Genomic DNA, 141,032 nt, shown 5'->3' with positions numbered 1-141,032 from the left:
TGCCTCCAACCCATCCTCTACAGGGCTCCTAGTCTGTGACAGATCCAGATAGGAACCAAATTGGACCCTGCCATGACTCTGCTTGAAAATTTCCACCTATAAGATAGAAAACCCCCCTTGACATCCAGACCCTTCACTTCTCATCCTCACTGACTCTTCCTGTTCGGTCTTTGCCACCCAAGACCAAAGTTCCTCTTTCCCTTCTTCTTCTTCTTTTTTTTTTTTTACTGGGGATTTATTTTTGAGTGAAAGAGAGTGCGAGCAGGGTAGGAGCAGAGAGAGGGAAACACAGAATCCGAAGCAGCCTCCAGGCTCCAGGCTCCGAGCCATCAGCACAGAGCCTGACGCGAGACTCGAACTTACAAACTGTGAGATCATGACCTGAGCCGAAGTCAGACGCTTAACCGACTGAGCCACCCAGGCGCCCTTCTCTTACCATTTCTTAAGCATCCCTGTTCATTGTATGTGTTGGCCCCTCTGCCTGGGGGTCCTGTGCATCCCTTCTCTCTCTTTCACTCATTCTAGGAGGAGCATCATCTTTTGATTCCCCACCCCCCCCCCCCAGGCTCCTGAGCAGGGTCCCCTTGGTGTGGGTGTGTGTCCGTGTGTCCATCCTCCCCTAGACTGTAAGCTCCTGGCAGCAGGCCCTCTGCTGACTCATTTTCATCTGCTCCTAGTAAAGGAAAGGCACGCACCACACTACATCGTTGGAGTTGACTGTATGGGGCACTGTGTGAGGGTATGGTAGGTGTGGTCACGCAGCGACTCCAATGCCATCATTTTCACGGGGAATTACAGTCCACCAGCAGTGAAACCGCTGAGGAAGAACACAGAGGTCATTAAATGGAGTCCCCGTTTTAAAGGCATGCCAGCACAGTGTGATTCCCCACCGTGCCCCGTCCCCGTCCCCAGCCCGTTCCTGCTCCATCCCTGTCTCCTCTCCCTGAGGACACTGGGTTCCTCATGATGAGTGGACATTCCCCAGGGACTAAGATGTAGGACGTGCAGTGACTTCGTGGCGGATCCAAGAGGCTTGTGGTTTTGTGGAAACCAAGTGGATGCCAAGCCTGGCCCCAGAAAGCCTAGGTTCTAGAAGCAAAGAAGAGATGCTTCCGGAGCAAGGGCTCCCAGCCTGTGTCCATCCTGTCAGCTATATTTGTGAAGCCAAACCTCTTCGCAGAAAGAGGGGAGCCTAAGTCCCCGTTTAAGTACATTGGAAATAGACCAGTAAGTGCCTCAGACTCCAGGGAGGGAGCTGGGCACCTGGGGGAGGAGGAGAGGGACACTTCTGTGCCTCTATGGCCATTTTGAGTTTTGTACTGTAGTCACATCTGATCTATTTAAAAAAAAAAAAAAATGAAAGGGGCGCCTGGGTGGCTCAGTCGGTTAGGCGGCCGACCTCGGCTCAGGTCATGATCTCGCCGTCCGTGAGTTCGAGCCCCGCGTCGGGCTCTGTGCTGACAGCTCAGAGCCTGGAGCCTGCTTCATATTCTGTGTCTCCCTCTCTCTGACCCTCTCCCGTTCATGCTCTGTCTCTCCATGTCTCAAAAATAAATAAACGTTAAAAAAAAAATTAAAAAAAAATAAAAAAAAATTAAAAAAATAAATGAAATCATATGTTGGCTGGTAATCCGAAGAGTCAGGTTCTAGTACTGCAAATACCAATTACTGGTCTGCTCACCTTGGTCTCTCTGAGCCTCACTTTAATAACCACCCAGTTCTCAGCTCAAAGAGTAGGCACAAGGAAGACCTTTGTAAACTCAGTGGGGCTGGGCGCACTTAATTATTATTTACTCTTCATACGGCTCGTCCCAGCTGACAATAACCGAGCCCTTCTCCTCTATGGCCACAGTGTATGGGTCTCTCCACACAAGTGTGGGTGTGTATGTCTGGGCCTGAGCGGGTAGGTCTGGGTGTGTGCACTTCCGGACATGTCAGGGTAGTGTGGGGGATGACTGTGACGTTGGCCATTAGGGGTCCCTGCCCCAAGGATGGCTCCTGATGCAGCAGGACAGGTGACCAAATGAACCACGTCCTCTAACGCTTTTCACCTCTGTGAAAATAGAGGGATGCAAAATGTGGGTGCACAGAGGAGGGGACATAAATTCCCCTCTGTGTGGGTGCACAGAGGAGGGGACATAAAGGGGGCTTTGCACTGGCTGTTCCTCCTGCTTGGAATGCTCTTCCCCCAGGACCCTCTAGGCCCACCCCCTTGCCTCCTTCAACTCTTTGAGGAGATGTAACCTTCTCAAGGAGGCCCACTTGACCACCCCATTTAAGTAGCAACTCCACCCAGCCCTCCCCGATCTCATCTCTGCTTTACGTTTAGCCAAAGCCCTTACTTCCAATAGCAAAGTTACTTACAATTAAACTAACTTAAAACACTGTATATTTCACTCGTTTTACTGGTCTATTTCCCTCCTTAGAATGAAAGCTCCATGACGGAAGGGACAATATCTGTTTTGCTCACTGCTGTGTACCACCCTCCCCCCCGCCCGGGCCTAGAATAGTACCTGGCATAGAGTAAGACAGTCTGTACATATTTGGGAATATGGTGGTGACAGGGTGGTGCTCAGGGGCGGATGGCAGAGAGGCCAGGGCCAAGCCTGGGGAGGTAGCACGAGGTCTGAGACTGCAGCAGGGGAATAAAGGAGCACCTGTGATGTGGGGATCTGATGGGGAGGTGGATGGTGGAGATGGGAACATTCCAGCGGACGCGGGGAGGAACACACGGCCTGGAGCGGGGTGCCTGGGTGGTTCAGTCGGTTAAGCATCTGACTCTTGATTTCGGCTCAGGATATGATCTCGCAGTTTGTGGAATCAAGCCCCGTGTTGGGCTCTGAGCTGGTGGCTCAGAACCTGCTTGGAATTCTCTTCCTTTCTCTCTGCCCCTCCCCCAGCTCATGCTCTCTCTCGCACTCTCTCTCTGTCTTTCAATAAAATAAACATAAACAAACAAAAAAGACATGGGCTGGAGAAAACCTGAGACATTTGGGGAGCTGTTCTCCAAATTCTAGCTCAGTGCCCATCCATTCCCTTTGGTACTATGAGAATCTAAAACTGTTAATTTGGGGGAGGAGAGATTCAGGGGCCCTTCTGGTTTGGGGAAGGTGATGGTGGACACATTTGCGAAGACCAAAGGCCACCAGCAGGTTCCTTGCCTATGAGAGAATACCTGGGGTGGGGGGGGGGGTTGGGGGTGGGAGTTGAGACATGTTTACAGGGGAGGAGGCACCAGGAGTCCCTGTGACGTTGGTGGCTGGATTATAGACTCGGGTGAGAGCAGAGATGTTTCTATGAACATGAAGAACAGAGCGCAAAGCCCAGGTAGAGGGCGCTCTTGGGACCAGAGGCCAGAGAAGAAATGGACCAGACACTGAAGCCAGGATGGGAAGGGCCTCACAGGGCAGGTCAAGGAGTCAGGAGAGAATCCTGGGGGTCCGGAGAACACAGGAGTACCTGGAACTGAGAGTAGGAGGTGGCAAACAAAGGAAGGAAGCTATATTTGGGAAGAATCGCTTCTCAGGGGTCTTTACCAGTCTTTACTGAAGGGGGGTGGGGTGGGGGGAAGCATGCTCTCTAAGGCTTATAGACAGAGGGGGGCAGAGTAGCCATTTCACTTTCGTGGCCCGTTCATTTACTTTATCACACACTTAATGTTTCTGGACTCTAGGCTGGGGTCTGGGGGATGCCATGAGGAATCAGTACTGAACTTTGACCCTATGCAAGAGAGCGGGTACCCTGGGAGAGATGTGACGGCTCCAGAGAGGCTGTGGTTACGCCCAGCTGGGCAACCAGGGAGGACTGCCTGGATAGGAGGCATCTGAGCTGGGCGCCGAATAATGGTCAGGGGTTTGAAAGTCGGCTGATCCGTAAGAGAGGCCATTTGACTCAGGCACTCCAAAGCCGGGGATTTTGATGTGCGGTATTTCATGTGATTCACCTAGCAACTCTCAGAAGAGGTTGATCTTGGGACCAAATCCAGAGAGGGTAAGTGCCCGGCCCTAGGTCACCAGCCTGAAAATAGCAGTTGATTGGAACCCAGGGCTGTTGGACTCCCGGCCAAGTGCTCACCCTGCGAGTCCACAGCCGCCCCTGGTTATTTGGAGTTCTTTTCACTGCTGCTTTCCAAGCTGCTACGGAGGAGTTGCCGGCTAATCTCCAACCCCCAGGATCTTGATCTGCCTCTGCCTGACCCCGGAGAGGATCCAGGACACAGGCCGATGACCCGATCTCGGCTCCTCAGTGGTTGGCCAAGGGCAGGTAGTGGCCAGGACGGAAAAAGTTTGTCAGACTTTGAGTCCGAGGGCTTGTGGCCGGTTCCGGCTGTGCCATTAATGTCCTGGCTGTACAGCCTTCAAAGCACTTGACCTATCTGGGCCCTTCAAGTCTCCTTCACTGTCAAATGGGGGCGCGGTTCACCCCAGTATCCCCCGCCTTCAGGGAGTCAAGAAACTGAGGACAGAGGGGGCACGGCCGTCCCAGAGAAGAGTTCACTGTTATTATTTGGAGGGACTGGGGGTTGCCTGCACCGCTAGAGTGATTAAGGGAATGTTACCAGACTGCCTCCTGCAAAGCCGACCTTCTCGGAGCCCTTACCAGGCTCGGAGCTAAGTGCTTTCCGCACCGTAATTCACTGAGTGGCGCATGGATTGGAAAACACTGGAAGGCGCGCTATCATCAATATGTATGGTCTGTGAAGATGATGATGATAAAGCCGTCTCGCAAAGCATTGTAATTAATGGACTCAGAAGTCTTTGAGAGCAACTGAGAGCTTTGCAGACTGTGTGTCCTAGCCCGTTGGCACAGCCCTGGTCCTTCCCTTCCTTCATCTGAGCGACCGACGTTCTCAGTGTAAAGGCAGCCAGCTCCCCACCCTCGGCCCCCCACCCCTGGATGAGGTATTTCGGCCCCAAGCCAGGCCAGCTCTGAGATTCCTATTCCCGGGCAGTGCGGCTACGGCCCCAGGAGGACAGCCAACAAGGGGCCCGGCAGCTTATCGCTCTGCGGAGACTCTCCAGCGGGCAGACTGTCTCCACTGCTGCTGAGCCAAGCTGATAATGAGGACAGACCCTTGTGTTTACTGTGGCTGGGAGAGTGGGGCCTCCTGGGGGCGGTCCCGGCTCCTCTGGGAACAGACTGTCTGTTTGCTGAGATACCATCGCATTCCTGCAGCCTTGGCCACCCCAGGATGGATGGGGCGGGGGTGGAGGGTGGGGGGGGGGGGTTGGGGTGGGGTGTGGAGATGGGAGAGGAGGAGGAAATATGACAGCTGCCGGCCCTCTGTCCCCCTGGGGCCCATGCTAGGGAGGCTGCCTTTGCACTGGATCCTCCAGGGGTCTATGGTTTTCTGGCCTGATCGTTAAGCCCTTCATACAGGTCATTAATAGCCAACACAGGCCCACTTCACTCTATAGTTTACAAAGTATTTTCTCAACAATGATCTATTTTGTTCTTCCAGGGAAACTTCCATGCAGGTAGTCTGGGGTGATGAAATGTCACGGAAGAGAGATGCCCAGCAAGGCCGGAGCAGAGGCCCACGGCACGGCCAGACACCGGGGTAGGCGTTGAATGAGCCCCAGCTGACCAGGCAAACCCACGAAAACACTAACACGGAGAGTGCTTTCTGTAGTAGTGACTGTCAAGAGATTTTAGTCCACTTAATCCTCATGACAGATCGTATGAGGTCGGTGCTGTCACTGTATCCATCTTACAGCTCAGGAAACTGAGGCAGACGCAGGCAGAAACCAGGAGGGCTGAGACTGGAACCCTGGCAGTATTTCTCCAGAATCTCCCATTTACCCACTGAGCTACCCACCCAGCCAGCGTAAAGCCAGCTAATGATAGACAGGGTCCTACCTGGCTTACGAAGGCAGCTGGCATTTACAAGTGCACGGGTGGCCTAGCGGAGGCAAGAACGGGCTTTGGAATTAGGCCTGGATTCCACTCCCCGCACTGACACCAATGAACCCTGAGGCTGACCCTCCCCGGAGTCTGCATTTCCTTCACTGGGAAGTGGAAGGAACACCTGCCTTAGCAGTGGGTGTGAGAAATGTTGGGTGAGAAGGTTCTGGCATATGGCAGATTTTCATTAAACGATTACTTTTATTACTTTGACAGATGAGCTGGGGAGGTGGCCTGCTCCAAACTGAGACTTGAGAAGGATCTCTCTTAAAAGAGAGGCCCAATCTTCCTCGGCTATGGGGGCGCAGAGGAGGGGTGACAGCTAGCTGAGGGGATCTGGTGGCTTCAGAGGACACAGCACGAGCAAGGGGTTGGGACTCTGGCTTCAGAGCTCAGCAGACTCGAGTTCAAGTTCCGGTATCCAGCACGTGCTCACTGGGTCTCCTTGGGGAGTCGCTTAACTTCTTGGAGTCTGTGAAATGAGGACGCTGAGAGTACCTTCCTCGTAGGGGTGAGAAGAATGGGTGGAATCATTCAGGGAAAGGAGTGCTGGGCACACCGGCTGGCACATAGTAAGTACTCAACAAAATGCTGCCATCAGTGGGAGTGGGGGTGGGGGTGGGGTGGTAGACAGAGGAATGGCCCCAGCAAAGGGGTCCATGTGCTCGAACCTGGAACCTGAGAATATGTTACATTACATGGAAAGGGGGATTGTGGATGCTGGTAGACTGGAGGTAGACCGCTGACCTTGAGCTGGGGAGATTATCCTGGCTTGTCAATGTGGACCCACTATAATCACCAGGGTCCTTACGAGTGGAAGCAGGAGGGAGAGAGAGAATTAGTGTCAGAGTGATATGAGGAGAAAGACTTCCCAGGCCATTCTTGGCGCTGAAGATGGGTGAAGGGGACGTGAGCCAAGGAACACGGGCTGCCTCTAGAAGCTGGAAAAGTTCCCTCCAGCCCCTGGAAAGGTGTGTGGCCCTTCCAACGCTCTGATTTTAGCCCAGTGACACCCGTTTTGGACTTCAGACTTCCCAAACCATAAGGCAATAAAATTTGAGTTGTCCTAAGCCACTAAGTTTGCGATCATTTGTTATAGCAGCAAAAGGAAACTAATACAGGCTGTGAGTTGGTCCTTGGAGACCGGCCAGATGGTAACAGGCAGAGGTGGGCCTCAGACACACAAGAAGAAGAAAGTGTGCCCTACGGCCGTTAGGCTAGAAAGCACAAAGCATCTTTGAGGCCCGGTGGGAAAAGTCTGTTGGCCTCCCTCTTTGCAAAAATGGACACAGTTCTCCATCCTTGCCCATATCCTCTTTGCAGTGTGACTAGGCAGCTCTCCTCATCAAGAGATGGAGTCTGCTTCCCCCATACCTCGAATCTGCACTTGGATCTATGGCTCGCATAGACAAGTTCTGAGCCTGGGCTTCAAGAGGTTTTATGTGCTTCTGCACGCCCTCTTGCGGTTTTTGAAACCCTGCCTCCAGTCTATGACCGAGGTCAGGTGTGCCAGGCAGCTCTAAAATGATTCCCAATGGGGCGCCTGGGTCGCTTGGTCGGTTAAGCGTCTGACTTCGGCTCAGGTCATGATCTCACGCTCCGTGAGTTCGAGCCCCGCGTCGGGCTCTGTGCTGACAGCTCGGAGCCTGGAGCCTGTTTCAGATTCTGTGTCTCCCTCTCTCTCTGCCCCTACCCTGTTCATGCTCTGTCTCTCTCGCTCTCAAAAATAAATAAACATTAAAAAAAAATTAAAAAAAAAATAAAATAAAATGGCTCCCCATAATCCCCACCTCCTGAGATTAATGCTCTGTGTCACCTGCTCCCATTGAGTGTTGGCTGGGCCTGGTGCCTCGCTTCTCACAAATAGAATGCCACAAAAGACATGAGTCGGCCCTTCTGAGATCAGCTTACACAAAGAAAGACTGGGTCGGTTCCATCTTGCTTTCCCTTTCTTGTTCTCTTGCTGGCTTGCTTTGAGGGAATCCGGCTTCTGTGCTGCAGGTGTCTATGGAGGACTCCACGTGGCAAGGAAATGATGCCTCTGGCCGAGGGCTAGCAAGGACCCGAGACCTGCCAAAATCCACGTGAGTACGTTTAAAAGCAGATCCACCACTGGAGCCTCGAGGTGACCAAAGCCCTAGTCGATGCCTTGACTCTAGCCCTGTGAGAGTCTTTGAGCCGAAGACACCCCCGAGGGGCATTAGGCTTCCTGATCCCCAGAGACCGTGTTTGTGGTTTTTAGTTGTGTAACTTGTTACGCAGCTATGGATAACTAATACACCATCAGATGAGTCTGCTGGATGATGAGTGACAGGTGGCCCGGTCACTTCCTTTCACCCAGCCAGACAACCGCTGGATGTGAGAGTGAGGCCATCCCAGACCAACTAGCCCTTAGTCAACCTGTCAGCTGCTTGCAGACGTGGGGTTGGGCCAAGCCAGGATCAGCTGTGCCTGGCCCAGAGCAGCAGAAGTCCTGCCTGAACTTGGACCCGGCTGCAATGATATACATTGTTGTCTTAAGCTACTAAGCCTTGGGATGATTTTGTACCCAGCAGTAGCTGACTGATACAGCCTGTGTAGCCGGGGCTGTGTGCACACAGTAGGAAATGGGGCTGGGAAGCTGTGCAGGGGCCTAATGTGGAGGCCTTTGCTGCCAGGTTAAGGCATCTGGAGTCTAATTTGCGGGCAGTCGGGGCAGGTTTTGAGCAGGAGAAGAAGGTCATGATCAGAGCTGTGGTTGAAGACATTTCTTGTGGCAGTGGCATGAATTGGAGGCAGCGGGATCATTTAGGGGGCTGCTGTGTCATGAGGCCGATGGGCAGTGACGGAGGCTTGAAATTAGGAAACGGTGAGGAATGGGAGAGAACAGTGGAGGTGGAATCAGTGAAAACCGTTCTGGACTGGGTTGGGGGCCTGGCATTGGGAGAGTGGAATCGACACCCAGGTTTTGTTCCTGGGAGCCTGAATGGTCGGTGGTGCTGTTGACAAAGACGGGGAGATCAGCACGGCGGATAGGGAGATGGGAGGGGCGATTTGGGGTGGACTGAGTGTTCAGTGCTAAAGAGGCCTGGGAAGAGGCTTAGGAGACAATGACTCAAGACTGCAAAGGGAGCTTTATCCCGTCTAGCGTACTGTCAGGTCTCAGATTGGGCAACTGAGAGAGCGTGAGCAAAGGCCTATTTACAAGGGTGTGCGAAGAGTTTGCGCATTGCACAGGGGCGGTGAGTTAGCCTGGGCTACCAATGGTGAATTAGCCTGGGGCTACCCATGGGCTACGAACAGCAGCTGTTATCACCCCCTAGGACTGAGAAGTCCCTAAGGACAGGAGCAGGAGCCAGAACCAGGAGGGGATGTGATATGGAGAGGGCTGCCTTCCAGGGGCTGTGGCCTTTGGTAGAAGATGCAGATGACCCATGGCAGCCCAGCAAGGAGAACACAGGGGAGTAAGTAGCCTGACCACTCCTTATTCCTGCCTGGGAGCACTTGGTGTCCCTCGTTGGCTGAGTCCACCCTGAAGGCAAGGGCAAGGTGGCCCATTGATGGAGTCCCTGCACAGCAGCCTCAAAGGATGCAGAGGGGCCAGAGTAGAGGAGGGTGAGTAGAAGGTACCTGGCCAGATGAAATTTCTGTAGCTTAAGTCAATCGGTGACCCCGGTTCTGGCAAAGGAGATTTGAGGGGATCTCTGCTAGAGAGGGTCTGGGAAAAGGTTCTCGACTGTTAGGAAGGAGACGGCAGAGGAGCTGTTCTTTGTTGTGTCTGATGTGATGGCTGGAACTGCGACAGCCCTCTTGCCACCGTGGGGGAAGCCAGCCGAAGTCAGAACCAACCCACTGAGGACAGAGAAGCAAAGCGATGGAAAGATGGGTCTTTGAGGAACTGCTCTGAGACCGTGTTCTGCCTCTGAGGTTCCTTTTTTTTCCCCCCATGAGATAATAAAGGTTCTTATTGTTAGAACCATTTTGAGCTGGGTTTCCCATTACGTGCAGCTCTAAGTTTCCTAATGGCCAGAGTTGCCATCCACCATCTCCAGGCCCATGGGCGAGCCCTCATGCCTCCCACAGCCTGCAGGCCAAGCTGCCCGCGGGGTTGCACTACAGGCTGCAGGAGATTCAGTGCAGAATCGCAAATGCTTTTTCGGTCTGTGACAAAAGAAAGAGTCAGAAGTGGGAGATAGGCTCTTATCTGCAAATACTACCCTGTAGCTACAGATGACTTCTGACCAGGAAGACAGATGTCCACAGAGGCCGGTGATACAGGGTGGTTGGGGGGCACAGACTGTCATGACCCTGCTGCCAGTCTACGTCTGCTGCCTTCCAACTCTGTGACTTTGGGGAAGTTAGTGAACCTCCCGGAGCCTTGGTTTTCTCCCTGGAGGTGGTGAGGGTTGCATCAGATAGAAGAAGGAAAAAACCAAGAGCTCTCACAGGAATCCCAGACCTGAGAGGCTGCCTTCAAAAGACTTCCTCCCCGCTCTCTCCCTCTTTCTTTCCATTGCTGGGTCGGATGTGAGGGAGGTTGGGAAGGGTCCAAAGGGATATGGGCAAGACAAACCACCCAGACAAAGGGAGGATGTGGGCTCCCAGATAACAGTGACTTGACTTACCGCCCACAAGGGCCCCCACGTGTCTGATGTACGAATGTACGAACGAGTGGAAGAATAAATGGGAAACAAAGAATAAGAAGGTTAGAAAGATGGGGAATTTCACCCACAGAAAGAAAGGTGGATGGAGGGCTTTGTAAAATTCTAACGACCAATACCCAGGATGCAGGTGGCGGATCAGTCAGGAGAGGCTGGGTAACGCGGTGGTAACAAACATTCCCGAATCCCAGTGGCTTTGTAACAACTATGTTTGTTTCCTGTTGAGGCACTGCATGGTGGGTTATTCGAAGTCACTCAGAGATTTAGCTGAGGGAACCTCCATGTTGACATGCTTCTATAATGACAGCAGCAGGGTACAAAGAATGTGGCAAAATCTCCACGCTGGAACTGAGATCACCTGCCCGGCAGTGTTTCACATCACACGTGCTCATACTTCATTGGCCAAAGCCAATCACATGGCCATACTTGAGTGAGTCGGTGGAGAAGCTCGATCCTACGTTCCCAGAAAAGAGAACTGGCAGTTTGTCAGCATTCCTAACCCCCACCATCCGTGGTACCGGTCAGAGGGGTGCTTGGGCTGAATGCAGCTCAGACCTGGCTGGTTTGGCCTGTTTGGTACTTTAATTTTTTTTTTATAATACTTTTTTTTTTTTAATAATTTAATGAAAAAAAATGTTTTCATGTTTACTTTTATTTTTGAGAGAGAGACAGAGTGCGAGCAGGGGAGGGGGAAAAGACAGAGGGAGACACAGAATCCGAAGCAGGCTCCAGGCTCTGAGCTGTCGGCACAGAGCCCGACGTGGGGCTCGAACCCACGAACCGTGAGATCATGACCTGAGCCGAAGTCGGACGTTTAACTGACTGAGCCACCCAGGTGCCCTTATACTTTAATATTTTTTATGGGGTTTCCAATATGTATGACATCAAGATATGTCATATACAAATCTGTATAAGCCTGGCTAAATTTGAAAAATTGGACTCTGTGGTAATAGTCCAGCTGTATTAATTAGGATTAAGTTGGATAGATTATAACAGAAAAACTCAAAATAACAGAAGCTTAAGTAGGATAGCTGTCTCTTATACGAAAGAAGACTGGAGATAAATAGGCAGCCCAGACTGCCTGGATTCAAGAATCATTAGGGTCTTAGGCTCCTTTTTAAGGGGCTCTATTACCTGCTCTGTTATCCTCAGTGTATAGCTCCCATTTGCAAAGATTGCTTCATGGTCCATGGTGGCATGTAGGGCTCCAGCCAGCCCATTCATACTCTGGGCCAGAGAAGGAAAGGTTGAAGGCAAAAAAAGGGTGCCTCCCAGTTGAGTTGGCTCTCTTCCTACTGCCTTCCCAGAATTCCTGCACAAAGCTTCCACTCACATCTTATTGGCCAGAAATAGTCATTTGACTATACCCAGTGCAAGGGAGGCTAGAGATAGTCATGGGACTATGCTCGGGCAGAGGTAGTTTCTTTCTCCAGGATACAATTTGCCCAGCTGAAACTAAATCCTTATTCTGCTATTCAAGAGGAAGAGGGAGAACTGAGGTTGCCGTAGGTACCTGAGTCTTGCCAGGGGGTTGCAGTCCTGATTGTCTGGAGCGGAATAACAGATGCTTCACTTGCACTGGGTCTGAGCTCACCAATTTGCCACAGACTCCACCACTCCCTACTGTCTCCCGACCACTCAGTGTCAGTTACGATTTATCGTCGGGCTTGTGCTGGCTTTGGCTTTCTTTGTGGAATTAATAGGAAAAAGAAATATTTCCCATGTCTCTGTTAAAAATCAGAAGAGTAAAAGACATACCAACAGAGACATGTGTTTCCAGAAAGACAAGCATGGAAGCATATTTCTTTGGGGAAGAGAAAAATATTCCTAGCCGTGTATCATGCAAACAAGGTGTATTGAAAAAAAAAATGCAATTGAACACACTATTATGAAACAGCCGAGTTGCTTTTACTCACCGCTCTGGCCTGGCAGGCATTTTACTGGTTGCACAGCTCCCTGGGAAGACAGTGGGCCTCAGATCTTCCTGGTTCTACACGGCTCACCCCTCTCCCGGGAGGAGAACAGCCCCATTTTGTCCAACCCCTCTCGCCCCTCATTTGGAATGATGTCGCCCTTCTTTGTATTCAGGGCTTATTTTGAGCAAGTTCAAAACCGTCTTGCAAAGTTCAAGATCATTATGGCAGGCAAAAATGCAGTGAAATAGCACACCACTGTCAGTTAATTACTAAAAATCCTTTAATAGCTGACATTATTATAAATTATATACCCATTATGACAGGGACAATTGGGCTCTCTGTTTTTCTTGCCCTGCATTGGAACCCCAAACAATGCCGTCTTGTTGGGGAGAATGACCTGGGTGCACTTGGAGGCAAGTTGGGAGTTTACACGGGCTACCTATGCTGACCACAGCAGCCTGTGGGCCTCTGAGGACACCCTGTCCCCGGGTAGGGGTGAGGCAGCTGCCTGACAAGACCTCAGAAACAACCCCGTCTCCATTCCTACCTGTCTCCCCCACTGCTGTGGTTACAAGAGTCTCTTCCCATGGCCTTCCCAACTCCCTCTGCCCTGTTCCCTGCTCCTCTCCACATGTAGGCCTAGCTCAAAGAACCCCTCCTCCAGGCAGCTTCCCCTGATTCCCCTTCCAAAGCTCAAGACATGTGGTTGGGTCTCTTTTGTTTTTGTTTTGAGTCAGGTGCACCTTAAGAGTCAACCTCAATGATTTTTCACAAATGTGTACGCTCTGTGGCCCCCTCCTGAATCAAGATGTAGAACTAACTCAAAAATGTTCATGTGCATGGATATCCCCTCGGAAGCATGTAAAAAATGCAGCTTCTGACCTAGACCCAAGATGCTGATTCGGTGGCCTGGAAGGGCTGGTTAATTGCACCAGATCTTCAGGTGGAAGGGGACCCACAGCCGACCCTTGGAGAAACCCACTCAGTGCTTGTTGGTGAAGTCCCTATTTCTTAGTTACTTTGCTGTTAGGCGGGAGGTATGCTCTGGGCCCTTCATGTCTGTGTGTCTGCCCAGCAAGGTTCTGGGCCAGGAGTGGCACCCACGGGGTGAATCCAGGCTGGGTGCAGTCTGAAGCTACATGATTTGGGGAGGCTATCCTTTTACTTTGAAGTGTTTATTATTTTTGTGAGAGAGAGAGAGGGAGCATGTGTGCACATGCTTGCAAGTAGGGGAGGGGCAGAGAGAGGGGGAGACAGATCTGCAATGACAGCAGGGAGCCCGACACGGGGCTTGAACTCATGAACTGTGAAATCATGACCTGAGTCGAAGTCGCATGCTTAGCCAACTGAGTCACTCAGGCGCCCCGGGGAGGCTATCTTTAGGATAAGCGCAGGGTCTTGGAAGGGCCCTCTACAAGGGACGTGTGCCCTACTTTGAATCTGCCTCTGGCAGCCACTAAGCGTTCATGGTCTTAGATGTCAGGGTGAGATGTCATCTACTGGGCAAATCAGAGCATCTCCCCTCACCCTGCTCACTCCTTCCATCTGCAGGAATATCTGTGTGATGCTCAGCCCTGACCCCTGTTAGAATCACCTAGGGGAGCTTGAAACAAAACCCAAGCCCTGACCTCACATCAGATATTTTGATTTAATTGCCCTGGGGTGGAAACCAGGTTCTAGTAGTTTTTTAAGCTCTCAGGTGATTCTAATGCGTCGTCAATGCTGAGAACCCCTGAGCAGGAGGCCTGACTTGGAATTTTAAGCTGTTTTTATCTGCTCCAGACTCATACAAAGAGAAGGTCCCCTGCCACCCTCTTCCTTTTGCCTCTCCCTCTGAAGGGGCCAGCCCCCCGGCTGTGGTCAGTGTCCTCGACGCCCACCTCCAGAGGTCTCCCTCTACTGGGGACAATCCACCGGTAATACTGGGCGATTATCCAGGGCCAACGTTATCCTTTGGGCTCAGCAGACGCACTGCCCAGGGCCCAAAATAATTTTAGGGAACCTATGAAATTTTTTTAAATTAATTAATTTATTTTGAGAGAGAGAGAGAGAGAGCACAAGCAGGGAGAGACCAGGAGAGAGAAAGAGAGAGAGAGAGAATCCCAAAGCAGCCTGACTTGGGGCTTGATCTCATAAACCGTAAGATCATGACCCAAAAGAAAAAAATGACTGACAATAAATAGATAACAACGAATCTAGCCCACAGAGCATGGCTAGTGCTAGCGGGACTGAGGCCAGAAATGCTTACCACACACAGCCTGCGTAGCCCTGGGGAGGAAACGAGAGCATAAAGGGTGTCCTGGTCGGGGTAGGAAGAGAAGATACACACACAGGAAACCAAGGGCGAGACGAGACGGGATGCTCTCTCTGACGGTAGTCAGGTCTTACTTGTATCTCTTCTTATTTTTGTCACTTCCTTCGTCACTGGGTCACGTCCTCTTTGCTTTGGTTATTGAATTGTTTCATGTATCAATTCTTCAACCAACTATTCTTTTGTTGATTTATTCCTTTCTTCAGCCAGGGGTTGCTATTTTAATAATTCAGCTGTTTTTCTAAAAAAAAAGAATATTCGTTGGATTTAATTATTTTTGAGTGGTAATTCTGCCCATGCTGCAAAGATTCAGAAGGTACCAAAGAGGGCAAGCCAAGAGGGCTGGAGGCAGGAGAAAGGGAGGCTTCTTTTGGGCTGAACCTTTGGCCTTGTTTAGATTTTGTACCGTGTGTGAGCATTACCTATTTAATAGAATGACATAATAGAATTTAATAAAATAACATAAGCAAGCCAGCACACAAAATAACCAGTTATTGGTTGAAAAATAATCTCCCTCTCAGCTGGCTTCCACCCCCAGACAACCTCTTGATCAGCTTACCCTGTGTCTTTCGAAAGACGTTTTACGAATATGGGAACATAGTTAAAAAAAAAAATTGTGCACATTGTAGCGTACTGCCGACATTGTTGTTAGTCATTTAATATCTTTTTTCATTAAAATTTATTTATTTATTTTGAGAGAGAGAGAGAGTATGTGTGTGTGTGAGCAGGGGAGAGGCAGAGAGAAAGGAGAGAGAGAGAATCCCAAGCAGGCTCTGCACTGTCAGCACAGAGCCCCATGTGGGGCTTGATCTCATGAACCGTGAGATCACGACCTGAGCCGAAATCAAGACTTGGACACTGGGGTGCCTGGGTGGCTCAGTTGGTGAAGCGTCTGACTCTTGGTTTCAGCTCAGGTCATGATCTCATGGTTTCATGAGCTCCAGCCCTGCATCAGACTCTCGCTGGCACCACGGAGCTTCCTTGGGATTCTCTCTCTCTCTCTCTCTCTATCCCTCCCCTACTTGTGCTGTCTCTGTCTCTCTCAAAATATATACATAAACTTAAAAAAAAAAAAAACAAAGTTGGGCACTTAACTGACTGAGTCCCCCAGGTGCCCCAGTCATTTAACATCTTGATCTTTTCATACTGAAAGTTGCCTTGCTCTTTTTCTTAAAAAAAATTTTTTTTAAGTTTATTTAATATTTTTCAGAGAGAGAGACAGAGTGTGAGCAGGGGAGGAGCAGAGAGAGAGGGAGACACAGAATCTGAAGCAGGCTCCAGGCTCTGAGATGTCAGCACAGAGCCTGACATGGGGCTCGAACTCTGGAACTGTGAGATCATGACCTGAGCCGAAGTCGGACGCTTAACCGACTGAGCCACGCAGGTGTCCCAAGCCTCTCTCGTTTTCAACCGCTGGATGATATGCCATCATTTATTTCATGAGACCCTCTGTTGACAAAGTTAAGATTGTTTACAATCTCTTTATAATAAAGTGACCTCGTAGAGCATAACCCCCCACTCTTTATGCATTATGTAACTACATGTGTACATCCTTTCACTCGTGTGCAAGCACATCTGAATGATGTTTGTATAAAGTGGAATCACTTTAGTCAACAGGCGCGGGCACTGCTACAGGGAGGGGAAGAGGGACAGCTTCTATGAGAGAGGCCAATTTGGCTGTATCTATCAAAAATGAAATCTCTAGGGGCGCCTGGGTGGCTCAGTCGGTTGAGCATTCGACTTCGGTTCAGGTCATGATCTCACGGTTCGTGAGTTTGAGCCCTGTGTCGGGCTCTGTGCTGACAGCTGGGAGCCTGGAGCCTGCTTTGGGTTCTGTGTCTCCTTCTCTTTCTGCCCCTCCCCTGCTCACGCTCTGTCTCTCTCTCTCTCTGTCAAAAATAAAATAAATATTAAAAAAAAATGAAATCCCTACTCTCCAATTTCTAGCACCCCCTGGTTCTAGGCTAAGGGTAGGGAGATGAACTCAGGCTGAGCTCTTGAGGGGCTCTCAGATGTGGACAAATTATTTCCAGCCCCGGGAAAGGAGGCACATAAGAATGCCAGGACAATGCAAGGAAAATAGCCTTGGGCCTGTCACTGGGGCGAGAGAGAAAATGTTTGTTCAGAGGAAGAGAAGGAAGGGCATTGCAGGCAGAAAGGTCAGCATGTGTGAAGACTGGATGTCAGAGAGTGGGACACAGGGGAGCTTTGGGGCATCCTGAGGAGCAGGCCTTCTCCTGTTCAGGGTCCACGTGGCGGGAGGGGACAGGAGGTAAGACCTGCCCCTGGTGGGGTTGGGAAGCTACTTTTGAATGCATGGGCCATGGGGACCCATTGAAGGTTCTCATTGTGGGAACCTCAGGGTCAGAGAGAAATGCTAGAAGGTTCTTTCTGGCCACGGTGGTATAGAGGAATGATTGAATACAGACATTTCTTCGGATAAACTCCCAGTCCCCGAGGGAGGGTTCCTTGCCCGAGTGCCTTTGGCCTCTAGCAAGTGTCCAGCAGAAACCTGTTGTTGAGACATAAAAGGGCCACATCCCTGGGCATTGTGTCTTCACTCGGGGTCCCCGTGAGGGCTGAAGGAGTGAACCTCCTCCAGGAGGCCCCCCGGGGTCAGCCTAGGGCGGGGTTCTCATGCTGTTCAAGCTGCCATTGTTTGCCAGTCTCCCTTCTCTGCCAGAAGCTCACAGGAACCTTGCATACTATTTCTTGATACATCTGGGTCAGCTTTATTTACTTATTGTTTAAGTTGATTTATTTTAAGAGAGAGAAGGTGCAAATAGGGGAGGAGCAAAGAGAGAGAGAGAGAGAGAGAGAGAGAGAGAGAGAGAGAGAGAAAGAATCCCAAGCAGGCTCTGCATGCTCAGTGCAGAGCCCGGCGTGGGGCTCAAACCCATGAACCATGAGATCATGACCTGAGCCAAAGTCAGACACTTAACCGACTGAGCCACCCAGGTGCCCCTGGGTTAGCTTTAATATTAAACATGGACTGTATTACGATATATAAAAATAAATTTCTCCACCATCCTCGAGTCAAGTGAAGTCTCCGGAAAAATTCTTTGAGCCCTCCCCGCCCTACCGCCCCTGCCCAGCCTGAGAAGGACGTGAGTTACGTAGGGGGTACAGGTAACCCAGCCGCACTGTGGCAAATCCACAGCCCTGACCTCTGTGCAACTGCTTCCAGCCCTCTTAACAATCATAAGATTCATTCATTCAATCATTCATTCACTCATTCCGTATTTCTGAAAGCTGGTAACGTGCAGGGCGCTGCCCTCTCCTGGGGCATCCACACAGAGCAGAATAAGAATAACAGCTCTAAATGCTTTGCATAATAATCCCAGTCAATAATCACAGTGACCCCAGGGAGGTAGGTACTATTACTACTAAGCCCATTTTCGGGAGGGGGAGCTGACCTTTAGCGAGGATAGGTGAAGTGACCAAGGCGACTCTGTTAGGGGTGGAACCAGAATGAGAACCCAAGCAGTGACCCCAGGGCCTGCCCTCCTACTTCCTGCACTGCATCCTCAGCGCACTTGGGGTGAGACGACCGAAGCACTGGGAAAAGGGGCAAGGAGCCCTGCGTGTCAGAAAAATGTCCACTTGATTCCTGGCTTCCTGCAATCAGGGTTGGCCCTGTGATCTTGGGCAAGTAACCCTCCTTACCTGGTACTACGTAATCTCCCCAGGCACCCCCACCCTGCCCCCTTCGGCTCTGCACTTGTGAAAGACTGTTTAGAGAGTGGAAAAACAGGTGCAGCCAAAGGGATGTGATCGGTAGCGCTGGAAAGGGAAGTTTCTTTTGGTCCTTTCCACAGCCAAACTTGCTTCTCCAGGCCACTTCTCACGGTGAGCTGCTGAGTCCTTCCGTGTGGTGGAACCTAACTCATCCCACTCCCACCTTGGGCAAGGAGGTCCAAGATGAGGAAACTGATGTCAGTTTTGACAACCCTGTTTACCCAGGCTGAACCTGGTAAAGACTGACTCCACGCTCATTTCACTAATAATAGCCACTATTTACTGAGCACTTACTAGGTGCCAGACACGGTGCTAAGCATTTTATTTTTATTTTTTATTTATTTAAAAAATTATTTTTAATGTTTATTTTTGCGAGAGGGAGAGACAACGCGAGCAGGGGAGGGGCAGAGAGAGAGGCAGAATCCGAAGCAGGCTCCAGGCTCCAAGCTGTCAGCACAGAGCCTGATGCGGGGCTCAAACTCACCAACTGCGAGATCCATGACCTGGGCTGAAGTCAGACGCTTGACTGACTGAGCCACCCAGGCGCCCATGTGCTAAGCATTTTAATCTTCAAACGATCTCCCAATATTATTATTAGCAGTTAAGTCTCAGGCTCCCCATCTGGAATCTATAACCTACAAGTAAGCTAGCACCTGGGGGGCACCTGGGGTGCTCAGTCGGTTAAGCGTCCGACTTTGGCTCAGGTCATGATTTCACGGTTTGTGAGTTCGAGCCCCACATCGGGTTCTGTGCTGACAGTTCGGAGCCTGGAGGCCACTTTGGATTCTGTGTCTCCCTCTCTCTGCCCCTTCCCCGCTCACACTCTCTCTCTCAAAAATAAATAAACGTTAAAAAAAAAAAAAAAAGATAGCACCTGGTTGTAGGAGTTATCATAGGAGGTAAAGGAAGTTGCCCAAGGCCACATAGCTAAGAGGTGGCTGAACAGCATTTGAACCCAGGTCTGCTGGATTTAACAAAGTAATGGTTAAGAACCACTCTCTGTACTGCCCAAGCAGAGGTTGCCTGGAGGGCCAAGAATAAAACCAGCATTCACTTCATAGGGGTTGTGGTAATGGGTCCCATAATCATAGACAGGACCAGGAAAAAAAAATCATTCTTTCTGGGAGAAAGTAGTAAGAAAACAATCAAATAAACAAACGAAAAAGCCTGAAAGTAGGTGAGATTAGCAACTGGTTAAATTAGTGTTCTCAGCACTGCATGTATCCAGGTGGTCCCGGGGCTAATTTTATTTGGTGATGTGCAAAACTATTTTATGTATTTGCTCTAAACTGATAAATATAACTAGCACATTTGTGACTCTGTGGATATTGTTGCTTATGACAAGGCTAAATAAGAGTGAACAGATTTTTTTGTTTTAAGTCCCAGTGTGGCTTGAACTCACAACCTTGAGCTCAAGAGTTACATGCTCCACTGACTGAGCCAGCCTGGTGCCCTAAGTGAATTGATGTTAAAAGTCAAGTAAATAACTGTTAATAACATGTGTACACTGTTCAGATGTTCTCTCACACTCCCAGATATGTGACAGCAAATCATGCTCTTTCTGTCTTCAAATGTGTCTAGGATCCAACCTCCTGTCCCCAAGCTAGGCATGGCCTTGCCTGGGCCTCTGCAACCATCCCCCACCAGGCCTCCGCTCCCAGCTCTGTCCCCTGGAGTCTATTCTCCACATGGCCGCTAGAGGGAGCCAGTTAAAACAAGGCAGAACTTAATCCCTCCTCTTCTAGAACCTCCAGGGGTGCTCAGCTCACCCAGAGGACAAGCCAAAGACCCCACAACAGCCTGTGTGACCCTTCAATCTGTCCCCCAGCATTTCTCACATAGCATCAACTCTTTGATGGTCCCGAAACGTGCCAGGCACGTTCCCACCTCTGGAACCTTGTACCTGCTCTTCTCAGTGCCTGGAACATTCTTTCGCCACTATCAGTGGTTCCCCCACCATCAAGACTTTGTTCCAGGTGGCTGGGTGGCTCAGTCTGTTAAGGGTCTGATTTCTGCTCAGGTCATGATCTCGCGGCTCGGCTCGTGAGTTAGAGCCCCGCATTGGGCTCTGTGCTGTCAGTGCAGAGCCTGCTTTGGTTCTTCTGTCTCCTCTCTCTGCCCCTCCCCAGCTCATTCTCTCACTCTCTTTGTCAAAATTGAAATAATATATATATATTTTTAAAAAGAACATGTTTTTTTTTTTTTTAAAGACTTTATTCAAATGACACCTTCCCAGGGAAGCGTTTCCTGCCACTTTCTCCGAACCATACCTACCCTCTCCTGGCATTCCTCTCTCCTCTTCGTTGCTCTATTTTTGACCTTGGCACCTTTACCTTCCAATATGCTATATACCTGATTATTTTGTTTCTGGTCTGTCCTCCCACTAGACTCCTTGAACTTAGGAATTTTTGTGTTTTGTTTACTGCAGGATCCCTAGCATTTATAACATGGCTCAGCACCCCATGGGAACTCAGTAGGTATGTGTTGAATGAATGAACACAAGGTCCCATTGATGCACGTGTGCATGTTTTCAAGAGACAGGGGGTACAAAGCATTCACCAAAACCTCAGAAGTGTTGTCTGCCACCTCTGGGGGCCCTGACTCCCCTATTTAGGGCCAACTAGATTTACCTTCCAAAAGGCCAGATGATACTACTTAGCCAGTTAGGCCTATAGTTGTGCTCTATGAGAGTTAATATGCGTGGCCTTGGTTTATCCATCAGGCTCCTGTGAACTGGGTTAGGATGAATCATTCACCTTGCCAATCCATCTGACGACAGCAAGATGTTGCCCAGACTTCTGTGGCACTTCTGTTTATAAGCAGGGGTCCCTAGAGATTGCCCGTTCCCACCACCAAGAAGGAAGTGCTCCCTTGTATGATTTCTGTTGTTTCATGCCCGTGTCTTCCCAGCTAATATGGAAACTCCCAAGGGCAAAGGACCATGTTTTCTTATCCAGGACCAGGTGTTGAGAAGTTAAGCCTCAGGGCAAGCAGCCCTGGGTTCAAGTCCCAACTCTGCCATCTGTTGGCAATGTGACCAGAGACAAATTACTTATGCTCTCTGTTTCCTTCTCTAGAAAACAGGTCTAGTAAGAATGTTAAATTCTTCATTGTGCTGATTTGGGGGGGTGGGGTGGATTTGATTAGGTAGTGCGTATAAATGTTTGATACAGGATGATGATGAGCACGAAGCTTGGTGAAGTGAGACATTTGAATTCAACCACCTCGAAGATACTGGGTGCCCATGACATGACAGGCGTTGTGCTAGGGACTGCAGAGAGGAATGGGCAACGTGGTCTCGTGTGATGGCACAGGGTGGTCTCCAATGGCCTGTTTCTGACTCTACTCCCTCAGTACTGCTGTGGGTGGCGGGGGGGTGGGGGAGGGGGGCTGATAGCTCACCATTTCTCCCCGTGTGGGGCTTACGTTCCAGAGGCAGAGGAGAATAGACATGGAATCGTACGGTTATGTATTGGGAGAAGCAGTGCAAAGAGAAAGCACCAGGTGCTTTGGGAAAATACTGGAATAATGGGGAGGGAGCAGTTTTGAATCTGAGGGGTTAGGATCACTTCTTTGTGAGTTACTTTGTGAGTAATGTGGCTGCGGGGGTCTGCGGAACATCAGCTGGCATAGCACTTTCCTCTTCTTCTATACCCCCAGGGAACTGGAGCTTGTTTTCTGGAGGGCAGTCCAGGAGGGTACCCTTAGGCTGTGGCTCCTAGGCCCTGCCCTGCTGGGCTCTCACACACCCTCTAGTGGTGGAAGTGCGGGCCAGTGCTGGGCTGGATGGGCCCTGAGAATCCAAGGACAGTGGACCGAACTATCAGTGCCCTTCCCTTCCTGATGCTATCTCCACTCAGAGGCATCTTCCTGTAATGAGGGATGACTTGGGTCCTCGTGTCATTTAATTTTGGTAACCGCCTGGAGCATGACCCCGATTCCCATTTTACAGATGAGAACCCAGAGGCTTTATAAAGCTGAGGGAAGTTTAGGAAGGTCACTACTGAACTTAGGCCTACCAGACTCTGGCTTCAGTGCTCCTCAGATGGCATCCAGCAGGCACCTAATGGCACCTCGCCCCTAATGTTGCATCTCTGCATGAATGAGAACAGAAGCCAAACTATGAGTTACTGCCCAGGGAAGAAGGTAACCCATCTCCAGCCTGCTGCCCCATGACATACCTTCATCCCTGCACCTACCCCGCTCAGCTGGCTGGGTTCAAATCCCACCTCTGCAACTAACTGAAAGCTAATGCAGGTTAAAGCCTCTGTGCCTCAGTGTCCTTATCTGTAAAATAGTGGTAACAACCATACCTACCCCCAAGTGTTTGGGGCCTCATCCCATAATACTTTGATTCAGCAGGTCCAATGGACCACATTTTGAAAATCACTGCCCTGGAAGGTATGCTCTGGAAACACAGACCCACACACCGTTAGCTTGTGGGGTGAGCATACATACTGGTTTATGCCTATCTGGTTTTAGCATTTTAGCACTCTCAACACTATCTGGTCAGTGGCGAATTAAATGGCAAGTTCCTGTGCCTCAGTTTCCTCATCTGTAAAGGGGAAATAATACTACCTATGAGGGTTGTTGGGAGAATTCAGTGACTGAATCCTTATGATGCCTGGAACGTGGCCTTGCCCGCAGTAAGGAGTCAATAAGCTCCGACTTATTTATTATTATTGCAATCCACAGCCAAAGCAGCGAATACCCCGATAAAAGAAAACACTTGACACTGAGTTATTCTTCGTATTCTTCCCCCAGGGGCGAGAAATGACCGAAAGGACCACGAGATGGGCTTCTGGGTGCTGGTTAGCTACATAAGTGTTGTATTCACTTGCGAAAATTCATCTCGCTGTTCACTTGCGATCTGTGCGCTTGAAATGCACCCTCTCCAAAGGATCCTCACGGTCCCGTGAGGAGCGCAGGGTAGGCACCGTCACCCTCGTTTTTCAAACAGGACACTGACAGCTATTTTGATTTGGCCAAAGCAGTAGTGGATGGGGGTGAGGAAGCTTCTCGGCCCGGACATCCTTCCGAAAGAAAAACCACGTCTCCCGGAGAGCGCGGCGCGAACAGTACCTGGCTCCAGGTACAGCTCAGCAAATGGCTCGGAGTCCTTCCTGAATACACCGCCCTTCCCCCAGCGCTCACAGAGACTCCGAGCCCCGCGGGGTACTCGCCCCGTCGCACACTCAAAGGGCCAGCCTCACACGTGGGCACCCCCGGGGGAGACCCGCGCGCCGGCGCCCCCGCGGCCCCCGCCGGGGAATGGCGCCCAGCCCCGGGCCAATGAGAGTAGCGGAATTTCTTTCATTCAGTGCGGGGCCAGGCTCCTGCCCGGAAAGGGGCGGGGTGCCGCGCCGGGGGCGGGGCCGCCGCGCGCCGCGGAGAGGGCGGTGCCCGCCCCGCGGCCCGGCCAATCGGCGCCGCGCCCGGGGGGGGAGGGGGGAACCAGGCCTTTTTTCCCTCCGCGCGGGACCAATCCCGACTTTACAAGCTTGAACTTTTGCCACCCTCGGACGAGCGAGCGCGCCCGAGGAGGTACCCCGCCGCGCCGGCTCCAGGGGCAGGAGCGGCCTTAACCCTTCCCGCGCCGGGCGGCCCGCTGCTGCCGCCGCGCCCCCTAGCCGGTCCCGGACCCAGTGGGCCGGGACCCTGCCCCCAACCCATCCCCATTTCCTTGGTGAAACGTCGCAGGGGAGAGCAAGACCCCTACCCACATCCCTCTCGGTGGTGCAGAGAATCACTTGGGGAAAGGGGAGGAGGAAGCACCCGGCCCCGAGGGGGCCCGGGACTGCTGGCCTCCCGCCTAGCTCCGAGGGAGAGCCGTGGCGACCGTGAGGAGCCGGAGAGGAGACACTCCCCGCCCCTACCCCACCCTCTGCAACTCGCTACCTCGGGCAAGCCTGGAGCCCCCTTGCGCCAAGCGTCCCAGGTCCCTCATTTGGCCCAGCAGAGAGACCCCTGACTGCGGCCGGGGGTGTGGAGACCTTGTGCCATCAAGATCCCGCTACCGTAACAAATCGGCCGCCCCCTGCTCCCAAGAGACTCAGGCCAGGAAGGCACACACGCACACCCATTTTTATTAGCCTTCCCTGGGATGGGGGTTTGGCCCAACTCTAAAGTGCAATGTGTGTTTGTAAGTTTGTGCACAAGCCAGGGAGAGGCAAAGCGCCCCGTTTGCATCCAAGTCTCAGTGTGTCCACCGCGCCTTCGCGCCGCTCGCGCGTGGTTTGTGTAACTCGCGTGTGTGTGCGCGCGCGCGAGGGGGTGTGCTCGCTCGCATCCGTGCCCGCGGCGCAACGCGGGCTTGAAAGCGGGCCGTGGGCGCTGTCAGGCTCGGGGCGGGGGTGCCGGGGCGAGCGTGGGGCGGGAGCCCGAGCTCGGCCCGCCCCGGGAGCCGGCCCTTCGGAGCCTCGGGCCCTGCAATGGGACGTGTTCTCCTTTAAGAGTTAAGAAACTTGAAACCTTGTTTGCGCAACAATCAGCGCCGCGGAGCCGCCAAAGTGTCTAGACTGGCATATGATGGGAGGCAGCCAATGACTCCGCGGCGCTCCTCCGGGGGCCCTCAGTGTGCGTTTGAGGAGAACAAAAAAGAGAGAGAGCCGAGCGGGGGAGCGAGCGAGGGAGCCGAGCCGAGAGAAAGAGCCGCCGGGCGCTGCCTCGCCAGACCTCGCAGGGACCGCGGGGCCACCGGGAGGCACTTTTTGTGGAGGGGGGAGGGGGACGACCTCTGCAGCCGCGGCGCCCCGGGCGTCCGAGCGCAGCGTGGGGCGGGCTGCGACCTCTGCCTCGGTGGATTGCATTTTTAATTAAGGATTCCCAACAGCTCTTTGGGATTTTTACAGTTTCCACTCATGTGTTGACACCCGCGTTCAGGAGAAACTCGCTCCAAGTGCATCTAGCGCCTGGGACCTGAGACGGAGTTGGCTTTCCGTGCATGCAATTCCAGGATTTTGGTTTTGTTTGGGCTTTCTTTTTTTTTCTTTCCTCCCCCCCCCCCCCCCTTCTTTTGCAGGGAGTAAGAAGGAAGCTGAAGGTATCAACAAGCCGGCCTTTCGGATCCTGCAGGAAAAGCCCATGTAGTTAAGCGTTTGGGTTTTAAAGGCAGGGCTGCCCGGACACATCTGGGGGGTTCGGCGGAGCGCTTTGTGCTCATGGACCAGTCGCGCAACTTTTGAAGGCTCGCCGGCCCATGCGGGGTCTTTCTGGCGGAGGGCAGCCTGCAGTCCCCCTCCAGCGCCGGGGCTGGAGTTGCTGAGTAGCCCGGCCGCCGGGGTCCATGTAGCCGCTGGCCCGGCGCGGACTGCGGCTCGGCGCGCGCGTGTTCCCCGCCGGCCCGGCCCGGCGAGCTCCCTCATGTTGCAGCCCTGCGGCGCCCCTTCGACGACAGGCTGTGCGCGACCTGCACGGCGCCCGGCGGCGGAGCTTCATGTGGGGCTGCGGCCCGCGCAGCCGGCGCCTCGCTGACGGAACGGACCCCCGGTAACCGGAGACTGCCTCCCCCCCACCCCCGGCGCCAAAGGATATCGTATGTTCAGGTCCAAACGCTCGGGGCTGGTGCGGCGACTTTGGCGAAGTCGTGTGGTCCCCGACCGGGAGGAAGGAGGCGGCGGCGGCGGCGGCGGCGGCGGCGACGAGGATGGGAGCTTGGGCAGCCGAGCTGAGCCGGCCCCGCGGGCACGAGAAGGCGGAGGCTGCGGCCGCTCCGAAGTCCGCCCGGTAGCCCCGCGGCGGCCCCGGGACGCGGTGGGACAGCGAGGCGCCCAGGGCGCGGGGAGGCGCCGGCGCGCAGGGGGCCCCCCGAGGCCCATGTCGGAGCTGGGGGCCGGCGCTGGGGGCTCCCCGCTGGACGTGGCGGAGCCGGGAGGTCCGGGCTGGCTGCCCGAAAGTGACTGCGAGACTGTGACTTGCTGTCTCTTCTCGGAGCGGGACGCCGCGGGCGCGCCGCGGGACGCCGGCGACCCCCTGGCCGGGGCGGCCCTGGAGGCGGCGGGCGGCGGGCGGAGTCGCGAAGCCCGCTCGCGGCTGCTGCTGCTCGAGCAGGAACTCAAGACGGTCACGTACTCGCTGCTGAAGCGGCTCAAGGAGCGTTCGCTGGACACGCTGCTGGAGGCGGTGGAGTCCCGCGGCGGCGTGCCGGGCGGCTGCGTGCTGGTGCCGCGCGCCGACCTCCGCCTGGGCGGCCAGCCTGCGCCGCCGCAGCTGCTGCTCGGCCGCCTCTTCCGCTGGCCCGACCTCCAGCACGCCGTGGAGCTGAAGCCCCTGTGCGGCTGCCACAGCTTCGCCGCCGCCGCCGACGGCCCCACCGTGTGCTGCAACCCCTACCACTTCAGCCGGCTCTGCGGGCCAGGTGAGCGCGCGCGCCGGCCGGGAGCGTTGGCGGGGGGGGGGGGGGGTTCCCCGGGGGGGGGTTCCCCGTTCCCCTCCCCGCCCCCTTGCGCGGCCCTTCGGTCCGCGACGCCGCGGGCTGGGGGAGCTGGGGCTGCAACCCCGGGTGCCCCTGGTGCGTGGGAGCCCGAGGTGGAAGCGCCTCACCCTGGCGGGACGGCCGGGAAGTGGGTATCGGGGCACACGTGTCAAATGGCACCTTCTTCTTACGGCTCCGGTAGACTTAAAAGGCTGTGCATTGGAGTTTTCTCAGTGCAGCCTCAGGGACCTAACTTAACGCTGTAGCTTCATAGACAGTGAAAGAGAAGGGCAGGCCTGACGGAAGCCCAACACAGAGTCGTTCGCCCCCCTCCCGGTTTATCCCAGTCTATTTATACCTAACGCGATACTTTCCTATATCCAGGTGGATACAAGTTGTGAAATGGGGTGTAGAGATCGTTCACGGCCAGAGTCACCGGTGTTCATAGATTGTCACACTTGTTCCTTTGTATACTCTGGAGCAAAGCTCCTCTCTCAAAGTGGAGACCACCTTCTTGCCTGACTGTTCCCAGCATCCCTTGGGTGTCAAATATCAGGGCCCGCCATGGTCATCATTGTCAATTCTATGTCCAGTTTTTCTAGAGGGTCCTGGAGGTGTCTGGAGGAGGAGGCGAGAAGGCCAGATATTTTATTTATCTCTGAGAACTGCCTCCCTTCTTTGTTCTCTCCCTGGGATTTCCCACACACACCCACCCCCAGCACTGCTTACCTGAGCAGGCCCTGGGTTCTGGAACAGAGGTGAGGACAGGTGGAGGCTTCTGGCAGGCCAGAAGCTTGCAGTTCCCCTGTTCTGACCTCTGCTCTGCAGGGCTTGCACATTTCGGCCTATAGCATCTTAGGGGTGTATGCATCTTAGGTGGCTTTGGGGGGCCTGTGGGGGTGAGACCTGCTGGAAGAATAAAGGCTCTTGGGCCTGGAAGGGCTCTGAGCTCCTCCAGTCTGTCCCCTCTGGAGAGTCTGCACCCAGCCTGGGGGCACATAGAGGGTCAGATCACAGATCTTCGGATACCTAGTGTGGAAGGGGAGGGTGGGCCCAGGATTTGTCCCAGATGTCTTGTTCGGTGCAGTGTAGTGCCTGGAGGGGAAAGGAATGTGCTTCAGTGGTGGTTCCTGAAGACAGCACTGATGGGGGGTAGGTGGGGAGAGGCAGTATTCATCTGGTTGCCCTGGTTCCCACACGGTCACTCCAGGCCTGATTCAAGGGCTTTGGGCAGTCCCTGACCTGTGACCTGTGGTAGGCTTTCTGTGTCCCTTGTTCCTCTTCCAGACAGCTTCTCCTGGAAGTGGCTTCCTCCCCTCTGCCACCCTGTCTCCTCCCTAACTCTGGGGCCCAGGTCCCCGTTTGTGGTTACCCTGTCCCTCATCATTTTTATTTAGTGGGAGATAATTGGTGGGGCTCACTGTGTGCTTTTTAGCAGGCTCTGGCAGGTATTTTCTCTCTTACCAGGTCAGTTTGCCAGTGACTATTTGTTGAGCACTTGCTCTGTGCCAGGCACCGTACTGGGTGCTAGAGTGGGGAAAGCGGAAATAGGAGTACGACCCATGCCCTTAAGAAACATAATCTGGGCAGGGAGATGGGGCAGAGATGGGGGAAGAAGGGCCAGGTCAGTGGGTCTGAACTATCAGAGCGCTGTGGGGTGTGCAGGTAACAGGATCCCCTCCAGGAGCTCCATAGCTCTGTTCGGAGACTACTTTGGAGGATGGGTTGGGGAGGTGGGCATGGAGGAGGAGGGGAGGGCCAGCCGAGAGTCAAGGTGCCAGGCAAGCTCAGGTGTGTGAGCCGGAAGGGATGGCATGGAAATGTTGGAGCAACAGACAGGCCTCCTCCCCCCACCGTTTCTACACCTTGGATTAGAAGTCACCTTAGGGGGTGGTTTGAGCCCCACAGACTGCCAGGTACAGGTTGGGGGGCAGTTTTTCCCCTGCAGTGGAAGTTCTTCACCACAGACCTGGTCCTAGGCTCTCTAGTAAGGATAGTTTGACCTTGGGTGAATAACCTCTCCTCACAGTCTCCTTGTGAGTGGAATGGGGGTGGCTCTAGAACACTCTCCACATCTCATTCTAGACTGAGCATTGTTGGCACTTGACTCCCTTTCTCCCTTTCTCCTCCCAAAAGGAGGCACTGGTGCAGGGGCTGTGTCTCCTGCCTGTTTGCCAGCCCTCCCCCTCCTTCCCCCATTCAAGCCACCCTGGGGGCAGTTGGGGGGACCCATGGTCTGGGAAGAGTGTTCAGTAGGCGCCAGGTTGACCCTGTTGCCTCATCCCCTGCCTGGTGGCTTGGGCCGCTGGGACCGAGAACTGGGGAGCCCTTTGCTGCCCACCCCACCCCTGCTGCCTGGCCGCCAGCCTGGCTCCTGAAGCTGGGCGGGTGCATAGCTGGAGCTCAGCCGTGCGCATCCTGATAAGGAGACTGCTCCTTCCAGGGCTCTGGGGGAAGAGGGCTGGGGCACTGGGGCAGACAAGACAGACACACTCATGGATAGCAGGCACATAGCTGGAGAGTATACCGGAATACCCAGCAGGCCAACTGAGGGCACCAGTGCCCACCTGATCCCCACAGGGAGCCCAAGTGACAGGAGGCCCCTTTCTGGGCAGTGCTGACCCCTGCTGCTCAGGGCAAACCCTGCTCCCATCCATCAACTTGTTTGGGACATTGGGGCCAGTTCCCCTTCCCATGGGTAAAGTGAGGAGGTGGACAGAATCCCTAGGGTCTGATATGGGCGGATTCCAGGTGACACAAGCCTGCCTCCCCTGCCCTGCCCTCTCCCCCATGCTTGTCTCAGAAAGTGGGGGTCTTTCCTCTGTGCCCGGCCCTACCCTGCACCTTCGACCCCTTGGGAGTCAGACCCCAGCTCTCCTTCCCTCTTGTGTGTCTTTCTGTCCCGGGAAAAGCCAGTTCGCTGAGCTCGGTGCCTATGTGGACGGAAATGTGGAGAAATACTTTAATCACAGTTTAACCTGTGTTTATACAGCTCCTTTCTCCTGAAAGTATCCATTAACTTTGGAATAAATCTCCTGCTCTTTGCTTCACTACTTTTTTTTTTTTTTTTCTGTAATTATATTCAGTAAATTACTATTATCCAAATTGCGCCAGGGAAAGAGACAGAGCGAGAGAGAACTTCTAAACGACTGGAGGAGGCCGCCTAGGAAAACACAGGGTTCCCAGGCCAGGACTATAGGAATTAGAATGGGCTAAAAAGTTTTCCTTTTATTTGGCCTGGCATTATCCCTTTGAAATGAGATCAATTTCAAGTTGGGCTTCCAAGCCCCTGCCCCGCCCCTCTGGCGGCCCCTCGGCCCGCCCGCCCTGCTCCTCGGAGCTCCTCCTTGGAGGTGAGGAAGGGGTGATAATGTGCAGTTTGCCTCTTGCTGGCGCCAGCCGGCCGCGCTGTTTATCTGGCTGCCGGGGGAATCTGGGCAATTAGGCTCAGCCGGCCTTAAAGCGCCAGGAGCTCCTTTTCTGAGGCTCCCGTCCCGGGCTTGAGGTTGAGCCTTCAGGTTCTGGGGGTGGAGGGGAGGGCACTCGGGAGGCCCCCTCCCCACCCACAGCCACCCCCTGCGGAAGGTGGCAACGGGGAGGCCCAGGGAGGCAAGTGGATCCTTTCCTAAGGGAGATGATGGGCTCAAAGGGGGGGGGGGGGTGGGGGTGGAAGGCATTATCCCAAACTGAAACCTTACCAGGCACTGGGAGAGGCTGGGAGCTCTTCTGGCTTTAGAATTAGGGTCCAGATCCCGAAAGGCTAAGTATCACCCCCTCCACCCACTAGGGGGCTAACCAGAGGCACGTTTGGGCCGAGCTGAGCTGAGCACTAACCTTCTGGTACACTTGGCCCCTGGCTGACTGCTCTTACTTCTGAAGGAAGTTGGAGGAGATTCCTGAAGTTGATGTCTGAGGGGGCTGGAGTGTCTGATGTCTGTCTGTCTGTCTGTCTCTCTCATGTCCATTGCTTTCAGAGGAGCCTGCAGGGCTCTGGGGGAGGCTCTCCCCTTCAAGTTTAAAGCATCTAAGTTTATTACCGAAAAATCAACACAACTTTGGCACTCACTCATCAGGTAGCTTCTCGGAGGGGAGCGGAGAGAGGGCCTGGAGGCAGCCCACACTTACTCTTCTGTCCTTTTGTCTCGCATACTGAGTAGGCCACCTGAGTTAATGACCTAGGGCTCCACTCTCCCAGATCCGTGGGGCCTGGAAGTGTGGGAGTGAAGCAGAGGGGCCGGTTAAAAGTTACCCAGTACTGTTCATAGCAGCATTATTCCTAAAAGTCAGAAAACAGAAAGAGCCCTAATGTCTATTAGCTGATGAATGGGTAACCAAATGTGGTATATCCATCCAACGGAGTATCATTCGGCCATAAAGAAGAATGCAGCTATTGAACGGATGAGCCTTAAAAGCATTATGCTGGGTGAAAGAAGCCCCCCACAAAGAGCCTCCTACAATGTGAGTCTGTGTGAAATGTCCAGAATAGGCAAACCCACGGGGACTGAGAGTAGATTTGTGGTTGCCCACGGGTTGAGGGCATAGGGACGGACAGCTAACGGGACAGGGCTTCTTTGGGGTGATGAAAATGTCCAGTAATTGTATTGTGGTGGTGGTCTCACAACTCTGAATATACTAAAAAGCACTGAATTCAGCACTTTCAAAGAGTGAATCTTAGGGTAGGTGAGCAGAAGAACTCAGGTGTTCAAAAAAGGTAACCGGGTGTTGGTTCCCGCCTGGCCTGGCCCTTTGTTGAGCTGAAGTAAAATAACATCTTGTGCCTTCCTCTGTGGCCTACCTGGCCGGACCTCGGCTGCCCCATCCGTTGAAAGCAGCAGTTGACCTGGGTGACCGCCTGACATTATAAATCCCCGTGTCTCGTGGCGGAATCTGTGGGCCTTCATACTTTTGAACTTGCCCAGGATGGAATGTAGCGTTCAGCTTCCAACCTCTAAAGTTGTTAAACAGTTCTGTGCGAACTGTTCTGCTGGAGCACGTGGGGGCCTGGTCAGGTCCCTCCCCAAAGCTTTGCAGTGCTTCCCTCGCTGGTGAGATGGACGTTCCAAGTTTGTAGATTCGCTTTGTGCCTCATTCACATCAGGACACACCCAGCCTGCGTGTGGCCATGGGTGGCGGCTGTCTCAGGCAGCTCCTTCAAGAGGGGACTTCAGTAGCCCTTCTCCCCTGTATTTTCAGCTTTGGGTTCCAGGTAAGCAGCCCCTGGGTGAAATCCTGGGGTTGATTATAGTGGCTTGACTCCAGCCTCCATGGCCCATTGCTGGCAGGTTTCACTTTCGGGGGACAGATCTGGGAGGGCAGCTGTCCGGAGCACCCCCCCCTCCCCCACCTCCCCACCATGTGTGGCCTGAGCCTTAGCCGATCAGATTTTTGCAAAAGGAGCCCTGACCCAGGAATTGCAGGTCTTCTGCTAAGTGAGTGGGGTGGTGGGAAGGGCATGAGGCTGGGGATCAGGAGACCTGGCTTCTGGTCCTGACTTTGGCTCTACGACCAGTTCAGCGTGTGGCACTGAGGGAGCCGCTCCCACTGTCCAGGCCTCAGTGGTCACTGTACAGTGGGAGCGCCAGCCTCAACTGTCTTTCTTGGTTAAGCTCTAGCCCCGCTTGCGTACTGCTTCGTGTCCTGAAGCAAGGCTGGTCCTCGCTGAGTCTGGTCTCCAGCCCCTCCAAGGCCTGCGCCAGTGGGTGTGACGTGGGTCCTACTGAAGGCAGATAGTTCCCTTCCTCGAGTCTGGCTTGGCATCTCCTTGGGATCACCCCTTTGGCCTTCTAGGTCCTCTTTCTCCACACCTTTGTCTACACGGCCCGAACTTTGCCATTATCCTCGTCACCATCATGAGGATAATGACTTTAGATGTTTACTGAGCTCTTTCTGTGCCCGTGACGCACTGGACCTCGCTGGGGTGAGGCGGTGTGATACAGGGTGCCTCTTGTTGCTGCCTGTGTCATTGGGATGTAGAGCCAAGTCGGGCCCGGGCCCAAATTCCAGTTTCATCATGATTGGCTGGGAGACACTGGGCAAGTCAGTCTTCACATCTGTAAAATGGGAATAATAATGGCCATTGTATTTACTTTGGAGAAAGGACAAAATAAGAATAGGTACCCATGAGCATGATTAACCACTCTGTACCTAAGACCCAGAAGAATGAAAGACAATAAACGAAATAGAAAATGCCCTGCATGGAGGAAGAAACAGGGGAGGCATTCAGCGCATGTTTGCTTCTGTCCCCAGTGGCTATTCTGTGATTCACTTTTCCTTCTCTCAAACTCCTGTCCACAAAAGATTCCCTGTTTCTAGACCTCAGAGCCCTCACTTTGTTGAAGTAATTTCAGGCTGGAAATGCTGGGGTGGGGAAGAAGTCAAGCTGCATCGGGTGTACAGAGCAAAAAACAAATGCTCCTACAGCTAATTGTGCCTTATTATCATTGCGAAAAACACTTATTACCCCTTGTGTCATTACTGATACCTGCCTAATAATAGTTATTACCACTTTACTACCACCGAGAGTTTGTTTTAGTTTGCGATTTGATGGTGTTTAGTTTCATTTAGGGAAAATGAAGGGTCATTTCATTCATGCAAATTGTTACTTAGTTTAGCAAATTGTTACTTCCCCTAAAGCAAGAGGCTAAGGAATTCTTCTGAAGACAAAATATATGTTTTCAAGGAGGAGTATTTTGGGCAAATGAAAGGAAACCCAAAGAAAAATACCGTAGACGATAAGGAATCACAGAGGGTCTGAGATGGGAGGCCACGGAGAACTTGTGGGCCACCCCTTCTCTTTACAAAGGGGGAGACTGAGGCTGAGAGCTAGCTGGAAGTGACTGGCTTAAGGTCTCTCATCTAGGTAGCTGGGTTGACTTCCTGGGATCTAGCCAATCTTACCTTCCACCCTGCCCCCAAGAATGTCAGTTGTAATGCAGCTGATCTGGAAGGAGCTTCTGTGTCTCTCATGCTGATTAGAGTTGCCAAATTTAGCAAATAAAACTAAAGAATGCCTAGTTGAATTTGAGTTTCTGACAGACAGCACGTAATTTTTTTAGTGTAAGTATGTCCCAAGTCTTGCAAGGGATATACTTATGCTAAAAATACACCACGTATGTCCAAACTTCAAATTTAACAGAGCTTCCTGTGTTTTATCAGGGAACCGTAGCTCTGACTTGTTACAGTAACAGTTACTGTTTGTGCATGTATTTTTCCAGAATACCAAGAACTGTTTGACATAGTCTTCTTTTGCCCTCCTGGCACACCTGGAAGGTCTTTGTGATTATTGTCCCTGTTTTAGAGCTGAGGAAACAAGTTCAGAGAGGTGAAGCAACTTGCCTGAGGTCACACGGCCAAAGGTGGCAGAGGAGGGATTGAGTCCGGGTCTGTATGCCAAGCCTGTGGCCTCACCTGTTGGGCAGCAGAGGTGGTGGGAAAAGAGGAGTGTTTCCTGGGGGCTGGATTTATTATTTGAGGAAACCGATGATCAAAAGCAGGTCCACCCCCCCAGGTGTGAACTCCCCCCCCCCCACCCCAGCAGTGACATGTTGTCTCCTGTCTTTCAGAATCACCACCGCCCCCCTATTCTCGGCTGTCTCCTCACGACGAGTACAAGCCACTGGGTAAGTGTGTCCTCCTTCCCACTGGCTCCCTTTCAGTCCAGGGCCCAGCCTCAGTGCTCAGGGGTGTGGAGGGGAGGGGGGAAAGCAGGCCTGGTTGCCTTTGAGATGGGGCGAAGTTTTACAAACACACCTCCAGTCGGGCCAAAGCAGACCCAGGCTCTGCAGCCGGCTATTTACATCTTGAAATTCCTCGGCTCATCATTAACCTCTCTGTGACCTTTAAACATGGGCCTGTGGGAGATGAATGGGTTTTGACTTAAGCACCTCATTGGAGATGGGTTTGGTATTTCTCTCTTTTCCTCTCTCCCTCCCCCAGCCCTTGGTTGTTCTCCTTTGACTTGTGTTAATTAGCACTATGACAGATAGGTAGAGCATATGAAGTCCCCTTTGAGAGGGGTGGTGTTTTTCCCCCCATTTTAAGCCAGGAAGTTCACCTGGGCAGAAACAACCGTCGGACTGTGCAGAAAATCCGTGTATTGGTGCAGAAAGCCCCTGGCGTGGTCCGACCCCGGGGTGTGCTCCGTGGAGGTGGCAATGTCATTGTAGGCAGGTCCCACTCAGAGTCAGAAGTGTTCTCTGGAAACCCTTGGGGCTAGATGAGCAGCTCGTATTCTGGAGTAGCTGCATGTGGTTTTACAAGTAGCGGTGGCTTGTTTTCTGGCCCTGCTGGGTCCCCCAGAGGAGGATACCAGGGATGGGGTGAGTTCGTTTGGCTTTACTAAGTACCAAGAGAGAAACTTTGCGACCCAGGCAGTTCCCGTGGGAGTCAAGCTTCCAAAGTCCGATAGCACAGCAGTGATGCTCACACATTCCACCAAGTGACCACAAGAAGTGGGTTTTGTTTTGTTTTTGGTAAAGGCCTCTTCCCAGTAGCCTGTGTCAGCATCATCTGGGAGGTCACTTCTAAGTGTCACAGACTCTCAGGCATCCAGGCCAGTTTTCTTTCCAGGCCGCCCCCTACCCCCACCCCGCCTGGTGCAGTCAGAAATGCCCACTGGGTCCCTTCAGGAGTTTGACCTCTTCAGCCTAGGAGGACAGAGCCTGTCCCATGACGGTGTGTGAGTCAGTGGTTTAATGATGGCAACTTCCTCATTGTTTTTCCCCACGGATGGTCATCCCGTGCATGGAGGAGCTTTATTTAGTTTTCTGGGGGAACCGAAGAGGTCATCTGGTGGGACCCTGTCACTTCATAGATGAGGAATCTGGCTGAGGGCTGGAGCAGGCCCTGTAGCTAATGAGCAGCAGGGCTGAGGCAGAAACCCCATTCAGCTCGGCGGTTCCCCATCCCTTCCTCACAGGCCTGTCTCAGCATTTCCCAAGTCAACATAATTGCACTGGTTGCTTAGAAGATCTGTAGATCCATTAGAGGGGGGGAAAACCCTCAAAGGTTCTTAGTAAATGTAGCCCCTCAGTTCGAATGTCGAGGATCATTGCCCCGAGGAATTGCAGGTCAGCCTGTGATAAAGCAGCAAAAATCAGGACACCGCCTGGCCCTGCAGAATGACCATTTGGAAATCAACAGGTGTCCCGGTTATTTTACAAATGGGACAACTGAGGCCCGGAAAAGAGGAAATGACATTTGCTGGTGGTCACATAGCTCAGGAATCTGTAGACTATGGCCTGCCATCTGTTTTTTGTATGTTTCGTGAGCTAAGGATGTTTTGTACTTTTCTTGATGGTTAAAAAAAAAAAAAACATCGAAAGAGTAATATTTCCCGACATGTGAAAATTACATGAAATTCAAAGTTTAGCATCCGTGAAAAAAAATCCCGCTGGAATATCACCGTGTTTGCCTGTTTCCATGTTGTCTGTAGCTGCTTCTATGCTATAGTGACACAGTTGAGTAGCTGTAACAGAGATCGTGTGGCTCACAAGGCTTGAAAATGCTATTCGCTCTGGGGCCTTTTGCAGAAGAAGTTGGTGAGCCCTGACTTTTATGACTGATGGTGGAGGTTGGACTCAAACCTGGGGCTCCAGCTTCAAAGCAGGGTCCCTCTCTGGGGCTTGAGCAGTGATCAAGGTTGGGAGTGTTCTTTTTCTCCATCAGCCACTGCAGGGTATCAGATGTCAGGGCCTCTCTAGAAGCAATAAATGGGAGGGTTTGGAAGGATGCAGGATAGGGACTTACTAGCTGTGAAAGGTGGGAACCGTTCCCATGCCTGGGACCCTCACAGAGCTGCCCACGTTGGCTCTACAGCGGCTCCCGCAAGGAATAGGGTCCAGCCTGCGATGTAGCACTTTGGGAACATTAGATCCGAAAAGCAAAACGCTTTTAAGAAGTTCCCACTTGGGCATTGGGGTTATTATTTTTGTTTCCAAGAGATTTTCCATGTGTCCGTAGTTTCCTCCTAACACATTTTAGCAGCAGATAACTTTTTCGTGTCCTGATAAATAGTCCGGGCTATTTTTTGTATTATTTTCTTTTCCTTGCATTGTTGCTTTTTCATAAACAAAAAGTCAGTTCACTTCTAAGCCTCTGTGATCACATGAGACCAAAAAGCAAAATAAAACCCAGAACACCCAGTCAGCATCTGGCAATTGGGAAACAACAACAAAAAAACCCCAAACCACCCCCCCTCCCTAGAATTGGTTAATGTTTCATCTTCCCGTTCCCCAAACCATGTGGTAAAAGGGAAAAAAAAATCCTACAGGATCGAATGGAATTCTAGCTAGCCAGGGCCTTGGCTAACGGTTTTGGTCCCAGGAATCCCCAGGTTGGTCAGGTGGGACCCACTGAGCCAGACCTGGGTTGAGCTGGGTAAGAAGGTGATGAGCTGTCAACCTCACAGAACGTACCTTTTGACGCCTTCACATGGACAACGCCCCATAGCTGGTCGCAGAGGAAAAAATTTGCCAGTCTGCCTGCCCCCAAAAGGCATCGGCTTGTCAAGGTGGTAGCTTAGTGTCCAAGAGAAAACGTGCCAAAGATTTTCCTTTCCTCGTCTCACCGCACTGCAGACAGGGAAAAACAAATAATGCATGCCATACGAAGTACTTAAAACTACTTAAAAAAAAAAAAAAAAAGAATGCCTTAAAAAAACCAGTCCAGGCATTGAAAGTTGCTCCGTGAGCAGGTTTGGATGTTAAAGAGTGGAGGAGGGAAGAGCGAGAAAAAAAGTTAATCTGGGAGCAAATGCTTGAGCCCTTAATTAGAGGGGTGTAAGCGGGACAGAGTGAGGATGGCTGGTAACTTGTTAAAACAGAGCTTCCCGAGCTCCAGCGGGAGGAAGGAAGGAAGCAAGGAAGGAAGGAAGCAAGAAGGAACAACTTTAAGAATTTTAATGGTTGTAATTAAGCACAGCAACTATGAATTGTTTAGGGGCTTAATTTAACCTTACCCACAGAGGCTCCAAGTTGCTACTTGCTCAGTCCCCTGAACTTGGGTTATTTCTGTGGTCAGGGCAGTTGAAACTTTTTCAGGTGTGAGGGCTGCAGCAGTCAGCATTTTCCAGGGAAGTTCCAGGGCCGGCTGGCCTGGTCTCGCGTGATCGCGGGACGAAGTTACAGAGTGGCATCAGGAAGCTGAGAGGGACACGTCGCCCTTTGCAAGCACTTGCGTGTGCACATGCACACGTACACACACAGATGCGTGAGAAGAAAAGAGAGGAGCGCCCCGCAGCCAACTAAGTTGTCTTTTTGTTTCTTCCGTAGATCTATCTGATTCCACATTGTCTTACACTGAAACGGAGGCCACCAACTCCCTCATCACCGCCCCGGGTGAATTCTCAGGTTGGCATTTCTGTCCTTGCACGTTGCTGTTGTGTTGAACTTCACAGAAAGGGGACAGGTTGGGGGCGGGGCTTGATGGAGGCCTTTTTGATTTCCTTCCTCCTTTTCTTTTCCCCTTTCCTCCCACCTCTTGGATAGGAAGACTGTCCCTGTCTTTATCCTTGGCGTCCTTGGGGTTAACGACAATCTGTACGAATGAGCTCTAAAGACGGTCACTTTGAAAGTGCCTGTTGGTCCACATGTTCATCAGTGGACTCCACCTTGTCTCATGGAAACAGGGAAAGCCTAGCACAACCCTCTATCCCTCATTTTAGCAGGGGAACCTCTTTTCTCAGCTGCCAAGAGGCCCCAGAGTGGATGTGTTTGTATATATTTATCTTTGTGGGTTTCTCCTCCTGTCCACACCTCTGGGGAAGGACAGATGTGGAGGGTCAGAAGAGTGGAGGTCGTGTGGGTAGAACAAGCTTGGACAGAGGGTCTGGCAAATGAGGAGTTTGCCAAAGGTGGGTAGCTTCCATGTCTCTCCCTGAGCAGTGGATGCTGGGCTAGGAAGCAGAGAGAACCCCAGTTTGGATTCTCCCAATCCCCTGCAATTAAGAGTTGGCCACAGGGAGCCTCACATTCCTGGGCCTACCTAAACCAACCCTTCCTTAGGAGATCAGAGGTTGGTGGTGCACCGGGGGCATCGAGGGCCAGGAGGGACTCTGGTCCTGAGGTCTGTGGGACCCTTTGAGAACATGATGGATGGGTGTGCCGTGAAGACAGCTGGGGCTTGTGGCCTGGATCTGTGCTGTGTGGTGTGACAGCCACTCAGGCTGGAGCTGCCTCCCGAGTGGGCATGGCTGGGTCTCCACATGAAGGCCTCTGTCTGTCTGCATCTTCCCTTCCCCTGCCCCACGCCCATGTCATGATAGCAATAGCCGCGACCATAGCTGTTTAGTGTTTCCTCTGCACGGGCCCCTTTTTCATGCATCAGCTCAGAACAGCAGTAAAGGACTCGCTCAGGGTCACATAGTAGCAGAACCACTCGCCACTGTGCTTATAACCACTGCTCTGTCCCCCCTTTCCTGCAAGGGCTGACTGTATCCCCAATGCCTCCATTCCTTCACGTGAAGATCTGTCTTTCTTGCCACCCCCTCCCCATGACTCTAAGGGTGACACGATGCTGGCTGTGCATGGCTGCCTGGCCTTTTCCCGTGTCTGAGCCCCTCTTCATTCATTCCGTATTCCATCACAACCATGGAGGTCGCAAGAGTATGTCTGTTTCAAAGATAGGAAAACTAGAAGCTGAAGCAAGAAGTGACTTGCCCCGGGGTCACATAGTGGGGCTTAGCTGGTACTGAGGTCCAGGGCTTCGGGGTCCTCCCTGCCTTCTGGTCTCTGGTGGCCCCCTCTAATCGGGGGTTTCCTCTGTGCCTTTTGGCCCCTCCTTGGTTGCAGTGTTTTTCCCTGAAAGACCTTACTGGACGAATGTAAGAAGTTAATATTTCACTCCATTCTTTTTTCTCCTTTGCCTATGTAGAAGGAAGCCACATATAATTTTGAAGCAAGAGGCTTAACGGTATTTCTGAATGCATGATTCTGTGCCTTTGCCAGCCCTCAGGATGTGTTTAATTTAGGTGATTGCATTGGGGTAGGTTGGATGGATGGTAATTTTTCGACATCCCCCCCAACCCCCATCCCCCCAGTTAATGGTGGAAATTCTCATTTGCGGGGGTGCTGTAGAGTTCTGCAGTACGTTTGCAGATATAGTCTCTCTTTTTAAAAAAAAAATTTTAACGTTTATTTAGTTTTGAGAGAGAGAGAGAGAAAAAAAATGAATGAGTGGGGGAGGGGCAGAGAGCGAGGGAGACATAGAATCCGAAGCAGGCTCCAGGCTCTGAGCTGTCAGCACAGAGCCCGATGCGGGACTTAAGCCCATGAGCCGTGAGGTCATGACCTGAGCTGAAGTCGGAAGCTCAACCTACTGAGCCACCCAGGCGCCCCAGTCTCTTTTGATCTCTATCATCCCGGTGCTGATCTGGTGTGTGGCTCAGGCAGGAGGGAGCAGACCCCAGAGCACTTAGGGAAACCAGGAGAGAGCGCCCTCTAGAGGGACGTCTCTGGGAACCCTGGGGTCGATAGGTTTGGCTGCCTCTAGGGCCCAGGGGCCCTGTGTTTGGGATTACTGCCCAGTCATCCCAGAGCGGTGTGTGGTAATGGCCAGTGAGGAGGCCCCTGCTGTTCTTAACTGTGGACGAGGACTACTTGGTTCTCATGAGAAAATCGGGGGGCAGGGGCATCCAGTGACTTGGAATTCTGAAGGGCTAGGGGAGCTGGGGAGGAAGTTTGGGATTGGCACTGAGGGGATCAAATGGGATCTGGCGGGCTTTGGTCTGAGATCTGGGTTGTCTCAGTAGGCAAGTGGAACCTTCCCCACGTGGTCACCCAGGCCCCTTCCAGGGACTTAATGCATCTCCTCCCACACCGGGGGCTCCCTGTTCAGCTTTTCCAGCTTACTCGTGCTCTGGGAATCTGAGGACCAACGGGCAGTACGTTGGCACTGCCCCTGCCTCCTGGGAGCTCATAGGCTTGGGGCTGGAGTAGCTGTCACACTGGAGGACAGGCTCCGGGAGGGAGGCCCCGCAGGGTGAGGAGAAGGCCCAGAGGGGTGACAGGTCTCAGTGGATGAAGGTAGGAGTCGTCCATCTGGCTAGGATGTAATGCAGGGTTGTGCCTGGCAGGGTGGGAAGTGAGGTCAGAAAGATGATGGGCAGAATGTGTTGGGCCAGGCCAGGGTGTTTGATGGTCAAGGACAGATAATCATGCTGCCGCTGTTGTTGTCAACAGTTGACAGTTCTTGGCACTCACTACTGAGCACTTTGCGAAGAGCTGGTCATTCTCCATCTCGTTGACTCCTTACCACGAGCCAGTGAGACAGATGTGATTCCCCCTGTTTTATGGGTGAGGAAACTGAGGCTCATTGCTTGGGCAGGCTGCCCAAATTCCTGAATTGTGAGTGGCAGGCTTGGACTGGGACTGCCCAGCCCTCCAGCCCCGAGGGTCCTGCCTGGCATTCCGCAGCTATCGTTCCTATCCCCTTCCCTGAGGCACACCCTGGTGGGGCCTGGGGACAGGGTAGAGCCTTGGGACAGTCCATCCCTGTTTAAGAACTGAGGATGGGGGTGCGGGGCTGGCGAGAGGTGTAGGGCTTTGTGCTTATCTTTGTCATCACTGGGCAAACCCTGCAGACCACCCAGAGGCCACACCGGCCAGCCGCCTCAGCCCCCTCTGCCTCCCGGAGTCCTGAGGGGCAGCTGTTCCTGAGAGCCTGGCCCCTTTCTCGAGCAGGGTCTGCAGCCCTGCTTGTCGGCCTTGTTCAGTGTCAATCCCAGCGCCTGGCTTGGAGCGTTCTATTTTGATCCAGCTCCAAGGTCTCGGCTTCACTTTCCTGTTCTGTGGTTGAGGCCACTTTAGGGGGATGGTGGGCATTTTGAGGCGCAGTCATAGCCGGGGAAGGCGAGGGCATGTGGGTGGCCGGGCGGGGGCGCGGGCAGCAGGACAGGAGGCTGTCTTGTGTCAGCTCTCTGCTGAGTGGTTGACAGGACACCCTCATCTGATCTGTTTATCAGCTCCACATTTAGATGCATGATCCCTGCTACACAGATGAGAACCCTGAAGCTCAGGAGGGACAGTGACTCCACCAAGATTACTCAGTGAGGGGCAGAATGCACAGCTTCCACTAGATCTAAAGACCCTGACACCCAGAGTCTTGACAACCTAGGAGTTCCTTTTGGGGTGCCTTCAAAAGCTTGATGCTCTGGATTCCTTCCCTAACTCAGGGCCTGGGACGCTGTCCCCTGACTATCTAAAGCCCCCTCAGGCCATCCTTTTCCCCTCCATGACACCTCTACCTTTCTCCCATTCCCTTGATTTCAGTTTAGTTTAGGGAGCAAAACAAGATTAGCTAGTTAAATTCACACTAAAGTGTGAGTGGCTGGTAGGCAACCCTTCTTGGCAACTTGAAAGTAGAATATGCTATAATTCAAAGAATTGTAGGATGAAGGGCCACATAGGCATGGTCATTCTGAGGAGGGATGAGTGAGGAGGGCAGGATTCTCTTAGCTCTTGGCAGCCCTAGGCTAGAAGAACAGAAAGAGCATACATAACACAAGGAGCATTATGCCCTGGGTGGGAAAGAGCAGCCAGACCAGGCTCCGTGCTGGGTGCGGAGTGAGCTTTGGGCCAAACGTTTAATGAGGGCCTGAAGTGCTGTGTTGCTTTAGAAGCCAGGCCTGCCCCATTCCAATGCTGTGGTGCTGGGGGGTGCAGCCCTGGGCCAGCTTCAGGAACCAGTGACTCCCCTCTGGTAGCCTATTCTAGTGCCTATCAGATAGCTATTCTAGTGCCTTTAGTAAGTACCTATGGTATACAAGGTGTGGTATAAGCTGCCAGTCACAGGGCTGTCCCATTTCCCGACTTTGGATGTGTGTACGGTCAGTCCTCAGAGCATGCTGTTTCTTTAGAGCTGTGCCGGTGAGGGCGAGCCCCTCACTTTAAAGAGGGAAAAGCCCAGGGAAGGAAGGGAGCTACACAGGACCACGTGGGGGGGGTGGGGGGGGGGGCGGGATGGGAGCTCAGCTGCATGTATCTTTCCTCCATCAACCAGACTGTAAGCTTCTCGAGGGCACAATTCATTCTCTAGGATTCTTGCATTCTGTAGATTGACAGAGTTTGGGAACAGAGGCTCAGAGAGGTTAGGAGAGTGGCTGAGGGCCACACAGCGAGCATAAGCAAGTAGAGCCAGGTTACAACCTAGGGGGATCCATGCTGCCCAAACACCTGCCTCCTTTCCTCTCAGTGGTCTCTGAAGAGGTACCCTCTGGGGTTGGCGCTGTCTGATGTTCATCATCGGTGGCTCCGGAAGCTGGGAGAGGAGCATGTTGGTGCGGTATTGTTTCCTGCTGCTTTCTGATTCTAGGTTCCAAGATGCTGTCCTCAGACACCCCCATCCACCACAGACCCTAGAGCCCCTTGTTCTCCAGGGTGCTCAGTTCAGTTCACTCCATGTGTGCTGAGCTTCTCTAGCAAAGTGGCTGAAGAGCACGGGCTGTGCACCGTTGGACCCTGGGTTCCAGTCCCAGCTGTGCCCTTTCCTAGTTGTGGGGCTTTGGGACAGCCACTTAGCCACTATGAGATGATGCCCGTGAATCAGCCAAGGCTTGGCACACGGCATATGGTAGGTGTGGCCATTACAGCATGGCAGGCACTGTGATTAAGGCTGGGAGCTCAGAAGATAAAAATTACATTATCTCTTTCCTCATGGTACTCACAGTCAGGGGAAGACGCAGTAATAATGAGGAGGGGTGTAACAGGCCGTCCAGAGGAAGAAGAGATTAGGGATGGACGCTTGGTGTGGTGAGAAGGCAGCCCAGGAAGACTTCCTGGAAGAGGTGATGTCCAAGTTGGGTTTTATGGGATGAATAGGAGCCTACAAAAGAGACAAGTTTCGGGGGGTGGGTAGATGCGTTCCAGGTAGAAGACATAGCAGGTGCCAAGGTCTGGAGGTGAGAAAACAGCCTGATGCTGAAAAAGCATAGGGATTTAGAGGGGCTAGCAAGCAAAGCACCTGGTGTTGGCAGGAGATGAGGCAGGGGGAAGCCAAGTCCTGTTAAAAACTTTTTACTATAATACACAGAGTGCACAGGTAAGTGTCCGGCCCAGCCAGTTTTTATAAACCGATCGCACCCGGGTGACAGGCAGAGCCCGGAAAACATTGCAGGCACATGACAGTGTTCGTTGCCTGTAGGTCTAGGTGCTGTGTGCCGAGTGGTTTAGGAGGAAGCACTGGAGGGCAGAGGGGTAAAGTTTTAGCTGCAAGAGGGCTTTCGCTTGGCTTTGGAGAGCAGGAAGGAAGTCTTACCTGGAGTTCAAGGCAGACGGTGCCGTGACACATTTAGACTTGAACCCAGATTGGTGCCCACAAGTTAAGAGCTGGCTTTTGGGGGTGGTCCACCCTTGCTCTGTCCATCCCCCTGGGTCAGGCTCTGGCCTGGTGGTGGTGGACCTGGATGGATGCTGGGTTCCTGGGCCAGGACCAGCTTGTCATCTCCAATTCAAGACAGCCCCAGACTCCTTGACTTCTCTCAGGGCAGCAGTTGAGGAGAAGGACCAGTTGCCTCTGGTTCCAACATTGGCAGCATTTGGAACTTGCATCAAGCATGTTTGACTGTTTTTTTCAGTTTTGACCAACCAGAGCGGGGGAAAAGCCTTTTTCTCTCCTTAAAAACTCCTGGGATGTCACAAAAGGACCCATTCTTCCTAGGCTGGTTGTCTGAGGCTGGAATGGAGATAGTGAGGGGTGAAAGGCAGCAGTGACAGAGGTGTCTGTTCACCAAGAAGACAACAGGGTATAGACAGCATCCTGGGAGGACCAGGTGTTTGTGGAGGGGTCTGGTCATCCTGGCTTGGCAGGAAGCACTGTAGGATGGAGGGCAGCACACTGGAGTGGCTTCCGGGCTTGGTTTTGGCCTTTACCCTGTGGCATGACTTCAGGCAAGCACTTTACCTCTCCAGTCTCAGTTTGTTCAGCTGTATATTGGGCCATTAGGCCACTGATCTCAGGGCCTCCTCAGTAATGGTGTGTTCCAGGCAGAGGGTACCAGATCCTGGGCCTCGAGGGGTTGTGCAGGGAGCTGGGGCTTCTGGCCTGGTAGGATCTTAGCTCTCATCATTGTCCCAAAGCAAAACTATGCCTGGGACAAAGCCATGCAGAGGGAGGGGATCAGTGTCCTGTATCCCTCACCCCCTGGAGCACTAAAGCTTGGAGTGGGGGTACCCTTGACTGATGAAGAATCCAAGGCCCAGAGAAGGCAACTGAGTCACCGGAAATCACACAGCTTTTATACTCATTGGGGTCCCTGACAAAGGACCCCAGGGCCGGTGTGTTTCCTGATGGTAGGCTTTGGGATGACGTCAATGTTTTGAACATTTATTAGGAACCTACTGCATGCCAGTGGCAGGTGATATAAAGTGAAGAAAGCCTGGCCCTTCCCCTTTAGGAGCAATTGGTCTAGAAGGAGAGATGGACCGCAAGCAAAGAATGGTGAATGATTGCTGGTGCTCAGTGCTGGGGAAATATGGGCAAGGCTTAGCACCAGCACAGAGACAAGAGCTGGGGACTCTGTTGGGGTGGGAATGGGGTATGCAGGGAAAGCTTCAAGGAGAGAGTGATTCTGGGTTGGGTTTTGTAGGATGACTAGGAGTTCACCAAGAAGACAACAGGGTATAGACAGAATGTTGGAAACGAGGGACGGCTTGTGCAGGAGCAGGGAGGTATATAATAGCACCATGTGTTCTGAATTTGTTTGTGGCCAGAAGGTTAATATGTGTGAGATGGGGGAATAGGGAAAGATGAATCCATCGAGATTGTCCTGAATCTGGAGGAACGGATTAGAGCAGAAGGCTTGTGGTCACTGGGGCCAGAGGACTCTGGAATATACTTGGTCCCAAAGGGGCTCTGGACCTTGTCTGGCATCCAGCACAGGGACTAGCCCATAGCTGGAGGTCGCTGTGGGATGGATGAAGGGATGAATGAATGATTTTTTCTTGCCCAGGACCAAGAGACCCAGAGTGAGAGAGAACACATAAGATCGTAGCACATATTCAAGAATCACGGGTAATCCCGAGGTCTGTGCCAGGCACCTTGTAAGTGCCATGCATGTATTCACTCATGGAATCCTCCCGACAGCTCTGTGAGGTAGTTACTTTTATTAGCCAGAAATAACTGAGGCTCAGAGAGGTTAAGAAACCTACCCAAGGTCACCCAGCTAGAAAACTAGAACTGGGATTAGAACCCAGGCAGTCTGGCCCCTGTCGGGTTCCCCAGTCTCTGGCACAGGGCCCTTCCTGCCCCCTGAAAGATACAGGACTGACATGGTTGTTCCTCTGGCGCTTCTGTGGCCCTGGGTACCCCCCAGATTTGACAGGAACAACTGTCACCAGGCCCCAGAGAGGAGCTCTGCTCATCAGATGGTTGCTGGATGAGTAAATGAACGACCACTGGGATGGCAGGTGGGCAGGTTTCCGAGGGGAGGTTGCTGGGCCCAGGGGGCGTCCTGTTCCTGCCCAGGGTGCTTTGGCTCGAGAAGGAGGCAGCTACTGCCTACCCTTCACTACACCTCAGGCAGCCCACATCTCCGGGAGAACCAGCAGGTTTTCCGAGGAGACCTGAAATTCCAGAAAATGCCGTTGGTTGCTTCCAGCCTAATCACAACCATCTGTCTGCCGGGCTCGGTGGCTCGCCCTCCTCCTGTCCTCGCTGGCACGCGTTCCCTGGGTGTCTGTAACAATCGGGAGCCGCACTCGAAAGTTTCCTTGTCAGGGTAGAGCGGCTGTTGCCAAGAGCTCCTTCTTTGATGCAGAAAATATATCCTGAAGGTACTTTGTCAGATGTTTTTATATTAAACATTCTCCCTCCGTGCCCCTTGGCCGCCAAGGGAAGCAGAGATACATCACTTTTCCAGTTGCCCTTTGTGGAAAGAATTCCTGGTGTTTATGGGCCCTTTCCCCTCGCCACCCCTGGCAGGGCCGGGCACCCCTCGGCCAGAGAGGGGAAGGCCTTGGGGGGTGGCACCCCTGCAAAGCAGGGGTGCCCTGGCCTGAGGGAGGGACACTACCCTTACCCTGTGGTAGAAGCTTCTGGGTTGGGAAAAACAGAGGTCTCATGTCTGGAGCAGACATCAAAGCCACTGCCCCAGACTGCAAGGTGAATCATTGCCAGGACTTCAATTGATCTTTAAAAAGAGAGGTAGGAGCTCAGAGATAGGAGCCTGAAAACCATTTTAATCACTCCGAGTTGTCCAGGGTTGTGCCAGCACGGGACAGAGCTGGGAGAAACTGGGCTGTTAGGCCTTCTGTGCCAGGTGGGGGAGAAGGTGGGGAGGCAGGCTCCGGCACCCAGCCTAGAATGGGGGGTGTGGGCAGCGAGGGGCAGAGTGCACCTTCTGGCTCTGGCCCCCTCCTCTCGGGCTGAATGGGCTGAAATATGGCACCAGAGGCACCTCTGGAGACAGGCTGGCTGCATCTGCCCATCAGGATGTGTGTGCCCCGGGAAGTCCCAGGCTATGTCTCTCCCCACCCCTCTGCCTGTCTCTGCTCCCCTCCCTGGGTCCTCTCATCCTCTGCCTTATATCCGACACTGAGGGGATATGCTCCCCAGGTGACCTGTGGGCTCCCAGCCTTGCACTTGGCAGCTGTGTGGTCTTCTGCAAACCACACATTCTCTCTGGGCCTCGGGTCCTGGCCTGCTGGGCTGAGGGATGGGGGGAACGGGTCATGGGTCACTCCCACCTGCCGCCACAGCTGCAGGAGAAGAGAGGACACTTTACAAAACAAGGACTCCAGGCTGCTCTCAGGGGGCATATGCTGGGAATGGGGTTTGTGGGGCAGGGCCTGGGTCTTCCCGACCTAGTGCCCAGCTCAGGGCCCAGAGTGCAGTAGATACTGGCATGGTGTCTGTGATTCACAGAAGGCCCCCCCGCCCCCCCTCCAGAGGGCTTAAAACAGAGCAGCTTTCACAGGGATGCCATGCCCTCTCCACACCCCTGGACTCTCTCAGCTCGTGTGGTCTGTCTCAGGCTCAAGGAAACCCTGGTATGGACTGGGGGAGCCCTGCCTCTGGAGCCTCCATTGCTGTTTGACCAGAGAGAGGAACCAAGAATGGCAGAGAGGGCCCATCTCCTCCTACCTGGCTGCCCAGCTGTGTCTTAGCTGCCTGCCCTCTTCCTCACAGGACAAAGGCCAGAGAGAGCCCCAAGGGCTTCCTTGGAGTCTAACAGTAGTGCTGAACCTGGCCTGGGGGCCAGGAGACCCGGGTCCCGGTTCTGGCTTTGTCCCACCTGTCTTGGTCTCAAACTGCTTCCATTCAGCCTCTCCCTCTGTAAAATGGGCCAGTAGGTCTAACCCATTGGTTCTCAGTTCTCTTTGCACATTAGACTTCCCTCTTCCCTGAAGAGTTTTTAAAAAGCTCAGACCCCATTCCAGAAATGGTTGGGGAGGGACTGGGCATCAGGATTTTTAAAAATTCCCCAGGCGATTCTAATATGCAGCCAGGGCTAAGAACCCAGATCTGGCCATCTCCTCCTCAAGGCGGAGCGTTTTCTATAGTGGGGCCCCCAGCCTGTGCTTGATCACTTCTGGGGATTGAGTGCACATGGCATCTCAAAACTGCCTTAAAACAGGTGTCATAACTTCCAGTGTTCAAGGGAGAAAACTGAGTGTGGGAGGTGGTTAAACTTGACTTGCTCAAAGCCACTCAGCTAAAGGTGAGCGTCTGATCAGCAATTCCGTGAGGCTGGTGTAGTTTTCATATTCTGCAGCGAGGTGGGTTCTCTGATGGCTCAAGAAAGTCGCTGCCCTCCTTGTTGCCCAGACGCCTCCCTTGATCTAAATAGCCTTACCAAAAAGTGAAATGAGCCGGTCACCTCTGCCCAGGCCTGCTTCTGGACCTTGAGGTATGGTGTGGAGTGAGGCGTATAGATGACCGGATGCTCAGGGACCCAGCAGGGCAGGGGTGGAAAGCCCAGGCTTGGGGGCCAGACAGACCTCCCTCTTGCAGCCTTACTTCACTTCTGACAAGTGGGTTTGGCAACATCTCATGGATGCCCTGGAGATGCCATACGTATGGTGCCTGGTGTGCATTTGATTTTCTGTGAATGTGAGGAAGTGAATTGGTGACCAAGTATTAGCATGCTGGGTGGGATTGCATGAAGGAGAAGGTACCCAAGGCAGGGCCTTCTCAGGAAACTTAGAATCTAATTAGAAAGATTGGGGGGAAAAATCACTTCCTAGAGAAGCAGGGTAAATGCTGTTTCCCAAGGAAAGAGTGTGGGCTGGGAGACAGCAGCTACCCATGGAGGCTGCAGGGGATGCGGGGAGCAGAGCTGGGGCCAAGGTCAGATGGAGGGTTTCACCAGGCCACAGGGGAAAGGGCACCCCAGGCCCTGGTTGCTGCTGGGCAAAGGCAAGGCGATGTGAAGATGCTTCTCTGAGAATGGGCATATAATCCTGGCAGGGCAGAAGGAAGTGAGGTCCATGGGAAGGCCTTGAATGCCACTTCAGGGACGGCCGGACTTTGCTCTGTGGCGGGCCATCGCTGGGTGCCCCAGAAATACTTTTGACTGATGGACGGATCAACCGTATCCTTAGAGGATGGGTTTGTATGGCTCAAGAGAGTAGGGTTTTGTTTGTTTAATGTAATCTTTTTATTGCTGTGTACTATGTGTGTAGAAAAAGCACACATATCCCAAGTGAACGGTTTTTCCAAACTGAGCGTATTTGTTATTTGTGTTACTGTTGCCCCGATCAAGAAACATAATGTGACCTCAAAAGCTCTCTCTCGTGTGCGTTTCCCACCGCCTCCCGCCCCCCTCTCTGCATGGGTAGCTGAGCTCTGTTCTGACTTGGGATACCGGAGGCTAGTTTTCCTGTTTCTGAAGCTGGCACAAATGGAAAACCTATACCGTGGGCTCTTCTCTTTTTCTTTTCTTTTTTTTTTTTTTTAAATGGAGATACAGTTGACATGCAATCTTGTATTCGTTTTAGGTGTACAGCATAATGATTTGACGTATGTATAGATTACAAAACTAGTGCTGCCTAAGTTCAGTAAATGTTCGTAACCACATAGTGACATTTTGTTTTTTCTCGTGATGGTTACTTTTAAGGTCTATTCCCTTAGCAACTCTCAAATGTGCAAGATAGCCCTGTTAACAGTAGTCACCCCGTTACACATTACACCCCCAGGAATGTTTATCTCATGACTGGAATTTTGTTCTTTTTGACCACCAGTCACCCATTTCCTCCACCAGTCCTGTGGGCTCTCTAATGCCGCAGAATGTTCAGGAGGCTCACCTGTCCTGTTGTGAACACCTGTGATGGCTCACTCACTGCTGGAGAGGATTCCATGGGTACACACCATGGTTCCCCTAGGCTAACGTACCCATCTGACTACTGATGGCCACTTGGGCACAGCTCCCAGTTGGGGGCTCCTACCTGTGAGGTGACAGTAAGTATTCTTGGATAGGCCTTTCTGTGGACGTAAGGACATCTAGCCGGGAGTTGAGTCACTGGGCCGCGCATTAAATGTGTGGTCAGCTTTATTCCAGGCCCTGCCAGGCTCTTGTCCTGAGACCACGGTGTTCAGTCAGAAATGCTTCTGGGATGAACTCTTGGTTCATCCCACCCATTTTACAGATGAGACCGGAGGAGGGCAGTGCCCGTCCTTGGCCCCACGGCTCCCCAGTGGTCACCCAGCCCGCCTCCCCGCTTCACCCCCGAGGTAGGATTTTAGCCCCATGTCCTTTCCGAAGGCCCTGGGCAGTGCACGCTGGGAAAAACAAAAAGGAGAAAAGAGCGAAAGGAAACCAAACATTGGAAAAGAAGTGTGTTTCCAATAAACTGGGCCTTTCACCGGTAGCCAAACTATTACATTCCTGTACCCTGGGAGCAGCCGACCGGGTTTGCCGCTTTGGGCTGTAAATCTTGCCGGGCGTTGCGTTGGGACTCTCGAGTCGCTCCCGGGGACACACAGACAGGCAGTGTCCTTCGGGGCCTTGTATCCGAGGACGCCGGGGTGACATGTGGTTGTTTGGGCGGGCTGGCTCTGCCCCAGTGGGGCCCCTGACAACAGGGCAGCCTGGCCCTTCTGAGGGAGCAGTGTGTGAGTTACGGTAAGAGATTTTCTCTGCCCGCCCGCCCCCTCCCTTTCTTGGGTGCTTTGATGGGTTTGAGGTGTTTATAGGCTTGATTCATGACCGAGTTACCAGGGTTTTCCACGGAAATAACTTATTAAAGGGGCCGTGCACACAGCGACATTGAAGTCTGGAGAGGGGCGCGCATCAAAGGCGGCCCTGGAGAGCCAGGCAGTTTCACTGGCCGCTGCTCAGACGCGGCCCAGGAGGGGCGGGAGGGGGCGGGCCTGGGCTGCAGGAAAAACACTTGGGCTTAAGAAAACACTCCCCAGACAAACCCAAATTCAGGTCCACGGAAAAAAAAAAAAAAAAAAGAGGAGAAAGTGAAAGCCTAGCATTCGGGGCCAGCCCTCCGCCGGACCCTCCTGCCCAGATGCGGGGACACATGTGGGTACCCGGCTGACGCATGGTGCCCGGACATTCTGCTGTCATGCCTGCACCTCCCCTTGGCCCAAAGCTGTTGCTTAGAAGGCAGTGCCTAGGCTGCGGGCTGCCTGCTGCTTTTTGCCAGGGATGGGTGGGGGAGACGTTAGGGGTGGAGGGATTTTTTGGTTCGCCCCTTCCTGAGAGCTCCTTTCCTTTGATTGAATTACATCTGGTTTGTCTTTTGAGGCCTTCCTTTTCCAGGAAGCCTTCAGGGATTGGGCAGCCCATAGCGGCTTCTCTTCTCTCCCCCAACTTTCAGTGGTTTTCACCTCCACGCTGTTCCCTTGCAGTGAGTTGACTTTGCTTTGAGTTTAACCCCTGTCCCCAACCAGACTATGAATGCCTTCTGGGCAGGACCTGGGTCTGCCTCTGTCCCTCAGGGATGTAACCGGGAAACTGGGGGTGCTGCTGCCTGGCATAGCCCACCTCGTGCAGGAAGACATGGTTTGGAGTCATTCCCTGACACTCAGTCCTGGCTCTTGCACAAAAATAACAATTGCAGTAGAAGTAGTACTAATAATGGCCAAAATTTGAGGACAAAACATGTGGCAGACACTGCACATGTTTCTTGCTCCTTAACCCCTTTCAGGTAAGGTGGGTTCTATTACTACGTATCCCAGTTTATTTTACTTCACTGGGGAGAAGTAATTTGCCCAGAGGCAACACGCGGATTAGTGGCAGAGGTGGGGTTTGAACCCAGAGCTGCCTGACTCCAAAGCTTGTGTCCTTGGACAAGGCACTACACCCCTCTGGGCTGCAACCTCGTTCTGTCGGTGAGTTCACAGACTGGTCGGAGAAGCAAGACAGGCCCTCATGAGGCTGCACAGGATTTGTTGTTGGCTTTGGTTTATTAAGGTACGCTCTGTATACGGTAAAACTTCATGGAAGTGTACTGTGAATTTTGACAGTTATGTAACTACTGTCACACGGTTAAGATAGAACATTTCCATCACTCCAAAAAGTTCCTTGGTGTCCCCTTGTGGCCAGCCCTTACCCCACCCCCAGCTGCTGGAAACCCCTGATCTGATTTCTCTCTCTGTAGTTTTGCCTTTTCCAGAATATTCTACAAATTTAATAATACGGCGAGTAGCCTTTTGTATCTTTTCCTTTAACCCAGAAAAATGCTCTGAGATTCATCCATGTTGCCTCATGGATGGATGGACATTTGGGTTATTTCCAGTGTTTTTGTCTATAAACATGTGTGTTCAGGGTTTTGTGTGAACATAAGCTTTCAGTTAACGTGGGTAAATACCCAGGAGTAGGATTACTGGGTGTATATTTAAAGGAGTATTTGCTACACTGTTTTCCTAAGTGGTTGTACCTTTTTGCCATTTCACTAGCAGGGTATGAATGTTTCAGTTCCTCTGTGTCCTCACCGGTGCTTTGTATGCTCAGTTGATTTTTGTGTGAGTTATTCTGATAGAAGTGTAAGTGATATCCTGCTGCCGTATTAATTCACATTTTTCTAATGACTAAATGATGTTGAACATCTTTCCATGTACTTTATTTAAAAAGTTTTTTTTTTAATGTGTGTTTGTTTTTGAGAGAGAGAGGGAGACAGAGCATGAGTGGGGGAGAGGCAGAGAGAGAGGGAGACACAGAATCTGAAGCAGGCTCCAGGCTCTGGACTGTCAGCATAGAGCCTGATGCAGGGCTCGAACTCACGGGCTGTGAGATCATGACCTGAGCCGAAGTTGGACGCCCAACCGACTGAGCCACCCAGGCGCCCCTCATGTATTCATTTTCAATCTTTGTATCTTTGGTGCAGTGTCTGTTCAGACGTTTGAACATTTTTTTCTATCGGCTTGATTGCTTTCTTATTGAGTTTTCAGAGTTCTTTATATATTCTGCTATCAGAATATATAAGATAGGTGTTTTGTAAGTATTTTCTCCTAGTCTGTGGCTTGTCTTTCATTTCATAATGGTGGCTTTTGAAGAACAGAAGTTTTTCATTGTTCTGAAGTCCAATTTATTAATCGTTTCTTTTCGTGCTTTTTGTGTTGTATAAAGAACTCTGCCAAACCTGAGGTCACAAAGATTTTCTCCTCTGTTTTCTTCTAGAAGCTTTATGGTTTTAAGTTTTATATTTACGTTTATAATCTATGTCAAGTTAATTTTTATATAAGGTGTGAGATAAGAATCTGTGTTCTTTTGAGGTGTGAGATAAGAATCTGTGTGTGTGTGTGTGTGTTTGTGTGTGTAAATCCGTTTGTTCTCTTTGTATTTGTTGAAAAGACTACACTTTCTCTTTTGAGTTATGTTGGCCCCTTTGTCAAAAATCAGTTGATCTTATGTGTGTTCCCTTTCTGGACCCTGTTGTGTTTCATTGTCTACGTGTCTTTCACCAAAATCACACTGTCTTGATTACTGTGGCTTCATAGTAAGTTTTGAAATCGGGTAGCGTGAGTCCTCTTGACTTCATTCTTTTTCCGGGTTGTTTTGTCTAGTCTAAGCATTCACATTTTTATATTAATTGTACAATCAGCTGTTGATTTCTACAAAAAGGCCTGCTGGGATTTTGATTGGGATTGCATTGAATCTGTAAATCAGTTTGGGCAGAATCGACATCTTGACAATGTTGAGCCTTCCTATCAATGTATATGGTATACTTCTCCATATATTTAGGTCTTTGATTTCTCTCATCAGAGAATAGAGATCTTGGACGTTACTGTTAAATTTTTACCAATGTAGTTCACGTTTCTTGGTACTATTGTAAATTGTAAAACATTTTCCAGTTACTACTAATACATAGAAAGACAGTTATTTTTTAATTTTTTATCTTAATGCTTGTTTGTTTCTGAGAGGGAGCGAGAGTGAGCACACGAAGGAAGGGCAGAGAGAGAGGGAGACAGACGATCTGAGGCAGGCTTCGTGCCGACAACAGAGCGTCCGATATGGGGCTCGAACTCACGAACAAACAAGATCAAGACATGAGCCGAAGTCAGGTGCTTAACCGACTGTGCCACCCAGGCACCCTGACAATTAGTTTTTAAATAGTGATTACGTAAGCATAGGATTTTAATGGCTTGGGTGCTTGGTATTGGGTGTTATGTTTCAGAGGAAGAGTTGCAGAATGGAGATTTTTTTCTTGTTGGACTCTCAAGAATATCACCTCTGCCCCATGACATTCCCTAAGATGGTCAAGTATGAATGTCTTCTACTGAGACAGATGTGGCATCTTGGGTGAGTTGCCTCAGCCTTTGGGTGTCAGTTTCCTGCCTGAAGCGGAAAGCAGTGGACAGAACTGGATCAGATGACCCGGTGAGGGCTCTTCTAGCCCGGAGTTTGATGTTCACACAGGCCGCAGGGTGGGAGCTTCGGAAGGGCCCTGCGTCCTGGTCTTAAGGAACCCTCTCCTTATTTCACAGAATAGAGAGGGGAGGGCATTTGCCCCGGGTCGCACAGTGGCTGACAGTGAAGAGAAGACAGGTCTCTTGTTCCCCAATCCAGCCCCTCACCCCTGATTCGATGGGGAAAGACAGCCCAGCGGGAGGTGACTCCACAGCTGGGAGGGAGAGACTGGGGAGGCGGCCATCGGTGCTGGCAGCCACGAGGCTGGCTGCCGGGAGCTGTGACCCTCAGAAGTGGCCAGTTCACGTTTGGGCTGTTTTCAAAGTATAAAAGCACCATGCTTGGAAATGCGGGTTTTGGCTGACCTCACCCCGAGTGTGGAGTTTAAAGGCCTTTGTAACTCTTTGGTTTGGAACCGGGTCTGGGCATGGCTGGGGAAAACACTGGAACCCATTAGTGCGCGTTCCAATTGCTCTGCCTCTGGGAGAGGGAAGCAGCCTCCTCTCCCCTTAGTCACCGCAGACAGCCCAGGAACCTGAAGGGTACGAGCAGGGAGGAGAGGGCAGGGGAGAGGAGGTGAGTCCTTGGCCACAGAGGCCCCAGCCTGGCCTTTGGTTGATGGTGCCAGGAGCACCCCAGCATTTCATGCCTATTTGCTTTGATTTTCATGGCACCTCTCTGAGTTACCCCATTTCACAGATAAGAAACTGAGGCTCAGAGAGGTTTCACTTCCTTGCCAGAGCCACACAGGGAGCAAGTGAAGGAGATTTGACTGGGACCCACGTTTTCTCTGAAGTCAGAAGCTGTTGGGATGGGGACAAGCTGCCGATGGGCACAGGGTTTCCGTTGGGGTGAGAAAAATGTCCTGGAATTAGATAGTGATGGTGGCCGCACATCGTTGTGTACGTACTCAGTGTCACTGAACTGTATGTTTAAAAATGGCTAAATGGTTAATGTCATATCACGTGTGTTTTACCACAATTAAAAAAAAAAAAAAGCTGGTGTGCCCTTTTGCCCGTCAGTGCTGCCTCCCTCCACAGCAGGCTCCTTGGCATGGGGGAGTATGGGCCGTGGCACCTGGCCCTCCTGGTCGGTGGAGCTGCCCAGGGTCCAGGCAGAAGGGCGGGCAGGGGCTTTGGCCAACGGATAGCCACAGCCAGGTTGGCTTTTGCACGCCATTCCCCTCTTTAAGGATAGAGAGAAACTTAGACCCTGGCAGCATCCCCAAGAGGATGCTGGGACACTGTCCCAGAGCTCTTGATCCACACAAAAGAGGTGGGACCTCGGGTGACCATGGCCTGCTGGCCACCAAAGCCATGCCATAGTCCAGGGCTGGGCTGGAGCCAGAGTGGCTGCCCTGGTGCCCGCCCGGTTGGCCTCTGGTCTCTGTCCCTTGGTACTGCTGGACGTGAAGACTCTTCCCCCACCAGAGCCTTCCCCTTTGGGAGGGAAATCAGGGAAGGAAGTCAAAACCTAATTGCCCGTATTTTTTAGAGATGCATAATGAAGGATGCGGGGGAAATGAAATGAGGGACTTGAGCCAAAACAAACAAGCAAATAACTAAATAAAAGGGACGTAAATGAAGCAATCTTGATAACTGTTGAATCTGAGTGAGCGTTAGCTCAGGTTGGGTTCTTAGAAGCAGAACCCAAGGTGGGGATGTGGACAGACGCGGCTTACCCGGGGGCACATTCTCAGGAGAAGGGGTTGAGGGAGGCGGGATGGGGCAGGGAGGATGTGGTCTCAGCTGGAGTTCAGCCTCAGCCTGACCCTTCGGGGAGCTCTCCCCGGAGCAGGAATTGCAACTCAGAGCTGGTTACACCTCACACCGGGAGGCAAGGGATTAGCCTTTGTTCCCTGTCAGTTAGTCACTGGCTGTCAGCGTATGCGTGTGTGTAAACACACACACACACACACACACACACACACACACACACACACACACACACGTTGGGGGGGGGGGGGGGCTATAAACACCTGACCAGGACGATTCTCCCAATAAGGGGCATCTGTGAGCCATTAGCAGCCCCGACGTCCCAGTAGCCGGGCATACAGGGGACTTGGGTGGGGTATGTAACAGCACCCACTACATGGATATATGGGAGTCTCTTGTTACTGTTCTTTCTACTTTTGGTGTCTGGTTGAACACTTCCTTAATGAGAAACAAGACATCTCTGCTGAAACAGGGTTCTGAGAAGGAAGGAAGAAAAAGGGAACTCCCGCCCCTTGAGTGCTGGCTTTGTGCCAAAGCACCTCACCGTCCTCTTTCACCTGGGTTCTTTCCCTGACACGAATGGGGTATTTGAGACTCAGAGAAGTTAAGAAATCAGTCCTACGTCTACAGTTGCCAGATTCAGCCAATACAGGATATCCAGTTATATTTGAATTTCAGATGAACGGCAGCACCGGATTTTATTTTTATTATTTTTTTAATGTTTATTATTTTTGAGAGAGAGAGAGAGAGACAGAGACAGAGGCAGAGACCAAGCAGGGAAGGGGCAGAGAGAGAGAGAGGGAGGCACAGAATCTGCAGTAGGCTCCAGGCTCTGAGCCGTCAGCACAGAACCCAGTGTGGGGCTCGAACTCACAGACTGTGAGATCATGACCTGAGCCGCAGTCGGCCGCCCAACCAACTGAGCCACCCAGGTGCCCCAGCAACAACAGATCTTAGTATAAGTATGTCCCCCCATAGTTTTTGCGGCAAACGTATACTGAAAAGTTATTTGGTGTGTACTTGAAATTCACATTCTCACTGGGCATCTTGCCTTTGACCTGAGAGCCCTGTCTAGGCCACGTATCTTATAAGGGGTGGAGCTAAGAGTTACACTCCAGTGGGCTGATGCTAAAGCTTATGTTTTTCAACCCTGTCGGGTTTAGCACTAACAAAAGGCTTTTGGAGGCAGTATCTTGCCAGGGCCTCATAAGGCCTGAAAGCAGAGCCCATTGGAATCACGTGGTCAGCTTTGAAAAATTCTGATGCCTGGGCCCCACTCCAGACCAACACAGTTAGTCTCTTTTGGACACCTCCACCTCCAGTACTTTTTTAAAGCACCACTGGTGAATGAATCTAGCATGCAGTCAGGGCCAAGAATCACTGGCCAGGGCCCCCAGCTCTCCATGTTCATGAACGTGGAAAGGAATATACCAGAGACCAAGAGGGGGCCCTCTGGTGCCCGGAAAATACCCCAGAGTCCCTGCGCCGTTTCATGGGCCCAGGAATGTGTTTGGGAGAGGCAGGGAGCCTGGCCCTGTTTGTTCGTCATCTTCCCTAATTCAGCATCCTCCCACGGCCCGCTGCCACCAGCAGGCGGAAGTGCAGCCTGGCACACAGGCCCTGCCCCAAACTGCCGGCACGCTGGGCTCTCTCATGGCCCCCTAGCTTTGTTGTTCCCTCTACTTGGAATGCCCTGCCGGTCTGCTTTTGTCCACCTGGCCCGCTCCTCCTGTTCCTTCCAAAGGGCCAGCTCACAGGTCACCTCCTCTCTGGAGCCTGCCCCGGTCCCCACAGCAGAGCCGGTCACCCCCATCCTCTCTTCCAGCAACTCATGGCAAAGACTCCGCGATGGCAGTTCGCTCCTTTGTGGGGATGAGCAAGGCGTCTGCTTGCTCCTCTCACTGCCGGCTTGGTATTGGTCCGTGTCTGATGGTGGCACTTGCTACGGCAAGGCCTTTGGTAAATGGGTATGGAATTAGAGGGAGAAGGAAGGATTTGGTTGAGGGAGTGGGGTCCCGTCTTCCCACGCCATCGTCGCCAGAAAGGTCCCCTCTTTCCTGCTGCTCCTCTTTTTGACTAACACTTAAGATCATTTGCCTGGAGTCTAGGCCCCGTGCAGCCCAAAGGTAAATAGGTTTATAATGACTTGAGGGAAAAAAAGAAGCAAGTGAGCCAGGAAGTCGGGCATTGCCAGCTGTGGGCCTGGGGAGGTGGAAAAAGGCCCCTGTGGCAAGCCCTGAGCCTTGGAGCTGGGCCTCAGTGGCCTGGGCTGAGCCTCTGCTTCCCAGAAATCCTCTGGATAAACACGGAAGGAAGTGAGGGGTGCAGTCTCCCCCCCACCTTTGAAACGGGCCGTGGCCCAGAAGGAGGCTGAGTGGCTGGGGAAGGGGGGGCGGCCAGGACCCCACTTCGGAGAGGCCTAGGACGCCTGCTCTTCTGGTGTTAAAAGAATGACTTAAAAAAAACTGTGGTAAAATACACATAACACAAAACTTACCGTTTTAACCATTTTTAGGTAAATAGTTCAGCGCCATCAAGTGCATTCACATTGTTGTGCAACCATCACCACCTTCCCTCCACAGAACTCTCTTCTTCTTGCAAAGGGAGGATGGATGCCTTTTTCAAGCCTCGTATTAGATTCTGTTGAAAATACAACTGAGGGGCTATTTGTACATCACTGGCTGGGGGCATGGATAAATAAAGCAGCTCCCTGCCCTTAGGGAGTTCTCATTTTTGTCCATCAGGTAGGTCCAAGGAGCCGGGGGGAGTTAGATAAGAGAGACTGGCAAAGACACAGCTGAACTTGGGCAGCAGGGGGACCTGGCCGGTCTCAGGCTCCAAGCAGGGCACCGGGTGATGGGACACAGGCCACTCATATAAATATATCTGTTTGTGTAATCCCCATGAAAATTGGCGGGTGGTGGTGCACGGAACGAGTATCACAATAAGCCAGGCAGTTCAGAAATAGAAACACACCTGCCCATTACACAGCCACCTTGCTCAGCTTCCTCTCTGGCCTTGAGTGTCTTGTCTTGTATGGGTGTTTTCACACCATTGTGATGCGGTGGCAGAGAAGGTAACATTTTCTTTGCTGTCTTCCTCAAGTAACGTCATATTAGAATCGCTTTTTCATGTTGCACCCCCACGCTTCCAGATGTTTCCCAACAGCCCTGCCTTGCCCAGGGAGAGGTTCTGCCTTTAACCCTGCTAGGGGGTGAGGTGGGTGTGGGGCTTTGGCTGCATGTGGGGCTGGAGGACAGGTAATGTCCCCTGATAAGGGGCTGAAATGTGGAAGGAGCAGGCCCTTCCTTTTGAGCAGGGTCATGGATGGTGGCTGCCGGGCACGTTTATGTGGCATCTTTGAGGCCATGCAGGTGCGTCCCCGGGCACGCCTCTTGTGGTCCTGTGTCACCTGTGGGGAGCTAAGACTCTCACTTGGCTACAGATGGAACCCAAGTGTGGGTCACTCAACCTGGCGGCCTTGAGGACCCTAGAGGTGGCTCGTGAACGTCTGGCATTGGGTGTCCATCTTTCTAGGGCCTCAGATTGCCCCTTGCGGGGCCTCCTGCAGAGCGAGCCTCACCCAGACTATCTGGTGGACCTCAGGAGGCAGGTGGGGCTGTGCAGGGACGCCAGTGTGCGGGGCCTCGAGGGCCCTTGGTGAGGGAGGGGGCCGGGGAAGGCTGCCAGCGGCGGCATTTTGGTTAGCTTAAAACACACCTCGTGGCTTTTGTTTTCCAGAGAAACATATGGCCCATTATGGAAAATTTGGAAAGTGTAGAAAAGTGCAAAGAGATGCAGGGAAGGGACCACAGTCCTACCCTCCAGAGATAACCACTGTTAACATTTGGCTTGTTCTGTTTAAATTGTTTTTTTCTGTTAGAAAATACAATTTTGTATCCTGCCTTTCCCCCTTAGCATTATATAAATATTTTCCCGTGTCATTAACTCTTCGTAAACATTGTTTTTCACGGCTGCGTTTTATTCCAGCCTAGGGATCCACTAGCGCTGATTTAGCAGCTGGTAAGTCGGACACCTGGCCCCCCCAGGTGGGAAGATGAGCCCCAGCTGTGAGGAGGGCCCTGCCGTGGGGGTGGGTGCTGTGGCTCTTGTTCCTTGCGTTCTCTCTGGCCACTCCTCCGGGCTGCGTTGCTCCCTGCCCGGGCCTGGCCCCAGGGAGGTGGACGTCCTGCGTGGGTGGCATTAATCATCGTCTCCTTTGAGTTCCAGAAGCCCTGGGCAGGGATGGTGTGGCTCTTCCAGGAAGGCTTCTCTGGTCTCCCCAGCCTGGGGTGGCAAGTTTGCGCTTCTCCCTGAACTCCCAGTAAGCAGGAGCCTTTGCACACACTGCCCCGATTGTGTGGGTTTACAGGGTGAGCGTCGCCCCTGCCATACTCGGCCTCTTCTTGCCTCACAGAGCACTGGCTTTAGAGCAGGCCTTGCCATTCCCTGACTGTGTGACTTTGGGCCAGTTCCATAACCTCTCTGAGTTCTTGCTTGGATTCTTTGTCTGCAAAGCGGGCGTGATATTGCCCTGTTTGCTTGGTTGTTGTATAAATGAAAAGAGATCATGTATCCCAGGTGCCTGGCACTGTCTGAGGGAACACGGCGGGTGCCTGGTAAGGGGTGAGGGTTATTCTGTGTGTGAACGGCAAGATTGTACTGTCTTGTCGTCTCCCCTGTTCACCCGCAGGAATGAGCGGCCCTGTGGGGAATGGCTGACCTGAACTGCATTTGACTTAGCTAGAGTTGAATGAACTATCTTTGCTCCCTTTTCTTCTGCCCACACTTTGGTTGGGGAAACTGAGGCCACCCTGAAGTTCCGCCTACACTCCGTGACTCTTGGCAGATCCCTTGAGGGTGGCTTAGGAAAGGTCTGTGGGGATTCAGGAACACACTGGATACATCAGTTGGTGAGCCAGGGAAATTAGCAGTAACGAGCTCATTTCGATAGCAATGAGCTGAGTCTCCCTCCAGCTGCCAGACATTTATGAGGCTGGCTGGGTGCCGGCGGCCGGAGGCCTCCAGTGGCCCTCATCCCTCTGCCTTCCGGCTGGAAATAATTCGTATTTAAAAAATAACAATAATAAAAAAAAATCTCCATCTCCTCTGGCTTTCTGAGTCCTTCAGGCCCAGGTGGGGAGGTGGTGGATGTCTTTGCTCTGTGAACTCTGTGTGGAGCAGTCGGACAGGAAAGGTCCCCCAGCTTCCCCTCCCTCATCTGCCAAAAGGTCCGGCCGCTGCACCCTTTTGAGCAGACTTGCCAGGGGACTTTGCCTCACAGGGCCCCTCTGCAGCAGACCCCGCTCTTGGCGAGGGGAGGGTGGTTAGGATTTCAGTAGGATCCTGCAAGAGCTTTGGGTCTTTTTTCCTGCTCAGGGCCTCAGTTTCCCCATTTGTAAAGTGAAGGAAGAGATAGGAAGCACGCTGTTTAAGTTTCAGATCCAGAATTCTATGGAAAATGGGGGTCCTGGGGTTGAGAGTTTCCAGTCCTGTCCGGGAACCAGAATTACCTGTGGCATGTGTTAGATGCAGCTTCCCAGGCCTGCTGAGTCAGAATCTCCAGGGTAGGGCCCAGCAGTGTACATTTCTGGGGCAATTTTTAAAATTGATACTAAATTCAATTAATCTAACGCACAATTCACCATGTTCAAGCGTGCCATTCATTGGTTCTTGGTATATTTTCAGTGTTAGGCATCATTGCCACTGTGGAAGGGAATGTACATTTTGCATAAGTGCCCCAAGAGATGCTGATGCCACCCATCCCTCTGGGGACCTCTGCCAGCGAGTGTCCCTGAGGTGTTGATTTGGACCCTTCGGTACCAGGCAGTGAGGCCGCTCCTTGCTCTAGTTCCCTGCGGAAGGAATCCGGTGTCCGGGATCTCTGTGAAGTGAGATGAGGGGTATCCTGGAAGAGAAGGCCAGGTTGCGGGAGAGGGAGTCCTGTTTCCTCACAACTTTTGAGGGGAGCAGAGGCTCCTCCCCCATCACTGTCCAGGGCACCCCATACCTTACAAGCCAGTGAGCACTCACTCACTCGGATCTGATGACCCTTTAAACTCCCAGCTTGGGATTCTGAGGGTGGCCTGGGCTGCTTTGGGCTCACAGCCAGGATGTTTGCACAGTGGTGGCCCACGAGGCTCCTTCCACCCCCAGGGACACCCTTCTCCTCTTTCTCAGCCCACCTCTGCGGGTGTCGGCATCCCTTTACTGCCCTGACCACGCACCCCAGCTCCAGGCACTAGGGGCTGAGGCATTGGTCCTTGTGAACCACGCATGCCACATCCTCTGTGAATTCTCCTCCAAGCAGTTTGGGGCATTTGGGAACTTCGCCCCCCAGCAGACAGGCCTTTGAGAGGGTCCCAGAGTCTGGGGCGGGGGTGGGGGGTGGGGGGGTGGGGCGGGTGGGGAGGGGCAAGTGACCGTAATACCCACCTTGTCAGTGAAGGGGACAAGTTCTCTCCCTGTGTGCCCTTGGCTTCCTGTCCATAGCCGGAAGCATCTGCCCTGAGGGTGTGTCTGGCAGACTTGGGCAGGCCACGCCCCCTCAGGCAGTGAGACCCTGCACAAGGTCCTCTGCGGCCCTGTTATTTGTGGCCTTGAGGCTCCATGGGGTGTCCAGCTGAGACAACAATTGGTATTCCCAAGAATGGGACTCAGCCCATAGCACTCTTGCTCGTTGACCCTTCCTCTGGGAAAGGGGTGGCTGGACGGCTCTGTGTCCCCTGCCTGATGCAGCTCCTGGCTCTCAGGGTCACCATTGGTATTTCTGACCCTGTCCACAGTCAGCACCTCCTCCTGAGCCCCCAGCCTTACTTAAGGAAGCCCCGTGGATCAGTAGACACGGCTTTTGCCTCTGACTGACCGCTGGGCTCTTTGGCCTGAGACCTGGCTTTGCTTCTGGGCTTGAGTGCTTTTACTGAGTTCTTGCCTAAATCGTCTGTTCTGAAATTCTTTTCTTTGGAGCTCTGGCGGGTCTGGCAGTCCCGAGTGGCTGCCCCTCCATGGTTAGCATGTGGTGGGCCACCCTCCTGTGTGACCTTTCCCTCAGTGCGCCTCAGTTTCTACATAGGACATAACTGTTCCTTTCTAGCCCTGCCCTGCCATGAGTCACCCCTGCCCTGGATGTGGCAGCTACCCAGGGAAGGCTGAGTGAATGGATGGATGCACTCGCCAGCCAGAGACCCTGCCGTGCCTTATTCCTGTGGGATTCTGAGAGTCCCCTGCAGTTTGCAGTGAGAACGTAGCAGCTGAGAGTTCACTTTCTTAGAAGGGTTGGTGGCTCTGTAGTGGGGCAGTTTTTTCCAAGGTCCCACCCAACGCCCCACTCCCAGCCAAGCCCACAAGGTTGACTTGGGTGGCATTCTCTTGGGGTGGCTGATGGTAGGGCTTGGATGGTGAGCAGAGGCTTCTGGGCTGGCACGGAGTCAGTTTCTGCATCTGACAGTGGGTATCTACCTGCAAGGGCTTTTGTGAGCGTGAAACGAGATGATGTTGCTACCACCTGAGCAGATATTATCTTCCTAGCCATCCATGTCACCGGTGTCCTTGTTAAGCAGATGAGCGAAGAGGAGGCTCCCAAAGATGTCCAGTGGCTTGGTCATACAGCTGGTTAGTGAAGGGACCAGGCACAAGTTCTGCCCAATGCAAAGCACATCCTCTTTCTTGCCTTTTTTTTTTTTTTTTTTAAAGTAACACATAATTAACGCAGAACGTTTAGAAAACAAGAAAAGCACAAAGGAAAAACAAATTACCCTTAACTCTACCACCCTGAAAGGAAATTATTACTATTTTTTAATTAGCTTGGAATATTATTTTTCTTGTGGTTCTCTTTCTTAACAAAAATAAGGGGCAGCGGAAATCTGCCATGTACGTATTTACTGCCAAATGAGAGGAAGATAGCTACACAGACTATATCTAGTAACATTGAGAACATTTCCTTAGTTCAGCAAATATTCTGTGTGATTAAAAAACATTTTTTTAAATGTTTATTTGTTTTTGAGAGACAGAGAGCTAGCAAGCATAAGCCAGGGAAGGGCAGAGAGAGAGGGGGAGACACAATCCGAAGCAGGCTGCAGGCTCTCAGCTGTCAGCACAGAGCCCGATGCGGGGCTTGAACTCATGAACCGTGAGATCATGACCTGAGCCGAAGTTGGATGCTTAACTAATTAAGCCACCCAGATGCCCCTCCCCCTTAAATAATTTTTTTAAATGTTTATTTACTTATTCTGTGTGATTTTTAATGGGTGCTTAATATTCCAGCTCATGGATGTGCTGTATTTTCTCACCAATACCCCGGGCCTAGACATGTAGGTTGTTGCTGCATTGTTTCTTTTTTTTTTTTTTCTTCTAACTATCATAAATACTGCAGCTTGATGAGCATCCTTTTGCATATATCTTTATGTGCATCGCTGGTTACTTCCTTAGGATAATTCCTAGAAGTGGGACTGCTAGGTCAAAGGCGACGCACATTTAAGGTCAGAGTGCCCTCCGGAAAGGCCGTATCCGTTTTCTCCCCCAGCAGCCGTGGAAGAGAGGGCCCGGATCTTGTAACTCACAACCTTTTGCTATTTCCAAACTGTGAGCCCAGAAAGAGTTGGAAAAAAAAAAAAAAAAAAAAAAAAAACCCACTGCGCTGGGAGCGACTTCCTGCCAGAGGAAGGGAGGCATTTGGTAAATAGTCCACTCCCAGTTTTTGAGTGGATGCTCTGCGGCCTGCCTTCAGGCCAGGCCACTTGGGAACATACAGAAAAGCGGAGACCTGGTCCGGGTCCCATCCACCGGGATGGGAAAGATGATGACCACCTGAAAGGCCACAGGAGTGAACCCCAGGACGGAGGACAAGTTCCTGCTAAGGGCAGGGCCATGGTCGCCTGGGCCACCTCCATCCCTAGCATCTGGTTCAGTGCTCGGAAGGACTAGGCGTGTGGTGAATATTTGTCAAATAACAAAAAGCAGCTTGTTACCAACAGAAGCTGCTGTGAGCTCTTTGAAGTAGCATTTGAGTCTTGTTCACAGCTGGCTGCACCCCGAGCCTAGAACAGTGTCCGTTCTCCATAAATACTGTCTGGGGGAACGAAGGCTTCATGGGACAAACAACTGCAAGAAAAGGATGAAGGGGCGGTCCACATTCCGGAAGAAAATGGAATGAGCCGCTCACACCCCCCCTGCCTCCCTTTGTCGGTGCTAGAGAGCACTGGCTGGGAGTCTGGGTGCTGATTTTGTGCCCCTGCTTCTGTGTGACCAGGGGAGTTGCCCCACTGTCTGAGACTTAGTTTTCTTAAGGGATTGGACTTTGTTCTCAGGGCCCCCTCTGGCTCTCAGGCCAAGAATCTGACAGGATGGAAGGGAAGGGTGTTAGTTGGCCAGACTTTAGCCCCATACATTCAGTAAGATGGGGGCCCCACAGGTGACCCCTGGCCCACGAGCAGCTGCTGCCCAAGCCTGGTCCTTGCCACTGTCCCCCATCGCCAGCCCTCAGCAGGGCTCTCTCAGGTGGCTGGTGGCTGTCCCCGAAGGCGGGGATATGGAAATGAGGTGATCCAGCCGTTCCCCAGCCTCGTCCTTCTGTTTTGAATAAGGTTGTAGATTGTTTGTTTGAGAGAGGAGAGGCCCCAGCTAAACATCCTGCTTGTAAAGTCCTGAGCGCCAGCCGCTCCACCCCCCACCCAGGAGGCTCCTCTGGCAGCCCCAGGGCTGGCATCCCTCTGCCTCTCAGCTTGACTCCCCCACTGCTACCCTACCCAACTCCCATCCTGGACCCCACGATAAAACTGCTCTTGGTGGCCCCTTCTGCCTTCTGTTCCCCTCCACTTCATTCCCTACACTTCCCCTCTGCTTAGGCTAAGAGAAGCTCTTCCTACTGGAGGAAGGCTCTTTTACTTGGGCAAAGTGCTTTGCCATCTTGGACTTGTAGCCTCAAGATCTGAGTGCTGAGTCCATTTCGTTGGTGAGGACACTAAGTGCCAGAAAAGCGAAATTTCTTGCTCAGAGTCCATGGTGCAGCAGTGGCCAAGCACAGGACAGAGAATCAGCCTGGGGAAAGCTGGGGCTCCAGCCCAGCCTCTGCCTCCAGCTGGCTGGGTGACCTTGGACAAGTCCCATTCCCTCTCTGGGCCTCAGCTTGCTCATCCACAGAGTGAGCGGGTGCGTGGTACATGATCTCTTGAGCTCCTTTCCACCTCTGCTGCTCTGTCTCGAGGTGAGGATCATGCGGCATCAGGTGGGAGGCCCCTTGCAGTGTCCCTGGGCCCGGTGGCACCCCACCCCTCCCTTGCGCCCCACTTCCTGCAGCCAGTTTGGAGCCAGAGACAAAGGCCTGCCCTGGGTGGAAGGTGCGGCCGGTGGGGATGTGTGCTGGTGCCTGGCTGGCGGGTCCTGATAAGAGGCTGGGGCTCCCCGTGAATCAGCGGGAGGTGCTGCGAGCGAGCGAGGGGAAGATGGGGTGCCCTGGCGCCTGTCTCACCAGCCTCTGCCCACCTGCTCAGGGACCTCCCCCAGCCCCCTCGCCCAGTGAGAGGTTTCATGGCAAATGCTGGACCCGCAGAGAGAAAGGGACACGGCAGCTGTGCAGCTTTGGTGACGTCTGTGCTATTACGTGTTGGCAAGGCCGGGGGCCTTCTGGCCCCAGCAAACCTGACATTCAAAAGGCCACGTGATCCTGGGGTTCTCTCCTGGCTCGTGGGACAATGTGTAGGATGGGACGTGTGTGCTTTCTGGAAGTTAAAGTTCACCCTTCCCGGCGACCTGTTTGTTCCACATCCTCAAGGACCCTGACTTCACCCTATTGTTCGTGCTGCTGACACAGAGGTTCCGAGCTCCTCTCTGAGTTTGCGCTGGGATGGGGGGTTCCCGCTGGTGGCAGTGGGGGGCTGGGGGTTGGGATCCGCGCGTGCCTGCTTGTGAAAAGGGATCCGCTCATTCAGGGAAGATGTCGTGTCGGGACACCCACGGGCTGCCCAGGGAGGCTGAGATAGCTACCGCCCGGGCTTTTGTATCTTGAGTTTTGTCAAACTGAGGCCCAGCCATTTCTGGCTGTGGCTGACTTCCTGCCCTTGGTGGTTATGGTGATGAAACTGCTCAGGTGGCCCGTCAAGGATGGGCTTCATTCTCACAGTAGGCGATGGAGGACGTGCCGAGGGACCTTGCCTCCGGACGTGAACCATTATGATGACCCCACTGGTGAATCCAGTGTCTCCTCACTGAGGATTCATGAGACAGTTGAGTCAGAGTTAAGTGTAAAGAATTGGATTCCTTGGAGTCGGCGGGGCGATCCCAGAATTTGAAGGCCCTGGCTCTGAAGGGGTTAATCTGGTTTCCTAAATAAGGGAAGAGTATAGTCAAGCTACTTTCTGGGAGATGCAAATGCATTTGGACGTTTGGTACGTCAGTCACTGTTTTGACAGTAATAATACGCAAAATTCCTCTGGCCTGATTTTCAGTTTACAGAGAACAATTCAATGACCCAGTTGATCTTCTACAAGAGGATCCGGCCAGGAAGACAAAATTCTTAGCTCCACTCAGCAAGTGGGGCGACTGAGGCTTGGCAGAGGGTACATGGTTTGCTGAGGTCGTACAGCCAGCCAGTGGGGTGTGGGTGGGCCTTGGGCCTCTGGTTTCCAAGGCCTGGCCCCTTGCTGCCACAACTGTCCTTACCAGAGAGCCTCATCAGCCCCCTTGGTCAGCAGGAAGCTCTGACCAGACTCCTTAGCAACCCCGTGGAGAGCCCAGCCTGCCCATCCCAGCTGGTCTTTGAGGGTCCCTGGGGTATTGCCCAGCAGGTGGAGGGACTTCAGGGCCAGGGGGCTGGAGATGCGGTTTACAGAGCCCACTGGGCCACTGGCAACCTACCCATCTGTCTACTAGCATTGCTTTTTCACCTGAAGATTATTCACAGAAGGTTCTTAATTCCACATGCCCCTGGTTTCCCCTTTAGTCATATATACTTGTTAAAAAGTTGAAAAGTGAGTGGCGTAAATGTGATAGAGGCTGAACAAAACACCCCACCTTGCAATGGCAGGGCAAGTGCAGGTGACCTGAGGATCATTAGACGGGGGTGGGGTGGGGGTGGTTATCCCTGGTGGTCACTTCTGCTCCAGCCACCATTTCCTCAGAGGGTTGACTGCAGCCATCTGTCACCATTTTCACCCCAGCAGACACGGCCTGAAGTTTTCCCCAAGAGCCTTTTGGATTCCCCCCTCACATTTGTCCCAGCATTAGGCTGCGTTTGGAGGGCACACACAGCCACCCCCATATCCTAACTTGCTCCACTGCATCCAGACCCCTCTCCAAATCATGAATCCTGCCTGGGCTCCATAAATCACCCTAAGAGCACATTCCTTGGGGGATTTGTAAAATAATCAAAATATTTGGGGAAAAGACCTTAAGATTACTTATGGCTATTAGTGGGATCCATATATGTTGGCACCAAGCATAGCTTAATTGAAAAAATATGTGTGCTCGGTGATTTCTTTCTTTCCTTTGTTTTTTTATTTTTTTATTTTTTTATAAGGAGTAAGCCCAGAGAGAAGGGTGGTTAGGAAAAAAAAACGAGGGAGGAATTGAATATCAAAAGGGTTTGTGTCGAGGAGCTGTTTACAGAATTGTGGAAAATATAATGCTAAATGGAAAGTAAGCCCTGCCTATATAGTCCGGGATTATTAATAGAACTGAATTACCACGCACATAATGAACCTTTTAAGAGACCTGGGACAGCTTTCCCCGTTGCAAAACTAGTTTCCTTCGAATAGCACCATTCACGCCGCTAAGGGCATTGGGTTACAACAATAAATAAAAATGAACAGTGCCCTGAGAAATTGAAGGAATGCACAAACGCTTCAGTGATTTAGGATGAGAAAACACTACTTAAAACATTTAATTGAAACGCGTACTTTCATCTTTAAAACATGAGCGTTTGAACTGCCACCTGAATCTTTCTCTTCGCTTCATTAGATTGCCAGGCTCCTGGGGGGGGGGGGGCGGGGGAGGGGTCGAGCTCCTGTCCCTCCCCAGGTTTTTCCCCTTCTGCTCTGCGTCCAAACTCATTTTTTTTGCCCGAGATCATCAGGAAAAGGAGGCTGGACAGGGAGTTTCCTTGCAAAGCTGTAGAGAGAGGCCTGTTAGGAGACAGGCTTTTCCAAATGCCATGACTCGGTGTTAGCTTTGGAAGCCTGGGTCAGTCACCGCCCCTCCCTGAGACTCAGTTTCTCCTCTATTAAAGGAGGGGCTTGGATTGGAGCCTCTGGATCTCTGTCACAGGACACAAGCCTGGTGCCAAGGTTCCCCATGTGCCAGTGTACCTTCCTGGTTAAAAATGATTGGAGTAGGAGGACCTGGAGGCCTTCCTGGGTCTAGGTAACTGGAGGGCAGGGACACAGCGACCACCGGGCGTCTCCTGTGGCTGGGCCGTGTGCTTAGTGCTTGCTACAAGTTGCCTCCTTGAATCCCCTTGGGTCTAGGGACTTCATGATTCTAATCCCAGGAGGTGCCCTGGGCTGATACCTGCCGAAGGAGGTATGCCATGACCCCGGGTCGAGTCTGTGCGTATACACAGTGGTTCCAAGTTGCCTGGACAGTGGAGCAGGCAAGCTCCACTGAGGTTGGGCTCAGCATCTAAGAGAGAAAGCGAAGATCATGAGTCTGCAGCACATGTTTCAAACTTGGCTAGGTGCTGTCCTTTGAGGTTAATGTGTACAAATGAGAAGCATGCATAAGCTCTCCCTTGAATGCTCACTGCACCCGGGGCTGCGGGTATTTCCTCAAAGATTAACCAGAGGCCCTTACTGAGTGCCTGCCACATCTGGGGCACGCTATGAGCTGCGGTGGGGGACACAGAGAGGCTCTGCTCAACCCTGTCCCTGAGAAGCTTCTTGTACACAATAAGACAGGAGAGCTGTGTGACCTTGGGCAAATCATCTCTCAGTAAGACTCCTAACATTTATCTAGACACCTGGGAAACCACTTGGTATGAAATACCTATTTTATTGTGAGTATCTTCATGAACTGTCTATGTCTTATCTCCCAGCTAGAGTGGGGGTTCCTCAGGACAAGGATGAATGTTCCATGTGGCCATTGACTGGTCAGTTGAATGAGCCATTTCGCGTTCATTTCGTTCTATTTATGGGCACCACTCAGGAGCCCGGCCTGTGCCTGGTCCAGGGGTGCAGAGCAGAGAAGACACGGCCCCTGTTCTCGTGGTCCTTTCTGTCTGTGTAGGAGCTTCGGCTTGGAAACGGCTAGTGCAAGCTACGATTTGGTGCCGAGGCAAGGTCTTCTTAACTTGGCTCTTCCCAGAAGCAGACCCTGAGACAAAAATTCGATTGCACAGTTCATTGGAGCAAGGGGTTGACCCAGGAAACAGCAGTGGGAGAGTGGGGAGGGGCAGGGGAGAAGGCCAGTGCATGGAGCATTAGGAAGCCGGGTATGTCTGTGGGCACTCAGAGCTGAATCCCGTTGGGAACTCGGCAGACAGTATCCAGCTCACCTCAGCGTGTGATCCCCGCCCCCCCCCCCCCCCCCCCCCCCCCCCGCCAGGGGCGAGAGAGCTGGGGCATGAATCCTTCAGTCCCGAGGCAGTCATTTCTAGCACTTCCCAGCGGTCAGGCAGAGCAGGCCCCCAGGGTCTAGGGAGTGTCTTTGGACAGAAGCAAAGCCATGCACTGACTCGGTGAGGGCTGAGGGGATATGGGCCGAGCCCCAACAGAAGCTCAGCTCATTCAACCAGTGTTTATTGAGCACAGGCTATGTGGTGGCATATGAGATGGGGTCTGTCACTGCCTTTCACGAGAGGACACTGAAGTTCTTAGAAACTAAGGTTGAAACCAGGTCTCCCAAGGCCCTGGGCCACACTGCCTTCCTGACATGACAGCTGTGTATCAAGGTCAAAGCAGATTGCAAAGCCAGCCTGGGGGCGGGGGAGAAGGGGAAGGTCTACCAGGTGGAGATGGGCGGGCCATATTCTCTGGCTGTGACATTCACCTGTCTAGGCAGGTGGCCGCACCAAGATACTTAGCATGCTCAGGGTCTCCTGCACTAAACTCGAGCTCCTGATTTGTGCACTCTGTATCTTCAGTGCCTAGTCCACGCTGGTCATGGAGCGGGAGAGCAGTGCTGGAGGGGCTTTGGCCGCCAGCCAGCCCAAACCTTTGTTTTGGTGAGAAGAGGAAACGGTCCCAGAGACACCAGTGACTTCCCCCAAGTCACACAGTGACTTATTGACAACAAGAAGTGCAGCCAGGCCCTGGATGGCCAGCTTGCTTTTCTTCCTACTCCTTCCGTAGGAAGCTGCTATGTAAAGTATGTTTTATTATAGTTGATCATAAACAATAAAAATTTCTTACATTTAATGGTGCCTTTTTTTTTTTTTTTTTTTTTGGTGCCTTTTTTAAAAAGCAGTTTATAACCCAGCTTTTCACTTGCTCCTTAGGAAAACTTGAGGGGCAAACCAGCTGTGCCATTTTCAAGCTGGAGTCATTGAGGCCCAGGAAGCTTGCCTGGGTCTTGGGACCTCCAGGGCAGTGATCTGTCTGCCATACATGGGACTGGAGTGGGTTAGGTTGGCCAGGGTCGTTGCCAGAAGCCTTTTCCGGGAGGTGCCCTCCCTGCTTTGGGACAGACCACAGACATTGTTACACAGAGGGTTCTGGGGGAAAGCCCTGGGCCGGTGGTCAGAACACGGGGGATCAAGGCTGCTGCTGGCCCCGGCTTGTGGTGTCACTATCGGGAGTCACATCACCTCTGTGCCTTGAGTTCTTTCCCTAGGATAGATGGCCTCCGACCACTCCCTTTTCCCTGCCGTGGTTCTAGCTTCTTCTCACAAAATGCTCACAGTTAACGGAAACAGATACCTAGTTAAAAATTGCGTACAGAAATCTGTAATAAAGACCTGAACAGATTGCTGTGGGATCCCAGCCGGGATTGCCTAGGCGAGGGTGGGAGGGCTTCATGGAAGAGGTGACGTTTAGCCCTGGGCAGGGGGCAAGTGAGGAGCAGTCCAGGGAAAAGGTACAGGGAGAGGACAGTCGCATTTGCCAAACATGTAGCACATGTGCTGTGCATGACGTATGTTGTCTTACAGAATTCCCTACAACAGAAAACCCTGGGAAGTGTGTTCAATTATTCCCGTCTTGCAGATGAGGTCAGTGGGCCCCAGAGAGGGGAGATAGCTGGTGTCCACAGTCTCACGGACCAGGTTCTAAAGCCCCCTTGTCTCCTTCGTACCTCTCCTCAGCCTACCAGGCCACTGCCACAAAGGCCCCGGGGCCTGATCAGACTTCCTGGCACTTTTAGGATCTGAGATCTACAAGAGGTGCTGGGGCTGCTTGAGGTCCTCCAAGAGGGCATGCCCACGGTGGGAAGGGATGGTCACAGTGCCCACCTCGGTACCAGCCACCTCGTCCCCCAGCCTGACCTGTGTCATCCCAGCCGTGGGATCTGGACAGAGTTGGGCCTTCTGTGAGTCGGGCGTCTCCAAGGAGCCCCAGGGGCTCCTTCTCGCTCCCGGAACCCTCAGCACCGCCACTCGGGTACCATCCTTCTGCCTTCCCTACTCCTCCTTCCTTGGCTCCCTTGGGAACCGCTGACGTAAGCCAGGGGCAAGCAGGTGTGGCCAGGGTGGCCTGGGCATGCCCATTCCTCTCCCAAATCCCTGGGCAGCCTTTTCTAAGGGTCTTGCTTCATGGGTCTGTTAGCTCAGACATCACTCCACTCAAGATTTCATTCCACAGATGGGGTACCTGAGGCCCAAAAGGGGACGTGACTTGTCCAGAGTCCCACTGTATTAGGGACTGGGCTGGAACTCCCGGTGCTCCCTGGCCTGGAGCGACCATGGTGGACCTCCAGCTCCCCGCCGTGGTAGGATGGTTAGTGGGATTCGGTACTTGCCCCCCGCTTTGCACAGCTCAGACACCCCCACCCCAGAGGTCCTCACAGACTCGGGGAGGAAACTTTCAAAAATGCTTTTCTCCTCTTCCTGCAAGGGCTTCATCACTCTTTTGGAGATCTATGGGGAAGGGGTTTTGCTGAGGGAAAGAGCCCCCGCTGGGTGATGCAAGGCTTCAACTCCTTGCCCAGCTTCCTAGCACTGCCTGCCTTCATCAACAGGGGTCCCAAAAGGCAGCATGTGGGGTTCCTGGGAGCTCATGCTCTGGGGTCAGATGTCAGCCTCGCCACTCCCCATGGTGGAGGGGGGAGTCACAGGCTCATTTGTTCTCCTATAAAGTAGGGATAATGGTAGTCTGACCTCAGGGGAACGAGTTAATACACACATGTACAGTAAATGCTCCATAAAATGGGTGGTATTGTTGTCTGGTCCCCGGAGACACCCTCGTCTCTCTCCATCTGTCTCTGTTGTGTCCTCCGGACTCCCTCAGCCACTGCCACTCTTACTGAGGGGGCTGGTCTCTTGCTTGTGCAATCCTAAAATGAAAGGCAGGGGTGGAGCTTAAACTCATACTTGCAAGAAGGTCAGAGTTTGCTAGGCTCCCGGTGACACTACCTGGGGAATGGCAGGCACTCGCTGCTCTGCACAAAGACTTAGCTGCAGCTTGCAATAGATGGGGGTTCACGCTTACTTCTTCCCTGACCACCTTGCGCGCGCGCACACACACACACACACACACACGGACACACACATACAGTGCACCCGGATTCCTCATGTGAAGTATATCCAGTGGAACTTGGTAGGAGCTCAGCAAATGCATGTGCCCACTTTATTTTCTGTCCCTCAGCCATGATGTTACCAGGTGGGTGCCTTCTGTGCCAGGCATTGTAGGGTTATGCAGAGTAAGGGTCTACTAGCTATTTAGCACAGAGTTGGACATTTTATGTAGGGTGTCTCCCTTAATCCTTACAACCATGGGTTGGGGGGAAGGAGTGGAGTTTATTATAATCCCCATTTTATAGGTGAGTTCACTGAGGTTCAGAGAAAAGGCACACGTCCACTTGAGGTAACAGTGCAAGGGTTAAATAAAGGTCTGTATAAGACAACAGTGCAGAGGACAGGATGGGGCCCTGAAGAGGCAGCAGTGAAGAGCTGGGGTGGTTTGGGGGTACAGAGGTAAGACTTGGGGCTAGGGATGGGCTGCTTTGTTCTTATCCCTAATCCCCCCTCCCCTTTACCACTCAACATGCTGTGTGACCTCAGGCAAGCCCCTTTCCCTTTCTGGGCCTACAAGGATTACATACTCATTAAGTCCATCTTTGGATTTTCTGAAAATTCCAGCAGCTGATGGATTGTGCACAGGAAAGAACTCTTTATTGGCTCCAGGGCTGTCCTTACTCTTCAAAAGCTCCTTAGGGGTGTGGGGGTCATGGCCCAGCTCTGAGGGTCACTTTCATGTTGAGCAGTCACCACCATCAGGCTGGGAATCCGGCAGAAATTCCTGTTTGCTCACAGGGAGGGGCCAGGCAGGCCCTCATGGATTCCCAGGCTCTGTCAGCATGAGTGCAGGGCCACGCCTGCCCTGAAACCAACAAACCACGGTCATTCTCCATTGCTAGGCCTCGGTTTCCCCTTTCACACCAGGAGAGGAGAGGTGACAACCTGGATCTGTGGTTTTCAAGCGTGTGAGTGCTGCTACAAAGTGTGAGGGGTGGGGTAGCTGTACTTTTTTTTTTTTTTTTTTTTTTTACCTACCTTAGGTCCTGGGCTTAGCAGGGAGGTTCTGTACGGGGGAGAAGGGGTGGGCAGTATTCCGCTGCTAAGTAAGAAAACACATTTGAAGAACTGAGTAGATCATCCATCCCTTCCCGAGCCAGCCTCTTTCATGATAAGGATAGTATTTTGCTAAGGTCATCCTTGGATGACTCCCCGGGAAACCCTAGAGCAGGAAGATGGGGTGCTGGGTGGAGGACGTAGGGCAGGAGTCCGAGTGTCACAGGCTGTATCCCCGATTGCGTGCCAGTCTGTGAGATGGCCACGGCAGCCATCTGCCAACCTGCAGAAGTGGCCCTCGGGGCTCCAGGTGGGGGAGCCCATGGCTCATCCCTGGGCTTTACGGCTGCTCCGCGTTTCATCAGCTGCTCACCACTGACCTTCCAGCACCGGCCTGGGCCAGGAGCCACTGTTCCCCCCACCCGCCCTTTTAGGGATGAGGAACTGAGGCCCAGGGGCAGGAGGAGCCCTGCCCCAGGTGAGGGGCTGGGTGGGTGGCAGGGCAATGGCAGCGCAGGAGGGGAAACCCCTCCTCCCTGGGTACGCCGGGCTCGGCCCCCACCTCCGTATGGGGCTTCAAGCCAAGGGAACCCACAGTGGGGTTAAACAGAAAGGCCTCCTGGAGGAAGGAAAAGATTCCCAGAGTTCTGTGCTTCAAGCCATTTTGGTAAAAAAAAAACCTAATTAGAGGTGACAATGGTGACTTTGTCTGTGTGCTCACTTTTTCCTCCCTCTTCCCTACACCTCCCCCTCCTCTCTGTCCCTCATTTGTTACATCCATGGGAAAACTAGGTAACGTTATAATTACTGAAAATATTGTGGGTCCGTGGAAGCTAGGGGGAGGGGTGTGCCTGGGAGTGCAGGAGGCCCTTTTTTTAAAAAAAAAAAAAATTTTTTTTTTAGGTTTTATTTTATTTTTTTCCTTTTGTTTGGAAACGGAGCCCTTTGCAGTCATGCTGTCACAGTTAAAATAAGGTTTAAATTACAGGCCAGCCCGTGGCTTTTCCCCTTTCTTTCAGAATTTTTGCCAACTTGCAATTTACTTAATGAAATCCTGCTATTCCGTTTAACGGGGATATTTTTTGCAGATGTTGATTTAACTTAGCTTTGCAAAATATGTGAACTGTACCGTTTCTTTTCCTATTTTTAACGGTTTCAGGATTCTAGTTCAGCAACTCCATGGGCCCTGCCATGCCAACAGCGGTGTTTACTCCCATCCCTTGAAAATATTTGTTTTCCATTGCTCTGTCTGCCCTCCCCTCCGGCCCACATATCCACAAAGGGGAGGGGTCCCATACCATGGCAGAATCTTCCAGTGGAGACTCAATCACGTTTAGGAATGGGTGGAATTGGAGTGATGGAGCTGGAATGAACATCAGAGTATCTCATAGTCCAAACCTCTTGTTGTGAGGAAATGGACACTCAGAGTGGGGAAGTGACTTGCCTAAAGTCACACAGCAAATTAGGAGCAGAGCGGCTTGAGGCATGAACCGGCTCCTCTGGACAGAGGTGAGAGTGGGGGGCTGGGAGTTCTTGCCTTGTGGTTATTTTGGCTGTTTCTTCTCCCTGGGGAATGACTTTTCTCCTTCTCCAGGGGGGCGCTTTGAGCCTGACCCTCTTGTGTTGGGAGGGAAGTTCTATTTCATGTCTATCGAGGCAGCTATGTGTAGTGGAAAAATCCCCCACCAAGAGTCCTGAGACTCTTGGGGGGTTTGGGGCAGGGCTTCGGCTGTCAACTAGCTTCTGTGACCTGGAAAAATTGTTTAATCTCTCCGAGCTTCGTTTTCCCCATCTGTACAGTGTGGGTGATATAGTCCTTGTCTCCCAGACTGTTGAGATAATCTAATGGAGGAGGAGCCTGTGAGAAGTTCCCCCATAAAGCACAGCAGGTGTCTAGGGAAAGCTTCTAAAAAATCCTCACCAACTGCCAACTTCGATGCTCAGAGAAGGACACGGGAGGAGAGGTGTCTTTGGGTGCCCAGCATCTAGCATCTGTGTCAGACATGGCAGGAAACGCCCCTTCCCCTTCCATTGGGGACCTCCTCCAGCCACCCTTTCCTTAATGAGGAGGCCCCAGAGGGACAGGGGCCCACGTGGAGTCAGGAGAGACTGGACACATTGTTTCGCATCATGGGGCAGAGGTCCAGAGAAGGCCCAGTGTGAACCCAGGGCATCCCTCCTGATGGCTCCTTACGGTGGGTCTTAGGAGGGGGCTGCCCCTGATGCCGGGCTGGGGGCCGGTCCATCTTGAGTCTGACCCCTCTCGGGGCCTCGCCCACAGTCTCCTGGAGGCCTTGCGTGGCCCCTGCTTCTGGAGGTGGGGCTGGCAGGAGAGCAGGGGCCGCAGTTCAGAGCTGGGGGCGCCGGGCTGGGCCTGCCCTGAGCACGCATTCCGCACACACGCCCTGGATGCCGGAATGTCCGCTGAGCTGAAGGAAGTGCTGGCAAGACAACAGAGCCGCAGGGAGCGCAGTGGGCCGGGCACCGGGGACCGGGCCCTCTGGAAACGTGGAGATGGCCTGGCCGGGGCCAGCGGGGGAGGGAGGGACGGCCGCCTCGGCCGCGTGTGACCTCAGGGAGCAGTTTCCCAGTTTCTGGTCAGTCTGACGGAGAGGGCCGGGACCCTCCCTGAAGCAAACTGCGCATTATATAAACTCCATTTATATAAAGTTGTTGTTGTCTTTGTGTCTGCGGGTGGAGGCGGTGGGAAGGAAAGTGTGACTGGAACTCTTGTTGACTGAAGAATTCATCATCCGGATCCTTGTGTGTTCATGACTCTTGGTTCCCTCAAACCCCTTTTTGTTATTAAATATAATGGGGGCGCCCGGGTGGCTCAGTCGGGCGAGCATCCGACTCTTGCTTTCGGTTCAGGTCGCGACCCCAGAGTCGTAGGATCGAGCCCTGCATTGGGCTCCATGCTGAGCATGGAGCCTGCTTGAGGTTCTCTCTCTCTCCCTCTCTGCCCCTCTCCCTGCTCATGTACTCTCTCTCCTCTCTCTCTCTCTCAAATAAAATAAGATAAAAAATAAAATGATGTGTTACTGCACAAGTAATAAAGTTATATTCTCTTTCTATAAAATTCAAAATACACTGATAGCAGAAGTCTTCCTTTCTTCCCTGCGCCCCCCCCCGCCCCAACTTTCCTCCTGGGAGTTAACTACTCTAAACAACAAAACATGATAGATTTAAAAAGAACAAAAACAAAAAAAAACCCCAATCACTCCAGATAATAATATGGCAAGTCCAAACACTAGTGACAACAAATGTGACAAAAGCTCCCAGCTATATGCTGGGTTTCCAGAAGGGACACACCTCAACAAAACTATAGGGGAAGGTTGCAACTACCAGAATGGAAAAGAAAAGGTACACACAAAGAAACACGAAGAAAGCAAGTGTAACAATATTAGTATGAGATGATAGGATTCTAGGTAAGGAGCATTAAAAGGAACAAAAGGCAACATTTTGTAAGGATCCAGGGTTGGCAGACTTTTCTGTAAAGGACCAGATCATAAACATTTTCAGCTTTGCAGGCTACGCAGTGCCCCGCTGCTCCACTCTGCCATCGTGACTTCCACAGACAGCACACAAAGCAACGAGCGTGGCTGTGTTCCAGTAGAACTTTTTTTTAATCAGGACGAGTGGTAGGCCAAATTTAGTTTTTTGCTGGTCCCTGACTTAGATCAAAGCTAAAATGGTCAGTACCCTATATAATAATCAAGAACCTTTATACACCTAACAGCATAGTTTTGAAATATCTAAATCGAAGATAGAAATTAAAAGAGAATATGACAAAACCCTCAGAAGAAGAGGACTTTATGAAACAAGTGCTTTCGGAAGTTGACAGATCCAGTGGATAGAGACCCAGAGAATTATGAACAACACTGTACACTTGTTGATATGTACACACACACACACACACACACACACACACATACACACACGTGTATAGACATACATACATATACATACATACACACATGTGTATATATACACATATACAGACATGCATACATACGTGTAAGTAAACATATATACAGACACACACATATACACACACATATATACATAGATACATATATACACACATGTACACATATATACACACATACGCATGCATACATATGTACGTGCATAAATATATATACAAACACACACATATATACATACATACGTATATATATATACACATGTACGTACATATATACACACATATATATGCATGCATAAATGTATATAGACACACACACACAACAGATGCTTGTCCCATTGTGCTATATTAGGTCTTCACTCACCCCTTAGATTTTTAAAACCAGAGTAGTCTCTAAACAGGCTTGACAAAGACCAGGGAAAAAAGCTCTATATTTTCAGCGCTGGGGGCTTTGTACAGTCCTAGAATTCCCACTTATGAAGTCTACCTGTCTCCTCTTATTAATTGCACCCAGTTGTAGCCAAGGTTCCTGCTCTTGATGAGCTAGTGGTCTTTTGAGGTGCGGGGTGTGCACCCATGAAACAGCGCGGAACCGTCAGGGCCCTGACCCTCCTTGCCCACCACCTTTCCGTGGCTCCCTCTGTCCACACCACAAGTGCTCAGTTGGATTTTCAAGGTCTTGTGTGGTCTGGCCCTAGCCAACCTCTGTATGCTGGGGTGTTTTTGTTTGTGTGTTTTGTTTTTTCCTCCACACGCCCTTCCGTGTTGTGTGATCTGGCCGCAGGAGACTGTTTGTGGCCTTGTCTTCTTCTGCCTGAGTGCCGTGGCCCCAGCTGTACCTCGCCCCTGGAGCAGCGCTTTCTTTCCCCATCCCTGACACCCCCTCCCACTCGGCCGTCATTCTCCCCTAGATGGATTTCGGAGTCCGCCCTTCTTTGCCTCATGCCCCTCATTTATGAATGAGCATTACAGTGCCCTTTTGTAGCCGTGTTCTCTCTTCCCTGGACGCGGAGCTCTGAGGGCAGAGGTGCGTCTGGTCTCCTGACACCCCAGGAGTCAGCGTAGGTTCCAGGCAGTGCCTGTGGGAGGTGTCTGTGGAGAGCTTCTCCGCCTGCCGCACACCCACTGGGAGCAGAGCGGTGGGAATGAATATTTATGAATCCCGGCATCCCCTTGGATTGGCTAGGAGGCCTCAGTTTCTTCCTTGTCTGTAAAATGGGGCACTTCCTCACATCACCTCCTAGGGTTGTTACGGGAACTGGGTGTGCCTGGTACATGGTGAGCTTGCAGGACATGTCAGCTATTAGTGCGGAAGTCTCCATCCAACGACTGTCTGTTGTGGGTGCTCTTGATCCCATTTCACAGATGGGGAACCCGAGGCCTAGAGAGGCTAAGGCCATTCGTTGCACACAGCTAGGTAGTGACAGAGCTGGGATTTTGAACCGACGTCCTTGATTCCAAGTCTCACGTGGAGGTGCACACTGACCCGAGGCTATGTCCTCAAACACACCCAGACGCACTGAGTCAGGGCCATCCGCGGTGGCTCCAGAGTGTCGCCTTCCCTGACGGTCCCCCGGCCTGGCGCTGGGACTGCCACGTCCATCTAATGCTAGGAAGTCCATTCGGTTTGGTCTCCTTCCTGTCCCTGTCATTCCTCCCTCAGAGAAGCCAGCTCTCTCCCTACCATGCCAGGCTGTTGAGCCCTCCACTCGTGGGATCATAACCTATCAGCCAGAAAGGGGGCCTCTTAAATCTTGTTAAAAACATAGATTCCCTGGGGCTCCACCCAGGACCCATGAATCAGAATCTCCAGGGGCGGGGCCTGGGAATCTGGACACAAGGGCCCAAAGTAAGAGAAACGCTTTTAACCCTTTTAGTTTTCAGGTTAGGAAGCTGGGCCTCAGAGTGGGGTCTGCACTGCAGGGAGGTCCAGGGAGCCTGGGCGACTGGGAAGCCGCTTCTCTCTGGACCCTTACCTGGCAGTGACTCCTACCCCTTCCCAGCCCTGTCCCCACGCCTCCTCCCCCATCTCCCAGACTCGAATCTCTAGAAACCGTGTACAATGGAAGTGGTTGCGAATGGGTGTGCAGAGACCTTTCTGGAAACGCAGGCTCTGCTCACAGACTTCCTGTGTCTTACAATGTTATCTTCAGAATAGGAAACTTTGCCCCATTTTTGCAACGCACATCCTTTGCCTGAGAGTCTGTGGTGGTGCCGGCCAGCCGGGGCAGGTCGCTTTTCAGGCAGAGGCGGGGGTTGCTCTGACAGCAGAGCGAGGAAGGACTCTCTCCCCGTTACCCACAAGAACAAACAAACAGACCCCTTTGCAAAAATAATTCGTGTTGGCCAGACGCGTCAGGATTATTTGTTCCTTGAGCCCCGGTCGTATTGAGGACCAAGTCTTTCCTCAGAGACAGGGAGCCCTCACTGTGAGGCCTGGCCCTGCTGCCTCACTTCTGGCAAGTGATTTCTGTTCTCTCAGCCCCAGTTTCCCCTTCTGTAGAGGGAAGGTGTTGGGCTGAATGGGCTGTAGCAGTGACATTTAGCAGTGCCCCAAGAAGTCTTTGATTTCCCCTAACTTCCTCCAAGTTGCTCTTTGAAATAGCATGATGTTGCTGTTAGCATGTTCCATGGCACTCTAATTTTCAGAGTTTCTACCGATCCAAGAGTGGCATACCCCCCTCCCCCCCATCAACTTCCAGACCCGTTCACAGGACCCGTTCGTTCGGGTGGTGGGTGGCTTCCCCAGGTGAGAGGATCCATTTGAATGGGGGAGCAGGGACTCGACCCTCAGAACTCACAGTGGGTGGGGCTTTGCACAGGCTTGCAGTTAGTTACAGGCCCAGGCTGGTGCGCTCCTCCTATAGGCCAGCTGCAAAGAATGTTTGTGCTGTTTCTTTTACTCCCCTCAGACTGGAAGTCTTAGGGAGGGCTATTTTGGTTTGAGGGAAAAAAATATGTGTGTAGAGCCCACTAAATAACTTGGAACTGACCAGAAGGAATGATGTTTACAAAAACAAGAGTCTCTCTGATTTCCTTTGACATCTCCGTCATTTGCTCCCCACTTGGACCTCCAGCACTTGCCTCGCCCCAGAAGGACCGGTTCCTCCAGGGAGCCCGTGTTGTTGCGCCCTCGCACACAGTAGGCGTTCAGTGAGCGCCAGGGAGAAACCCAGCCTCCTCAGCAAGGGCGCTTCTCGCATCTCCGTGGTACTTCTGTTGGCTGGACCCCAAAGCCACAATGAGTGGTTCCTGAAAACATCCGACCCACTCTTTCCCCTCAGGGAATTTGCTTTCAGGGTTGCAGGGTGGAGCTCCACATGTTGTGGGGGGGGCCTGGGCAGGGCAGCTCTGGTGGCTGGGTGGGAGCAGTCCGGAGGGGGGGGGGCGCGTTGGGAAGGTAAGAGATGCTCAGGCTGGCAGGAATGACCTGCTGGGATGTGGTTCTTGGTGAGTCTTTGGAAGTAAGTGGGTCCACCTGCTGGTTTGACGGTAAAAGCCAAGAGGAAGGCAAGGGTTGAACCAAGTCATGCTGAGATTCCAAATGTATGCATGGAGATCCTTCTGAACAAACTGTGGGTCGGTTACAGAGCCCATGGCGTCCGTGGCAGAATGTCCTTCTGGTGGCAGGATGCATGCATGTGTAAGCCTCTTGCCTCAGTGTTTTCGTTGGTCTTAACTGATAGCAACTGCTGAAGCCCAGGAGGGAGGTGTGGAGGAGTTGGAACATCAGAGAAAAAGCATCCACCAGTATGCCTGGCTTCCCTGCCCCACGGGACACAGCAGAGAGGCCCCCGCTAGCCTCGGGAGCCCCTCTGAGGCTGGTTCCATCACCCGGTGGATGCTGTCAGGGTCTTGGTGATCCAGGAGGTGTCTGAAATGCTTATAAGGCCAGTAGCAGCAGGCCCCACATGGGCAGTGGTCTCAGGGGCTCGGCTGGGCCCCCCCTCCAGAGCTAGGAGACAGAAGGTGGGGAGAGAAGAAAAATCTTCTGGCCTGGAGGCTGGTTCTGGCCTGGAGGCTGGGCCTGACTCCCTGCCCAAGGTCAGTGCCACTCGGAGGGGCTCCACATTCCTCAGGGGTCCTTAGGCTGGCGGGCCGCAGGGTAGCGTCAGGACAGAGGCACCCCAGGGAGACTGGCGGCTCTGGGTCTCCCTGGCACGGCTCTAGCCCCCACGTGCCCGGAGACACAGGCGGTTGCTCCTGACTCGGTGGCCTTGGGGACCCGCCCGGCCGGAACCTGCCATTCCCCCGTCAGTGCCGCCTCCCCGACTTGGCAGGGCCGTCTGCTTGAGCTGGAGCAGCCCTCGGTATTTCCAGCTTGGCCCACTGCCCGCCTCTCTGGGGCCTTGCAGTCTGGCCCTCGCGGGCCAGGACCAACACACCCTCTCAGCTTGACGGCTCCCCAACCTCGCCCGGGGCCTCTTCCTGCCACCCCATGCTCCCTGTGCTTATCTGCGGGCCCCTCACCTTGCCTGCTCCCCAGAAAACAGTATTGATGCCCTGGAGTTGAGAATGCAGCTGCCTCCCAGAGAGAGAAAACATGGAGCCTGGCTTATTCGTAAATCACCCAGGAGGCCGTGACCGGCCTCGGTTCACCTACTGTAGTTGACGCCTGAGGGGTTTCTACATGGGGCGGGGCCCCTCCTCACCTGCTCTCACGTGCAAATGCCCCAGTTGGCTGGGTCCCCTGGCCCAACGCCCTAGGAAGCGCTGCTGCTTTAAGATGGGTATGGAGATAACTGGGTGGCAAGTTGGCGTGCCAGAGCCGAGGACTACGTTGCCTCCTGGGTGGCTGCTGGAGGACCCTGGGGTCCTGTGGGGGTTCAGCCGTCCAAGTGGCTTCTTTCCAGATACACAGAAAGGGAACAGTGACAACTCAGGGACTCCTCACCAATGCAGGCAGATTGGGTGGTGGGTGATTGGAAAGGCTAAGAAACCGAGTTTTGTGATTTTCAAATACCACGGACTGTGATGCTAACCGGGTAATGTTTCCTATTGGAGGTCATTTGGAGATGTGCTTGAGTGAACAGATAAGAGCGATTTGTAATTGGTATGCTAGTTGTTTATATAGTCCTAGTAGGATAAACAGTTCTCCTGAACCTTATTTATATTTTGCATTTGTTTATCAAAACTTTTTTTTTTTTTTTTTAACTTCAACCCAGCTGCTTTCGGAATTATTACAAACTCTGGATTTATGAGTCCTAATTAATGGTACTTTATTGTATGTGCACAATAATTTATCTTGGCAGCATGCATGCTTTATCCAAAAGCCTCAGTGCTTAGGGTAAGGGAAGCCAAAAGTGTCCCTTCCTCCCCAGAGTGTCAACGCTATGTGAAGACTCCGGGGGAAAAAAATCATTTGTCTTATCAGATCAAAAGCAGACAAGTTATGGAGTAGATAAAGCATGAGATTCCAGAGGTCTTTCCTAGGCTGTACCCGCTGGTGTTGTCCCCAGAGCTTGACTGGCCTGTGGACACTCTGGGTAAAGTTGACAGATTGTGGGGTGTGGATGGGGCCAGTGGAGGAAGGAGAAGAGGAGGAAAATGACCAAGGGATGCTTGATGACAGTTTCCGGCAACAACAAATATGTGTTTATCCTTTTTTATCATCTGAAGTGTGTTCCCTCTACCATTTTTGTCCTTCACTGGTCTCACCGCCAGCCAGCACTGGCATGAGTCTTTCAGCATTACTTCTAATTAGGAATTAAAGATCCTACTTGGGGGCGCCTGGGTGGCTCAGCCGGTTAAGCGTCTGACTCTTGATTTTGGCTCAGGTCATGATCTCACAGTTCGTGAGTTTGAGCCCTGCATCGGGCTCTGCGCTATCCGTTAAGCAAGGAGACTGCTTGGGATTCTCTCTCTCCTTTTCTCTCTCTCTCTCTCTTCTCTCAAAAACAAATAAATAAACATTAAAAAAAAAAAAAAAAAAAAAGATCCTACTTGGTCCAAGGATGCAGCATTGATCTTAGGAGACCTGTACTCTGATTTCCCGGCTGGATCCCACTATCACAGGGGGCTATACCTTCACACCAAGGGTGGTCACCTTGTTCTGCTGACCCTCAGATTTCTGGGGGTGTTTGCTCATGCAAAGACCTCCCAAAGACTTGACCCAAAGAGGGGCCCACCCTCTTCGTCCCCATCTCTGCAGGCGCCTGAATGACTAATAAACCTGAGCTCTATGTCTCCTGCCTGTCACTTGCCTTAATCCAGTCAGGATAAAGCAAGATGGAATTAGAGGCAGCACCCTGCCCAGCCCAGCCTCAGATGGCCTCTCAGCTCTAAGTCTTGGTGTCTCCCTTTCTGGCTCGTGAGAATTTTCAGGGGAGGGCTCACCAGTTACCCCTTTCTGCACATGCGCACACAGACAGTAAGTAGCCTTGTGTGTCGGGGGAACGTCTCCCCATTGCACAGACAAGAAACCGAGGGATGGCATGGTATTATGGTGATGGTGGCACCCAGCTGGGGGTGGAGCTGGAAAAGGAGACTTCTGTGTGTTTGGGTTTTCTGCTGTTATTTTTAACTCTGGTTTTAAGCGTCTGTTCTTGCAGCTACGGCCACAAGATAGGGCTGGGATGTTGTGCGACGCGTGATACAACTAAAGGGGCCTGGCCTGCGAGCTCCCCTACCGACGGAGGAGGAAGTGGTTAGGTGTCCAGGAATGCAACCTGCGCCTCCCAGATTAATTAATAATTGAGGGCTGGCCCCCAGCCAGGCGGAGGCCCCCAGCCACTGCAGAGATACAGTGAACAAAGAGTGGTTAACTGCAGTGGGGGAAGGAAAAGTTTGACTTTGCCTGTGGCTAAAAGGGAAATTCACAATGGCCATGATTTATGGGCCGAATTACTTGGGATCCTCCTTAGTGGGCCCAACTTGGGCATGTGCTCCAGGAATGCAGACGCTGGCGGCCTGCAGGGCCATTTGTGCCCCCTGGAAGGGGGGAGGTTGGGGGGGGGGGTGCAGCGTGGCCGGCGCCAGCCCCGGTGGAGGAGGTACGAGTCACAACCCGTGGGAGATGGCAGGGAGGGGGACCGCCCCGACCGCCCGGTGGAGCTGGGTCTAGGCTAGAAGCCGAGTGCCCACTGGGACACACTCTTTGAGGAGGAATGGAAGGAACAGTGGGTGTGGAGTCTGGCTGCCCTGGGTTCAGATTCACACCAATTGGCTGTGTGACTCCGGGCAGGGGGCTTAAACTTCCCTGAGCCTCCATTTGCTCCTCTGTAAGACTACACCTGGGATTGTTCTCGGGGTTAAATGAGATGCTGCATGTTAGACAGTAGGTGCTTAGTAGCGGCTGGACCCCCCCTGGGGTGACTGGAGACGAGGCCTCAGGAACAACCCAGCGATGGCAAAGGGTGCAGGCAGCAACTGTAAGCAGGGTCGTTGCTTAGCAAAGCTCTGCCGGTGTGTGCTAGGCCCACACGTGCCAGGCGTGAGTAGACTGCTGCTAGAGTAGACACAGTTATTCAGGCTCCTTCCCCAAGAGCCCCCTTCGTGCCTGCCCATGATTCAGGAAAGGCACTCCTTTCTCCCACTATCACTCAGGTCCCTATGGCTGCAAACAGCCCTCCGTAGGGGGAGGCAGTTCTAGAAGGCACTTGGGCACCGCCATCAGTGGGGTCCAGCCCAGATGTCTCCCTGGGCTTCTCGTCTTTTCTAGAAGAAATCAAGGGTTATGCACTGGATCCTGGAAAACAAGCCATGTGCCCCTCTCTTAGCTGAAAAGTTGGCCATGGGAGACCAGGTGGAATCACAGCTGACCGTTGTGACCATCACTCTCATGTTATTGATGCATTACCGACTGGAGTCCTGCGGCATGTGCCCGTGTGTATTCAGACACAGGCTGAGGAATTATGTTAAGAAATACAAAACTGTTACTGAGGTGATGTCTCACCTTCCCAAGGTGCCTGGTGGGAGGCAGTGACAGAAGACAGGGACAAGCCCTGATCCTGCGTCCTTGTTAACCCTTGAGGACCACAGGACAGTCACCCCACCTCTCTGAGCTTCAGAATCCGTAACCTAAAACGGGGTCACTTACGAATGAATGGGCTTGGAGAATTGGAAAACCCTCCATGGTTAAAAACAGCATCCCACCATCACCACTGATGGGGGGACAGAGCCACCTTCTTGGCTTGGGCTGTAGGGGCCGCGGGAACCAAGCCTGGCCTCCTGCTGCTGCGGGAACCACTGTTGGACTTAGGGTTGAAGCATGGGGCCAGGTCTTGTGGGACTGTGTCCACCTGCTAGCCTGACGGGATGCACAGACTGACTGGCTCCCTCCCCTGCACCTCCTGCCCCAGATCAAACAAGCCAGCCCTTTACAGGCAGCTTGGAGTTTGGGCAGGGACACACCGAGAAGCTTCAACTGCTTTAAGCTGCACAGTAGCCCAGCCACAAATAGGAGACCTGGTCGCAAGGGTGAGCTTTTGCCAAGCCGGTGGGTCATTTTGCAACGTTTTTGCAGGGAACATTTAAATCTCATGTTACTGCATTCTTTACAGCAAATATTAGTATTTAATTGTGGCTTAATGATCTCTCCAGTCAATATTAGTCTTTTGCCTATTACAAAGCACTCCTGTTTGTTCTAGAAATATACAAGAATGATTCAGGCAACCCTCACTTTAAGAAAACCCAGTAGTTGGATTCTGCATTCACTCAAGAGGCATGGATTATGCACTTTGTGTTACAAAAAGATATTTTAAAGAAAAGGATTTAATGGGAGGATTATTTCTGAGCCGAATGCCCCTGCCCCTGGTGCTTTAATTTTGGGGTGTTTATCCTAAACAAATGAGGCAAGTGTGTTTGACCTGCAAAGGTCAAACTGTCTTGTTGGTAAACATTAACAGGCTGGTGTTAGACGAGGCTTATTTTTGAGAGCTCTGCAAATAAGAAAACCAGCCTCCCACCCTGTTCTTTGGCTCTTCCGTACAGAGCCATGCCCTCTGCTCCCTTCACCCTGGTAGACTCAGCAAGCCAGAGAAGCTAAATCCACCCCCGCTGCCAGACAGATGACTGTAGGCTGTAGGAGATTTTTTTTTTTTTTTAGCCGCTGAAACAGCTTGCACCTAGTGAGCTCATCTGGGATTCCATTGGCCAGGCTGCATCATGAGGATCAGCAGGTGGGAGCGACGCCCCTTCCTCCCTGCCTGGGGTCCTGGCTTCCGAGCATGGAGCATCGGAGGAGCATCGGTGTTATCACCTGTTAGATGGGAAGGATTCTGCTGCTCACCTTTTTCAAACCCAGGGAGAACCCATAGATTTCCCAACTGCCCTCTCAGCTCTAGGATGTTAAATCCATTAGGCACCCCATTGTTGAGAGCACCCCGTCAGGTTCACAGTGCCAAGTCCCAGGGGAGGAGGGGTCTCAGGGAAGCCTGCACGCAGGTGCGCAGGGCGGAGACACATGCCCCCTTGACAGCATCAGATAGAATGTGGTCACACCCCGGGACTGAGGAAGGCTTTCCATAGGAGGTGACATCGGGGTCTTGACGGTTGAGCAGGAGGCTGACCAGCGGCGGGGATGGGGGGAGGACACTGTTGTTAGGCCCTTCACTAACTCCCTTGGAGCGAGGTACTCTGCAAGGAGAAACCAGCACTCCAGCAGGGCCACCTTGTTGGTGTGTGACTTGTGCCTCACTCAGGACCCGCGCTCAGAAGGGGCCTCTGCTCACTTTAATGCTCTACCTTCACCACTGAAACTCTGAATACTTTTTGAACAAGGAATCCTGCATTTTCATTTGGTATTGAGTTCCCAAATCGTGTAGCTCTCAGGTCCTGGCACTGAGAGATGGAGACACCCGGATGGAGCTGCCTGGATTTGCAATAGTTCACCTTGCCACGGCCTGTGGTGTCGGGAGCCTGCCAGATCAGGCTAGAGTAGGGTGCACAAAGTACACATGGAGTGGGGTGTTCGAGGGACAGGGAGCTAAGAGACCTCCATGGCAGGAGATGGTGAGTCCAGGGATTCAAGGGGGTGAGGCTGTGGGGGCCTCTCCTGATGATCCCTTGGGATGTTTCTGTACCAGGATGGGTTCCTGCCCCTGAGAGCGGAGACAGGCTGATTGAGGGCAGTTTTGAGGTACTTTGCTTTCATGGCTTTACACTGGGTCCAAGTAGAAGTCTGGGGCAGGAGGCTTGCCAGCAAAACTCCAGTTGTATTTGGGAAATAAAAGAAAAGTAGAGGTGCCCCCAGTTGTCCCAGCTCTGGAGGCTGCAGGGCAGGAATGTGCCTAGAGATGGGCTTCCCCAAAGCACACCGCCATCCGCCACGAGCCAGCATCCCTGCCCCTCTGCCGCATGCCCAGGCTGTCCCCATCCGCACCTCCAACTGGCCGATTTTGTTCTCTGTCAAGGGAAGTCAAGGTTGGAGTGAGTCAGTGAATGTTGGCACCTTAAGATGAAAACCCAGGCTCAGCCAACCAAGAACCCTGAAGGCCAGTGAGGGGCCTGGTTTGGGTGTGAATTTGGGGATTTGGCCATCAGCAGTGGCTACCTGCAGGCAGGGAGGATTTGGGGGCTCCTTCCCTTCTCAAAACTGCCACCTCTTTCCTGGGGACCGAGGTACCCAGCTTTATTATCTTGCATAAATAGTGTTCTTTTAGAATCTTTCCAGGGGCAACATGAAAAGCAAGGCTTTCCCACCCTGGCAGGTCTCTGGGTAAGAAAACAAACAAACGTATTCCGAGTCTGACTTTGTGATAAGACAAAAGGGGACTTGGAATGGGAGCAAAGTTCAGAGGCTTTTGTTGCAGAAACTGGTTCCCTCTCGAAAATGTGGGCTGGTTTTATAAGCCGCTTATCGCTCTCTCTGCCCCGGTGCGGGACACTTGTCCACAGAACTCTCCCACCCGGACTCGGGCCCCCCCCTGCTCCCTTGGGGTCTTCATCTCTGGTTTAAGCGGTCGGGTTTCCTGTAGGAGGGCCAGGCTGGTCCAGGCGGGTACACCAGTGTTACTGGTGCAGAGCCTGGTCCCCCAGTCTGATGGCAGCCTTGGGGTGCCTCTCAGAGCCTAGAGCTGCCCGCAGAGTGTTTGTAAGAAGAGCACTGAGGCCCAGGGAGAAAAGCCACTGTTCCCTGAGTGCAGGGAGCCCAGAACAGCCTTGTTGGGGCGGCAGGGCCAGATGGATCTGCTGGCAGTGGGGCCCCGGGTGTCCTCCTCTGTCTCCCCTGAGGCCATAGGTCCTGGGGAGACCGGAGGGGACGCCGAGCAGGCGTGGGTATCAGGGCCCGGGTGGGAGCTTGCTTTCTGTCGGGGGGGGGGGGGGGGCACTCGGAGTTCGCTTTGCAGGACTTGTTTGGAAACCGCACAAGATGAAAGGAGTGGAAACCTTACCCACCTCAACCCAGGCCGCCACTTTGTTCCACTGGAGATGTGGGGCCGAGCAGACCAGGGTCAGGGCGCATTCTGCAGGACCCTGCAGGCCTCTCCCTAGAGAAGGCCGGTTACGGCCCATGGCCGCTGACTGTCCTTACACCCCCCATCCCTCCTCAACCCATCCAGGGCGGGCGCTCCGAGAACCACCCCAAAGAGCAGAGGGAGCAGACGAGGCAGCATGAAGGGCCAGCAGAGAGTGTTGTCAGGCCAGCCAGACAGGATTCCCACGCTGCAGTGCTGTGTGGCTCCTCCACCTTGGGGTCTGTTCACCCCCAGGAGGGGATGATTCTACCTCCTGGACTCAGGGGTTTCTAAAGACAGAATGGATGCAGGGCCCAGAGCGCCCAGCTCCTCCCCACACCTCCAGGGTCCCAGCCAGGGTTAGCAGCCCTTTCCCAAGATCACCCACCATTTCTTACTGCAGCATGTAAAAAATGCTCACAGAGGGGTGGGGGCACGCCTGGGTGGCTCAGTAGGTTAGGTGTCCGACTTCAGCCTAGGTCATGATCGCATCGTTCCGGAGTTCGAGCCCCGCGTCGGGCTCTGTGCTGACAGCTCGGAGCCTGGAGCCTGCTTCAGATTTTGTGTCTCCCTCTCTCTCTCTGCCCCTCCTCCACTCACACTCTGTCTTTCTCTCTCAAAAATAAATAAACATTAAAAAGAGTTAAAAAAAAAAAAAAGAAGAAATGCTCACCGGCTTTTGGAGGGGTGGTATGGGAGAAACTATCCTTGGAAACCAAGCAAGTGTATGAGTTTGCGGGACTTCGTGGGGGGCCATCAGTAGCTGTGATAAGGCACGCTCTCTGAAAACGCCACTGCCCTCCTGGTAATGGTAAGGTGGGCAGCAGGTGGTGGGGAGGTGGCCCCCACATTGCCACATCCAAGGACCCCTTTTACCGTCCAGTCTTTATAAAGCCTTCTTGCGCCAGCTTGGAGTGGACCTGGCTGGGCTGTTGTAGCACAGGGCCTGTGCCATCACCCTGCAGACCTCCTCCCCGTCTCTAAGCCTAGATAGTCGTGAAGCTCAAGTCCCAGCTTTGTCACTTCCTAGCTCAGGGTGGTGGACACGTTAACCTGACCTTTGGACCTCGGTTCCTTCATCTTAAAATGGGAATGACTGAGGATCAACAGTATGTGGAAATAGTGCATTTAAAGTGCTTCATATTCTGCCTGACTCTTGGTCATTAAATGTTGGCTGGTATATTATTAATTATTACTATTATTGGCTGGCTTATTTTATTACTGCTATTACTACTACAACTACCGCTGTTTCCCCTTGATTCTTAACTCCCTTGGCATATCTTATCTTTGTAGATATTATTACCTAATGTGAACACCTTTATGAATTATATAGCCGACTCAATCCATTACACAATTTCTATAAATGATATAGAGGGGATAAGACTGTACGGTGGTAATATTAGTAGAAATAATAATAGCTATTATTTATGGACTATTTTGATTTTCTTTTTTTTATTTTATTTTTTTAATGTTTATTTTGAGAGAGAGAGAAACAGAGGGGCGAGTAGGGGAGGGGCAGAGAGCAAGGGAGACACAGAATCTGAAGCAGGCTCCAGGCTCCCAGCTGACAGCACAGGGCCCGATGTGGGGTTGGAACTCACGGACCGTGAGATCGTGACCTGAGCTGCAGTCAGGCACTTAACCGACTGAGCCACCCAGGCGCCCCTGAAGTGCTTATTTTGAACCAGGCATTATTTGATGCTCTTGAAACGAATCCCAACAGCCTGATGAAGTAAGCAATGATTGCATCCCCATTTTACAGCTTAGGAAGCTGAGGTCCAGGGAGGTAAAGTCACTTGCCCAGGATTTCACAGCTGATGAGTGGCAAAAGCTGATAGTCACATGCAGGAAGCTGTGCTCCTGAGCCTGTATTCTTAACGCAGCCCCGTGCAGGAGACCTGATGGGACCTTGCTGTATGGCTGATTTCCACTGTGACCTTGGGCAGTCACTTTACTTGTTTGGGACTCAGTTTTTCCACCTGCAAAATCATGAATTTTGGACTGTGTGTTTCGTTGCCTCCCTCTCTCCCTGCTGTCATTCCCCCCTGGCTCTCCCATCTCATCCCTGTCTTGGGGGTAAAAATCCGCAACCCAGCAGAGCAGCTGGCTGGCCTGCTGTCTGAAGGTGGCGGTAAGCGCGGTCCTCAGCCCCAGAGACCAGCAGCTGAAAGGCCCCTGAGGTGGACCCTGTGCAGGCGGCAGTGGTGGCCAGACCGCCCGTGATGTAATGACCGATTAGGAACTTCCTCTTGGAAGCCTGGCTTCCTCTAGGAGCCAAAGGTGCTGGAGCTGAGGTGGGGGGTGGGGAGGGGCGAGTGGGAGCGAATAAGAGGAAACTCCTGTCAGCTGGGCCCTGCTTTTGGAAAGAGTTCAGCAGAGAGGCTCGTTCTAAGCTGTTGACCATTAACATGGCCCCGTGCACATTCCTTCTCTGCTTTTACTGCCAGAGCCCAGTGGATAAAGGACGGGTCTCCCCCCTCCCTTAACAAAGGAAAAAAAAAAAAAAAAAAAGAGCCTCTAATTAATGCCGCATCTCTGGATTCGCTGCAAAACCTGAAGCCATTTCTGCAGCTTAAAATGACAAAGGAAGGTTAAGTGGAAACTCCTTTTCCCCCCTTAAGTTTGATAACAAAAACTACTTATCTAATGGGCAAACAAGGCTTTTAAAGGGGTGTTAGGTTAACCAGATGCAGGGCCACGTAATTACTCCCAGGCCTGGGAGCTGTGGATGAAAAAGCTGCCGGTTGGATGGGAACTTGAAGCCACAGGCATGACATGGGACAGAAGAAAGGAGCTTTCCAGGAGGGCAGGAGGCCCCAGAGTGGCCCGTGACAAGGGGATTGGAAAAACCAGCCTCTGGGCTCTTCTCCGGCTCTGCCACCAACTTACTGGGTGACCCTGGGCGAGTCACTTCACCTCTCTGGGACTCTGAGTCTCCCTTCCCGGCTCTCAGTGGGGTCTGGGTCTGTCTGCCCTTGCTTTGCGCTCGTTTGAGGTGTGGCTGCGTCTGTCCTTTCTGTCCAGCCCCGGGAGAGGCAGCGAGGCTGCTGTGGCCCCACGCGGGTGTGAAGCAGTAGCAGTGGCTTTGAACATGGAGGAGAATGGGCGGCCCAGCCAGGCCTCTGGAGACCACGAGGGACTTGGGGCCCAGCCTGCACATGCTCTGAGCCTTCCCCGTCTAGCTCTCTTCGAGTCTAAGGGACCAGAGACTTGAATCTGGGCACATCTCTGGTTCCCTTCACAGGATGGCTAGGTCCAAGGCAGTTTGGCCAAAGGGAAGGGGGGGATCACGAGGAAAACAAGCTGCACTGCGTGTGCTCAGGCTCTTGGACCGCGCAGCCCACGGGGGAGCACACAGGAACGCTTCTGCCCTGTGTTTTGACAGAATACTGCTGATTCGAAGAAGCTAAAGGCTTTTCTTGGGATTGCAGCTCTCCCCGCCTCCCCCCAGGCTGCAGTCGGCGCTCCTGGTGCCCCAGCACCCCCACAAAATTACACGTTGGGCTCGCAGCACACTCACGGGGCAGAGAGGCCAAGGAGAAGGAATGCCAACCATTGGAGGGACTGGCTCCTGCGCAGGGGAGAGGGCCTGTGGCTGGCCGGCTCCTCCTGCCCACCACAGGCGGCCACCACCCTCTGGTGGCAGGAATGTAGGCACCGCTGAGGCTGGGCCGCCCCTGCCCGGTCTGGAAACACAGGGGCTGTCCCCTGGGCCACCACAGAGCCCTGCTGAGGCCGCTCCAGGACAGCCACAGAGAGCTGGCTGAGCAGCGCATTGCCACTCCCTGCCTTTTCTTTCAAGGCGTCATACCTACCACGAAATGCACAACTCTTCAGTGTACAGGCGATGACTTTTGACAGTGAGTACAGCCGAGTTCCCGTTGGACCGATCGAGATATGAAACATTTCCGTCATCCCAGAATGTTCCCCCGTGCCCCTTCCCTGTCCTGGAGGTAAATCCCTGTTCTGATTTCTATCACCGGAGGTTAGTTGTCTACTCGAGAATGTTATATAAATAGAAACAAACAGCAGATCTTCTGTGTCTGGCTTCTCTCACTTAGCACAATACACTTGAGATCCATCCACGGTGTTGTATGTTTCAGTAGTTGGTTCCTTTTGATTGGTGAGTCGTGTTCCATTGTATGGGTATACCTTACTTTTGTGTATCCCTTATCCTAGCCTGTTTGGGCTGCTGTAACAAATCCCACAGCCTGAGTGGCTTGAACCACACACGTGTATTTTTTACGGGTCCTGAGGCCGGGGAGTCCAAGGTCAAGGCACTGGTAGTTTTGGAGTCTACTGAGGGCCCAAGTCCTGGTTCACAGATGGACGTGTTCTCGCTGTGTCCTCAGAAGGGCAAAAGGGGTGAGGGAGCTCTCCTGGGTCTCTCTTGTAAGGGCACTAATCCCATTTATTCATGAGGGCTCTACCCTCATGACCTAATCGCCCCCCAAAGGCCCCGCCTTCAAACACCATCACACCGGGGGTTAGGATTTCAATACATGAATTTGGGGGTTCACAAATACTCAGTCCATGACATCCATTCCCCTGTTGATGGACAACTGAGCTATTTGCCAAGTTTGGATGACTGCAAGTGGAATTGCTGTGAACATTCACTAAATTGCAGCCATTTTCGTCGAGCTCATCATTCAGATGGGAGGCCTGAGGCCAGGAGAAGGAAGATGAGCTGCCTGATACAGGCCTGAAGCCTGGACCCTGACACGCTCCCCCCACAGCCTGGGGCCACTCTGCCAGGTCTGCCCCAGACATAGCGCCAGACCCAGACCGCGTCCCTCCTCTCCTCCTCCCCTGAGAGCCCTCCCAGCCGGGACCCAGAGTCTGGCTGGGAACTAGGCCAGGCCCCGAGCAGGGGGTAGCAAGCAGGAGTTTCGGTCAGAGCGTGGTCATCTTTGATGTTGTTCACTCGGGTCTGACTCCCTGGTATTTATTTGCAATTAAGGAGCTGGTTCCTAATTAGGTTGATGGCGGGACCACAGCCTTGGAGCCACGAGAAGAAAAAGATCTTCTGCAAAAGACTGTCCCCTTGCGCCCTGAGTGGCAGCCCTACGGAGGATGAGAAGCGTGGCGGTGGGGTGGGGCCCCATCACTGTGGGAAGGGCAGAGGTTTGGGGGGCCTGGCGTCTTGCTGGCAGAGATCACGTCAGCTCGTGTCGGTCCCGCTGCATTAGACCCGAATCCGTGTGTGTGTGTGTGTGTGTGTGTGTGTGTGTGTACACAGAGCCATAGCGGCACTCGCCTTTGTTCTAGACATTTAGTCATTCCTTGCTCCATTTGTCATTCCTCTGCATATGAGGCACCTCTCTTTACCCTTGGGTTCTAGGCTGGGAGCTAAACCTTCGCACCAGTACAGTGCTCTACACTCTGTGAGGGGCATTGCCATCTGCTCTCCTATCGTAACCTCCCGTGGTGGTGACCCGGGGTCATGACCCCTGGCACCCCTAAGGAGCCCTGGCCTTTGAAGGGTTAGCACCAGTGCTGGGGCCAATAAACAGACAGCTACTTCTTTCTGCACCCAATTGATCTGCTGCTGGAGTTTCCAGAAAAGTCCAAAGATGGACTTATGGGTTATGAAGAAGCCCATTTTACAAGTGGGGAGACTGAGGCTTGGACACAGCAGCTTGTCCATGGCCACAGTCAGTGGTAAGAGCCTTAGGTCTGTCTCACTTTGAAACCCTTTGGCTCATGGGACAAGCATTAGATTAGAATTCTGGAGTCTCAGATTTGGGTCCCAGTTCTGCTACCTGCTGCTGTGTGTGTGTGTGTGGGCGAGTCACCCTGTACCCCCCGGGGTGCCATCTTTGGGGCACAAGGACATTCAGTTCAATTAGTGGCTCCCAGAAGCCAGTCTTAGGACTACATTTTCATTGGTCCATGATGAAAGAAATAAGAAAATTTCTTATACTCTAATCATATTAACTTTTACATTTCTGATTTAGGTCCTATCTATTTTATCAGTATCAAATTATACTTTTTTTTGTGCTAGTGATAGTAGATGGTCTTGGGGTAAGTTTATTTATTTATTTTGAGAGAGACATAGACAGCACGAGTAGGGGAGGGGCAAAAAAGAGAGGGAGAGAGAGAATCCCAAGTGGACACCACAGTGTCAGCACAGAGCCTGATGTGGGGCTCGAACTCACAAAATCGTGAGGTCATGACCTGAGCCGAAACCAAGAGTCGGACACTTAGCTGACTGAGCCACCCAGCTACCCTAGTCTTGGGGTTTTTAATAAGTCTGCACATGACAAAATAAAACAGTAGGAACCCCGTACATTCACAATCCCTCTGTTAAGCAATGTATCGACTCGTGAAAGTCTAGACCAGCCAGGGGCCCTGACCAACAGCACAGACACCTGCTCAGGCATAGGGAGTGGCGGCATTGAAGACTGTAGGTACATGGGAGGGAGAGATCAGAGAGGGCTTCTTGGAGGCAACAGTCCATCTCCTGGAACTTGGAAAACTTGGCCAGGAGGCCAGGTGTGATAAGTGTTACCCAGACTGCACAACAAGAGAGACTGCCGGAGGTGAGGCCTGACTCAGGCACTGTCCCTGAGCCAGACGGTTGGGGCAGGCCAGGGCCTAGGGCAGCTCTGTGGGGTTCATCCCCCAAGCACAGGATCCTATCCCCCTGAGGAGTGCTGGAGCAAGGCTGGGTATTAATGAGGTGGGGGTAAATGATGAGGGGCATTTGGCTTAGCTGGGGTGGGAGGAGCTGAGAAAGGGGGCAGGAAATGCTCCCCCCACCCAGTTCCATTACTCTCAATCTCCCCCCCTCAACATACACACACACACACACACACACACACACACACACACACACACATTCTGACTGCTCCCTTGCCTTTTACAATGGAGTGGCTACACCCTGGGGCAGAGCCGCCACTTTATGACTGGGTGGCCTCTGAGCCTTATCTGTAAAGGTGGGGGGGAAAGCAGTAACCCTCACTCAGTGAGGTGTTTCATTTGTGGGCCAGGGAGTGACTCACCAGCTAAACACCTCCAAGACTCAGACCATGAGAGCAGCCTGGTTACAAACAGGGAAACTAAGGCTTAGAAAAGGGAAGGGACTTGTTTAGTGCATGGGTTTCAGTGGGGAGTCTGCCCGGAGCGTGGCCTGGCACGGATGCTGGCTCTGGCACTCACTTGTGTGTATCCTTGACCAGTTAACGGCACCTCTCTGGGCCTCAGTTTCCTCGCCTGTGAAATGGGGTGGGACCAGGAGTGAACCGAGGCTGTTGTGAAGAGGGCGCCTAGCTCATGAAAGGCCTTTGGTGATGTGTGTTGCTCGTCCTGTCACCCAACAGTCCCCAGGCACAGAGCCTTTGCTCCCCCACCTCTGTGTCCAGTGCTCCCCAGGCGCTGTCGTTGGTCGTGAGAAGCCCGGTGCTGGGGTTTCGTGGCCAGGCTGGGACAGCACTGCTTTCCTGGCTCTTGGGAACTCCCCAGACCTGTGCCAGATGGATGGGCGGAGAGATGGTCCGTGGCTTGGAGTGTTCCTGACTGTCCACCTGCTGGGACTGACCTAGTGCCTGCCCTGTGGCACCACAGGCTAGAGCTGTTTCTCTACCTGCTGGCCAAGGGGTAAGTCACTTGAGGGCAAGGATCAGGGTCTCTTCTCCCCCCACCCCACCTCCCATCAGCCTGCAAAAACCAAGAAGGGCCTGGATGGAGACTATGAGGCAAATCAATACATTCTCAGGGAGTGGCCTGGGGACCCATGTCTGGGACCTTAACACCAGGCAGAGGGTGAGGGGCACGCCCTTTGGGGCTCTGCCCAGCTCACGGCCTCAGCAGAGTTGGCAGCCTGCAGGAGGCCTCTCGGGTAGACAGCTTCCTGCTAGGTGGCTAGGCGGGCCTCCCAGCGCATAAGAGGTTGTGAGGGGCCCTGTCACCCTGCTGCTCTGGGGCTTCTAGGCGGGGCTGAGCTGAAGGCAGACAGAGCTGACCTCACCCCGGCTCCTGAATGAAGTTGTTAGCAGTGTTTTCTTCCTCGGCTTTGGTTGGACTTTGATCAGTTTCTCGTGGAGGAGCCATGCCATAAAGCACCTTGCTGCGTTCCCGTCACATTCTCAGGAGAACTTTCTCCCCTCTGTGCATAAGCCCTATCCAAGGGGTATGTGGGAACATGTCACATCACGGGGCAGTCATGGATGCCCACCTGCTACTCAGAGCTCTGAGCTCAAAGGAAAGACCAGATGTCAAAAGACTTCGGAATCTGAGAAGCTGGCCACACGCAGCAGCAAAGACGGGGCTGCCCTTCAAGACGGGCCCTGGCCTCTGGGTGGTCTTAGGTCTGGTATCAGGAAATTGCTCATCCAGACATGCAGAAATGCTTCAAGCTGCAGGGGAAAGGGATCCCAGTCATCCAGGCCACCCCTTTGCTGTCCATGGGGAAACTGAGGCCCAGAGAGGAGCAGCACACACCTTCAAGAGCTGGCGAACTCTGGAGCCCTTGTGGGGCAATTTTCTTTAATACTTAGAGACCTCAGCTTCTCTTTCTCACAGAAGGGGCTGCAGTTCTGGTGAAAATCTGCACTTCCTGCCAAGAGAGCCACCTCGAGGGGTGGGGGATAGGAGTGACTGGGAGACTAGGCATCATGCTCCAGACCAAGGCTGGGAACATTCTGGGGGTTGGAAGGGATTCTGGGGCCCCACTCCCCTACCCCATCGTGCCTTGCTATGCCTGAGTCCCCTTCAAATGGGGAAATGTCCCCTGACGACTTAACCCCACTCTTTTCAGGTTGAGGCTTACACTGGCCGGGTTCAGATCCTGGCTGGGCCACTCACTAGCTCTGTGGCCTTTGGGCAGACAGCTGGTGTCTTGGATCCTCATCCGTAAAATGAGGAGAAGGTGGTCTCGTCACAGAGTGATTAGGACCCAGTGGGGTCAGACAGGGTCAGAAATGCAGCACCTGGAACATTGTAGATGCTCCGTGTTCAGCCCTTCCTTTGGGTGTGGGAGGACTGTCCGGTCTCCTGCCAGCTGGAGCTTGGAAAAGTCTACAGGGCAGGGACCGAGTGTGGTTCATGTTTGTGTAGCCTTAGCACCGAGCACACAGTAGGCGCCTTGCCTTCTGCGTAGGCTCGTAACCTTTGTTTTCCCCCTTTGCGCCTGTAGGGGGCCGTTCTGCTGTGAGTTACGTTTCTTGAGGACAAGCTGGCAGGCGGTCGGTGCCCGCATGTCTGTTGAATGCTGCAAACCTCCCCTCCCCCCCCCCCACTCCGGACCCCCACGGTCCAGGCAGCAGTGCTGCGTCCCCCTCCCCCCTCCTTAACGCTCCCCCTGCCCTGTGCTTGCCCCGCAGACGCCAGCATGTCTCCGGATGCCACCAAGCCCAGCCACTGGTGTAGCGTGGCCTACTGGGAGCACCGGACGCGTGTGGGCCGCCTCTACGCGGTGTACGACCAGGCCGTGAGCATCTTCTACGACCTACCTCAGGGCAGCGGCTTCTGCCTGGGCCAGCTCAACCTGGAGCAGCGCAGCGAGTCGGTGCGGCGGACGCGCAGCAAGATCGGCTTCGGCATCCTGCTCAGCAAGGAGCCCGACGGCGTGTGGGCCTACAACCGCGGCGAGCACCCCATCTTCGTCAACTCCCCCACGCTCGACGCGCCCGGCGGCCGCGCCCTCGTGGTGCGCAAGGTGCCGCCCGGCTACTCCATCAAGGTGTTCGACTTCGAGCGCTCGGGCCTGCTCCAGCAGGGGCCCGAGCCCGACGCCGCCGACGGCCCCTACGACCCCAACAGCGTCCGCATCAGCTTCGCCAAGGGCTGGGGGCCCTGCTACTCGCGGCAGTTCATCACCTCCTGCCCCTGCTGGCTGGAGGTCCTCCTCAACAACCACAGATAGCGGCGGCCGCCTGCCCCGCCGCCCAGAGACACAACCGCCCCCCCTACAGCCGACCACGGACGAGACCCCCCCCCCCCATATCATCTACCTAGATTTAATATAAAGTTTTATATATTATATGGAAATATATATTATACTTGTAATTATGGAGTCATTTTTACAATGTAATTATTTATGTATGGTGCAATGTGTGTATATGGACAAAACAAGAAAGACGCACTTTGGCTTATAATTCTTTCAATACAAATATATTTTCTTTCTTTCCTCCTTCCTCCTCTTCTTTATTATTTTATTTTATTTTATTTTTTAAGAAAATGATACAGCAGAGCTAGGTGGAGAAGCCTGGGTTTGGCGTATGGTTTTTGAAATATTAATGCCCAGACAAAAAGCTAATACCAGTCACTCGTTGATAATAAAGTATTCACATTATAGTTTTTTTTTTTTTTTTTTTTAATGTTTTCTTTCTAACAGCGAGGGACATGCAGGGCTTCGGTGGGTTTCTGGCCCATCGAGCGCACTGAAACTTGATTTCAGTCTTTTACCAGATAAAGAGTAGAGGGGCTAAATTGACAAGGGAGGAGGGGCATATGCTTACTGTTAAGGCCAGAGAAGGTTCTGGTGTTCCCTCCTGCCCGTGGCTTCGGTGTGTCCACAGGATGGGGGGAAGGGAGGGTACATGGCCGTCCATCCTGGATAAACTCTCCCAGTCTGATGGAGGAGGCTCAGGTCCATGCCTCCCATCTCTGAACTGTGCACAAGCCAGAAGACACTGATTCTCAGCACTGTGGGGAAGTGGCCTGAGGAAGAAAGACAGACAGTGGGCCTCAGGCCCACCTACCACCTTGGGAAACCCACCTGAGCCCCAGGGTGAAGCTCCTTTTAGGACCTCCCACCCCTCACCAAAGAGCTCAGAGCTAGGTCATCTGGGGTTGTATTTATGATTTATGCAAAGGCAGGTTGTTTCTCTCTGCTCTATAAAAGGGAAAAGTTGAGGTTCGGGAAGGGCAAATGACTAGCTCATGACAGATCAGGGTTAAAAGTCACATTTAATTGTAGGACCAGAGCCATATTAAATCCGTTTTCTCTCTTGAGAAAACTCAAGGAAAGAAGGCTTCCTTGGCCAGATAACTAAGGGGAATGTTACATTGTATATCTTCTTTCTTGGAGATTTACATTAGCATATTAAATGCTCTGAGAAGTCGTGTGTATTATCCATTGCTGCGTAATAAATTATCCTAAAACGTAGCAGCTTGAAACTAACGTTTCTTATCTCTCGCAGTTTCTGTGTTTCAGGAATGCAGGAGCGACTCAGCTGGGTGGTTCTGGTTCAGGGTCCCGTGAGGTTGTAGTCCAGCTGTCGGCCAGGGCTGCAGTCATCTGAGGCTTGTCTGGAGCGGGCCGACCCACTTCCAAGCTCACTCACGTGGCTGTTGGCTGCAGGCCTCTGTTCCTCACCACACAGGCCTCTCCACCGGGCTACTCGTGACGTGGCTTCCCCCATAGCGAAGGATCCAGATGAGGGAGAGAACATGCGCGAAGCTCTCACCCTTGCTCACCTTATCTCGGAAGTGATCTGCAGTCACTTCGCCACGTTCTACGGATCACACGGACCGTTCTTGCTAACGACGTGGGAGGGAAGGCATGAGAATCTAGATGTCAGGAGGTGGGGATCATGGCCACCATATCCTCTAAGAAATAGACCATTCATTGTGCTTTGTTTCCCAAAGTTATTTACCAATGGACTCTCCCCACCCCTGCTAATCCTGTCCCTGTAGCAGGGCATACTGGCACCATTGTCAGGTGCTGGACACACCAGGGCACCCCACCCTGAAGATGCCCATCGGGATGCTGGTCTTACTGGGTATTGGTGTGGGGTCAGTGTGGGGGTCACTTTGGGCTCAGGCAGTTAGCAGAGTGCCAGATGGAATAAGGAGCCACTTTTGTGGGCATGTTATGGCTCTGGTCCTCACAGGCAAGCCACAGGCTAGGGGTGGCGGAGGGGACAGGAGCAAAGGGGAGACACCATGGGAGTGGCAGAAACCAAGAGGCATCTGTCGGATGGAACCCCTAGAAGTCAGCAGAAGGGTAATCTTCAGACCCTCGTGCTCTGCAGCCAGGGTGCCTGAGTTCAAATTCTGTGTCTGCCATTACAGGATACACCAGAGACTTCTCAATGTGCCCTGGTATTATTACCATAAGGTGGTATGAGATGGGGATAAAAATTGTTCCTACCTGAGAAGTAGGTTTGGGAGAAATCAGGACATCACACAGTTCCTGGTCCATCATCAGTGCATATCAGCTATTGGTAACACAGGGCCGGGACTGGAAAGGGAGGCTGGGGCCCTCAGATGTCAGGACGAGGAGCTGGGGTGACTTTTGGGGGGCGGGGGAAGGAGCTGGTTTCTGAGTGGGCCGGGGAGGTGATCAGTGCAGGCCTTCAGGAAGCTCTTTGTAGGGACTTCCCAGCGGGAGGAATGCGCAGGGTGCAGGCAGGAACGAGTGGGCCGAGCCCTGGCTCCCCAGCTCCTCATGTTCACCAAAGCCAGTCTCTCAAGAGGGGCTCTTTGCTCTCAGAGGAAGCAGCCAGTCACCCCGCAGTGCCTGGGGGTGGAAGTTATGATCACAGTCCCCCTTCATCAGGGAGCAGGAGGCACAGGCCCAGAGCAGGGAAGTGTTTACCTCAATCCTATATAACCATGGATGTTTGGATATGACCTGGGTCACCTCCTTCCCCCCACAGGGTGTATTGTGTGCGGACCGGCAAGGGACATCCTTTTGCCATCTTCCAGATTCTCGGGGTCCCCGCGGAAGCAGATGGCATCAATTCTGGAGTTAAGCCTCATAGGCTGTGCTTTCTCCTGGTCCCCCTCCAGCCCAGGTCCTTTCATTCCCTGTTGCCACTCTCGGGCCTGCGCCCACCTCCCCCTGCCGCCCTGTACCGTCCAGGCGTTGGTCCTCCTCTCGAGCATTTTCAAGCCAGTAACTGGTAGCAGTCACTGTTTGCCAGCCCTTGCTACACACAAAGAATTGTTTACACACCTCGAGTCCAGGAGAACCCCTGCAGCGATGGTCTCAATTGTTGCCCCTTTTCAGATGGAGAAACCAGGTTTATACCCGTGTGCCCCTTTGTCCGAGGTCCCTGGGGGAAGCAACAAGCCCTCTGTGTTGGATGCCAGCTGGGGGCTCCCCCTGGGTGCGGGTTGTGATTGGCTTTGTGAAGGTGGGCCTGTCCCTCGGGGATAGTCTGCCAGCATGAGGGGCTGAGTCCTGGGGCCCCGGGGCGTCAACCCTACAGCCGTCTTGCTCCCAGGCCTGCCCCCCTCCTGAGGTTCTTGGGTGGCTTCGAGTGTCAGGGAGAGGCCCTGTAGCGGCCATTCTTCATGGGGGTCTGAGACTCCCGTGCCAGCCCCTCGGTTCACAGGTGGGGAAACCGAGTCCCAGATAGAAGAGACTGAGTGGCCGAGGTCACGAAGTGGCAGCAGGACCTGCCACCCTCCCCCCTCTCCCAGTCACGGTACTCGGGACTTGCAATAACTCTGCGGTTTCCCCCAGACCACCCAGGGATCCAGTGACTCAGGCTCCAAAGGAGACACTTTCTAAACAAGGCCGGGTCTCTGGAGAGTGTGGTGGGAGCCTGGTCCCTGCAGGCCCTGGGAAACGAGGTGGGTGGGGCTCACTGCCTCCCAACCCAAGCTCAGGCCTGGAAGAGGGCGGGGGGGGGGGGGGGGGGTGGTGTGGATTTCCTGCAATGACTAGGCTTTTGGAGGAGGGTGGGTCCCTCCACTGCCCCCTCCCCCCATCTCCAGTCCCACCCCTGCCTTAGCCTCTAGGAGTGTCTGGGGATGTGAGAGAAGCAGGACTGGGAGAGAGCCGGTTTGGGGGGGGGGGGGGGGGGCAGGCCTGGAGATCTTGTTTCACGCTTCAGGTGACAAAACCCAAGGCCCAGAGAAGGGTGTGAGTAGTCTGAGGTCACACAGCAAATTCAGGGCAGAGCTGACCCTACACCTCCAGTTTCAGGACTCCTGGTCTAACTGCTCCCTCTGAGTTCAGGCAGATTCCGTCAACACTCTGGAGAGCATTGAGACACCTCTGCTCCCCTCCGAGAACTCGTGCCCTCTTACCCCTGTCCCGGGAGCTCCCGTTCCCTGCCCCCCACCCGCATAGTTCAGGAGGCTTAGTGGCTGTAGCTGTCTTGCTATAATCCTGACTCTGCCGCTTACCAGTTATGTGCGTTGAGGCAAGTTACTTAACCTCTCAGTGCCTCAGTTTCCCCATCTGAATACTAATGAGTATTGACCTCCTAGAGTCATTGGGAGGATATAGGAATGAGTGCATGTTGGGCACTCAGAACTGACGGGTATTAAGCTCTTGGCAGGTGTACTCACAAACTATACTCACTAGTATAATTTGCGGGCTGGAAGGTAGCTCAGGTTGGTAAGAAAAGCTTTGGTTGGGGACTGAGCAAGTGTTAAGAACTCAAATCCAGAGTCCTTAACTTGCTGTTGGCGTTGAGCAATCAGTCACCTGACCTGTGCGAACCTCTGTTTCTTCAGTGAGAAAGGAAATCCATGACCCTCTGGGACATTTGTAGTCGGGGCCACCAGGGTGTCCCCTGGCCAGCTGCTGTGGCCTCTTAACTGGGCCTCCAACCTACTCTCTACCCAGAGTGATGCTGCGCACCCGCATCTGTCAGTGCCCCGCCTCCGCAGGACGGTGACCCCTCTGATGACTCCCTGTACCCTCAGGACAGAGAATTCCCTCTTCGAGTGGCCTGGGAGGCCTTGAGGGAACCTGCCCTCCCCCCATCTCTACCTGGCCAGCCCCTTCAAACAGCACACTCCAGACCTCTCTCTTTCTCCTGGGCCTTCGCCCAAGCTGTCTCCTCCTCCTGACCATGACCCAGTCTGCCCAGTCCAAGCTCTGGCCACACGGCTGCCCCTTTTCTCTTTCCCGGAGTCTCCTGGAAGCCAGAGATGTCTCATTTCCCATTTGCCCCCATGGCCCTGAGTCAGCCCAATGCCGGGCACAGAGGACAGATGGACTCCCCGGGTGTTTGTGGAATAAAAGGGTCACAGAGGTAATGGATGTGGGCGTGTTTTATAAACTCCAAAGGACCAAGTGGGCATCCAGAGGGGTGTGCGTTTATTATTATCACGTGTCTCCATGACAACTCCAGCTGGCTTCTCCTTACAGGCCCCTGAGAACCCTCACTCCCTCCCTTATCCTGAGGCCCCAGGTTCTGGGGGCTAATGTCCTGCAGCCTTATTCTACCCTCTCAAGGGTGTGGTATAAAATTCCTGGTTTGGGGGCAACCCTTTGATGGCTTAGAATGTAGACTCAAAGAACATCTAAGCTGGAAAGGCCCTTCGAGTGCATCTAGTTCCATCACTATTACAGAATTGAGACCCAGAGAGGGGCAGGGCACTAACCAGGGTCACACCGCAAGACCGTGGCCGACGGGGGCCAAAACCCCTGACTTGGAGCTCCTTCCAGAGCTGGCCCCTCTGCGATGCTGCAGTTGAGAGGCAAGAACAGTAGAGGTACAGATCGGGGGTTTTGTTGTTGTTGTTGTTTTAAATTTTTTTTAATGTTTATTTATTTTTGAGAGAGAGACAGACAGAGTGCAAGCAGGGGAAGGGCAGAGAGAGAAGGAGACACAGAATCCGAAGCAGGCTCCAGGTTCCGAGCTGTCAGCCCAGAGCCCGACGCGGGGCTCGAAACCATGAACCATGAGATCATGACCTGAGCCGAAGTCAGACGCTTAACAGACCGAGCCACCCAGGCGCCCCGGGGTTTTATTTGTTTTTGATTGTGGAAAAATATAGATAGCATAAAACTGACTAGTTTAACCGTTTTTAAGTATACGGTTCAGTGGCATTAAGTACATTTGCATTATTGTACACTATCCCCACCATCCATTTCTAAAATGTTTTCATCTTCTCCATGCTCTTTTTTTAAGTTATTGTAGTAAAGTAAGCATAACGTAAAATTTGCCATCTTAATCATTTTTAAGCGTTCAGCGCTGCGGCATTGAGTGTATTCTCATTGAGGTGTTCCCTATGCTTTTTAATAAAAGGCAAATGAAGACTAAGATTTAAAATTCTCCACCCTGGGATTTCGAGGCCTTTGCTGACTTCTGGCAGACAGATTACCCAGAGGAAGCTGTGTATCACCTTGGCCCAGTCCGGGGAGTCTGCCGAAGGAAAGTGCTGGGGAAGGAGCTGTGCAGTCTAGGCTGACCGTCACCAGGGATATTGACTAGAATTGCCTCGCCAGCCTTGCTGACTGTTTCCAGAGCAGCTCATGGTGAAGTTAGCGGAGTGTAGATAAAAGGCTTAGAATTTCTGAATGTGAGACCAGGAGCCCATGGGCTAAGCGGAGGAGATAGATTTCTTTTTTAATTCTTTTTAATGTTTACTTATTTTTGAGAGAGACAGAGCGTGAGCAGAGGAGGGGCATAGAGAGAGGGAGACACAGAATCCGAAGCAGGCTCCAGTCTCTGAGCTGTCTGCACAGAGCCCGACGAGGGCTCGAACTCTCGAACCTGAGCCGAAGTCAGTCGCTTAACGGACTAAGCTACCCAGGTGTCCCAATAGATGTTTGGTTTTTTTTTAATTTTTATTTTTTTAACGTTTATTTATTTTTGAGACAGAGAGAGACAGAGCATGAATGGGGGAGGGTCAGAGAGAGAGGGAAACACAGAATCTGAAACAGGCTCCAGGCTCTGAGCGGTCAGCACAGAGCCCGATGCGGGGCTCGAACTCACGGACCGCGAGATCATGACCTGAGCTGAAGTCGGACACTTAACCGACTGAGCCACCCAGGCGCCCCCCAATAGATGGTTTTTAATGTGACCTCCCTGGACTGGAGGAGACCTGGCTGAGTGATACTGTGAGGGGGCCCCCTCTCTCTTTGGGCCTCAATTTCCCTTCGAAAAGCAAAGGTCTAAACTAGATGGCTTGATGGTGCTTCCAGAGAGCTCCTTCTGCTCAGCCCCCAAAATCTTATGTCCCAAGAGAGGCAGTTGGGGCGGACTTTCAGACTGGACCCGCTAAAAGGAGCGAGGACGGTCACTAGTAACAGAACACTTATTTTGTTTGGTAACAGTGACAATAATTTTATTATTTACCGAGGGATGTGCTGTGTACTATGCACTTTGTATCATCTCATCCAGTCCTTATCCTTATTTTATAGATGAGGCTCAGAGAAGTTAAGTAAGTTGCCCAAGGTCACACAGCTAGTAAGAATCAGAGCTAGGATTCCCACCTTGATCTCTCTGGTTCCCGAGCTGGTGTTCCTACCCCTGGCCCTGCTGGTGGCACAACTTCTGAACTTGACTTCCCACAGATGCAGGCTTTCAAGGCAACTGCTGGGGCTCCAGGCCGAGCTCTGCCTCCAGCTGAGTGACCTCGGGCAAGGCACTCAAAGTCTCTGAGCCTGTTTCTTCATTTCTTAGAATGGACCTAAGAATAGTACCCACCTTTCAGGTTAGGGAGATTGAAAAATAAGTTTATATTTGTGAAGCAGTTAGAACAGGGCCTGCTTGTCGTGGCATTTAGCATTTGTTGGATGTTTAAAACGTTACGTTTGTCGCCAGCTTTTTTTGTGTGTGTGTGTGTCAGTTTTGTCCGAACCAGCAAATTGGAAATGTTTATTTTTCAGGGTTTCGCTGTTTCTCATCATCAAGCAAGGAACAAGACGTAGCTTTAGGATTGCCTAGAAAACACACGTGTGAGCTCAACACTGCGTGTGTGCCCACAGCCCGATATGCACTTTCCTTATTGTTTTAGCAAAAACACGTCTATGCATGATCTTCTGTAGAGGAGAGAAAAAAAGGCTCTTCCATGGGTCGTTCAGTGTTGGCCAAGTTCCTTACATTGTCTCGAACGGGCAGGATTTGGGTGTTTTCTGAGTACGTGTATAGGACGTGGACCCTTTGGAAATGGTGACCCCACCTCACTCCTTGTTTCCTTTCCTTCTCTACCCATGGAGCCGGGACCGTTCCATTCCCGGCCCTAACAGCAGCTGTTTTGACTCGTTAAGAATCGTCTGCTTTGTGCTGCCCCAAACATAATGTCAGCTTACATCAAAAACCACATCAGATCCCCAGAAAGCCAAGCGACTCTGGGTCTGCCTTGGTGACAGGCCTTGGCTGGCTCCTAGGCTCTCCTCACTCTGGGGCTCTAGGGGGCTGAGGTCTGACCCCTGGGGCCACTTGGCCTCATCTGGGCCCAGAGTCCAGGATCTCTGCCATGTCCCAGCCATGCTAAAAAGTGTCCCTGCCATGGCTTGCAGGGAAGAAGAACCAGCTTGAGCCACACAGGGTTTTAAGTTGAGGACTTGTCAGCTCGCATATTTGGAATCCCATTCTGTCTGAGTCCGGGCCTGGAGAGTCCCAGGGGTGCTCCGCTAGGGGAGGGCTGTGGCTGGCCTGGCTCCAGTCCGAGCAGGCAGTGTCAGTAGACATCTTCTGACAGTTTCTAGGCCTTGGGGGTGGGCTCCCAAGTGAGCAGAAGAAGCCACAGGCCTTTGAAGTAAGGCTGCTCTTGAATTTGCCACGTTGGGGAAGGAGGAGAGGCTTGGGATCCGAGGCCCACAGAGCCACCGAAGACCGTCTTTAAACATAGACATTTCGCCACCTTCTCCATCAAGCCTTACGCCAGAGGTGCTGCTGTTGAGGATGGAGGGCCAGCTTTGGAGAGATGTGAAAGCCTCTTGGCAGAAGTTTGAATACGCTTCCACCATCCTCCAAGCTCTGTGAACTTGGGCGTTTCGCGTGTTTCCTCTGGGCTTTGGTTTTCTTATACGTGAAATGCAGACGGCATCCTCTACCACGTGGGGACCCAAACAGGAAGCGCGTAGTGTTGCGAGACAGTTCTCCGTGGGACTCTCCGGGAATCGTGCGCGCAAAGGCACCGACGGCCTTTGTTCTAGATTATCTCCTCAAGGACGTACGTTAGGCAACAGCCTTACAAGATGCCCCTTTGTGCAAAGGGCAGGTATGTTGACTGCCCACTGTAATACAAGTTCGGGGTTCCCGCAGCTCAGGGTTCCTCCCCATAAAGCACCCCACTGAGCTTGCGGGCGTCACCTTCTCTCTTTGCACAAGGAAACCAAGGCACGATGTGCCATGAGTAATAGCAGCCCGTAGTCTCTGACTCCGGAATCTTGGGTCCTCTGCCGGCATCCAGGAAATGGGGCAAGCCAACACGTTAGGTGGCGAAGAGGGTAAAATCTTAGATCCTCATGGTTCTTGACAGTGATGATGGGGTTGGGGGGTGCTGGAAGAGGAAAGATGGGGACTTCGCAAGACACTTCATGGGATTCTGAGACAAGTCCGTGAAAATCGCGAGCTAATACGTTGACCAGATTGCATGGCCAAGTGGGCAATAAATGACCCTCTATTTTACTGCCTTTTGATGAGGAGGAATTGGGGGCGTTTGCAGGCTGAGCACTGGGAAGAGGTGCAGAGAGTGGCCCAAACCGTGCCCTGGTTGCGGCCGACTCTTCTCCGGCTGGTGGGACTTCCTTACGAGTCACTGGCCAGTCTCACTTCCCCCCGTGGGAACAGCCAGGGTCGTTGGGGGTGGGGGGGTGGAGAGGAGCTGCTGTCTTTCAGATGGTGGTTACGGATGGGCACTCACACCGGGCGCAGGTGGGGGGACGTCCACGACGCCTGTGAGCAGAAACCACAGGGATTCTTAGAACTTTGGTTGGCTCACTTGGAGACAAGAGGGTGGGCACGTCACGCTGGCTAAGGGAACATGAGATTCGGCCCCTCCCGCGGTCCGTCGTGCCCACTGCAGATCCATTCAGACGACAACAAAAGGTCGTCCTGCTGCCGTAACGGGATTTTGACCTTGGGGAAATGGCCCCAAGACAAACGCCCAGAGGAAACCAAAGGTGAAGAATGGACTTGTATTAGGGCTCCGAGGCTGGGTTTGTCCAGGTGGGGTCCACTGTAGAACCTTGGTGCCAGCTCTGCAGAACGCAAAATGGGCACCGTCCCCCTGCCCAGTGGGCGGAAGTCAAGACGGTTCTCACAGCTCCAGCCCTGACAGGCTGGTAGATTGAAGACACCATCCGTGGGGTCACAAACCGTGGGAACAAGTTGAAGCTACTGATGGAGCCCTGTGGGTCACTCCCGTAGATGCCCACGGTGAGGGTGTGTTCTCTGCTGACACTGACCGCGTGCCTGCCCTGTCCAGACTGCCCCCCACTGCTGCCTGGACCGATCATCCTACAACGTGTGGCTAGACTCCTACCGCCCGAGACCTGTACAAGTAAGGGACTCTTTTTCCCTTTCTTTTTTAACTTTTGACTGTTCTATTATTTATTTTCGAGAGAGACAGAGTGCAAGCCGGGGAGGGTCAGAGAAAGAGGGAGACACAGAATCCGAAGCAGGCTCCAGGCTCCGAGCTGTCAGCACAGAGCCTGATGTGGGGCTCGAACTCACGAACCGTGAGATCACGATCTGAGCCGAAGTCAGACACTGAGCCACCCAGGCGCCCCACTCTGTGTTTCTACGCTGCACACCAAGCCTGGAACGCTTGCCAAAAGCTGACCAGACTGTCTCAGGACAGTCTGCTCGAGGCAGATTCCCTGCCTTGAACCTTTGACCCCGTCTTAGGGCTGTGGGTGGGCGTCTCCTTGCTGTTGACACTTGTCCAGGTTACGGTGGTGGTGTTCCAGTCTGATTGGTCAGCCAGTTCCAGCCACAACATTGTGGCCCTTGAAACCAATCGTGTCACATTTTCAGCTTTCTGGGCCCTTTACAGGGTGACAACAGTGTGCCTTCTACCCCAGCAGGCACGCCACAAAGTGCCGACAGACACGGTGCTCGATGACCTTTCCTGCTCCCTGCCATTCACAGGGACGGTCTTGGCGAGTCAAAGTTCCTAAGTCAATTTCCCTCACCTTCTCTTGGTCCAAACTCCTGACTCAAGCGGTTTGGTCATTGATGGTGGCCGTCCCCAGAAGGGGACCATCTACTCAGCCTCCTCCTGGGGAATGAGAAGGGTAGGGAGTTACAGAGAGACCTTTTCTGAGAATTTGCCATTCGGCCCAAGCCATTCTCGGGCATGCTACTTCTTACGCTCCCCGAGCGGCCACCTTACTTAACGCAGCCCGTGTTTGGTCGTCTGGCCAAAAGGGGATCTAAACTGAATTCTGGCTCAATTTTATAAAAATGCCCTGTCACTGTTGCACCGGGTCCTTCTGGGACAAAGGTCTGGGTACAAACAGGGATGACTGGGAACAGGTGGAGTGAAAACACTGGAGTAGAGCTCACTGGCCGTGGAGGAAGACCAACAAGCCAGCACCTGGGAAGGGAGCACCTTAGACATCAGGACCTTCCTCACAGGGGACGGGGCCCTGAGCAGGCCTCCCGCCCCCACCCCGGTGCCAGTGCATTCGGTTCACTGACTGCTGTGTTAGCCACACCCGGCCAGGCAGCTCTGACCGTGATCTGATAGACGTTTTTCTTAACCTTCCTCCCAAACCGAGAAGTTATGAGAAAACAGCGTAAGATGGTCCCAACTCCAGCTCCTCCAGGAGTCTGCCCCAGCCCACCCCTGTCACTCCGACATCCCATGGGGCTGATGAGTGCCACCTGGCACCCGGTGTTGACAGACAGGACACATCACGCTGACTAGCCTTGGGAGGTCGTCTCTCTAAAAGCAAGGTAATTAGTTACGCAGCAGTAAGTAACGAAGGCACCATCGCTTCTCTTGTTTCACGCTCACAGACATGGTTCGGCATCTGCGGGATGCTGCCTGCCTTGCGGATGAGAAGCAGAAGTGCAGAGAAGTCAAGCCATTGCCTAAGGTCACACAGCCAAGTGGTGGTTGTGACCAGGTCTGCGTGACCCTTATTCCCGTGCTTTCCAAGTTCCACCTCACTAGCTTTCCCTCATCTGAGGTGCCGGGGTTTTTTCCCCGTGCCTCACAGACCCTGGTCTGTAGAATTTCCTGCCCCTCGGCTTGTGTCCACGGACACCATGGTCGGGAGGTTTAGCAAGCTGGGGGAGTGGGCTCCCTACTACCGCCTCCCCATATGGGGGGGGGAGGCGGTCTCAGTTTCTTCATCTGTGAAACGGGTCTAAGATCTGCTTCAGCAGACTGGTTGCAAAGGAACAAATGAACTCAGGAGCAGGGCTCTGGGAAGTACTGATGTGAATATTGATGTGGTCTGAGACATGGCCCAGGAGGAGGGAATGAAGGGCTTGGTAGAAGGCCTGGGATGGAAAGAAAGCAGAAAGGGCCACTCAGACACAGGGCCTGGGCCAGGGTTCCCTTATGAGCTGTTGTTTGTCATCTCTGATGCTACCTACCTTCCTGTGCCTGAAATCCTGGGCATTCCTCCTCTGGGGTAAGCGGTGCCTTTTCTAAACTCTCCCTTTAACACACTCATTCCCTTTACAGCAGTGGTACGGTGCTTACATAGCCCGAGCCCCTCCCACGTGTGGGCAACTTGCATACATTATCTAAGGGAATACTCCCACTGCACGCTCGCTAACCCTCTTTACAGGTCTATCTGCCCCATTGTACAGATCCGGGAAAAATGGGACTCAGAGAAGCTCAGTAATTTGTCTAAGGTCTCATGGAGACTGAGCCAGGGTTTGGACTGAGATCGCTCTTGATTCAGAGTCTGGTTGCCTTTGGGCTCCTTGGTTTTTTTTATACTCTTGGCTTTCACCCCCAGAGAAGCCAAGCACTCTGAGACTGGGGCCTAGACGGAGGGGGGTCCAGAATCCTCCCCTGTGGGTGGGATCCCAAAGTGACTCGTGGCCAGGTGCCCGCGGGCTGAATTTATCTTAAAGGAGAGGCTGGACGGGGCAGTCCCAGACCACAACGGCCCTGGACACATCATAATCTTTCATCACCACAGCTGTCTCATGATGGGTCCCTCCACAGGTCTCCAGAAGCTCCTTCTGTTCCCCTCTAGACTGCAGCCAGACCGATCTTCTTAGCATACAGCCCCGGCCAAGTCATTCCCCTACGTAAAGCTGTCTGTTGACTATCCACAAAAGTCCAGCTCCTTATGGGACATTTAAGGCCCTCCTTGGTCTGCAGCCCCCCATTCCCTCTAGCCTGAACCTGTTCTCTAGATCAGAATGTTCCCTAAACAAGTTGGACCGATTTGTGACTCCAAGCCTTTGCTTATGCTGTTCCCTCTTCCTGGATGCCCTTCACCCACACCAGTACTTTAATTGTCAAACTCCTTTCTATTCATTTTAAGTAGTAACCCTTAGGAATTTTTCATGTTTTTATAGGAGTTACATGTCCGTGGTACAAAATGGCATAGAGTGAGAATTGTCTCCTCCCACCCAGGCCCCACCCGCCCGGAGCCCTTTGGATTACCTGTCTGTTGGGTGCCTTCGTACCCTTTAATATCTTCACCCCCTCCATGCTTCAGCTCACCTGTCCTTTCCTCTGGGACCCATCTCCTACCAGCTGTCCTCTCACCCAGCCCAGGTAAACCATGACAGCTGAGTCTCACACAGCACCCAGACTTCCCTCCCATTCAAGCCTTTTGCACATTTTATGGTGCTTGTCTATTGACTGGCTGTCTTGGTAGCTGCTTGAGGGTGGCAACTGTGTTGTGTCAGTTTCTGTGTCCCCAGTGGGAGGCAGAGGGCCCTGGTGCATGGGGAGTATAAGCCGAAGAAGGTATTGCACAAGCGTGTGTCTTCAGGGGGTGATGGTAGAATGCCTGAGGCTGCTGCCCTTTACAGGGTCCCCCAGAAAGGAAGGTTTGCTCAAATAAATGGTGCTGGGGAAACAGGAAATGGTGGGGGGTGGGGGCAGACTTCTTCACCTTGCACTATGGAGCAGAACAAATTCCAGACGGATGAGACCATAAAATGTGAAAACAATGAAACCATGAAACGACTAGAATAAAATGTTCATGATTTTGATCTCTGGACGGGATGGGCCTCTCTAAGCACAGCAGTAAAGAAGAAATTATCATGGAAAAGATGTATATATCCGCCTAACTTGAACTGGGAACTTCTGTACATCCAAACATATCATAAATAGAATGAAAATAAAAATGCATATGTAAAGAGCACTTGCAAATCAAAAAGAAAAAAACTTAAAAACCTCAATAGAAAAAACAATTAGGCAGTGGACCTGAAAAGAAAACTAACAAGAGGGAAAGTGTAAGTGACTAAGTTTATGTTTGTTTAAAAGTAAGTTACTAAGGGGGCGCCTGGCTGGCTCATTTGGTAGAGCATCTGACTTTTGATCTCAGGGTTGTGAGTTCAAGCCCCACACTGGGGGTGGAACCTACTTAAAAAAATATTTAAAAGTAGGTAACTAAGGGGGCACCTGGGTGGCTCAGTCGGTTAAGCGTCCAACTCTTGATTTCAGCTCAGGTCATGACCTTGGGGTTCATGAGTTTGAGCCCCACTCAGGATTCTCTCTCTCCCTCTCTCTCTGCCCCTCCCCCTCCCTCAAAATAAATAAACTTCTTTTTTTTTTAAGTAACTACGAATATGTGCGACCTCATTAGGAAACAAAAGATTCAGTTGAAATAGGGAGATGGTGTTTTTTACTTACCACTTTACCCCAACTATTTATATATAATACATAACGCTCGGTGGGGCTGAGATAACGTGAGATGGGCAAGACCACTGTTCTTCTGTGCAGATGACACTCTAAACAGGGCGGCTTTCAGGAAATCAGTTTCTCAATATGTATCAAAAGCCTTAAAAATGTTTATGCCCTTTGTTCCAGCAATTCTGCCTCTGGGGATCTTTCCTGAGAAATATTCTTTTTTTTATGTAACAGCAAGAACTCTAAAACAGTCTAAATATCCAATAACATGGAATTACAGAAATGATGGCACATCTATGTGACAAAATATTATGGAGCCTTTAAAATCCATGCTTAATGGGGCGCCTGGGTGACTCAGTCAGTTAAGCGTCTGACTTTGGCTCTGTCATGATCTCACGGTTCATGGGTTCGAACCCCACGTCGGGCTCTATGCTGACAGCTCAGAGCCTGGAACCTGCTTTGGGTTCTGTGTCTCCTTCTCTCTCTGCCCCTCCCCCGCTTGCAGTCTCTCTCTCTCTCTCTCTCTCTCTCTCAAAAAAAAACCAAAAAAAAAACAAACATTAAAAATAAATAAATAAATAAATAATAAAATCCATGCTTAACTGCTAATGGCAATTGCACCCGGGAGGATGGGAGGGGAGGTCAAGGTACAACTGAAGTTTGTTTTCCTTCCACTTTCTATTTTTCTGGACTGTTTACCTTACCATAAGTGTGCATTATTTTTATAAAGGAAAAGATCATGTTTGAGAATATTAATTTTTTTTTAAAGTTTATTTGTTTTTGAGAGAGAGAGTGCTTGAGTGTGGAGAAGGGGCAGAGAGAGAAGGAGAGAGAGAATCCCAAGCAGGCTCCGTGCATACGGGGCTCGAACTCACAAACTGTGAGATCATGACCTGAGCTGAAACCGAGAGTCGGACGCTTCACTGACTGAGCCTCCCAGGCGGCCCTAGAATATTTTTGGTTATTTGGGAAAGTTTTCATGTGATAAGGCCAAATGGAAAAAAAAGCAGGTGCTAACCCTACATATAGCTACTAAGATTCTTCATTTACTTATATACATGGATAGAGCAGAAAGCACTGAATTCAGTCCCTGGCACGTACAAAGCACTGAATGTCTGCACACATATTGTTCTTATGATATTGATGCAGAGATAGATAAGCTATAACTCTGACCACTTCCGGGTTGTGTCGTTAGGGGTGATTTTCACATCCTGTTTTATACTTGCCCGTATTTTTCAAATTTTCTACAATGAGTGTGTGTTAGCTTTATTATGTCACGTTCAACTTTGTTATAAATCATACAATCACACAAACACGTTCTCCACAGTAAATGTTGAACCAAAAGGGATTCGGGACTGAGTCTAAATTAAACATTTCTAGCTGCCAGTGTTCGGCTTAATTGAAATTGGACGGTGTGAAACGACAGTAAGTGGTCCCTCCCATGTGCGTCGTCTAACGGCGTGCTTCCACACATGACTGCCTCCCTTGGCCCTTGTGGCACCCTGCAAGGCACTGAGATTAAGGGAACTCAACAAAATACAATGGGAAAAAAACGTACGCGCACACACACACACACACACACACACACACACACTGGCTGGACCTTGAGCAAAGTCACGGTCCTGCAGCATTCCAATCCTTTCTACACCCCACGTTGTGGCTTTAGATGACCAGGACACAGCGTGGCTCCCTAACTGGGCTTCCTGGCCTCCCCGTGGCCCAGGAGGCAGCAGTGGGAGTTGGCAAGGCAGGAGGGGAGGAGAGGAGAATGGCCACTGTGCACAGGAAGTGATGGGGTGCCTCTCCCCCTCGTTTGGCTCTCAGAGAAGACCCCGCCCTGCCTGATGAGGCCCCTGCCCTTCCAGGTGCCCCACAGACCCACCTGTGTCCAGCCCAGTAATGGGTTTGGCAGACAGGTGACATTTTCTGGAAAGAACAGAAGATCATGCCCTGCGGATGCTTCTAGGGTAACTGCTTTCCATTCTTTCCATCTTTGGATTCATATGTGATTTGTTTTGGGGTTCTTGGGATACAGAGAATTCTCTGAGCCTCAGCACAGAAACTCCAGTTCACAGATAGACTAAGAAATCCTTGGAGGCCAGAGGAGAATAGCACTACGCTAGACAGGTTGGTCATATCCGCTGGCGGTCAGGCCATGGAATAGAGTTTAGAAAGAGAATAATAATGATGATAATAAATAATAAAGCAACTATCATTTATTGAGCACTTATTATACATGCCATCTATTATCTCATTACATTATCCCATCATCCTTGTGGAGTAGGTAGTGTTCTGCCCATTTTTTAGGTGGTGAGACTAAGGCTCAGGTGAAATAACCTGTCCAGATTCCCGCAAAGCAACTGGCAGAGCTGGGATTCAAATCCAGATGGTTCTCTCTCCCAAACTGATGTCCAGAACGTACCTGGCATATGGCATTCTCAGTGTGAGTTGTTCGAAACAGATGGATTTAATGAGCATCTACTGAGTGCCAAGCCCTGGCTTAAATGCTCTTGTATGGTATCTCACTTCCTCTCCAGAACAGCCTCTGCGGGGTATGTGTACTTATTGTCATTTTACAAATGGGAAAACTGGGACTCAGAGGTTTGCCCAACATTACTCTGAGCCAAATAAAGGCCTTTTAATGGCAGCTTCGTGGGGAGAATGAGTCAGGAGCAACCTGGTCCCAGGATCGGAGCCACCAGAGCAGGGCAAGATTGGGGGATGGGCAGGGCTGCTGGTGGGGCACCGTCTCCACCTACAGGAGGCAGCAGAAGGTCCAGGGGCAACTATGGCTTTGAACGAGCCACCACCCCCGGTCACGACTGCCTACCATATAGTGTTGTCGTGAGGGTTAAATGAGGTAATGCACAGGACATGCTTAGGGCGATGACCAGCCTCACAGGAGTCACCTGACAAATGTGAGGTCCCGCTACTCCCACCCACCTCTCTCCCCTACTGGTCTCTGTCAGTTGGTCAACGCTCCTGACGGGCTGTAAGACAGCCAGTCAAGCCGCTCCCTGGCTATTTGACCTTGTGCAGCTCACGGGCCCTCTCTGGGCCCGGGCTGGGGTCAGGGGGCGCTGGCTGGACTCTCTCTGGGAGCCTCACCATATCTGAGTGAGCCCCCCCCCCCACCGGCTCTCTCCCCCAGCCTGTACTTGCCTTCGTGCTGAGCCTGGCGACAGCCAGCCTTCACACAGAGGCTCTGGGGGCGAAGGCAGCCGCCCACTATCCCAGGGACTGCCCCTGAAGGCTTTTCCAGAGGGACACCCCCCAAACACATTCCAGGTGACATACCATTTTGCTTTCTCCCACAGCCCCTGGCAGGGGCCCGCCCACTCCAGCAGGGGACAGGAAAGTGACTCAGCTCCCCAGCCCCCTCCTCAGACTCACACACTCACAGCCTTGCTTTGGAAAAAGAGTGGTTTTCATTTCTTTCCTTTTTTTTTTTTTTTTTTTTTTTTTTTTTTTTTCCTTCAAGCACTCTTACTTGTCTCTTTCTCCCACGGGCCTCCCCGGTCTGGGCCAGGAGCCTGTGGCCAACCCTTCTCCATCCTCTCCTGGTGGAGGGTCCCGCCATCAGGGAGGGCGGTGTGGCCCTACTGTGCGTGGTGGGAAAGAGGGGGACTCTGGAGGCCCCAGTTGGCCCCCTATTATATTGGCTTCTATTAAATTGAAACACATAGCACATCTATTACACAATAAACCACAGCTATTTCATGGATCAAATTAAGTTTTATTTGGGCAAATTACAACCTTTCCTACAGTCGTGCCTTTGTGAGGCCATTCCTTTTTAATAAAAGCAAGCATTTCTGGGGCTGGCCCTGCTGGACCAAAGCTCCGTGGTGGGTTGGGGGCTCAGGCCAGGGCTGGCAAGAGGGTGGGAGTGTGCGTGTGTGTGTGTGTGTGTGCGTGTGAGACTCTGTGTGTGTGTGTGTGTGTGTGTGTGTGTGTGTGTAGGAGAGAAAGAGAGGGAACGAGAGAGAGAGAGAGATGGGAATTCTTGGGTCCCCTCTGGGGAATGGATTTGTCCATCTTTTCCCCTGCCTCCCCATCCTGAAGTTTCCATGGAAGTCTGCAGTGAAGTTCTCATTTAACAAGAAAAAGGCGGCAGCAGCAGGGAAGCATTTCCCGGAATCCAGGAGGAAGCATGAGTCACTGGCCTGCTAAGTGAGCCCTGCGTGGCCACTACGGCACCAGCCCAGGAGGCCTGGAGCACAGGGCCAGCCTCCAGGACCGCGCCAGGCTGCCCGCATAGACATGCCCACTGCCCGGGCTGACGCAGGCTCCGGGAATGCAAACAAAGGTGGGTGAAGGGGCCTTCTGAGGGCTGTGGCGCTGGGCCAGATGAGAGGGGGCAGGCTTGGAGGAGAGGCCTGCGGAAGGGCCTCCGGTCTCAGAAGAGCCCCTCGCTGGTGTCCCTGGAGCTCCTACCTCCTGGTGTGACCCGGCCTAGCCCTGCCAGCTCTGGCTTCCAGGCTCCTCCTCATCGGGCAGGGGCAGGCGTTCCCCCAGAGCAGTTCCCCCCAGTTCTCGACATCGGCCCCTGGAGCGACAGCATCGGCATCACCTGGGAACCGGTCATAAATGCAGGTTCTCAGGTCCCCCCTGAGACCTACTAAATCAGAAGTTCCGGGGGTAGGGTCCAGAGGCCCGTGTTTTAACAAACCCCACGGGCAATTCTGACGCACAGTCAAGTTTGTGGGCTACTGTGCTTAATGATCTGTAAGTGACCTTCAGACCCACCTCTGCTGGTTATTCGTTCGAAAAATTTAGAGGCTGCTCAAGTGGTGCTTACTGGGTGCCAGTTACCCGGCTGCCTTCTTTACACTGCCAACACATTCGATTCCCCCCGCCAGCTCTGTGAGGGCAGGTTCTGTGATCATGTCTCCATTCTACAGGTGACATAAGTGCTGCTTTGGAGCCAGAAGCCAGCGTTCTGGGATCTAGAGGTGATGGAAGGTGCTGGGCCCAACGTGCACGCTTGGCCCGTGCTGGGTAACTGGTTTATGTGGCTGACCCTTCCCCGGGTAGCTGGGTAGCTTTTCTGGAGTGCGCTTCAGAGGCTGCCCTGCCACCTAGGAAGTGGCATGGCGAGAACTCTCATTCCAGAGCCAGCGATACAGAAGGAACCAGGCAGGTGGAGTGGGAGAAGCAAGAAGCGACAGAAGGAAGCTGGGCTGGAGACATGTGGGGCTTCCAGAATCTTGTTTGTCCAAGGGTGGTCCTTAGACCAGCAGCGGCAACATCCCCCAGGAGGCTGTTAGGCATTCGGAATCTTGAGCCCCACCCCGAACCTACTAAATCCGAAGCTACATTTTAACAAGATCCTTGAGGGGGTTCCTGTGCTTATTCAAGCTTGAGAAGCAGCAGAAGCACAAGGAAAGCCCTGGGTGGGGCACAGGGGCACATCCCCAAGCCTCTTCCTGTCTCACAGGGTTGGCCCAGCTCCCTCGGGGCTCCCAATCCCCCATTAGCACTAACATCCCCTCAGTGAACCCTGGAGCCCGAAGGCCCTGGAGGAAGACTCGAGTCCTTAAACTACACAGCTAAACCCAGTATAGTGCGAGGGACTCGACCTCTGCCTAGCGTCCTCCTCCCAAGGTCAGGGATCTTTACTTCCTCTACCCTCTCTTCCCGGGTTCAAGCCCAGGCTCTGCCATTTACTGGCTATGATTCTTGCTGTGATTCTCGGTACTTCTACCGGTACCGGTAAAATAAGAATGCCGGTATTTCCTAGATCATACATTTTGCGTGTGTGTAGATCAAATCAGCGGATACACATCAAGTACTTAGAGCAGTACTTGGCATGTAACTCTGTGAACACTGTTACTTGCTTTCAGACTTCCTTCGTTCCATCCTCTGGGTAGCCCTTGGGCTGGGCGGGGGATGGCGGAAAGGCGGTGCCGACCGGGGAACACTCAGCGCCAAGGCAGGGCTACCGGACTGGCTTCCGGAGGTGACAGGGGCTCCTGGGGGGAAAGAAGGAAATGTGTTTGTGGGATACCTGTGATATGCCAGGCTCAGCGCCAAGCACTTCCGTCCTCTCCGCAGTTGGAAAGTACTGTTCCTTTCGAAGCGTACAAGGGATTGAAGCCGTAGAAGGTCAGTCGGTGAAAGGCGGAGCTTGTGCTTGGTGGGCCTGCCAGCCTGACCTCAGTCTCACACCCATTTCACATGACCCCTTGCTTCTACCTCTAGTATAGCCTGGTCTGGTCCCTGGAGGAGATAGAGGGATTCAGAAGGCTAGAGCCGGCAGAGGAATGGGGAGGCTGATGGGCCCTTGGGACATGGTTCATGGCTCTTTCCCTAGGGCCTCCGTTTCCCCAGGGTGGTGCCTCCTCCTTGCAGGGAGCAGGGCAGGTTTGCTGAGTGGACCGGTAGTGGGTTGAGCTGCTCCTGGATTTACTCTGCCAACATAGCCTGTCCCTCTGTCCCATGATGGGAGGGCAGGCCTTTGGCAGATGTGTTAAAATGCCAGCAAAGGGGGGTACTTGTGGTTTCATCTGGGATGCGTGAAGAGCTGGGAACCTGCCACTCCCATCCTCACCACAAGAGAAAGCTGAACAAGCTAAAAGTCAACACCTTTTATTTATTTATTTTTTAAAGTTTATTTTTAAGAGAGAGAGGAAGCATGAGGGGGGGAGGGCAGAGAGAGAGGGAAAGAGAGAGAACCCCCAGCGGGGAGCCCGACGCGGGGCTCAAACGCATGGACTGTGAGGTCATGACCTGGGCCGAAGTCGGACGCTTGACGCCACCCAGGTGCCCCAAAGTCCACAACTTTTAGGTCCAGCAGAGAAGGAGGGCCAATGGGCAAACTGCCAACCTGAAACCTGGAGAGAAGGGGGAATATGCAGAAGCACAACCCGGATCAGCTCATCGGGGGCAGAAGCCACCAGAACCAGTAACTCTTAGGATTACTTAGATGGTAATTTCTATACCCTCCCACCGCCCCCCGCCACCCCACGCCTGGTAGTCCTAAAAACACATTTTTAAGGTGTGATTGACATACAGTAAGCTGTAGATATTTAGCGTATATGACTTGACGAGCGTGTACCTAAGCGTGCATCTGTGAAACCATCAGCATCGACTACGCCGTGAACATCCCCGTTATCTCCAAAGGTTTTCTCCCATTCTCTTTATTAATGAATTATTATTATTGTGTTGTTGCTATGAGATGGTGATTGTGAGGACCTGATGGAAGCTGGGTGTGGACTGGATTGCAAGTTACAAACGTGGTCCCCTCCTAGGGACGCCCGTACTTTTATGGGCTTCACCCCCAGGAGCCCTACCCAGTTCATATGATGAAGATCAGAGAAAAACCCCTTCTGTTTGGAGCAGAAAAAATAAACACTTTGCAATATGCCCAGAGCTTTTTCCGTAACAAAGACCTGCCCTTCAGAAGAAACTGCTTTCCCAGAGACTTGCCTGGCTGGGGGAAGGACAGTTAGACACTTCTGACCCTTTCTAGCCTTCCCATGTCATTTAAGGGGAGCAAAAGAGGGCCGAGATGTGCTTCTGAAGGTCACAGCCCAGGGGGTCAGGCCAATGAAAAAATTGGAGATTTAATGATAAAAGAGTACAGGATGCTTTCCCTCCCCAACATCTTACCACCAGTGCAGCCGGTCTCCCGTATACTAAGGGTGGTTTACAACCCAAAGAGCTACAAGACTCAGACTCTCTTTCAGAAGGAGTTCTTAGGGAAACCCAAAGACAACAGGGCAGGAAGCAAACAAACAAGGAAATTCTAAAAATGAAACATAAGGAGATAAAGGAATGGGGGGAGAAAAGAAAAGAAACAGAATATCCAAGAACCGTGGGACAATCGCAACAGGTGTAACCTGTGTGTGTTGGGAACACCCCCGTCACCAAAATCAATGACATCTGCCACTGGTAGGCCCTCCTTCCAAGCAATGTTAAAAGAAGTTGTTTGGAGAGAAGGAAAATATGTGGGTCAGAAACTCGGATCTACACAAAGAAAGGAAGAGTATCAGAGAAGAGATAATGAAGATCAAATAAAATATTTTATTTTTCTTATTCTTAATCTAATGGATAACTGCTAGAAGCAAAAATAATAGCAAAAAAAAAAGTATTGGGTGATTATAGCCTTTGAATTAGTGAAATGAATGCTGGCAATGTCATGAGGGGTGGGAGGGAGGGACTGGGGTCACGCTGGTATTGGGTGCCATGAAGCTGTATCCTGCTGTTGAAGGTGAACCTTGATTCATTGTAAAGATATATTGCAAACACTAGGGCAACAACTAAAAAAAAGAAAAAAAAAATTAAAAAAAAAAAAATTTTTTTTTTTTCAACGTTTATTTATTTTTGGGACAGAGAGAGACAGAGCATGAACGGGGGAGGGACAGAGAGAGAGGGAGACACAGAATCGGAAACAGGCTCCAGGCTCTGAGCCATCAGCCCAGAGCCTGACGCGGGGCTCGAACTCACGGACCGTGAGATCGTGACCTGGCTGAAGTCGGACGCTTAACCGACTGCGCCACCCAGGAGCCCCCGAAAAAAAAAAAAAATTTTTTTAAGAGAGACAGAGCATGAGTGGAGGAGGGGCAGAGAGAGAGAGAAGGAGAGAGAGAATCCCAAGCAGACAGTACAAGGGCCCAACACAGGGCTCGAACCCACGAAACTGTGAAATCATGACCTGAGCTGAAATCAAGAGTCAGATGCTTAACCGACTGAGCCATCCCGGTGCCCCTAATTTTTTTTTTTTTAAGACATTTAACTGATATATTAAGAGGGGGGAGAAAATGGAAGCACATAAAACCAGGTAAGGCAGAAATAGATGGGAAGATTAAGAAAAGAAACACGTGCAGTAGGCAGAAAACAGTTATGAGCATGGTCAATATTAATCCCACTTTGTTAGTATCACCCGAAATATGAATGGTGTAAATACACCAGTTAAAAAACAGAGACTATCAGAGGGATAAAAAAAAACAAAACAAGACTCAACTATCTGTTGTCTACAAGAAGCCTGCTCTAAAAATAAAGACACAGATAAGTGAAAAGGAAGGGAATGGAAAAAGATACACCGTGCTAACACTGATCAGAGAGAGCTGGAACAGCTACAGTAATTCACACAAAGCAGGCTTCAAAACAAGAAAAACAATCAGGGATAAAATGGGCCTCGCATAATGATAAAGAGACGAATTCTTCAAGGAGATATAATAATCCTTAACGTGTACGCACCTAGGAAGGGAACATCACGAGGACAAACACTGAAAGAGCCGCGAGGAGAAATAGACAAACCACTGTTGTCGTTGGGGACTTCACACCCCTCCATCAGCAATGGGCAGATCCAGCGGGAAGGACATCAGTAAGGACACAGTTGGACTAAACAGCACCATCAATCAACTGGATTTCATGTGTAGAATATGTCATCCAACAACGGCAGGATACACATTCTTCTCAAGTTCGCACGGAACGTTCACCAAGATAGATCACGTACTGGGCCACATAACCGACCTTAAACGGAAAAGGACAACATCTGGGTAACGTCTAGGGGGTGGGCATTTGGTTCTCTTTCCTAAGACACCAAGTTATTGTTTAGGGAACAAGGCCTCTGGAGTCCGACAGGCATGGGGTGTGTTTCTGGCTCCATCATTCACCTTCCTTGTGACCTTGGGCCAGTCACTTCACCTCTCTGAGCCCCAGGTCCTTCATCTGTAGGGTGGGGATGATAACAATAACTACCTCATGGGTAGGACGTTACAAGGATGAAAGAAGACATTCCATGGAAGGTGATTTAAGCCTTCTTCAGCTCAAGGTAAGGCCTCAATAAATATTCCCTGATCCCTCATGGTGTTAGTAAGAAGGAACATGGTACCAGAGCCCTTGCTGTGCACTGCCCCCTGCTGGTCACCGGGGGACTCAGCCCTCAAACACGGGCTCCCCTCCAGGGCTCACACCTGCTCCCAGGACTTGAGTGTGAGGCAGGTGTAGCTCAGCTGAATTCGAGAGCAGAATGGGAAGGGTTTCCGACATGGAGCCTTTGAGGTAGCCTCCAAAACACGGGTGTCCGTTCCAAACTGAGAACACGGCCAGAGCAAGCGGAAGCAGGGTGTGTTCCAGAACGGGTGAGCAATCTGGTATGGATCGTGGACCCCAGAAAGGCTCGTGGCTGAAAAGTTCAGGGTACAGAGGTTACTTGGCCCAAATTTCTCATTTTGGAGATGAGGAAGCTGAGGCCCAGGGAGGGATGAAGAGACCCTCCAGTTGTTATGCTGCTAGATGTGTTTTCACCTGGGACCTTAGAGAATGAGAGTTTTGATTAGGGAGAAGGATAGTTTAGTGCTGACTGATATTTATGACAGATTAATATGTGTCGGGCACTATAGGAGGTATGGGATTTTACCCTCAAAAGTAACCCTGTAAGGCAGAAACTATTATTCCCATTTTATAGTTGAGGAAACCGAGGCACAGAGAGGGTAAGTAATGACTCCCCAGTGCGTTCGGGATTTTACCAGACAGTGCTGGATGCCTCTTCCACATCCACTCTTGAACTTGTCCCTTGCTGGCACAGCAGCAACGCTGTTCTCTGTCTCCTTTTTCCCCACAACTTGGAGCTCCCCAGGGGAGGCTCTTCATGGGTCTCAGCCAAGCATGGCGGTCCTCGCCTCTTTCGAGAAATGGGTGCAAGGGCAGGTGTGGGATGCCTGCTGGCCTGTCATAGGTGGAGGGAAGCTAGGGGAATTCTGGAAGGAATGTGATGGGTTGAGAGAGGGAAGGGGGGTGAGTGGGAGCGGCGTGGAGCCCCTCTGGACACTGTGGCGTCTGCGTGTGATGTTGGAACGAAGGCAGCCACCTTAGTGCGTGAGGGGACAAGTCTCAGGATAGTCTGACACACTGAAGGTGGCAGAGCGGAGGCAGGAATTGATGGGGTCCTTGAAGATGCGGTTGAGCTGCTTGGATGATCTAAACCCAGATGCCATTCCTCTCATCTCCTTGACACATGAGCTCTTATATCGCTTTTTTGCTAAGCCGGTTGCATCAGAGTGTTCTGCTCTTTGCCACTGAAAGCCTTCTTGTTGGTGTAAGGATGGGCCCCAGATCTTTCCCATGTCATGCCAGGCTCAGACCCCCGCAGCCGTGTTCCTTGTTAATATCCACTGTCCTAGTCAGAGTTGGAAACTTGCTGATCCCAGGACGGCCCATGTTCTCTGGGGCCTCCGGGCCTTTGCACGTGCTTTGTCCTCTGCCTGAAATGCCCTCCCAGGTGTCAGTTTTACACACACACCCTCTTCTTTTGTGAGCTGGCTGCTCCATCAACTTCTGTGCAGAGCCTCACAGCATCCATCTGTATGGCCGCCATCGCTGTCATCACCCGGGTTCTCACTTGCCGGTGTATTTATCTGCCCCCTTTCCCGGACTGAGCTCTGGACTGAGGACAAGACCTAGTCACGTTCATTTCTGTGCCCTTGTCACCCAGCATAGGGCCTGGCCTACAGCACACACTGTCTAAGTGGCTATGGAATGAATAAATGCGTGGGGGCCCTCTGGGTCCCCTGGCACTCAGGCGGCCTGGGGAGGCAGCCCCTAGCTCATCGGCAGTAGTAAGAGCAACCATCACAGAGCCACGCACTTACGGCCGGACGCTCCCCACACATTATCTCCTGTGCTCTGCACGGTAGCACTGATTGCCTCATTTTATAGATGAAGAAACCTGGGTGCAGGGGTCTGAAGTGGCTTGGCCAGAGCTGGGATTTAAATGCAGGTCTAGGGGCGCCTGGGTGGCTCAGTCGGTTAAGCGTCCGACTTCAGCTCAGGTCACGATCTCGTGGTCCGCGAGTTCGAGCCCCGAGTCCGGCTCTGGGCTGACGGCTCGGAGCCTGGAGCCTGCTTCTGGTTCTGTGTCTCCCTCTCTCTGCCCCTCCCCCATTCATGCTCTGTCTCTCTCTGTCTCAAAAATAAGTAAACGTTAAAAAAAAAATTGAAAAAAGAAAAAAGAAATGCAGGTCTATCGGGACACCTGGGTGGCTCAGTCAGTTAAACGTCTGACTTCGGCTCAGGCCATGAGCTCACGGTTCGTGAGTTCGAGCCCCACATTGGGCTTTCCGCTGTCGGCACGGAGCCCTCTTCGGACCCTCTATCCCTCTCTGTCTCCCTGCCCTCTGCATGCTCTCTCTCAAATTAAACAAGCATTAAAAGAACAAATAACAAATGCAGGCCTGTTGGTCTTTTATAAAGTGAAAAAAGGAATGTACTGAATTGTGTATATGCGTATGTATACGCTGGGGTGCACATATGTGTATATTTGCACTATGATGGCAGGAATATTGGCACTTTGCTAATTTTCTCGATATTTCTAGTTTCGTTTCAGAAATGTAATGGGGAAAAATTAAAAACTACGTAGCCAATGGTTTAGAGAATTAATGTTGGACCGGGCTCTGTGCCCTGAATCTTCACTTAAAGATTCTTTGGTGCAGCAGGGAGGCCACATGATTCTGTACTCCCAGGATGGAATCTGAAGGGCGCAATGTCGACATTTCCTGATACCCTTGTTTTCTAATCTGTGCTTTCCTGAGTTTGGAGACGTTTTCATTTTTATTCTCCTCCCTCCCTCCCCTCCCTTCCTCCTTTTTTCTTCCTTCCCTCTTTTCTTCCTCTCTCTCTCTCACTTTCTTTCTTCTCGCCAGACAGGATAAAGAGCGAGCATTGTTTACATTTTTCCAGCACTATTTAAACTTATTGTACTTAAAAAAAAGATTAAATCATTAGGCTGTTGGGGTGTGGATGGGGAGGTGTGAGAAAACTCAGCTCCAAAAACAGCCCCCCCCCCACCCCCCGTCTTTCTTACTTATATAAAACTTTGTTCTCAAGGCTTCTTCGGGGCCAAAGAACAAGCACACAAACAAAATCAGGTCGTAACCATCCTGCTCTCTGCCCCTTGCTCAGCTGGACCCTGGGTGGAGCCCCAGGACAAAGGTCTGGGGAGCACCCAGAACCAGAGCCAGCACACCCAGGAGGGGGGCCCACGTGCCCCAGCTCAGGCTCCCAAGTGGAGACAAGCAATTGGAGGGAGTGGCCAGACTCCTCCCACCCCAACATAGTGTCCGTGCTCAGAGAGGGGAGCCCCCAGTTCCCTCCTCTTTGAAATGGGGCCGCTGGGAGAACCCGCCGGGACACCCGTGGGCCCGGTGGGAGGGAGGACCGGGTTGGGCCAGGCGCTCCGGCAGTGCGGGCTGAACCCGGTCTGTGAAGATGGGCCTGGGGTGTGGGGAAGCTTTTGCAGGTCAAAAAGCATGTGTTTGGAGAAACCCTTGCTCTGTTCTTGGCTTGGGAGCCTCATGCCTTCTGCCTTCTGTGAATCACTTCTTCTTACAGCATTGCTGTTTTCCCCACCTCGTGTTGCAGTCATGTGAACCCCCCGTGCCAGTTTCTGCCTCCTCTTGGGCTGGCCGCCAACAGCCGCCTGCCCGTCCGTGCTGTTTTGAGGCAGTGTAAGGGACAGACACAGAGGCCGAGGGTCCCCCTCCGGGGACAAGGCCCTGCCCTGGACTTGCCAGGTTTCAGGCATCTGGCGTGAGGCGGTGGAAAGAGCTCTTGACTGGTGTCGGGAGCCCCGGATGCTCCACGGACCTGCCGCGAAACTGCCTGTGCCAACCCCGGATTCAGCTACCGCCCTGAGAAATGGGACATCTGGCCTGAATGTCACAAAGGGCCTTCTCGGCTTCGGGGTCCTAAGGGAAGGGCTGGAGCTGAGCTCTCTCCTGCCAGGCCCTCCCTCGTGGGCTCCCCCACATCCGGCCCTGCTCCCCGACAGGGTTCGAGGCACCGGCAGCTACTGGTTAACGCAGACCAGATGCAACCCTTTCCCGGGACATGCTCGGCGGCCTTCCTCCGCGGAGGCCTTGGGGATATTTGAAACGCCATGGAGTTTGGCTTTGGAGCCCAGGGTGGAAACCACAGCTCCATTACGCGAGCACATCTGATCTCCCTGGGAGGAGAGAGGCGACTGGCCTCAGAGAAAGAGAGACAAGTTGGAGGCCGCTGGCTCTCTGGGGAACAGTTTTGCTTCCCTGCTTATAGGATGGGGTCTGGGAGCCCCAGGGAGGGCAAGTCCGCCATGCTGATCTTGGAGATGCTGGGTTCCCTAATCCCCGAGGATGGCGGCAAAGGCCAGGGGCCTCTAGAGAGGAACTTGAGTCCCCTATGAGGACTGGACATCCACCCAGGAACCATTCTGCCTCGTGCCACCCCCGCCGTGAGAGCGCATATATTGAAAGCTTTCATGTTTGCCAGACCCCTCGTCAAAGAAGAAAAATTCCATGGAGAGGGAATGGCCACCTCTCCCTCCTCCTCCCTGGGACGGACCAAGCAACTGGATTTGCACAAACGAGTGGGAAATGATTCCAAAGTCACTGCCTGTTAAGACACCCCAGCTTCGATCACTGCCTAGTTGGGTCGCTTTGGGCCAATATCCTACTATCTCCAGCCCCAGATTCCCATTTGCCCTGTGGAAATAATAAGCCTCACCTTGGAGATGGGGGCTATAGGATGTGCATAAAGGAGCCTCACAGAGGCTCAGTGGAGGTGAGTCACTGTTACTCCCAAATGACCTGGATTAATCCTCCTCTCCTGTTTCTAAATATTCCAAGACCATCGTCACTGCCCATCAGCACTGTGGTTGGCAGAAGTAACAGAGACACCCCCAGGGGTGGCTGCGGTCGGAGCCGAGGTGGCCAGTCAGCTGGGCTTCATGAGGGTAGCATCTCCGGGCTGGAGTGCTGGGGCAGGCACTTTGAAACTGCCCACACGCGGCCCCATCGTGACTCTTAAGGGCAGGACCCGGGGCTGAGACCATCTCTGTCAGCCCTTCCAGCCTGAGGCTCTTTCTCCCCAGGAGTGAAGGTTCAGGCAGGGCAGTGGATCCTCGAGCTTCTGCTCAGTGCCCACTCACCTGGGTGCTCTGGGCTGCTTCCTTGGCCATTTCTGCGGGGCGCGGGACTGAATTGCTTGGTCACTCAGCAAGTGAAACGGGGACAGCAGCCAGCCATGTTAGCTCCCTGGTGTGTGTGTGGGGGGGACGATGTTATGAGGGTAGGGAGAGTGGTCAGTGGTTTAGTCATATGATCCTTCCTACTGTCGTGGGGAGAGACCTCAGGCTCAGGGCATCAACCAGGGGTGGGGGTCTAAGAGTGTGGGTGCAGCAGTTTCCCTGTAAACTTAAGATTTGTGGAAGGAAAGAGATTGCGCTTGGTAACAGACCTTGAAATCGGCATCACGAAGCCTTTTCTAGTCTTGCCAAACCCTCCAATGTGTCTCCATCCATGCCCCCCACCCTCCCTCTCATTCATTCACGCATTCGTGCAGCCACTCACTCCATGAATACTCCACGAGCACCCTCTTTGTTTCTGGCGCTGGGGATACCACTCTGAGTATAATGCCTGCCCTCATGGAGCTTTTGGTGTAGGTGGGGAGAAAGACCTTAAACAATGAGTCGTACACATCGGTACAAAATTCACACTTAACAGGTGCCGGGAAGGAAAAGAACGGGGTGTCGGGAGAGCACCTAACAAGGGCCCCCTCCTCCCAAAGGTCAGTCCTTGCTATGTGTCTGGCAGTGACCTAAGTCCTTGATGTGGACTCGCTAGATCCTTGCCACGTCCCCGTGTGCCACTGTCATCACCATCCTACGGGTGAGGAAACCGGGCGGACCCGAGATCTCAGTCGTTTATCCTAATTCCGTGCCGTGGGAGGGCAGCCCTCCCTCTTCCCTTTTTCACAACTGAAGAAACCAAGACTTTAGCTGAAGTCAAATGTTTTTCTCAAGGTCACAGAGCTGGAATGGCTGAGTTCCCTGGCTCATCTCCTCCAACCAACTTGGGACAGAATTTTTCCCCCAGTGGAGATAAATCAGCCACTTACAACTGGAAGCTCAATTGTATTTATGGCCTCACAATTTTTCACCCCTCCCTGTATTCACATGCTTTGCTCAGTAAATCTGCAGTGCTCTCTTACCCAGGGTAGAATGTTCTGCAGGCCCTGGCTCTGGGCTCAGTCCTGTGATTTGCTGTGGCTGATGGGATATTAGCAGACTTGTTGCAAGCCGAGGCTCCACAAAGCACTTGCGCATTTCCCCTCTTGCGTTTCTTCTCTGCCACTGTCGCGAGAACGTGCCGACTGGCTTGCCGAATGAGTAGGCCTGTGGCCCTGAACCAAGGTACCCCTGGCATCCCAGCCCAGGCCATTGTAGGTCAGACCTCCACGTGAGAGGCCCCAGCCAAGATCGGCTGGACCCCACACACTCGGGAGCTAAACGAATGTTTGCCCCTGGGGTCTGGCTCGTTTGTTACGCAGCATGATGGCAATTGTTGACGGATACTGATCTGTATGAAGCCAAAGTGACTATAGATTGCAGATGATGAGCAAAGCTGGAGGTCGCTACACAGCAGGGGAGGAAGGAAGAATTCTGAGCTGAGAGGTCAGGGAACGAGCCATCGAACAGTGACACGGAGCTGAATCTTGAAGGAGGAAAACACAGGTGTCCCAGCAGATGACACAGACACAGGCATGGAGGCGTGCACTTGCACTTGTCCAAGGAACGGCAGGTCACCCAGTAGGGCTGCTACATGGAGGCAATGTGGGAGTGAGACTGGACTACCTGAAAGGCAGCTGCCACCGATTTCTCCTTGCCTGAGCGTCTATGGTGCTCCTCCCAGAAAGAGGAGGGCCTGTGTCCCCTCCCCTTGAATCTCGACTGGCCTTGTGACTTTCTTTGATGAACAGAAAGGGCAGAAGTGACTCTGTGCCCGTTCCAGGCCTAGCCTTAAATGGCCCGGGGCCCTCTGTGTTCCCTCTCTCTTTTGGAAGTCGGCCGCCGTGGAAAGAAACTCGGGCCGACAAGACAGGGATGTGGAACCATGCATGCGGAAGGCAAGGTCACATGGAGGAGAGCTGAGAAACCCCAGCACAGGTGTGTGGAGGAGGCTTCTTGGACATTCTGGGCCAGCTGAGCCCCTGGCTGGACACAGCCGCGCCGATCCCACATGGAGCCCGGGATCTGCCCAGCTGACCTGCAGAGCTCTGAGCGGGGAGTAACCCAGTGTGATTTCAAGCACTGAGTGTGGGGTGTTTTGTTACCCAGCAGAGATCACTGAGACAGGTGGCCTGGCAGATGCTAGTTTCTGGGAGTCTCTGGGACGTCTAACCTCCGCGAGAGCCCTGAGCTCTGTTTGCAGACAACTGGAGCGGGCTTTTCTCCTGTTTCCTTCCTGCTAGGGAGGGTGAGGGGAGTTGTGCGGTTTCCCACGTCCCATTTTGAAGGCGCTCCTATGACAAGCTAATGGAACTCCTAGATAAGAATGACAAGCTATGAGCTTGGACTCTGGGGTCAGACTCCCGGGATTTAAGTCCCAGCTCTGCCAATTTCTAGCTGTGCGACTGACCTTGGGCAATCTACATAACCGCTCTGTGCCTCAGTTTCTTTATCTGTAAAATGAGGTATTAGATTCCTATGTGGATTAAATAAGGTAATATATCCAAGCTCTTAAAATAGTGCCTGACTCATCATAAGCCCTCGATAAATATCATCTACTGTTTTATTGCTACTATTGAGGCCGCTGCTACTAGTAATAGGAGGAGGAGGTTCCAGGGCTTCTGAGCTGGATATTTCAGTGTTCTTGACCTGAAGGAGCCCACAGTCTCACCGACTCCAAGTAGAGCTGACGCCTGAACAGGTAAGTTACAATACAAAGGGGTGGAAATAAAAACAAGAGAATGATTGAGTCTGGGAGTGGTTTATTGTACCTGGGAATTAAGAAGACTTCCTAAGGGAGGTAACTATTGAGCTGGGTTTTGACGACCGAACCCAGTTTCCTGGCTTTATCAGTTCAGTGTACGTTTGGCTCTGAGTCAAAGCGACCACCACTGCCGAACAAAAACGGAAACACAAAAATAACAGTAGCTTCAACAAGACAGAAGTTTCTGTCTGACTCCAGTAGAAATCTGGTGGCGGAAGGCCCAGGGCCCCTAGGGTGTCCATTGCTCTCCTCCTGGTGCAAGGTGGCTGCAAGAGCTCCGGCAGTCGGGCTCTTTAAGAACATTCCTGGATTTTGTACACCGCATTTACAAGCTGTTGGCAAGGCTTCATCCCACGGCCAACCTAATTGCAAGGGAGACTGAGAACATATTCTTTATTCTGGGTGGCCTGTGGCCAGCTGGCTAAGAACTGGGTACCCCGTTACTGAGGAGGACTTGGGGAGCAGACACTGGAGGTCTAGGTTCCCACTAGAAAGAATGGCACATGCAAAGGCCTGTGTACTTGGAGTACATGGCCGGTTCTGCCTTCACAGGGCCTTCAAGGATCCTCACTCCTTCTCTGCTGAGATGCTCTCTGGTTCATCACAGGCCGGCCTGTGGACTTGCACTTAGATTAGCGTCCTGCCAGCCAGGCACACCCACTCCCTGCTCTCCTGTTGCTCTGGAAGCTCCCTCCCACCCAGTGCATCATGGGAGACACCGAGATGCCCTTAAGGAGCTTGCGTTCACTGAGGAGACAGAACTGCTGAGTGGAGGGGCCGCAGAGAGAAGGGCCAGAGCCCCCATCAGACCTCTGACCTAGGCCTGGACAGCCAGACTAAGTGGCTGAGAGGGCCCCCTGGGCCAGGGGAATGCTGAAAAGAAAGGCCAGGAGGCAGCTCTTAGGGGTCCTAGGTGACCCTTGAGGAGAGCTGTCCTGCTAGTTCTGGAGGTCTGAGGCCTCAAAGGCCACCTGCTTGAGGGATGAGAGTCCTTGTCCCTACAGATGACATCACATGTATGCTGGTCGTGGCAGGTTGGGACCAGGGAGCCAGTGCTGTTGGAGAAGAAAGGGAGCCACAGAGGACGGCGTCTTGGAGCAAGCCCTAGGAAGCACAGTCCCCACTCGGGGCCAGGAGGCAGGAGAGCGGGAGATTCACGCGGCCAAGGTGTCGGCATGGAACTCCAGTTCTGCCTCGGACACGCTGGGTGACGTGAAGCCTCAATTTTCCCATCTGTAAAGTGGGGGCCCACTTAAGGGCATAATGAGGGCTCCAGATGATGGGTGGAAAAGGCCTTGGCAAGAGCTCACGTGCCCTGCAGACACACGTGTTAGTGCAGAGACCTCTGAAGGAAGGCCTCCCCCAGGGCAGCCTCTCTTCCACACCGTCACAGGCGCGGGGCTTTCAACAGACAGTACTGCCCGCCTACTGCCTACGAGGCCTGAGCTTCTCGGGGATCCACCCGCCCCACCCCGCACTTGCGCACCCCTTCCTCACCTCCCAGCCTCTCACATCCCCTCGGTCAGCACTCTGGGTGCAGCCAGCAGCCAGCAGCCCGGCCCCGGGGTGGCAGACCGGGATGCCATGCACCTGGGACAAAAGCAGAGGTGCCCTGGAGAGCCTGCGAGCCCAAGTGCCAGTCCTACTCAGGTAGGACTCCTGGCTCGCACGCCCACAGGGACCAGGCAGGCAGCCAGTGTGGAGAGCAGGTCAGAGGGTGGCGGCCTCCGGGCGCGCGGCCTGTACCAAGCCGGGAAGCATGTGCCCACCCGGTTCAAACGCAGGGTCTTTACACACGGTCCTCAACGCACCGCACTGGAAAGCAGAACCGCAAATCGGAGGCTTCGTGATGGGCTCTCCCGAGCACAGTGTCTGCTGTGTACGCGTTCGCGGGGAGGGGGGTCTGTTTTTCCCCCGAACCGGCGACATCAGTCGGTCTGGGAGAAGTGGCCGCCTGCTTTGCTTCTGGGGGTGGAAGGCGGGTGGGGGCCCAGGGTCTGATTGGGTGGATAGAACGTGGAGCCTACAAGACTTTCTTTCTTTCTTGTTTTCTTTTTCTTGGCCTGGTGTTGCCCCTTTGCTGGCACTGCTCCGCGTCATCATCAGCCACAAGTCTCCAGCGGGATTTGCCACGTTTCTTCGCCCCAGGTGGCGCGCACGTGACCCGCGCCGAGCCAATCGGCGTCTTCTGCAGGGGATTTGCAATCAGGACCCAAAGACTTCAGCTGAGGCCACCTGGCTTCACATCTCGAGGCCACGTCGAGCCGGGAGCTGTTGACAGCTATGTTTTCCACTACCGACCGGAGGCGTGAGCAGAGCCAGGGGACAGCGGCAAGGTAAGAGAGGGAGGGGGCCCTGCTGGGCACCCACGGGGCTCTCAGCCCCGACGGCACCCTTTCCCGACCCCGACTGGGTCTTGCTCCGGGATTCCAGGAGACACCCCCGGGGCTCCTTTCGGGAACTTCCCTGCCCCCCGCCCCCCCGTTTTCTTTTTCTTGCCATAGCTAGCTTAGGTGAGTTTCTGTTGCAATCAAAATAATCCTACCCGATATAAAGAAAAGCACAGTGCAATCTCCTTGCGTGTGACTCACTGAGCCCGCAGCTTCACTTGCATTATCTCGTTAATTCCTTATGATGACTGGGAGGCAGATGTTGTTCTTTCCATTTGACAGATGAGAACACTGAGGCTCAGAGAGACTAGGTGACGTGCCTAGAGTCACGCAGCTGACAGGCACTTGAGTCTGGGCTGGCTGATTCTAGGGGCCAAGTGGAACCCCTCCTGGGCACTTACGACCCACCCTGCTGTTAGGGGTTGTGTTTGAAAGTCACTGGCCTGGGAGTTGTGCTGGACCTCACACACACAGTCCATGATTCTTTGGGCTTATTTGACTCTGTTCTAGTAACTATATTTGTGCATCTCGAGAAAGAGCCATGCTGGTTAGGCTTTACGTTTTCAGTACTGGGCTGGGGGCCGCCTCCTTGGGGAGTCCGGGTAGAGCCCGGCCCAGCCCTAGACCAGGCTGGCTACTAGAGAAGGCTGATATCACATCCTGCCACAGCTCTGAGGCCTGCCTGTGAGTCATGGGCCTGGGCCGCCTGGGGCAGAAATGGTCCTCCCCCAGACCCCAAACCTAAGCCAGCCCCTCTGGGAAACCTTTCAGGGCCCAGGTGGTGTGACATTTTCTCCGTTCCCCCTCACACTCCGTTTGCCATGGTCCCACCTCAGGACTCAGGAGCCCTTGTTTGGGCTTTCCTGCTGAACCACCATGTAGGATAAAGCCGGCCTCTGTAATAGGCTTGGCTCCCCTCCTCCCCAGGGGTGAGTGGTTGCCCTTAGAGGGTCAGATAGAGAAGACCTAACATTGGCTGGGTCCTAGGAAGCGAGGGGTTCCTAGGAGAGGTAGCGGGAGACCTGGCCGCTCGGGAGGCTCTAGGTATAGGCCTAGCCGTGTGCAGACAGGTAGGCTCTCCAGAGACGGGACCAGCCATCCCTGCTCTTTGAAAATCTTTTAGAAGTTCACTTATTTGAATTCTATGAAAGTACAGTTTTCGAAAGAAGTGGAATCATGCTCTATGACATAAATAATTTGTTTTTTACCCCACTGAATAGATTACGCACATTCTTCCAAATGAACAGAGACCTGAGTTATTCTTGTTAGTAGTTGCTTGACAGTCTATAGACTGAACAGCTCAGGGAAAACTCAGGACTGGTTTCGTTGTGAATGTAGATCTAAGAATTCTAAGTAAAATATTAGCAAAAGGCGGGGGGCAGGGGTGCCTGGGTGGCTCAGTTGGTTAAGTGTCCAACTTCTGTTCAGGACATGATCTCATGGTTTTGAGTTCGAGCCCCATGTCAGGCTCTGTGCTGACGGCTCAGAGCCTGGAGCCCGCTTCAGATTGCGCGTCTCCTTCTCTCTCTGCCCCTCCTCCGCTTATGCCCTGTCCCTCTCTGTCTCTCAAAAATAAGTAAAAATGTTAAAAAAAAATTAAAAAGTCCAGAGCAGACAAGGCTCCAGGGTCCACCACAAGTGTTAGACCATGTTGTCCCAGCTAGAGACCCAGGGGCCCAAGGGCAGTGTTGGGGAGAAGCTGGTTCCCAGAGGCCTCCGGGGCAAGTCCACTCCCTGGAGGCCTCCTGCAAGTCTCTGTGCCCAGTTCTATATTCATAAGTTGGTGTTCTTTTTCTTACAAACAGTCCTTGAGTTGTACCAGCCTCAGGCCCCACACCTGGACCCTCCCCTGACTCTACTTCAGCATGTCCCCCCTGGATTGTAATCCTTGCGCCACCTTGACTCCCCAGCAGCCCGCCTGGCCGGGCATGCAGAACGGACCGTGAAGTGAAGGAATGAGGAAAGCAGAGGGACGTGACTTGTCCAAGGTTACTCTGCGATCATTGGCAGAGTCCAGACCAGAGCCCGCGTCTCTACCCACATCGTGTGGGGCCCTGCCCACTTCTCCAGGCAACCGCTTGGCCTGGTTTTTGCCCCCATGACATCCAGGAGGTGCTGAGAGCATAGAGGGTTGAGTTGCAACCTTGGGTAACTGGAGGGAGACCCAAATGCGGGAACATGTCCAGGCTGCCCGGTGTGTGGACCTGCCGGCTGTGGAGACGTAGAGAGGGCAGGCTTGGCACATGTGCCCCTGCCCCTCCACCTGCAGCCTCTTAGGGTCCCTGTCGCTAAGGGGTCTGGGAGCCACATCGGGGCAAGCCCACTGGCTCCAGCCCTCTCCTTGGCTCCTTCAAGAGCATGTTGAGTTTCTGGCACCTCTGGGGCAAGCTTGAACAGGCGGTGACAGGGAGAACAGGTGACAAACACGGCCCCGTGCCTCCCTCTCTTGGGCTGTATCGTATTAAATGAAAACAGCAGCTTGGACAACAAGATGGCCCCATTTTTATAAAAATAAACATGTACTCATATGTGTGTATTCTAATTTTCCCATAATGATTATGTATTACTTGTGGAAGGGCAGCACAGAGCAGTGTTTAAGAGCCAGAATGGGTTGGGGGGAGCGCCTGAGTGGCTCAGTCGGTTAAGCATGTGACTTCGGCTCAGGTCACGATCGCATTAGGTTAGTGGGTTCGAGCCTCACGTCAGGCTCTGTGCTGACAACTTGGAGGCTGAAGCCTGCTTCCAATTCTGTGTCTCCCTCTCTCTCTGCCCCTCTCCCCCCTCTCTCTCAAAAATAAACATTAAAAAAAAAATAAAAAGGGTCAGAACGGGGCTGGTCTTCCTTCATTCTAGCTGTGTGTGTGTGTGTGTGTGTGCGTGTGTGTGTGTGTGTGCGCGCGCGCGCGCGCGCAGGGGGGCAAGTCACGTCGTGACCTCTCTGAGCTTCAGGTTATTCATCTGCAAAATAAGGTGCAGGCTCCTTGTCGGACCCCACCCAGGGATCACATTTAATACCACTAGTTATGGGGCCAATTCACCTGAGAAGCATACAGCACCAGGGTTCCTGCTGAAAATATTGAGCCTGGATCTAGTCATGAGGAAACATCAGACAAATCAAATTGAGAGACACTCTGCAAAGCATCTGGCCTGGACTTTTCCAAAAGGCCAATGGCATGAAAAGACGAAACAAAGTGAATAAAGGTCTGGAGAATGATTCCGGATTAAAGGAGATGCCAAGGGTGGTCCTTGATCAGATCCTGGGTAGGACAGGGAAGCTATAAAGGACATTATTGAGACAACTGCATATTTGCATGCAGACAGGACATTAGATAAGAGTATGAGGATGTTAAGTTTCCTGAGTGCCATCACTATATAGGGATTATGGGAAAATGTCCTCATTCTTAAGAAATAGTTGCTGAAATACTTAGGGGAAAATACCATGATGTCTGCAACTACTTCTCCTCAATTAAATAAATATAAATAAAATATGTAAAATATAGATAAAGTAAATGCAGCAAAAATTAAGTTCAGTGAAATTAATTATTTTTTTAAAATCTGAATACAAGCTTCCTTTAAATTCTTTTTTTTTAAATTTTTTTTAACGTGTATTTATTTGTGAGACAGAGAGAGACAGAGCATGAACGGGGGAGGGGCAGAGAGAGAGGGAGACATGGAATCGGAAGCAGGCTCCAGGCTCTGAGCCTTCAGCCCAGAGCCCGACGTGGGGCTCGAACTCATGGACCACGAGATCCTGATCTGAGCCAAAGTCGGACGCTCAACCGACTGAGCCACCCAGGTGCCCCTCAGTTAAATTAATTAAATGCCCAGCACAGGGCAGATCTTGATAATCTATAATCGATAATCGCAAGCCACTGCTTCATCCAGCCTAGAGCGGCCTCTGCCCTGCCTCCTCCCTAAAAGGCCCCTTTTCTTTCCAATCCCCCCCACCCCCAACAGAGGCCCCTTTTCCAGAAGAGGTGGCCACCATGGAGACTCTGGGAGAATAGCAGGAATCAGCCCGTGGCCTTCCCCTGAAAGTCAAGTCTTCCCCAGACTCAGGCTCCAAATAGCCTCATTCCACCTCCATCCACAGGTCCTGGGTCCTCATTCATATGCCATGGGCTGTCCTCTCTCTTCTAATTTGCTCACACAGTCCTCTTGGCCTAGAATGCCATCCTTCCTTTTCCTAGCACCTACATCCAAATTACCCTTCAAAGAAAGCCCTCTGAAGTGTTCAGAGACCCACCCCTCTCCCAGCCCAACGAAGAAGCATCCTTTCCTGGAGTGACCCTTTTCCTGTTATTCCGCTCTGCAATGCCCTCGTCACTCTGTTGCCTTCATGAGCCTTGGAGGCTCCAATTTGCACAGCCCGGACTGCAACCCCCATTATCTCTAGGACACACTCAATCCCTGAGCCCTGGCAGATGCTTTACGTATGTTTGTTGACCAAAGTTTGGGTTGCCAGTACGAATCTGCTGCCGTTTTGGAGACTAAATACGTGCTGGTGTATTCATATAATAGAATACAATGCAGGCGTCAAAAGAATGACGTAGATTGGTATGGAGCAATCTGAGATATAATAATAAGTGAAAGCAAGGTGCACGGCCGTGAATGTAGTAAGCTACTATTTGCGTAAGAAGAAAAGTATATATGTGGTACTCGCGAAGGCTGTCCCAGGAAGGAGAAGGGGAGCTGGGGAGACAGAGAGGGAGTATGAAGTTTTACACCTGTGCCATGTGTATGTGAACGTTTGAGCATATTTTATGCTTTATTTTTTACAATTTATTCTTAGGGAGAGAATGAGGCGGCGAGGGGGAGAGAGAGGTGGGGAGAGAGAGAGAACCCCAAGCAGCCTCCACGCTGTCAGCGCAGAGCCTGAAGCCGGGCTCGAACCCACAAACTGTGAGATCACGACCTGAGCGAAAACCAAGAGTCAGACGCTCTACCGACTGAGCCGCCCAGGTGCCCCTAAAGAAAAGTTATTTTTGCCCCTAGCTAAAATGGTTAAAAGGGTAGGTAAGGAAGACTTTATTCAGGAACATTGGGAGGGGTAGGAAGACTACCACAGTAGGGGAGAGAGGTCGGGCTCCACCCTGAATACAGCGAAGACAGCTGGGGCTTTATAGACAAGGAGCAGGATGAGGGGGGCAATGGATGGAAAATCACGAAGAGTTGCCATCAAGGGTAGGGGCTTCTTACTAAACCGACTTAACAGGATTCTTGTTGAAGGCAGGAAAGGGGGATCGGATGTCAAGGGTGGGGCATCTTGCTAAACTGATTTAGCAGGATTCTTGCTAAAGCTGGGCTGGGCAGGCCAAAGACAAGGCCCAAGGATGAGGCCTGGTCAAAAAGAGGCCTCCAAGGAGCCTGTCTGAAATTTGGTCAAGGAAAGAGTCTTTGTCATGTGTTAGAGGATTTTGAGAAAATTCCCCTTTTTACAGGTAAGGAAATGGAAGCTCAGAGAAGTAGCCATTTGTCCAAGGCCTGCTTTCGTCCACCTCTTCCGAAGGCTCAGCGCCACGGCTCCTGCTGCGTTTCATTGGCCCCCTTGTCCACAAGTCACGGGTAAAAGGCCCCAGGCCCCAGCCCTGACACTGTCACTGACTCACTGCCATGTGACCCCGTTTAAGTCCGGCCCACCTCTGGGCCTCTCAATATGACCCAAGAACTAAGCTACTAGAGTCTTCTGGCTGAGCCATGGAAGCCTGGGGGGGCCGGGCAAGGCAATAATTAGCTGAGGGCTCTTCTGGAATGTTAAGTACCCGGCCCTGGAATGCAGCTCCCGCTGGCTACAAATATCAACCCCTCCCCATGGGACAGGCCCTGCAGGGAAGATAAAAATCAGGGTGTGCAGACACTGGGGACCCTGTCCTAGGAGTCCCTCTGCCGGGAAGCGCAGTCCTCTGACCTCTCCCAGGATCTTCCTCCGTCCACAGCTCCCTCCCACTTAGGGCTTTGCCCGGAGTGGTGGGGAGCCCAGTGGTCCTGCCTCCTGGATTTAATGCCCTTGTGTAATCCCCTGGTCGGTGTGGGCTAGACTTAGTGACTGCCTCTCGCAAC

The 141,032-nt window shown here is 52.6% G+C and overlaps 1 protein-coding gene and 2 long non-coding RNA genes across 8 annotated transcripts in view; all 3 read left to right on the top strand.

The window, feature by feature from the left end:
• LOC132668970 (uncharacterized) overlaps nt 1-11,019 on the top strand; it is a 20,504-nt gene extending 9,485 nt beyond the window's left edge. The window contains exons 1-4 of one of the 5 annotated variants that reach the window (XR_013556332.2): nt 5,260-5,379; nt 5,462-5,560; nt 6,121-6,476; nt 7,906-11,019. This is a non-coding gene — a long non-coding RNA (uncharacterized LOC132668970). Of the gene's footprint in view, nt 1-5,259; nt 5,687-6,120; nt 6,477-7,905 lie in introns of those variants that run through there. The other 4 variants (XR_009605911.3, XR_009605909.3, XR_009605910.3 and 1 more) reach the window with 4 other exon arrangements.
• Nucleotides 11,020-24,042: 13,023 nt separating this feature from the next.
• On the top strand, nt 24,043-100,542 carry SMAD6 (SMAD family member 6). The gene is made up of 4 exons (XM_060618199.3): nt 24,043-26,865; nt 34,485-34,541; nt 38,193-38,270; nt 99,730-100,542. Exons 1-4 carry the CDS (start codon nt 26,046-26,048, stop codon nt 100,269-100,271), a joined length of 1,497 nt encoding a protein of 498 aa, XP_060474182.1. The 5' UTR covers nt 24,043-26,045; the 3' UTR covers nt 100,272-100,542.
• Nucleotides 100,543-126,757: 26,215 nt separating this feature from the next.
• LOC132668967 (uncharacterized) lies at nt 126,758-140,686 on the top strand. 2 transcript variants are annotated; one of them, XR_009605905.3, is made up of 4 exons: nt 126,758-132,519; nt 133,135-134,232; nt 134,689-134,918; nt 140,414-140,686. It is a non-coding gene; the product is annotated as an uncharacterized LOC132668967 (long non-coding RNA). The 2 variants fall into 2 exon arrangements; XR_013556333.2 differs by lacking the exon at nt 140,414-140,686 and adding an exon at nt 136,778-137,741.
• Nucleotides 140,687-141,032: the final 346 nt, after the last annotated feature.

This window comes from Panthera onca, chromosome B3 (assembly GCF_046562875.1).
Source record: "Panthera onca isolate mPanOnc1 chromosome B3, mPanOnc1 haplotype 2, whole genome shotgun sequence".
NCBI lineage: Eukaryota > Metazoa > Chordata > Mammalia > Carnivora > Felidae > Panthera > Panthera onca.
The sequence above is the reverse complement of the archived record's forward strand: the minus strand, read 5'-3'. Positions and strand labels throughout refer to the sequence as shown.

Excerpts from the sequence above, each read along its gene's own strand:
- SMAD6 (XM_060618199.3), top strand. The coding sequence starts at position 26,046 with ATGTTCAGGTCCAAACGCTCGGGGCTGGTGCGGCGACTTTGGCGAAGT. Across the intron at positions 26,866-34,484 it reads CAGCCGGCTCTGCGGGCCAG|AATCACCACCGCCCCCCTAT; the intron begins GTGAGCGCGCGC and ends CCTGTCTTTCAG. Across the intron at positions 38,271-99,729 it reads CGCCCCGGGTGAATTCTCAG|ACGCCAGCATGTCTCCGGAT; the intron begins GTTGGCATTTCT and ends CTTGCCCCGCAG.